At 43.6% G+C, this 144,179-nt stretch overlaps 1 protein-coding gene across 3 annotated transcripts; it reads left to right on the top strand.

Moving 5' to 3' along the window:
• The first annotated feature begins 20,969 nt into the window (after positions 1 to 20,969).
• LOC147623608 (S-adenosyl-L-methionine-dependent methyltransferases superfamily protein) lies at positions 20,970 to 97,951 on the top strand. Of its 3 annotated transcripts, none has more exons than XM_086820176.1 (6): positions 20,984 to 21,290; positions 44,624 to 44,694; positions 62,457 to 62,590; positions 64,522 to 64,664; positions 71,285 to 71,356; positions 97,572 to 97,951. In XM_086820176.1, the coding sequence occupies exons 1-6, from the start codon at positions 21,239 to 21,241 to the stop codon at positions 97,907 to 97,909; spliced, it is 810 nt and encodes a 269-aa protein (XP_086676302.1). In that variant the 5' UTR covers positions 20,984 to 21,238; the 3' UTR covers positions 97,910 to 97,951. The 3 variants fall into 3 exon arrangements, with proteins under 3 accessions (XP_086676303.1, XP_086676302.1, XP_086676304.1); XM_086820178.1 differs by lacking the exon at positions 20,984 to 21,290 and adding an exon at positions 21,508 to 21,643; XM_086820177.1 differs by lacking the exon at positions 71,285 to 71,356 and having other exon boundaries at positions 20,970 to 21,290.
• Positions 97,952 to 144,179: the final 46,228 nt, after the last annotated feature.

The following is a 144,179-nucleotide window of genomic DNA, read 5'->3' on the forward strand; positions in this document are numbered from 1 at the left end:
TCCTTTCTCTTCCTCCACTTCCTCAGCTATGGTGACTGCTCTGGCTGTTGCAGTCTGAGGTGGAACTCTCTCTCTTTGGTTATTCCAATTCTAGGAGGGAGTTCGGAGACTGCTTTGCATGGAGGTTGCAGGCTGAGCTGGCACAGTAGACATAACATCAAATGAAACATATAAGATAAATGTTGATACTTACAAAGTAGACATGGAATGCATCCCAACATATAAGATAAATGTTGATACTTACAAAGTAGACATGGAATGCATCCCAACCGCCACTTCCAAGGTGAGAGCTTCCTACGCTCTCCATTCGGGCTTTGGCCACATCCTCTTGTTGCTTGTAGCATTGGGGATTTCGAGCATGCTTTTGCCTCTCCTCATTCCAATCCTCAGTGCTCATGTACCAAGGCTTCTCACCCCCTGCCTTCACTCTCCTAATCACATCTCCCGACTAATGTTTCATGACGTCCACCATGTGGTCCTTTATCCACCTTATGGGGATGACATCACTACTGCCGGCCGGCTTGTACTCATCCTTGATTTGATTTATGAATCTATCTTTCTTGTCTCTATCCAACTTTGGCCATAAAGTCATAAAGTCATTTGCAAAGACAATGTGGCAAAGCTCGCGGATGCGGCTCTTCATCTCTTGCCCGACATTATCCAAAACCACATTGCCATTGACAATTATTTATTTTACGTATTCTGAGTCATGGGCCAGGCTTGTCGGCACCACATGTAAAGGGTAAGGGGATTGAGTGATCCCGATGAGAGGCGCACCTCGAATTTTATCAGGATAAGGGTTAGGATCGACTGGCCATGTGTGGGCACCCATGTGTGGGCACCCATGTGTGAACGGCCAGGTCACATATAAAAGTCAAATGTAACCTAAACCTCTCATTCTCTGAGTGTTGAATACAAGGAGTGCTCTTGCCTCATCTTCTCCATCTCCTTCTCCAGCGCACGCGCGCGCGCGCGTGTGTGTGTGTGTGTGTGTGTGAGAGAGAGAGAGAGAGAGAGAGTGTGTGTGTGTGTGTGTGTAGCGATCGATGATTGCATGTGGTGGCATGGCAGCGGTGAGGCGGTAGAGCGGCAGCGGCAGCTCCTTCTTTATCGCGGCGCGAGAATCCTTCACGCGACGACGGCGGTCTGAGCGATGAGTGACACACCATTGCTCCTTGTTTTGAGCTTGCTGGTTTCCTGGTTGCTATAACCCTACCATGGGTGAGATGTGAGTATGCAGAGATGTAGTCTTTGATGAGATGAGTAGCTACTATGCACCAGTAGTCAAGGTAATTGAAGATGTAGATGTAAGAAGTAATGATGTTGTCCTATACGTAGGGCAGTAATAATAGGTGCTTATTAGTGGACCTTTGTAGCAGTGGATCCAGCGTTAGTCCATGATCAAGCATGTAAAGGACAAATACAAGGAATGTAGATACATCATCTTGTGGTACTATAGATGCTGGTACACATGTATCATAGAAAGGGAAGGAAAAAGTAAATCAATCTTTTTTCCTAATCTATCAGCAAGTCACTCTTAAATGGATGGTAACTCTAGTGGCTTTGAGCAGCAAGTCACTCTTAAATGGATGGTAACTCTAGTGGCTTTGAGCAGAGCCTTGATGAGGAGATTTGCATTCCATCAGTAGTGGTCACTCCTAGTGCATAGAGAACCATAGTTGTTTTGATGAGGACACTTGGCAATGATCCAAGTGTATACATGTCTACTCGGGTTAGATACCCAGTTGATGGGTTTAGATATGATGGATATACAGCCCATCACTATGATTACATGGTTAAAGAAATATAGGAGATAGAGCCCATTGTTTTTGAGCAAGCACTTCGAAATAAAAAGTGGGAAGATGCCACTGATGAGGAGATGGTAGCATTGGATATAAATGCAACCTAGTAATTAGTGTCTTTACCTAAGGATAAGAAGGCAATTGGATATAAGTGAATGTAAGTGGGTGTTCAAGGTCAACTGATGGATTTGTGAACAGGTATAAGGCAAGGCTGGTTGCCAAGGATAAGAAGGCAATTGGATATAAGTGAATGTAAGTGGGTGTTCAAGGTCAACTGATGGATTTGTGAACAGGTATAAGGCAAGGCTGGTTGCCAAGGACTATGCATAGACATATGGCATTGAATATGAGGAGACATTCATCTTGGTTGCAAGAATGGAAAAATCATGGGAGTTATCATTTCTATGGTTGCCAATGAAGGGTTGGTCTTTACATCAGATGTATGGTGATTTACAACAAGAAGAAGTTTACATGATGTAGCCACTAGGTTATGAGAGTGATGCTACACATCTAGATTTTATATTTATATGCAGGTTACACAAATCCTTGTATAGCTTGAAGCAGCACACCCAAAGCATGGTCAGATAAGATGAGGAAGAATCTTGTTAACCCCATCACCAATAGAAAATTTTCACTTAAAGATAGATAGAGGGATAACACTATTAGTCATCTATGTGGATTACTTGATTATCACACTGGTGATATTGATGCTGACATACATGATGTCATGATGCTTTTGAAGCAAACGTTTGAGATGAAAGATTTGGGTGAGCTTTGGTATTTTCTTGGTATAGAGATGGTGAGATCACATGATGGCATTTTGCTATTTAACAGAGGAAGTATAGCTTGGACATGGTGCTTCCAAGTATGGTATGATAGGATATAAGCCCATTTTAGTGCCATTATAACAACACACTAAGCTTAATATAGATATAGGTGAGCCTTTGGAGGGCCCCACTATGGACATATACATAGTGGTAGCTTGATCTACATGACCATTACTAGGCCAGATTTAAGCTATACTATTAGACTTGTGAGTCAGTTTTATGCAAGTTCATAAGAAGCCACACTTGGATGTGGCTAGATGGATTCTCAGATACATAAAATTCCACTTTTATATGAGGTTGGTAGAAATATATAGCTAAGGGGACATACATATGCTAATTGGGCTAGTAGTGTCTTAAACATGAAATCTACTACTAGTGACTTTATATTTTCTTTTGGGAGTGCTACTGTGAGTTTGAAAAGAGATATAAAGAGGAGACAATAGACACACTAAACCCTAATAGCTCTCATTTCATCATCTCAAACCAAGTAGGGAAGCTCCATAGCTTTTTTCCATTCTACTCCACCAAATAGCACACATTACATAATGATAAGTTTACATTAAAATAAACCTAATACTAATGTCCACACACTTGGGGCCAATTGGGCATGGCACACGCAAGCTACTAAGTCTAGTGTCCACACACTAATGCTATCTACCAGTTTACTAATGAGCTTGCATTCTCAACACTCTCCTCCTCAAGCTCACCATGTTCATCTCATGTACTCCAAATCTGTCTCTAAATCTGTCTCTAAAGTACTCATACTTCTCTTTACCAAGTGGTTTGGTAAAGATATCTGCAACCTTCTCTTTAGCCTTCGCATATTTCAAATCTATCTGTTCATCCATCCAACACTTTCTCCCTGATGAAATGATTATATGCTGGCCTTCGTATGATATACCGGATTACTAGCCAACTGAATACTCCTCATGTTGTCATAGTGTATAACATCTTCATCATGATGCTATCCCAAATCACTAAGTAACTTTTTCAGTCATACGACCTCACATGTAGCCAAGTTTCTCCTCTATACTCCACCTCTATGCTAGATAAGGCTTCGTGCTGCTCTAACTCACTACAACACTTCCCATGTTAAATGCATACCCACTAGCAGATCTCCTATCATAAGTACTTTTTTTTGCAATTTGCATCTTTGTAACCATATCCATCACATCCTTTCCATACTCATAAAGTAAACCATAATGGAAACTGGTCTTCACATATCTCATGATCCTCCTGATAGCATCCGAATGTGGCTTCCTGGGACTCTACATAAACTGACCAACTAGTCCCATTGCATAGCATAAATCCAGTTTAGTAATGGTCAAGTAAATTAAGCTGCCAACCATCTTCCTATACATAGTAACATCATCCAACTCATCACCAAGGTCAGCCCTTGCTTTATGTTCTACTCCAATGGTGTCATCATAGAGGTTTGCATCCAGTCATACCATACTTTGCCAACATGTCCAAGGCATATTGCCTTTACACCAACCAAATACTATGTGATCTCCTGATAACCTCAATGCCAAGAAAGAACCTTAGCTCTCCCAAATCTTTCATGTCAAATTGGTTACTTAATGATACCTTCACCTTACCACAATCACCTCTTACTATCAAGTCATCCATAAAAATGATAATTACCACCAAACCATTCTCTCTCTTCTTCACATATAGTGAAGAATGTGAATTTCCAACATGAAAACCAATGCTTATGAGGTACTTCCTAATCCTGTCACTCCATGCTCATGGTGCTTGCTTCAGCCCATATAATTCTTTCTTCAATCTGCATACATGTGTGTGGGAAAATTTGGGTGTACATAACCTTATGTTGTTCTATAAACACTTCTTCTTGCAACTCTCCATTCAAGAATGTGTTCTTGAGATGCAATTCCCAACCTTTAGACGTAGCGAATGAAATCACAGATCCTATTGTAGCCATTTTAGTCACTGGGGCTAAATGTCTCATCATAATCAAGTCCATGTGTTTGTGCATAACCTTTGGCGACCAGCCTTGCCTTGTATCTTTCCACGGATCCATCTAACTTGCATTTGACTTTTTAAACCCATTTACATCCAATCACATTCTTTCCTTTTGATAACTTAACCAAATCCCATGTATCATTATGTAACAAAGAATCCATCTCTTTATCCATAGCTTTGTTCCATGCTTCTTTACCAATAGCCTTGTATCTTTCCACGGATCCATCTAACTTGCATTTGACTTTTTAAACCCATTTACATCCAATCACATTCTTTCCTTTTGATAACTTAACCAAATCCCATGTATCATTATGTAACAAAGAATCCATCTCTTTATCCATAGCTTTGTTCCATGCTTCTTTACCAATAGCCTCATCAAATCAATAAGGCTCCACATGCTTAACCATAGATGTCATATATGCATAATCCATAGCATGCCCACTGTGTGTGAATCTCTATATTAGATATCTCGCCCTTTTTATGATCTCCTCAATGGCTATGGGTTACTACGAGCTTCCTGAGCTTTGGTATGTGGCAATACATACCTATCATTCCTTACACTTGGAGTTCTTCCACTAGAATTCCCAACTCATCAAGACTCTTTGAACTAGATGAGTCATAACCTGCATTTCCAATGCTAATTTCTTCAAGATTCTTTTTTCCTTCGTCTAATGCACTACTCTTTGTGCTCACTTTATGTCTCAATCTCCTTGACCATGGACTCACATTGTCACTACCATGTGGCCCTTCCCCATTATTCCAGGTCTTAGTGGGATAATCTTTATACATATGGTTAGTTCCACACCCAACGCATACGGGAGTTAATGCGGGAGCACTACTACAGAGGTACTCGCCATACCTTTCTTGATATGACACTCCGCCACTCGGTGAGGCCCTACGCAATGATATCACTGCATAGGTGCTCGTTTTGCCATCGTATTCATGTCTCTGTCCCTTAGCATTGGGGCGGCTAAGTACTTGGGTACATTTGGTCTCCTTCCATAACACAGTGACTTGAATTTGAGAGGGTGGGCTTGTTGGCTCCAGGGTTTCATAGTTAGAAACTTCTAGAATTCCCCCCTCATCCCCTTCTCGAAGATTTCTATCAGGATTAGCTGATGCACTGGTGCAATTCTTCGCAATGGGGGTTGTGGTGGGAGAAACAGGGGTGGTAAGGGAATTTTAGGTACCCTAAGGATTCCTCTTTGGGCCACTTCTTGGGCTAGTTGAGGTGCATTATGGAGATGAGATGCTGGTAAAGCCAGTGGTTTCCTTGGGTTGGCTAGCAAGGCTTGAGGTAGAGCACGGGTTTGAGGGACATTCTGTGCTAGTATGGTTAGCTCGAACAGATCTAACACCATATAAGCTCCCTCTTTGGATAGAGATGAGGTTGGCCATCCTGATCTTGACCTTGGATGGTTCTCCAATGTTGGGTCATTTGATGCATTAATGCAGTAGCCAACTACTCAACTTGTTGTCCACTTGTGCACTCCTTGCTCTTTCTGTTAGATTTCGTACTGGTGGTCTTGAAAGAGGCTTCTGATGTTACCTCATGAAGTTCTCGAGAATGTGTTCCCTTGAAATTGTATTCAAAGTCCATAGCACTCCCACAACATTGCTCGAAGGAGGTATGGGCCATGGCATATAATGAATTGTGTAAGATTATATCATCCAGGCCTTCTACCATATAATGAATTGTGTAAGATTATATCATCCAGGACTTCTAGGAATCTCCCTATTAGCATTTCATCAGAGAACTTGTCTCTGGCACTGCAGCAAGAATGGAGATATCTGAATCTATTGGTATAGTCTCGGATGGTTTCACCATCCCTTTGTCTGACATTGTGCAACTGCTCCACCAGACTCCATCTGATACCTTGGCAAATAATATCCTACCTTGAAGGCCTCTTTCAAGGCTTCAAAGGTGGCCTTGTCCTCAACCTTCAAGGACCTAAACCATTAGCCTACTTTACCATCGAGGGTGAGGCCGAAGGCACTCACCTTAACTTGATCTTCTATGTGGCCAAAGGCTTCACAAATTTGGTTGAACATCTCCAAATATGGGATGGGGTCTCGAGTCCCATCAAATTTAGTGATAAGCTTTGAGATGTTTGCGGGTTTATTCCGCTCTAATCTGGGTGTAGGTGCAGGTTGCATTGGTGCTAGGGGCATGATGCTCGCAACCACTACTACCCTCCCTATTTCCATGGCTAATCTTGACATTTATGGGGTTAGCCCTGTGCCATGGCTGGAGTGGGTGTAGATTGAGGAATGTTTGGAGGAGGAGCGGGGCCAGGAGGATAATATACAATTGGAGGCCCTTGTCTTATAGGTGGGTTAGATTGTGCCCCTTGTGGTCCCATGTGGTACCTAGGGTATGCTCCTTGTGGTGGGTACTATTGATATATGGGCGGATTGGGCTAATGTGATGGGCCTGGGTAGACCCTTTCTTGTTGGTATGACGTTTTTGGTCCTTGAGAAGATGGACCTCACCCTAGGTTTTGTACAGGTCTTTAGGCCCTGTAAGAATCAGCCACTCTTGAAATCGGCACGGCTCTCTAGACTGGCGGTTCAGTCTCGGTTTGATGGCTTTCGCTCTGCCATGTTTCTGCTCTCTAGGATCTAGAGACACCGTGGGCTCACTTTCTTGTGGATGGTCCATACCTCTTGCTTTGGGTTGCGGTTCTTCCAACTATGTGTTTCCTAGGATAAAATTACAAAGCCTCGAAGTAAGACTTCTTTATGAATGTGTGGGAAAGGTAGGAGCTTGCTCTTGAACAAGTGGCCTGTCCATGCACTGAGGTTCAGGCTCTCATGTCTCAAGGTTAGGAGTTTCTTGTCCCGTACTGGGGTGGTCTTCACGTTCGCTACCAAAGATTAGCACTGTTTGACTCCATAGGTGGCTTGTCCATGCACTGAGGTTCATGCTCTCCTGTCTCAAGGTTAGGAGTTTCTTGTCCCATACTAGGGTGGTCTTCACGTTCACTGGTGCTGTCAAAGATTAGCACTGTCTGACCTTATAAGGGAAGGAGCTTCAGGAGAGTTCACGTCGTTCAAAATAGGGTTTTTTCGCACCAATTTACCTGAGCGTAGGTGCATGGAAATGTGGAACTGCTGTGTGGGGCCCCCTTATGAAAAGTTTTAATTTTGTGGAAATGGTACGACTGTATGCTTTGGGATGGTACGGGCGTACGCTTCTAGAGCTAAAGGGAATGGGTGTATGCTTCTCAGAAAGCAGATGGCAAGGATGCTTGCTTTTTGAAGGACATAAGCGTGGCTTCAGAAAGGAAAGGGTGTGCGCTTTGAAATGGAGAAGGTACAGGTGTGGCAGATGAATGGTACAAGCATGGCAAGTTTTCCCCATGGGCGCACGCTTCAGGTAAATTAACTAGTACGAGCGTTCGCTTTGGTAAGGACAAGTGGTACATGCATGGCACAAGTGGAACGGTCGTACACATTTTGAAGCTAGTGCAAAAGAGAATGGCATGGGCGTGGAATAGAATGAATGCTCTAGAACAGGCGTCGTACCCTATGGGAAGGAACAGTCGTGTGGCAGAGAAGGAACGACCATGGCAAATATGGAACGGCCATGGCATTGTCAGATTCAGAGATTTTTTTTCCAGATTTTTTAGGGGTTTTAAGGGAATTTAAGGCTCTAGGTCTGATAGCCACCCACTATATTCCCTGACAAATCACTTGTACCTACTTTGGTTGAATGCAATTGAATGCTCTTTATACCCACTTAATGCAATTATTCCATTTTTAATGCAAAGTGCCACATTCAAGGCTAGAGATCTTCCTAGATTTGGCTAGTGAGAATGGAACGGGCGTGGCACAAGTGCCACGGCTGTGGCCTATAAAAGGAATGGCCATTCGCTTCTCAAAACTGCATGTAGAATGTGGTTTCCACCTAGTTTTTTCCTTGGCTCCTTGTTGCTAGTTCAGGTATCTCCCCACTAATTTTTTGGGTTTTTAATTCAATAGAGAGCTACAGCTAGGCTTAAGCTATCTATTGATGCCTACAATGCTTAATGAAAACCTAACTAATTAAGATTAATTTGTTGATTAAGCTAAGGTATAAACTTGATGAAGAAAAAACAAAAAATCAAAGAGTTGCATGAATGTCAAGGGCAATGTTTGAGCACTTACTTCTCTCGCACCACTCGGTGAAGATCGCAATGCTCCAATGCTTAATCGACCTACATTACTCCATGGAATCACCATCAACAAACAAAAACAAGCTCAAAATCAAGCAACCAATCGGTGGATTCGCACTCCAACCAGGCCAAATAAGGTCTCTAGCAAATGAACAAAGTGGAGGACCCTAAGCTAAATGCACTCCCTGGCAGTGGCGCCAAAGATGTTAAACCTAGCATACTACCTTGCACACAAGAGAGAGAGAGAGAGAGAGAGAGAGAGAGAGAGAGGAGAAGAGAGACAACATGCAAGGGTCAAGTCCGGAGAGTTGCACTTAGCCAACCCTAATGAGGGTTAACTCCTCTATGTAAAGCTGCTAGGGGCTCACTCCACCTCTACTTGTGTCACCCAAGTAGAGATTCAATGGCTAGGTAGAGAGCAAGAAGGAGGGAGATATGGAAAGCTCAACCTTCACCTTATGCCACATGCATGCAAGAGGGACTTGGTAGAGAGCAAAGAGAGGGGAGATAAGCTAGAGCATCACCATCCCTACAAGCACACACCAATAATCAAGCATGCAAGCACCACAAGCAAGCATGCAACCACAAGCTCATGAGAGTGTGTGTGAGAGAGAGAGAGAGATAGAGGCAAGACTCAAATGAGACTAATGGGATTGTACCTTTTCATATTTTATAAAATGTCTTATATACAAGAGCTCATAGCCCATTAGCTCCATAGCTCCCTCCTTCTTGTTCTCTACCTAGCCATTGAATCTCTACTTGGGTGACACAAGTAGAGGTGGAGTGAGCCCCTAGCGGCTTCACATCGAGGAGTTAACCCTCATTAGGGTTGGCTAAGTGCAACTCTCTAGACTCGAGCCTTGTATGTTGCAAGGCTCGAGTTCAAGTCCCACCGTTGGTCGTATATTTCCTCGTGTTGCATTCTACCGATGTTAATACCTCTCTCTCTCTATCCTTTCTCTCTCTCTTGTGTGCAAGGTAGTGTGTTAGGTTTAACAACACTGGCATTGTAACTATACCATAACTCTAGTACTCCAAAGTGGTTGTCACACAACTGGTAGAATATCAACCAAAATCTCACCAACCATGCCAGTTGCATAAGTGTAGAAACTATCACCCACGTGCATCATCAATGTCCACAAAACTAGTTGAGCTCAATATCTCAACACTCACCCTCTCAACTCCACATTCTACACTCCAAGTAAGCTCCTGAACCTATGGAGCTTCTCTATGCCCAATGCCTTCGTGAAGATGTTAGCCACCTAATCCTATGTGCTGACATATACCAGATCTACATCACTTGCTAAAACCTTCTCCCTCATAACGTGATAATGCACCTCAATGTTCTTTGTTTTAGCATGATATACTAGGTTACTAACCAAATGTATGCTACTCATGTTGTCACAAAATAAATGATAATTACCTCAATGTTCTTTGTTTTAGCATGGTATACTGGGTTACTAACCAAATGTATGCTACTCATGTTGTCACAATAAATGATAATTACCTTATCCATGAGCTCACCCATATCACCATAAGTAGCTTCTAAAACCAAGCTACCTCGCAAGCTACCATGGCAGTAGCCTGGTACTCTGCCTTTGTACTCAACAAGGTAATTGTTGGGTGTTTCTTACTGCTTTAACTCATAGTAACACTCTCAAACAAAATTATAAAGCCACTAGTAGACCTCATGCCTTGACACTACCAACCCAATCAACATCTGTGTATCCATCTAGTTGTATAACTATACTAGCCTTATAGAAAAGTCCATAATCAACTGTGGACTTTATGTAGCTGAGAATCCGTCTAGCCACATCCAAGTGTGGCTTGGGCCTACATAAACTATCTCACAAGTCCAACAACATAGCTCAAGTCTGGCCTAGTAATGGTCATGTAGATCAAGCTACCCACTATCTACCTGTACATAGTGGGGTCCTCCAAAAGCTCACCTATATCTGTAGATCAAGCTACCCACTATCTGCCTATATATAGTGGGGTCCTCCAAAAGTCTGGCCTAGTAATGGTCATGTAGATCAAGCTACCCACTATCTACCTATACATAGTGGAGTCCTTCAAAAGCTCACCTATATCTATTTGCGGAAAGCTTTGTGTTCTGCTCCAATAACACTAAAATAGGCTAACATCGTGTTATACCATACTTGGACAATATGTCCAAGCCATACTGCCTCTGTAATAACAAAGTGCCATGAGGTGATCTCACCACCTCTATGTCCAAGAAATATCATTGCTCACCCAAATCCTTCATCACAAACTTTTGCTTCAAAAGCCTCCTAACATCATGTATGTCAGCATCACTATCACAAGTGATAATCAAGTTATCCACATAAATGACTAATAGCACGATCCCTCTATATATCTTTTTCACATAAAGTGAAAAATCTACATTGGATATCTAAAATCCAATGGTAACAAGATACTCCTCAATCTTGTTTGATCATGATCTAGGTGCTTGCTTCAAGCCATACAAGGCTTTACATAACCTACACACAAAATATGGGTGTGCATCACTCTCATAACTTGGTGGCTACATCATGTATACTTCTTTTTGCAAATCACCATGCAAGAAGGCATTCTTTACATCCATCTAATGTAAAGACCAACCCTTTTGCTACTGCTCTATAGCCATAGCAATGACATCTCTCACGGTTGCCATTCTCACAATTGGGCTAAATATCTCCTCATAGTCAATGCCATAGGTTTGTGCATAGCCCTTGGCAACCAATCTTACTATGGCTACTGCTATAGCTATAGCAATGACATCTCTCATAGTTGCCATTCTCACAACCGAGCTGAATGTCTCCTCATAGTCAATGCCATAGGTTTGTGCATAGCCCTTGGCAACCAATCTTGCCTCATACCTCCTCACTGAACCATCTACATTTTGCTTCACCTTATACACTCACTTACATCTAATTGCTTTCTTTTTCTTAAAGCAAAGGCACTAACTTCCATGTTGTGTTTTGCATCCAATGTTACCATCTCTTCATTCATGACATCTTTCCATTTTTTATTTCCAAGTGCCTACTCAAAACAAGTGGGCTCCAACTCCTATATTGCTTTAACCATGTAAACATAATCATGGGATGTATATCCACCATATCTCAACCTGTTAATAAGGTACCTAACTCTCATAGACCTGCATACACCTGGATCACTACCAGGTATTCTTAAAATAGCCTTGGTTCTCCTTACACCAGGGGTACCTAACTCTCATAGACCTGCATACACCTAGATCACTACTAGGTATTCTTAAAATAGCCTTGGTTCTCCTTACACCAGGGGTAACCACAAACGGAATGCCAAGCTCCTCATCAAGTCTCTACTCAGAGCCACTAGAGTTACCATCCACATATGAGTGACCTGCTGACAGATGATGCACAAAAGGTTGATCTACCTTTTTCTTCTCTTTGCAAGATACATGTGCACCTACATCTATCTTCCACATGCCTGACCACAAACTAACAGTGGATTCACTACTAGAGGACCCTCCAGGTCCATTAAGCACCTATGATTGTTGTGCTCTACATGTGGTGTAGCATCAATACTTCTTACATCTACATCTTTTTTTGCTTCGCTATTGCTGATGCATACTAGCTACCCATCTCATCAAAGACGACATCTCTACTTACTTGCATCTCATGAGTGTAGGATTATAACATCTATAACCTTTATTCTCTAAAGCATAGCCAATAAATATGCATTTGTTTGGCTTTGGATCCAACTTTGTTCTCACATCCTCGGGAACATGCACCTATACACCCAAACACTTTCAAGTGAGACACATCTGATTTTATGCCTGTAAACTTTTGTTCAAGCATCGTACCATGCACAGTTACAGTGGGGGTCTTGTTCATAATGTACACAGTAGCTTCTACCCAAAAATAATGTGGCATATTCTTTTTAGACATCAAGGCACGTGCCACTTCTACAATGTGCCCATTTTTTCTTTTTGCAACACCATTCCGTTTGCGGAGTGTACTTGCATGTAAAGTATCTCTTAATTCCCTGCTTTCTTAAGAAATCACTAAACCCATTTGGAGATATATTCTCCCCCACTATCTGATCTTAGGTATTTTATTTGTATGCCTTTTTTCTTCTCGATCAAAACTTTAAATCTCTCTGAAAGTGAGCAAACACCTCACTTTTCTCCTTCATGAAATAAACCCACACTTTCCTAGTGTGATCATCAATGAATTTAACATAGTACCTACTATAACCTGCAATTGTTGTAGTCTTGGTCGGTCCCTATACATCTGAATGTACAACATCTAATGGCCTTGCACTGACATTCTTTTCATGTGGGAAAGCATGTTTGGCTTGCTTACCAAGCTGGCATGCTTCACATACTTTATGTATACCATTAACTTTAAACTTTGGTAAACATGTAACAATATTTTGGGCCTTCATAGACTTGAGCAATGCGCTTGTGCAATGACACCTGTTTCATGCGCACAAACATAGCTGCTTTAAATCAAGCATTTTTTCATCCAAAGTAAACATCCTGCCATTTCTGTTACCCTTTGTAACCAAGTGACACTGATTTTTGAAGTCTTCCACAAAACATTCTTCAGGATTAAACCTCAGTTGCAGACCCTACTCAACCATATCAGTCTAGCAAAAACTAAGTTCTTTGTAATATTTGGAACATGAAGTACATCTACCAACAAGTACTTCATTTTTCCATCGTACATAGACAATAGCACTTTTCCAACATGTGCAATGGATGTACAGAATCATCACCTATTTCTATATAGCCTAGTTTTTTCATTTTCTTCATGAATCTAAACCACTTACGATGACTGGTCATGTGGTTAGAGGCACCAGAATCCACATACCATATATCTTTAGATCCTGACACATCTCTTGTTATGAAATTGAGCATGTGGTGATCACAAACAGTTGCTCACTTCTATCATCACCACCCTATTTATTAGATGATGTATAGTTTCCTTGCTGCAACTTTCCTCTTTCAATGTCATTCTGCTTTTTAAAGCAATCCTTTGCCATATGGCCTGGTTTGCCACAATAATAGCACTCTATGCTATTTGCACTCTGATTTCTTTGCCAAACGATAACGGTCCCTCTGGCTCCCCTACATCTAGACTGGCCTCTTCCACCTATGTATGATTGCTACTGCTCTGCTCTACAGATCATTAGACTGTTGTTGTCCATAATTCTAGTTTCCATGTCGGCCACCACCTTGGCCTCAACCATAACCTCTACCTCTGCCTGTGCCTTTACCTCAATTGGAGTAGAAGACCTATTTTGATGTGTTCTTGCTTTGTGAAAAAGAGTCCTCACCCAAAGACTTTTATTCTATGATCAGCATAGACACTAAGTCCCAATAGTTGGGAACATTCTCTCTAACTACAATGGAGGTCTTGAATGGCTTGTACTCTTTTCCAAGACCATTTAGACAACCTCCCACTGAATCATCATCTTCCACCGATACATTGATAGATCCAAGGGATTCAATAATACCCTTGATCTTTAAAGCATACTCATTGTGGTAGACATGCTTTTCTTCTCCACAGTATGCAGCTCTTATTTTAGCTACAATTTCCTTGCCTTTGTGTGTTGGTCTCTGGAACATCTGCATTAGGTTTTGCCATGCAACTGTTGGAGTGTTGGCATCCTATATGTGTCCTATCATTATGTCTATAACACTAATTGAAAGCCAATACATGACTTTCCTTACACCGTGGTTGAATGCCTTTATATCTACTGGAGTGACATTCTCTTCAAGCAACTCTAGAGGCTCCTCATTGTCTCTTTTGACATACTCTCAAAATACTTTACTCATCAAGAAATTGGTCATTCTGAACTTCCAAGCATGGAAGTTGTTCTTGTCTAGCTTCTCACTTATAGTCTGATTGATTCCATCAAACATGTTTACAAATTAGATAATGTATGTATGTAACCTATAATACAATAGCATCTTATGTGACTTCTCACTTATAGTCTGATTGATTCCATCAAACATGTTTGCAAATTAGATAATGTATATATGTAACCTATAATACAATAGCATCTTATGTGACTCTCGTCATGATACTTCAGCACAACATGTATGTCGTTAGATGTAACCTATAATACAATAGCATCTTATGTGACTGTCGTCATGATACTTCAGCACAACATGTATGTCATTAGATGTAACTAGAGTACATGTACATACACCCAAGAACAACAATTCATACGCAAACACTGTCTGCACACCCAAGATGCACTGCAATATCTAGACTTCGAGCAAAGAAAGTTATCAACTAGAACTTCCGATAACTGCCAAAAATACCATGAAGTGAGACTGAAACATTCTCGAAACACAATTCTGGCTGCAAAAGTACAACATAAAGTACTACGCACCTTACAGGCACCTCCAGGTTTGCAAAGATAGCTCCTCAATCAGAGATGAAGAGGAAGAGATGATGATGTTCTTACTCATGTACCTCTTCCTTGCTTGCTTTGTTCTTGCCTCTTGCTTGCCTCCTTAGCTCTTGAATAGTGGCTTAAGCTCTTCACCATGGACACAAAGTTTACTTCCTTACTTCCGTGAGCTAGTTGAGGTCATCATAGAGGCATGAGGCTCTTTGCCCGGGCTTCTCCCTAATGTTGTAAGACTTGAAGTACTCAAGGACTTGCCTCATATCTTCTTCTTGATACTCGTCATTTTGCTCTTTGAGTTTAGCTTCCTTCTTTGACACTTAGCCTTGATTTTGATAATCTTACATTTGGCACAACTCTAACAAAGTTTGACTTGTTCAGAGCTCATGGGCTCTGTCACCCTTTGTGACCACTACCTTGGCCTGAAGGGTGATCTTGTTTAAGTTGTGTGAATCCATAACCTCAATATAGGAAGCTAATGAAGATCTACAAACATACTTCCTAGGCTTCCTGTGTGGTTTTCTCGTTCTTCATCATCGAGTGATTTGGGCAATACGGACGTGGCTTCTTTCGAGGAGTCATCTCACTGCTAGATGAATCACTAGCTATCCTTGGTTCAAAGTCACTATTGGCTCCCAAAAGGAAAGCTACACTAAGCATGAATAGGGAGGTTATTTCTATTATGTCCAGTCTTACAAACCTTATTCCAAGCTTCAGTAGTTTTGCCAAGACATAAAATCCGTAGAGCCATCAGGCTCATTGTTGTGAGAATGCCTTGACCCATGGATAAGTATTCCTATTTTGAAATCTATCTGGTTACTGTTATGTATGTAAATATTATTAGTTTCCCAATTAAAAAGGAGCCTTATGTCTCATATAAGGTCTTCCGTCCCACGAGGGTCATGGTGTAGAGCCCACTTCTCTCTTGAAATCCTCATGCCATAGAAGGTCTTGATTTTTGCATCCTAAAGGATGCCAATGGTTTAGCTGTGTTCTCGCATATCAGTAAGCTTGACCACACAAGACTTATGCCTTCGTGTGGTGTGGGCTTCCCCAAGCTTCCCAATAATCTTTGGTGATTATGCTAACACCATCCCCACCATCCATGATTGTGGAGACCATCGTCGACATGTAACACGACATTCATTTCATCGGATAGTATCCCAACTTGTTTATGGGCACTTTTGGATGTCCTTTGGTCTTGGGTAAGGAAGGAGAGCACTCAATCGGCATGGCTCATCTTCATTCTCTTCAAGCTCTACTATATGGGCTCTTAAGTTCCCATTTATCCAATCATATACATCTTTCAAGAGCTAAGAATTTTCTTGTGAAGAGAACTTATTGGGACTCAAAATTTTGAGGATAAGAAGGTTGTGTGGCATGCTGTGTCCTGTGGGTGATATTCACACTAACTTGGAGGTGGGCTACATGCTGCATGTAGGAGATGTGCACTAAATCTTACCTTGAAGTGGTACCTTGAAATGAAGTGTCTCTAATAACCTCACATGTGATGACCCATGGAAGGCCAACTTTTGCCTCCCATTGAGTCCTCTTTCACTGCATTTAGTGATGCGAGGTCTAGATGGATTAGTTCCAGAGGCAAAGGCTCTGGTATTGGCTTTTTCTACGGCCTTTTAAGGATGGTTACAAGTTTGGTCAAGGCCTTTGGTGAGCTCTGAGGTTCTCTCACTAGTTCTATGATTGGCTTTAAAATAAGGTCTAGGATACACTAAAGTGGGGTTAGTGGTTCATACTCGACTGCTTGTTCAACGATATGCTATAGTTCTCAGCCTACACCTTCCTCAAAATCTCTTGGACATATTTCATTCAGTCCTTCTCCAGCTCAGGGTTAGGGTACTCCTTGAATTTCTTAGGAAGGTTTCTCATGTCAGTGGGTTTATTTCCTTGGAAAGAGCTAGTTTGAGCAAGAGTTTTCTCCCTATTTTTTTTGTAAGGGAGGTAGCTTTGGAGCTCATGTTTCGAACCACTTTCAATGGTTACAATATTGTTGGCCTTGACAATTGATCTTGCATTCTGCATCCATATGCTCTTCAATGTTTTCTTATTTTTTTGGGACCTTCGGTTCTAGTTCACTAGCCTTTTCAGTGGGCTACTATGGTGTTTGGACTTGCACCTCATGCTCTTTAATTGCTCGCTTTAAATTTGAAGCTTGAACTTTTTGCTTATTAGAAGCCTTGGATACTTTAAGGCTACTGTCCTCAACTTGGAGCCTTGTGATGGCATTAAGGGGGACTGTATGAATAAGTCCTCCTTGTACACTCAACAAGTTAAGGCCCATCGAAGTGGCTATATGCTTCTGCCCACACTAGGGAAATCACTTTGTTGGGACAATCCTTATATGCATGGTTGAATCCACACTTGTAATGTGTGCCATCATAAGAAATGACATTGGGGTTCAGCATGGGATTCGGAGTGCTTTAGAGAACTCGGGGGATTTGGTGGCCTTTATTGAAAGCATTACATTAGTAGCTTATGTACCATATTGGTCTCTTTCTCTTTGTTGCACCATTGCTTTGAACAAGGAGGCATAGTTTATGGATGGAGCTTGTTCTAGATATCTTGGATACTTATAGGGATCATAATTCTTATTGCTCGTAAGACTCATAGCTCTCATGTTCTTGTATTTCTAACTCTCTCTGCATGTACATTATACTAGTGTAATCTGTGGAGGAACCAGTTGAGATGGTGGTACCAAAGGTGGATATGGCTATTGTGGCGATCTATGCATACCTCTCCTTACGAGGTTTTAGTAGTAGGTAGCATGCACTAGAGCTTGTTCCAATTGAGGGGTAACTAGGTGGGGCTAGTAAAGCTAATGGCTACCTTAGTGCATGGAGCATTTGTCTTGGTGTTGGAGTTCAAACTACTAGGCTTCCTTTTGGTATCAACAATGAGTTGTGTCATGCTTCCTGTGGTGTTGGCAATAAGCACAAAACTGATGTTGTGTTGGTCTTAGTAATGGACACTTTGTGCTTGTGTGATTTTGGCAGTGAATTATGCACCAAATTATATATCTTTTTTGGAATAAGTGTGGGTATCTGGCTTAAGGATATGGCTAGCATTGGCCTTGAGATTACTTTTGCTGGCCTAATCGGTTAAGTAAATTGTCTACCAACTCGTACATGCTCATGCCCTTTGTTAGGATTCTTTTTGTTGGCGGTGGTTGCGCTCCTTCACAGAGGCTTTGGATGATGTGTCCTCATTAATAGCTCTTGGTTCAGGTGGAGGACTTCTATATCCCTATCTTGTAGATTGTCTATAGGTCATGACAACACTCATCAAATATGTAGTGTCTAGATGTAGAGATGGTAATGGAGCCTCTTGCTCTTGAGACTAATCACAAAATGATCAATGTGTGATAAGTGATCTAGCCTTTCTTTAGGACTCTATATCTCATATGGAGATACTTGGCTTAAGCAATGTGGTCTTGCTTGGCCTCACGTTCCTCTTGCTTGAGGTTGTAGATTTGCGTAGCAAGAATCCATCTGGCTTCACAGGGTGAAAATGCCACAATAAAAGTGGATTTAGTGCCCTAAACCACTGCCCTGCTTTGCCTTCAAGGTAAAGCCCAAGTAAACAAATCTTGGTGGGATCATCAATCCTTTCCATGGCTTCACAAACTTAATCAAACTTCTCTATGTGTACTAAATAAGAAACCTAGTTTCATCAAATTTGGTCATCATCCTTAAGATGTGGATTACCTTAGACTTTCTCGAAATTTGTACCTCTAGCTACTATATTTGTGGCAACCTCCCCTTTGCATTTCAAATGTTACCCTTAGCGTATCATTTGTATATTCATGTGGCACCATAAATTTAAGGGAATGGTTATGCAAAACCATTTGTCTTTAGGTTTAGAGATTCATGTTGCATAAGGTTAGGATGTGTAATTTCCAATGGCACTAGTCTTACACCTACTTAGAACTGAGGCTGTAGGCTTATAGGTGACTGAGAACACATTAAGTGATTGTCCTTATTGGAACACGTACTAGGCTGGAAGTAGTCTCTATAATTAGTTCTTTACGTTTCCCCAAATGCCCTATTCCTTGTCGCCTGAATGGAGAAGTACAAACGGAGAGGAAGTTGAACTTGGTTCCATGGTGAAGAAGCTTCCATGATGGGTTCCTTTAGGAGGTGGTACTCTCGCTTGCATTGTGTGTGCTTCCGAATCAGTCTGCGAATCAGTTTGTGGATTGCATGCCCCTGATATGGTGCTACGAAGGAGACATGTCCCACTTGTTATCGCAAACAATGGTTTCTAGGCTACTTGGCCATGGCCAGCTTGGGGAAAACCCGACTCAGTATCGACACCAAAGGTTTGAAACGGTATGTGGCATCCCACATGGTTTGAGTGCTTTTGGTTGGAGCAAACCTTTATGATCTTGGTCTTTACTCTTTCTCCCTCGTTGGATCTTTCCCCAAAAATGGAGTAGTTCAATGTCCTTTTTCACAATTTATTGAGCCGACTGGCTAATCTGGGGCTTGGAGGACCATGGCACCTCCCATTTCTAGGGATTTCACTATTTATCAAGTATGTTGGCTAATCTGGGGCTTGGAGTACCATGGCACCTCCCATTTCTAGGGGTTTCACTATTTATGAAGCATGTTGGCTAATTTGGGGCTTGGAGGACCATGGAACCTCCCATTTCTAGGGGTTTCATGGTTCCTCTACGTGAACCTACATTTAATTGGCTCATTTTACATAACTCCTAGCTTGAGGTAGAATCAAAGGAGCATTGCCTTCTTAATAGGAAAGCACTTTATTGAATGCTGAGCATCGAAGGCTGTGGGTGGATTTGAGGAGGTATGGTTTGATGCACTACAATTGACTAGATTGTTGTTTCCAATAAGCGCGGACCAAGTCTGCATCAAAGGGATTCTCTCTTGTAAATTGGCCTTTAGTGCTCAGTGTGAGTGGTCGGTGGGCTGGCTAGATGAGCATGTTCAGTAACGATGTTATTTTGCAATAACATGTTAAGGAAACATTGCGACTTTGAGATTAGCCACCACCACTGAAGCAAGATTGAACATAATTAGATACTAGTGTTCTGCCCAAGAAGCTGTAAAAATAAATGTCTTTTTTTTAAAAGTCTAAGTTTTTTTGGTTCTTCTTAAACCCCCCTTTTTTTTAAAGCTCACATCACGTCCGTGGGCTCACGTCTAGTGGTGGTGGGCTCATGCCTCGTGGGGTTCACATTTGGTGGCCTCACATCTTATAGCTTGGCATCTTGTTGCCTCATGACACGGCTAGTTGGACTCACGTCTGGTGGCTCACATTAGACAACTAGTTGGACTGGCTCACACCTTTTTTTGTATGAAATGGGCTCACGTGGGTCTAGTGAACTCATGCCTAGTAGGCTCACATCTCACGTCTTGCTCAGCTCACGATTTTTTAAATGAAATAGGCTCGCTAATTTTGATTTTTAGAAAATAGGCACACTTGGTTAGGGATTCGAAGTGGTGCATGGGGCTCCAGGCCTATGGTTGGTGTGAGCAATGATTGTACTTAATGCTCCAATAATTACAAAAGATGAGAATTTTCCTTAGAATTTAATGATGGTAGAGATTATATGATACGAAACTCATTATACAACATGGGTAGGTGTGTTCTAATCAAGGTAGTTTTAATTGGTGTAGGACACATAGGTATGTGTGACCTTATACACTCAATTGCATCTTGAAACTTAGACCCCTCATCAACATCTCCTCCATGAAAATCACTCATGCTCCTACATTTTTTGTCCATTCACATCCATGATGTGTTGCTTGCAATGGCCATCTTCATGAGATAATTGCCCCACCCACCTACCTACAATAGCCATCTTCATGAGATAATTGCCCCACCCACCTACCTACAATAGCCAACCTTGCACTATGAAAAGCTTTGAGAGAGCACATCTGTTGTTGAGCACAACATTTTTTAGGCCATAGGCAAACAAAAGCTTTGGCAAAGGCGTACTAGATTTGTTAAATTATATAAGCCTTGGAGTCATAATTTGCAGACCTTGAAACACCCCGTGTGGTTTGAAATTAACAGTGGGTGCATGGAGCCCGCTCTTTTCTCTCCTGCGGCCTTGTTTGGTCAAGAAGAAGCTGGTAAGCATGCCGTAAATTGCTCCTTTCTCTAAAGAGGTAATTATTGACAGCCATCTGTTTGAAATACCTCTAAACAAAGATTTACCGTCTTCTTTATCTTCTAGTTAAGAATCATATTTCTCTGAAAGAATTATGGTCAAGTAAATGATGTGGTTTGCTAGTGGCTAAGTCGAGGGTCACCCTCATACTATGAGGGTCCTCTCTTAAGGTGCCACATGTCATCCGTCATGTGTGAGGATGCAGTGACATGTATACATAGCTAGGGTCTCTGCCAGCCCAGCATTGTGAGCTCCAGTTTGGGGAAGAAAGAAGATGAATGATGCCACATCGACCGTTCTAGGATGGATGAAAAAGTGATCTTGAACATTCAACATCTGCAGTGCCTTACTGATTCCGACGTATGTATTGTTGACATGCCCTGCTAGGATTTTCGGGGTTAGAGTGTTTGCAGGAGTGTAGATACGGTGTCCGATACATTGCAGTTAGATTAGAGAGAACAACCTTTGAAGGGGATGGTCATGATATTGGAGTATAAAGGACCTTGGGAATAAGTTCCCGCTTGGAAATTCTGGCTGTGGCACTGGTGGCGACTTGAGTTACTAGTGGTAAGTTATTCCCAACTGCCTTTCCAGGTTGTCACATGGAGGTGGGAAGGCAGCAGAGGTGATGACAAGTCAGTAAACACTAACAGGCGTGTAGGTGCATGATTAGTGCCTAACCCCGAGGGTTAGTGCTAGGTATATAACATATGTTCTATACAAAGTTCTACCGCCTCTGCCTCTTGTCCTTCTTTTGCTTCTGATCCCACATTGCATTGCACTCAAGTGCCCCGCGCACCGAAAAAAAAATAAAATCATCATGGCCCTCCTAATGTCTGATAGCACCCCATTCATTGAGAAGTTCGTCGGCAATGGATTCCGTACATGGTAGACTAAAGTACAGCTTCTCCTATGTGTGAGGGCATATGGGAGCAGTGTCTGGAGTCGATGAAGATCTTGGAGACACTCAACCTGAAGAACAAGATGTGGCGGCAACAAAATGATATATCGTTGTCTTGACTTGTCTCAACCTCGCGGATTCTTTGGTTCATCATATTGACTTCAATAATTCCAAAGTTTTCTTGAAGCTCAAGTTTTATGATCTTAAAATGAATGAAAATGAAGAATTAAGTGATCATTTGGCCAAGTTCGGTTCAGTAATACAACAAATTGCTAGTCTTAAATGTAAGCCCGAAGATGAAGACAAAGTGGCTGTACTTATTGAGAGCATGTGACGGATCACTATGTTTGAGCACACTTTGGAAATCCTTCGCTTGGCAGCTACAACCTTTGAAGACTTGGTGGCTTCACTCCTCGAGAAGGATAGGAGAAGTAAAAAAGAACAACAGACAAGCAGCAGCTATGATCATGACAAAGTCTTTGTCAACTCCAACGATTGGAAAAGTGGCAGGGAGATTCAATGTAGATACTGCAAGGGGGTAGGCGACAAAGAAGAAAATTGCTTCAAGAAGAAAGAGAAGGAACAAGAGCAACACCATGCAAATCTCATCACCGAATAAGACATTCTAGAGCAAATTCCTGTTTAGTTCCAAAATTTATCCGGTCATGAGGAACGATGATGAAGAAGAAATCCATGCTGCAAAGCTGTTCAGTTTCAGAATGTATCCCCTCATGAGGAGGAAGACTATGATTGGGATTTTCAAGTCCTTTCTCTATTTATTTGTGTGAGTGTCATTGGTACTTTGCCCGGGAAATGATTTGTAATAAATATTCAATGTATGTGTTAGTGTTTATGTGTTTTTTACCGCCTTGTGTAAGGCTCCTTATTGGTAATCCCTATTAGGAGCAAGGGGGGTGACGAAGAGCTCCGTTGGACACCCACACGCGTAATAGCACAACTTTAAAACCACAATTTGAAATGGACAACTTAATACAACTTGAAATTGAAATGAAATGAAATGGATAGATGGACACCAGCACTGGGGCCGGAACGGGCCGAACCCCCCCTCAATATATGATATATTTATTGGGAGTATTTAACAAATACAATGCTCCTTGGGTTCCAAGAACCAGATGATGTCCATGTACATATGAATACAGTACCAAACAAATAGGCTCGAAGTAGATGCTCGAAGCAGTACGACCACTAGCGTGGTCCAGTCTCTACAGTCCTGTGCTTTCACTGGACTCCGCGGAGAGCGCCAAGCAGCCTGCAGGATTACCTGGCGAAGAGAAGGCAGTCTGTTGGGGAAACAGGTGCAGTCGCTTACTGGAAGTACAGCTGCCTGTAGAAGAGCATGCGCAGCAGTACAGTCGGAGCCTGGGTAAGTTTGCTCATCCTGTGGAGATGCAGTCGCCTGGGAGAGAGAGCACTAGTGCAGCATCCTTGAACCCGTACAATCGCCTGCAGAGCTGGAGGAACTGGCGCCGTTAGAAAAATAAAGTGGAGTAAAGCTATAGTGCTTGGCTGGCTCCCCACGCTTGCATGTAGTTCCAAAGGGGTGTGGTAGGTGACCATGCCCACTCACACACACTTAAGTGTGGCTCCCCACCTTGGCCCCTAAGTGGGTGCCCACTTTTAAGTGTATGTGAACATACAACCTTATAAATCAAAAGTTTAGAGATTAAAGTATTAAACTAACATGTGCAATATACTTACCACCTGTTCACATGCACCAAAACTCGTCAGAAGACAAAGCAGACTTCACGACTCACTGGCAGGCGTCCCCGCTCAGTAAATGACACGTCAAGCAGGCAAACACAAAAATACAAGTCATGCGAAAACAGTTTCAAACATGCAAAATATGAGTGCATGTGCAAATAGTATCATGGACATATCTCCCGTTCATGGAACAAGTACAAAGTATCTGTCGGCACAAAAATGGCACGACGTAAAACATAAAAACCTGGTCTTCCTATGGAGTGACAGTCCCATAGGTAAGACACAGTTCCAGGCATGAGCCTCCCTATGGAAAGACACGGCACGAATACTGGCTCTTCCATGGCGTGACAATCCAGGTCATACACGGGTGGCACCAGTCTGGCTCCCGTCCATACGACACCTTCCTGCTAACACACGGGTGGCACCAGTCTGGCTCCCGTCCATGTCAGCAAAATACTGGCCTCTTCACATGAGACACCGGCCTGGCCTCAAGTGAACGAGACACAAAAACTGGAGATGGACCAAATGGTCGGCTAATTGGTGACACATGCAACCACAAAGATTACACATCCTATTTAAGCCATCTCCTAGGACACTAACCCACCACCCATCCAAGCAGACTCAAAAACACCAACACTTGAAGATGGTCTCAAGATTCTGCCAGTCAGACTTATTGCCTTGTGACAATTAAGAAGGCTAATGGTACACCATTTATGTGGCTCTTGAAAAATTAGTCATCTCAAAGGTGGCCTTTGAGGTTGACCGGCTGACTCCCTCATCCAAGTATACCAATGAGCTTAAACATGTGATGGTCTTCTTGAGGGTTTCGTGGTTCGGTGGTGTCAGACTTGTTGAGTTATTTTCAGCAGGGCTTATACCAAACATTTCTTATTGGCTATGAGGTAGTTAGTTGTCATGTGCATGCACATGGACATGCTTAATCCCAAGCTAAATCTTTGATTTGCAGCATATAAACATTAGGATTTGAGCAGTATATTTTGCAGGCTTGAGGATGTTGCTAAACCTCTGTAAAGCATCAAATGAGATTTGGATGTTACGAAACCTTTGTAAAGCATCAAATCAGATTTGCCCTTTGATCTGAGTGGTCAATTTGTTAATCAAAATAGGGTATAAATCTGCATTAGCAATTCTTGCGACAATGGGATTTTTGAGCTTATATGCATTGTATAATTCATTAATCATGCTCATAAATCACCTGTAAAGAACAAGACATTGGCCATTGATAAGGCTAGGACTCCCTTATGCATATTTATTGCATTATTTATTGAAAGGGATGGACATTATCATCATGTAAGGCTTTATAAACACATTGAGAAAATGATATATCGTTGTCTACATGGATTTCAAAACACATTGAGATCAAAGATGAAGAGGAGCAAGAGCTGTTACCATTTGGCTTTTTTAGCTTTATTCACATTATTAAGACTTAATTAACAAACATAAGACAAATGCTGATAGAAAGATTGAGATTGTTTGCATTGAGATGGGGGCCTTTCTTAAATAGAGGTCGAAAGGGTACAAGTGAAGAGACACATCCCTGGGAAGGGGTGTGGCTCTTGAGTCAATGGTTATGTCCTTTGGACTTAGGGGTGTGCCTTTTAATGAATAGACATGTCCTTTGATAGTGACCCATGTGTAAGGGTGTGACCCTTCACAGGTGTCCTTTCAGTTAATAAGAGATTAATGAGTAATTAAGGAGAGATTAAGAGAGTTAGTCACAATCGTGACATTCCCTCCCACTTAAAATAAGACTTAGGAGTAGTTGTTGAGACTCTGGAAGAAGGGAAATGATTGAAATGCTTCTGCATCCAAAGCTCTAGCTGCTAGATCCCATGTCATGGCATTATTGTTGACCATAACAATCTTGCATATACCAAACTGAATATTAACTGCATCTGCAACTTGTCTCATCTTTACCAAAAGCATGAGAATCATATCTCTAACTTGAGTAGAGCTTTTGTTAACATCATTGGGAACTTCGAGCTTTGTCCAAGAAAAGACTGAATCTTCATTTGCCTTTAGAGAAACCATAAGCAAACTGTCTTGAATCTCCAATATCAAGGGTTGTGTCACCAAACTTTGCATTTGGTTAGTGACCATCATTTGGAAATCTGAAAGGGATTCCATTGATTTTTCTGGAACACAAAAGTCTTCAAGTGTTGTCGTAGATGAAGAAGAAATATCTTCCATATGCTTTTCTTTGCTTAGAAAGTTGTTCTCGGGACAAGTTATGTCCAAAGATTCATTTGCACCATTGAAGGTAAGGACTGGAGTCTTCATTTTTGAAGAAGAAGCATCATTCACCATGGCGTCAGGTAGCTGGTCAGAGACAAAGACTCCGTTTTGCACGGGCGGTGACGAGGCTATTGCTTCTGCCTGGGTCACGGCAAGAAAAGGAGTTGTGGACATTATATTTGTCACACATGTACAAGAATCTTTTGAAACTTCAGCTTTCTCAGCAGGTATTAAGACTTCCAATGTAGAAGGGGGAGGTTGAGGTTGTTTGCGCCTCTTAGACCTCTCAAGGCTGCTCCAAGGATTTGTTTATAGCCATCAATATGGAGACCATCTCTTGATCATAACAGTGTTCACCGCATCTATCTGGCACTCAGATATTCCTGGGGTAAATGTGCTGCCTATGGTGTAGGAATTGGAACTGGTGCAGGAACTGGTTCGGGGAATCGGGAATAATGATCACCTCTGGCTCAGACAGGGGTGAATCCGGGATGACAATAATCTCCTGTGAGGGGAGAGGATCCGCCGGCAGTTCATCTTTGGGAACCTCGTCTACATACGAGAGACACAGAACGGGCACATCGAAAACTTTGTCTGCCATTGCGCGCGCAAGAAGGTGCTTGCAGATGGGCCAGCGCTGGAGCAGAGAGAGCGAACCTGGGAAAAGTGGTTGGCAGAATTCGTAGATGAAGCCACATGCTGCCGTTGGCCCCTTTTTCTTTTTTAAAAAAAATGCGCTGGAGGCTGGCCGTTGTGTTCGCTTTTTTTTTTAAAAAATGCGCAGGTCGCTGGCTGGCCGTTGGGTTCTCCTGTTTTTTTTTTTGAGTGTGCGCTGGTCGGCGGCGGTTGGGTTTCCTTGCGCTGGCGGGTGGCCGTTCGGTGCTGGCTGCCGGCTGCTACACGTGGCTGGTGGAAGCCACGTATATAATAAGGCTTAATTATAAGCCTTTAGTTATAAGGCTTTGTTATTATTTTTTTTATGTGTAAAGGTGACGCGTCGCCGCCGACTGGAAAGGGTGCGCCGCTTCGAGGGGGCGCCGCAAGCAAAGCGAAGAGGTGAAGGGTGAAGGGTGAAGGGCGCTATCGGCGGCGAGGGTTCAGGGTCGGCAGCTGCTTCGAAGCAAGCAAGGGCTCACGCCTGCCAACACTGCCCCTCCGATTCTCCAAGACATTAAGTGAGTGCCCGTAGGTGTATTGCCACAGGTGGAACTCGCCTATAGGGCGGTCAGGCACGAAGGCCGAAGGGAAACAAGGACCCGTCTAGGCACGAGGCGTGAGGGCAGTGACTCCGGGTGCGCGAGGGGCGTTCACGAAACCACCGAGGACGCAGGCAGAGGGGGATGGCTTTAGGAACTCCATCGGGTTGGGACGGGGAAAAAGAATTCAGCGAGGCTTAATCTTTAGGCATCTGCTGCGGGTGAGAAGATCTTTCCTCCGCCTCCATACAACACCGAGAAGAGAGGTGGATGAGGGAGTGCCGCGGAGAGGGTGAGGGCTTCACAACCCACAGGTAGGAAAAAAATTTGCTCTGATACCACTGTAAAGCTTTTTTAGCTTTATTCACATTATTAAGACTTAATTAACAAACATAAGACAAATGCTGATAGAAAGATTGAGATTGTTTGCATTGAGACAGGGGCCTTTCTTAAATAGAGGCCGAAAGGATACAAGTGAAGAGACACATCCCTGGGAAGGGGTGTGGCTCTTGAGTCAATGGTTATGTCCTTTGGACTTAGGGGTGTGCCTTTTAATGAATAGACATGTCCTTTGATAGTGACCCATGTGTAAGTGTGTGACCCTTCACAGGTGTCCTTTCAGTTAATAAGAGATTAATGAGTAATTAAGGAGAGATTAAGAGAGTTAGCTTTTTTAGCTTTATTCACATTATTAAGACTTAATTAACAAACATAAGAAAAATGCTGATAGAAAGATTGAGATTTAGTCTTATTATATGTGGCACCTCATCGCTACAAAATAGTGAAGTCAGTTTTTCCAAAGTTACGACCTCGCTTCTATGGGCCTTTCAAGATTCTTAAGAAAAATTCAGCTGTCAGTTACAAGTTGGAACTTTCACCGTCATGGGGAAAGATTCATCCGACTTTTCACATTTCTTGGCTCAAACAGTATATTCAAGGAGATTCGCCTGTTCCAGACTTATCTTCATATGTACCAGAAATTGAAGATGACCATATTATCCTTGTTCCAGAAGTAATACTTGACGTACGACAGAAGGAAACAAGAAGAAAGTTGACTACAGAATTTCTTGTGAAGTGGATGGATTTGGATGAGTCTGATTCCACTTGGCAAACAAATGAAGAAATGCAGCAGTACCCTAACCTTCTTTAGGAGTTCTTTGACAAACGGATGTCTATCATTTGACACATGGGTTTTATTTTAAATGGGAGGGAATGTCACGATTGTGACATATTTATGTATCAGATTCTCTCTTCATTGTTGATTCCTGTTTGCAGATGCAAAGAGTAACCAACCAAAGGGAACCCCTACCCTCGACTGGTTGCGACTCTTCGCCAAAGGATGTACCTCTTCATCGAATAGCCACATCCCTTCGACGAATGGTTGTATCCCTTGATGAATGGTTGTGCCTCTACATCGAATAGACACATCCCTTAGCCTTTGAAGCGGCGCATCCTTCCAGTCGGCGAAGCGTCAACCTTCAAAAAAAAAAAAACAATACACAACATTAATACGTGCATTGCCACGTGGATCTTCAAAAAAAATAATAAAAACCCAAACAAACCCAACAGGCGTGCGTAACCCGCTGGGCGTGCGCTGGGCGTCCGTTTGGGATTTGTTGGTGTGAACAGCCACCGTGGGCGACTCGGAAACCACCCACCGCCCCCCCCCCCGGCTGTCAGGATGCCGCCTAGTTCTTGCTCGCCTCCTTCTCCCCAGCGAATAGGCGCCCTTCTTCCTGGCTGTTCGTGGGTTTTCCTGGCTTTGCCCACACCACATACTCTGTGTGCTTTCGCCCTCTACGTGCATGTTTCATGGACAACTTTCCGGAGGAACCCGATATGCACATCTCTTACCTGAGTTACATCGACGAGATCCCCGAGGCTGTTCTTCCCGAACACAGCCCTCCTCGTGCCCTCACTCCGGAATCAGTGCCACTACCCCCCGACTATACTCCATTATCTCCGGTGCCCAGTTCTTTGGCGGAAGCCGATGCAGTAACTTCGGAGGACGATCCCGAAGAAGTGGAAGACCCCGACTTCGCGTATGAGGATCCTATTACTGCCTCTCCAGCAGCAGCTGTTCCTTCCATTCTACATTTCGGGTGGACCTTTCCTGCTTCACCATAGTACTCTCTCTGAGTGCTCTAGATGTCGACTTCGCACGACAACGTGCCACCCGCCGATCCTCAGATGGAGGCCTTGCAGATGACTACTCTCCAACAACAGATGGAGGACTTGCAAAAGGCCTTTTTCGACGGTATGGCATCAATGAGATCCCAAATGGAAGACATGCAGCAGCGGCACCAACATCAGCGCGAGGGATCCAGGAAGTCACAGCGAGCGCATCGTTCGCATTCTCCACAGTCATCATCATCATCCTCGGTGGGCCAGCATGACGATCCCTTAACTCCCCCCGATCCGACTACCGAGGTAGACAACGTTGAACTTAAACTTTTATATAAATTAATGACCACAGCATAAACACGAAAGATGGACATCAAGTTACCTGAGCCCTACAATGGCCGCCGCGATAAGCGGTTAATCGATCACTGGCTCTACAAAATGGAGGTTTATTTCTCAAATACCGAATTGCCCGAGAACAAAAAGGTGGCATTGGCCAGTACCCTCTTGAAAGATACCGCCTTCCTCTGGTGGCGACGCAGGATTGCAGATGGCAAGTCTACTCCAACGTGGGATAAATTCCGGCGTGCTCTTCGCAAGGCTTTTGAGCCTGCAAATGCGAACTTTCATGCCAGGTCTTCTCTCCGCCGCCTGAGTCAAACTGGCTCCGTGGCCGCGTACATCTCAGAGTTTCAAAAACTGGCTCTGGAGATAGAGACACTCAGTCCCTCTGACTAGCTTCACAGCTTCATTGACGGGCTTGAACCCACAATCCAAGACGAAGTCCATAAGTCTAATCCTGCCACCCTGGATGAAGCAATCTCGTATGTCGAGCGCATTAGTGATTACCGGCGTCCTCCCAGGATCTTTTCCTCTGGCGCCCGTTCCTCTCAGCGGAATCAACCCAATGGGACTAGCCAACCCCAGCGTCCTAATTTTGGACAACCCAACTTTCGGCGACCATATTCTGGACAACAGTCCTTCCGGCCGCGCTTTTCCGGGCAAACTTCCGCGTCAAATGCAGGATCCTCTCAAATCGAATCCTCTGGCAGCAGCAGAAACCGAGAGCGGTCTCGACAGGACCGTCGCAACAATGATCGGCGCAACTTCAAGCGAGAAACCTCTTCAGGACAGCAAACCTCTTCATCAACTGCCCCTTCATCCCAACCTAGTCGCCCAGGCCTTTGCACAATTTGTTCTGGCGATCACCGGTGGTATGAATGTCCTCAGCGTCCTAAACCCTCCAACACTCGACGCAATTCTCAGGTGGACAGTTGTCACCATGCTGATCATGACCTGCCTCCTGTGAAAGAAAAGAACAAACATGGCTTGTTCTGTTCGCGTTTCGGAGTTTGTCAGTACCCTGATGCTTAATGGCCAAAGTACCAACCCTGTTCCGCTGAATCTTTCCAAACAGGTCCTTAGTCTTCTTGGCTTCATTGGCGACCATCCCATCAATGTGCTGGTGGACAGTGGCTGTTCCACTAATTTTGTGGGCACTTCTTTGGTTCACAAGCTTCGCCTACAGACCCGACATTTTGTGGATGCTTTTCAAGTGGAGCTTGCTGATGGTCCTTCCTTAATTGTAACCAAAAGGTGCAACAGCTCCAGTTCTAGATTCAAGATTACCAAGATCACCTTAATTTTTCAGTAATGCCGTTGTCACATTATGACATGATATTGGGACAATCTTGGCTGTATCGATATGATCCGGTGATCAGCTTTCGTTCCCATTCAATCCAATCATATCATGATGGTCGAGAGCTGGAACTTCATGGCCTTTTCAGTGCCAAACCCATCACCGTCGTTTTTGCCTTGCAAGTCAAACGCCTCGTTCGCAAACGTGACTGTACAACAGGTGTCCTTTCAGTTAATAAGGGATTAATGAGTAATTAAGGAGAGATTAAGAGAGTTAGTCACAATCATGACATTCCCTCCCACTTAAAATAAGACTTAGGAGTAGTTGTTTAGACTCTGGAAGAAGGGAAATGATTGAAATGCTTCTGCATCCAAAGCTCTAGCTGCTAGATCCCATGTCATGGCATTATTGTTGACCATAACAATCTTGCATATACCAAACTGAATGTTAACTGCATCTGCAACTTGTCTCATCTTTACCAAAAGCATGAGAATCATATCTGTAACTTGAGTAGAACTTTTGTTAACATCATTGGGAACTTCGAGCTTTGTCCAAGAAAAGACTGAATCTTCATTTGCCTTTAGAGAAACCATAAGCAAACTGTCTTGAATCTCCAATATCAAGGGTTGTGTCACCAAACTTTGCATTTGGTTAGTGACCATCATTTGGAAATCTGAAAGGGATTCCATTGATTTTTCTGGAACACAAAAGTCTTCAAGTGTTGTCGTAGATGAAGAAGAAATATCTTCCATATGCTTTTCTTTGCTTAGAAAGTTGTTCTCGGGACAAGTTATGTCCAAAGATTCATTTGCACCACTGAAGGTAAGGATTGGAGTCTTCATTTTTGAAGAAGAAGCATCATTCACCATGGCGTCAGGTAGCTGGTCAGAGACAAAGACTCCGTTTTGCACGGGCGGTGAGACGAGGCTATTGCTTCTGCTTGGGTCACGGCAAGAAAAGGAGTTGTGGACATTGTATTTGTCACACATGTACAAGAATCTTTTGAAACTTCAGCTTTCTCAGCAGGTATTAAGGCTTCCAATGAACCCAAAAATCCTCTAGGAACTCCTGTGAGAGTCCCTGTAGCCGCCAATGCCCCGCTGCAGCTGGAGAGACCATCCTCCTGGCCGTCAAAATATGCCGCCCCAGCCGAACAGTATACTGGAAAAAGGTGATCTCTGTGCCTCAAGGGATGCATAAGGATCATGCCACTCGTACTCCCCAGGGTCCCACTGTAGCCGGGCCAAGGGGCGCGCTGCATATGCCCATATGCGCCAATCCGGGAGCACATCAGCAGGGTCGGGGTCAATATGCCACTTCCGAGAAGCGGCGGCCACAACCCGTATCCTCTGAAAGGTGCACTCTGCAACCAAAGGCGACTCCATCTCCACTCTCTGAACTCTGCCCTCATCCTGAATCTCATAGTAGAGGCATCTGCCATCCTCAGTGCAAGCTCTGACAGCAATCAGGATCTCCAACTGTGTAAAGGCTCCCATCCACCGTGGGGTCACTGGCTCAAAAGGCGTGAACCACTCCTCTGTGAGTGCCTCCTGAATATCATCCCTCATAATCAACCCCCCTCTGAAGTGACTCAGCCTCTCCACCTGGATCTCCTCTGGGAGACTGCAGAAGGCCTGCCAGTCTCCAAAACTACGTGCTGGGCCTGCCGCTAAAGGTCCCCAGGCTAGACGAGGCCGAGAACCCAGCATATGACCCTGCTCTGTGCGAACCGTTGGGCTCCAGATGAGCGGTTGTCTGGCCCGCTCCTCAACACAAGGAGGAGGTCGCTGAGAGAGCCCCGGTCTCAGCAGCTCCCAAGCTCTCAGGATGCTCAAAGCAAATCTGTACTCCCATCCTCTACTGAGGTCTATGAAGATCCAACGAATCTCTGGTGCCCAAGTACCCCCTGCTGGGGGAGCCCGAGCCTGCAGCCGCTACAAGAGAAGCTCTTTCCAAGGCTCAGCGCCTGGAAGCAGCCCCCGAACAATAAGCTTCCCCAATAAGGCTCTACTCTGATCGACTGGATCTTTAATGCCCAAGCCTCCCTGAGCCAGCGGAAGTGTAATAACTGCCCATGCAACCTTTGCCCGGGCTGATTGACCGTCCCGCCCAGACCAAAGAAAGTTCCTGATCAGCCTCTGTATCTGGCTGATGCAAGAGCTCGAGAAGATCCAGCAAGACGTAATGTACCACATGGTCGCTAATAGCACCTGATTTGCCACCACCACCCTCCCAGCCAAGAATAGTCGAGCTGTACTCCAATACAAAAGCTTCTTTCGAATGCTCAGAAGAAGCGGGGCAATTTGCTGCTCAGGTGACAAATCTAGTCCAATTTGGCATCCCAAATACCGCACTGCTGTGCCAAGAGGAATCCATCTAAAACCGGGGTCCGGGCTCCATGCCGGAGTGGGAGCACTATTGATCCAAAAGGCCACTGTCTTGCGCCAATTGATCAATGCTCCCGAAGTTGCACTAAAAACCTGGAGCGACTGCTCTGCCCGAAGAAGATTGGCCTCTTGGCCATGCAAAAATAAGCCCGTGTCGTCTGCAAACTCAGCATCGAGTAGGTCCTCCCCCCGGACTGGGAGCTGGAGTCCTCTCAAACCAACCTCCTCTGCCGTCAAATACATGCTCATAGCCTCCGCAAAGAAGAGAAAAAGAAAAGGGGCGAGGGGACACCCGTGACGGACTGATCTGGTCAGCTCAAAACTCGGCCCCCGTCCTCCTGCAATCAAAACCTAGCTACGAGCTGTGGAATACAGAGCCGCCACCCCTTTGATCCATCCTGGCTCAAAGCCCAGGCGAAGCATAGTGCCCTCTAAGAAACCCCAATCAACTCTATCGTATGCCTTCTCAAAATCGAGAAGCATCACGACCAAGTCCTCGCCAAGAAATCTAGCTCGGGCTGTCGCCTCCCAGAAAGTAAAGATGTTGTCAAGGATACTGCGCTCCTTGACGAATCCTGTCTGGGTAGCATGAATCAACTCCCCCAGGAAGGGCTGGATCCTCAAACTCAAGGCCTTTGCTAAGACCTTCTAGACAGTATTGAGGATCGTAATAGGCCTCCAATGTCGAATATCATCTGATACTCCCTCCCCCTTGGGGGTAAGAAAGTTCAAGCCCTCTGAAAAGCTCTGTGGCATCACCCCAGTGTCCAGAACATACTGAAAGCCCCTGCGGAGGCCTGGCCCCAAAAAAGGTCCCAATAGCGCATAAAAAAGGCCAGCGTCAGTCCGTCCTCCCCTGGGCAACTATGTCGCGGCAGGACCCTCAAGGCCTCGGCAAGCTCAATCTCTGAAAGAGGCGCACCAAGAACTGTATGCATACGATCTGTGACCCTCCTCTGCACATGGGCCCACACAGTCTGTCTGCAAGCATCTCGATCCTCAGTGGCTGGCTCCGCTGAAAGCAGGTCTCTATAGAATGCAGTGGCAATGCTCTGATCTCCTCGGGCTCAGTAGCTACCGATCCATCCGGTCTACCAAGCTGACGGACTCCTACTCGAGCATGGCGGGGTCCAATGATCTCAAAAAACTCCCGAGTCACTCTATCACCAAGCTGCGTCCACTGAGAGGCCTGGCGACGATAGTAAAACTCATGTCTCTGCTCCTCTGCCTCTCTAACCTCCTGGCGTGCCTGGCTCAGCTGTGACGCCACCCACTCACATGCAGGCTGCTGCTCCTGAAGGCGCTGTAGCGAAGCAAGGTTGCGTCTCAGCCGATGCTCCCGCTCGCGAATCTCTCCCAGCCGTGTCAAAGCTGCAGCGTGCAGAAAAGAGCTAAGCTTGATGAGTCCCTGGGCACACTGGCCTGCTGCATCCTGGTCAAAGCAGTGACTATCATGCCAGATCCTCTCAATGTCCTCAGCGAGATTGGGACCTGCAAGTACCCTCTCTGGGATCCTCAACTGCAAGTTGGGCTCCTGTGTCCTCTCCTCCAATGTCAAAATAACTGGCGCATGATCTGAAAATGAGGTGCCAGCGAGAATGCCGATGGAGCCCCCTCGCTCCCCTAACCAGTCGCCCACATAAAAGCGATCAATCCGTGATAGATTAGTCCCTCCCTGCCGGCGATCCGACCGAGAGAAACTAAGACTGTCCTGAGAGCGGGAGAAGGCCCCATGCTGCCATGCATCAGTGATCCTCAGTGACATGCAAAACCGGTCCCAAGCTGCAAGCTCCGTGCCGTGCACTCTAACATGATTGCCTCCCACCCTATCGGCCGGGTCCTCAAGCATGTTGAAGTCTCCCCCGACACACCAATGTGCGGCCTCTGGCAATGCATCCGTAACCTGGGTCCAGAACTCTGCTCTGGCACTAACATGATTGGGCGCATAGACGTTGAGCACGCCCAATAGCTCATCATGCATCCTCAGAATGACATACTGTGCTCTACCAAGCACAATGATCCCTCGATCCACAATGGCCTGCCGCCATACATCTGCAATGACCATGCATACTCCTCCCTGTCCACCCAAAGGACCAAACCCTGCAGACCAAAAGGTGTCCCATCTACCAGGCATCACCGAACCATATCTCCGGATCCTGCTCTCACCCAAGTGGTGCTCCTGCATCATCAAAATATCAATGCTGCCACCAACCAGGCATCTCTGAAGCTCCTGCCTCAAGCAACCACGATAGCGTATAAAATGTGCTCCGCCAAGGCCCTGTACATTCCATGAGATGATCCTCATGGATGACCTGCTGAGGTGGAGGCTGTCTCAGCCGTACGGCGGGCCTTCGCAAGCGGCTTGGATGGAGAGTAGTCCCCATCCGAGCGGCTGCGAATCTGCCCACCCGGTGTACTGCAAGAATCACGGATCAGGCGCCAGTGGCTGTGGCCCATGGCGACTGCCTCCCGCTCTGACAGAGCAACCTCGTGTATACATACATATCCAGGGTTGCGTGCAAGGTCTGCCACTATGCGAACGACCAAATGACGAATCCCTGAGGCATCCACACTCCCGGGATCCAAGAGAAAATGAGCCAACTCCCATAGTCGGCCTATCACATCTGTCACCTCCAGATCGCTCACATGATGAGAAAACTCAACTGCCTGAGTCTTCAAAGTGCTAAGAGCGAGCTCTAGAGTCCACTCCTGGTCGCAAGGGCCACATAGAGGGAACGAGAAGGCCATCGCTGAATCAAGTGCCTCGCGGGCCGGAGGTATCACTACATGAACTCGGATGGGTGCTGGCTCATGGGGGCCCTCTGCTCCAAAAAGCCGTGTGAAGGCGTAATCAAAAGCCTCCGAGCGCTGTCTAATGCTGAGGCGACTCAGCCGACTGCAGATAGATGATATCCGTGAAGCCCGAATCGGCATGGTAGGTCTCCTCTGAGGTGCTCGAGTGAGGTCGGTGCTCAGCGCCCTCCGGACTGCAGGTGAGCGCCAGGGGACTGCCAGGGTCTCCCGGGAAGGTGAGGCGGGCGGGGGGGGAGGGGGGGGGGCGAGGTAGCGACACGTTTCAAAAAACGCGTTTCAAAAACGCGTTTGAAACGTTTTGGAAACGTTTCAAACCTTTCCCAGAAGTTTGAAACGCGTTTCAAACTTTCCCATCTTGGCATGTGAAAAATCAATACCATATATGATATTTATATGCCAGAATATATGGGATCATTGATAGCATTGATAAAATGATAATATGTTGAATATATGCATGCTTGTATGATGTATCAGGATTTAGTAATAAGTATGTACTATCATCTATGCATAATGGGCCCATGGCCCATGGGAGAGCAAATGCCAAATATGCCAAGGCAGTCATCCATGTTCAAACTTCAAACTCAAAGTTTCAAACTTCAATCCTAGATAAAAACAATGCAAGAAAGAAATGAGCCATGGTGTATGCTGAATATGTACAAACTACAAAGTTCAAATGCCAAACTTTAACTTCAAAGGTTGCAGGCTGCAGCCTGCAGGTTTCAATCATGATTCATGAATCAACAATCATAGATAATACTAAATAGACAACATCCTCTATTATGAGGTCAAGACTGTGCTGCACAAGGAGTCCACACTATCTCTGGGAAGTCATCCTCTAACATTCTGCCCATGGACACACAATTAGAGCCATTGTCAGTAATCACCTGCACCACATGCTGAGCACCAATCTCTAACATTGTCTGGCATATGTGCTGCCATATAAAGGCTCCTGTCACCACCGTCCCTGGAACTGAAGCATCAATGGCACGCATAAACATTACGCCCTTGCAGGAGGACACCAAAATGTTATAAACATTCCTTTTCCGCATATCTGTCAAACCATCACATAATATGGTGCATCCATATTTATGCCATGTTGCCTTCAAAGGCTCCATCTCAAGCTGTACAAGATCTTTCTCATCTCTCAAGTGCTTCTTGCGTAAGGAGTCATATTTGGGACCCTCCCACTCGTACCCAATGCGGCTAATGGCTCTCATGGTCTTCTTCCATCTTGGAGTGCGCACAATGTGAAATGACAAAGCACACTGAATAAACAACCTTGTCAATTCACGGGTGGCCTCAGCAACTGCTGCTTTCTGAAAACGAGCTTTAATGCTTACACTCTTCAAAGAAGGCCTAATGGGCAAGGAAGACCTGTGGGCACAAGGAGCAGAGGTAGAACCTACAGCCGTTTGACTCTGCATCTCTTGTTCATCACCCACTCTAGCTCTTTTGGTGACATCCTCCTCTTCCTGCATGTCATCATGGCTGCTTCCAAATCCTTTCATGGCTGCTTCTTGCTCCCTCCTCCATTGTAGAAGAGAGGCTTTGATATCTTGGGGCACTTTATCACAAGCACCAATGCCTTTGCCTTTTAGACTTGAAAAATGAACCTTTATCCTGTTTGCAGATCCACCTGAGACCTTATCACAATACTTGCACTTCCATTTTTCAGTGCCTGAACCCCATACTTGCCCATGGGAATGACATGAGTCCACATTGAATCTCTAGGACGAGGCATTTTGGAAGCCTGGAAGGATGTTGCCCAAATTTCAAGTTTTGAAATTGGTGCAAAAATCAAGCAAAAATATGAAAACAGACAAGTACCAACCTTGCTAGCACGGTGCACAGGTCCCGAGGGGGCGGGTGGCGGAGAAATCACACGAACGAAGGCAAGCGTGGGGAAGGACAGTCAACTTTCTCCTCTGTACTATGCACGGCGTGTTTTTTTTGCTCTCTGGAAAGCGACTGAATCGACTGATATGACCCGTCTTAAATAACATTAAAAAATAAAAAGCCAAGTTTGAAACGCGTTTCAAACTCCCAGACGTTTGAAACGTTTCAAACGGGTCTGCTAAAGTTTGAAACGCGTTTCATAGCAACTATGGGGGGGTGGAGAGGGAGCCGCTGCCGAAACCGGAGCGGGGATGGGAGGAGGCGAAGGTGGAAGCGAGTCGGTGGGAGGGGACGGGGGTGTGGGGGGTGAAGGAGGGGGTGCTGGCATCTCCTGGTCCTCAGTCGTCGCCACAGGGGTCTCCTCCTGGAGGGGAGCAAAATTGTTCCTCACGGGAACCCAGTGAGGCTGAGATTGTGGCTGCTGCTGCAGCGGTCTCTGGGCGTGCTGCTGTGGCTGTCTCCCTCGGCGGCGCCCCTGTCCAAGCTGCCACTCCGAGGTCTCTGTGGCCTGAGTAGGTGTCCCGGAGGCAGCCTGCCGAGCCGCATCTGTGGGCGGGCCATCAGGGGCCTGCTGCTGTGGTGAGGGTCGGGGTCTCCTGTGAGGGCAGGCCTTGGCCAGGTGACCGACCTGCCTGCAAATGAAGCACTGGTTCGGGAGCCCCGAGAACTCCACTCTCAGATCAATCCATCCCCCCCCTATCCTAGGTAGCTGAATGACCTTAGGAAGGGAGGAGATGTCAGACACCAACACTCTGACCGAAGGTAGCCCAGCTGCTCTGGCCACCACTGAAGTTGCTGTGGGGCCAGTTTCTAGTACCGAGCCCACCAATGCTCCTAGCCTAGAGAGGAGCGGAAGATACTCCCGGCGGAGTCCAGGGAAGCAAACTGTAACATGGAAAAGGCGCTCTCCCTGCTGAGCCGCTGCTGGGTCAAAGCCATGCTGCCAAGGTCTGAAAAAAGCCCGAGCACCCCTGATGTCAAGGGGACTCATGGCAAGGACCTTGGCCACGCTCTAGGCGGTCTCGAACTCGATCTGGTAATGTCCACGGCCCAGAAGCTGTACGTCCAGGATCTTGCCCACATCTGCAAGAAGGCGGGCCTGGAGAAGATCCCGGATCTCCCCTCTGCTGGGGCGAGTGCCGACTATACGGCAGATGGTGGAATGTGCCTGAAGGCGTTCCACCTCTGCGGCGAGGCTCGCTTCCTCTTCCGGCGAAAGAGAAAGCCTGATGGGGGTGTCCTCAGGGGGCGGGCGAGGGGGCTGCGGATGAGTCCCTCTGAGGCGGGGCGGGAGGAACCTCCATCAGAGTCTGAAGCTGTGTCGAAGGCGGAGCGGAGACGGAGAACCTGCACGAACCGAGTTGCACACGAGGGTGGGGGAAGGCGAAAAGTAAAAAGGGAAAAAAAATAAAAAATCCCTGAGGGCGCAGAAAAACAGAGAGAAGAGGGGGGGGGGGGGGGGGGGGGGGGGGCAAAGTGGCGAAGACGGATCCCAAGGGGGAGGGGCGGAAGCAGGACGAAAAGGGCGAGAGAGGGGGAACGAGAGCTGGCGAAGGGGGGGGGGGGGGGGGCGAGGCGCTGAAGAGGAGGGGGGGTGGGCGCGATGGCGAAGAGCTACGGGAGGGGGGGGGGGCGACGGCGAAGAACAGTGGAGGGGGGGGGCGCTTCAGCGCAGGCAAGCCAGGCGAAGGGGGGGGCGGCGCAAACCTGAGGGCAGGCGGAGGGGGGAAAACGCGATGGCGGGCAGGGAGAGGGGAGTGCAGACAGAAGCGCGAGCAGGGGGGGGAGCGCGGAGCTTCAGCCCCTGGCCCCTCTGGAATCAGCCGACAGCCCTTATCTGGATCATGCGCTTCAGCCGTCAGATTCCCTCCATGATCCCACTTGTCCTGCTCCATGTCCACCACAGATGCTACACCTGAAGCTCTTACATTGTGGTTCTACCTATCTTCTACTGGTTCATGGTCTTTATCTGTTTGCCCCCTTCTGGATTTAGCCTTGAGAAGGTCCATGGCATTGCTTATGCACATGACATCCCCCTCTGCTAAACTTGATGACAGGAATCCAACCTGCTCTTGGATGATTGTTATCATCCCAATCCTTTTCCCGAAGTCCCTCTGTCATCCATCCATCCTTGGCAAACCCTTTTCTCTGAAAATCCGGTCTGTTCTCCAAACCACTCTGTCTCAGACGAAGATCTATGCATCTGGTTCCATCAAGTCGACAATCCATTCCTGCCTTGACTCTGAACACTGTCTTCGTCTTCATTACTGGAACTGAGTCTGGCACTCTCACATCACCCTTGAAGGATAAACCTCCCTTGGGACCGTTTCGTGAGAACCTATCTGGCTCACGGAACTGCCATCCCCATCTGGCACTGTGGAACACCACCAACAAACCTCCTGGGAGCTCTTCCCGATCTGTGTTCTTGCCTTGGGCTTCGAATCTGTGTACTTTCCCGTACCTTGGACCTGTACACCATCATATGAGACTGAATCAGCGTTTAGCCTGGCTGAGCCTGATGCTCTGATACCAATGTAACGCGCGGAAGCTCTGGGAGTCTTCTTTCAGCCCTAAACACTCTTGGAAAACATCTGATGCAAAACGCAGATATAGAGAGAGAGTAGAGAGAGAGAGAGGTGCTGGAAATTCAGTATATTCTATGGTACAAAAAGGTACCTAAATCTGCAGCCATGGGCTGCCTTACATAAAAGGTGATAACACTTAAATCTGCCCTAAACTAGGACCCCTAATGATCCAAACCCTAGAGGGAGAGAATGCCTAGAACAATGAGCAAGTGGGCCTATTTATAGCCCTTGGGATCCTTGGGGAACTGGCCGACTGCTGGTCGGCGGCCAGCAGCCCTGCCAGAAAATACCAAAACGCAAGTACTTTTATTAGATGCTCTTGTCTTTATGATGCACTTCAGCCCCTGGCCCCTCTGGAATCAGCCGACAGCCCTTATCTCGATCATGCGCTTCAGCCGTCTGCTTCCCTCCATGATCCCACTTGTCCTGCTCCATGTCCACCACAGATGCTACACCTGAAGTTCTTACATTCTGGTTCTACCTATCTTCTACTGGTTTATGGTCTTTATCGGTTTGCCCCCTTCTGGATTTAGCCTTGAGAAGGTCCATGGCATTGCTTATGCACATGACACTTGATCAATGTGTAGTTTTACACACACGCTCGCCCGCGAACCGTGTGTGTAAAACTGTCTGCTGACATGGTTATGTGGCATGTGACAGGTGGTAAGTATTGGTCATAAACCTAGCCTTAGGAGTTAACACTAATTTATAAGTGAGTGTTACACACTTCATTAAGTTTTGGGCGACCAAAACTCACTTATAAATTATGACCAGTCCGGTGTTCACATACATTGATGTCCCGAGGTGGACAAAACCCAATGTCCACCGCCCAGACCTTATCCCCGTTGTACAAAGGGAGTAACCAGCCATGTGTCCACTCTAGCTTACTCCACAAAGCACCTGCCTGCCACCTACACTGGACAACTCACCACCTCACTACTACTCTCTCTAGAGATTGGCGCCGCCTTCATGAGGGCACTTGGGCTGTAATTTTCTGCACTTTCTCCTTCCCAACTCTATATCCAACCTTGCTAAGGTGTTTCTCAAGCTTCCAAGAAGGTTTCTGGGTGTTAATCACTCTCCTACACACTCCCATTCAGCAAAACAGCTCTCTTTATTGCTGTAATTTCTGGTCTTTTTTGCTAAAAACCCTAATTAAAACCCTAATTTCAGCCCTCCTTTCTCAAGTTAAACCATAGGGGAAGCTGTCCCAGGGTTCCCTTCATTCTCTTGAAGACTTTTGTCGTGCAGAAATGCGACAAATCGAAGATCTCATCACTCCAAGGACTTCCATTGTGAAGACTTCCATTATCATCGACTCTACTTGCAATTGGTAAGCTTTTATGCTTAAATATGAAGCAAGTAGCAAGAGGGAGGAATTGTATTACAAGATCACATACCCTGTGTAGTGTTCTCTTGTCCTACATGCTCTCTTGCAGATTGTTACCATGTGTTGGTGGAACAATAGAGAGCAGATGGTAGGGAACATGGGCACTTGAGAGGGTAGTGTGAGTTGCAAGTCTACATCGACCACTTGTTTGCAATACTGTATTCATATACTGTCATGTGCATGCTTGCCCATGGACATATCCTAACGCTAGTCCAGAAGGGGCAGCCAGAAAAAGATCAATAGAACCAAGATTTGGAGCATAAAGTGCAGATGTGGTAGTAGTGGACTAGGAGAAGGACATGAAGAGGACGTCTTGTCGGCTGTACCAAAGGGGCTGTCGGCTGCAAGACAGGAGTTGTCGGCTGCGCACAGGAGAGTCGGTTGTACCAGGGTTACTGTCGACTGCAGGAGCATCAATATATATGCGATTTAATGTCCAGTCAGCTGGCCGACAGCAGTCGGCCAGTTCTCCAAGTGTCCAAAGGGCTATAAAAGGGCACATATGCTCAAGGATAGAGTCATTCAACTCCCTATGAGTTGGGTCCTAGCTTAGGACAGATTTTGGTGTTTACTACCTTTTATGTAAGGCAGCCTATGGCTGCAGATTAGGTACCTTTTTGTACCATAAGAATATACTGAATTTCCTCTCCCTTCTGTCTGTGTTTTTGCATCAGCATGTTCTCAGTGGTGTTTAGGGTTGAAAGAAGACTCCCAGTGCTTCCGCGTGTTACATTGGTATCAAAGCATCAGGCTCAGCAAAGCCAAACACTGATTCAGTCACATATGATGGTGTACAGGTCCAAGGTCTTGTATTGAGCATGTGTCCATCAAATCTTAGTGTATTTAAGTGTATTGATTAGCATTGTGTTCAACCAAGTCACAAGAGCTACATCGACAAGATCAAGATCAAGAAGGAAGCATCTTCGAGCAAGGAAGAAGGTGCCTCAGTTGAGGCTAACTACACTGAAGACCATTGGGCTTCTTAGACGACCAGCCCACGTGTGGTCACCCCTCTATCCTAAGTGAATTGTAATCATAACTAGAAGTCTAGCATCTGTCGTCATAACTGGCTTTGTAAACCTCCATGAGTAAGACCTATGGGGACTTGGATGGTCATCATAACTAGCATTTAAATAGTAACTAGAGCTAGCATTGACATCATAATAGCCGTGGATATTTTGTTGAGGGAGTGTGTTGAAATAATACACCAAAATGTCTTACATGTGGCATTGGGGATATGGGCATATGGTTCAAAGGTCTTACAACCATCATTCATATGGTGTAGTACGGTTAAAGGAGGATCCATATTAGCATATTCTAGGTGCCTACTGCAAGTTGAGAAGAATCTTGGCTGCCCTCAGAACTAGGCAAGTGTGTGCTTACTTTTTGGTGTGCTCAAATCAAGGAAGATGGTTCAGAGATTCAAGGAAGGGATTAGGGCTTAATCTCATTGCTAATCACTTGTACTCATGCCTATATAAGAGGTTCTCATCTAATGGAAGAGTACACTCTCATTCTCTCATCTAATAGAAGAATATACTCTCATTGTCTCTCTCACATTGTCATTATGTTGTCTTTATGATGTCATTACTCTTAACATCATGTGATTAGTCTTAATCTCTTTTGTTTAGTCTTAATGGTATCTTCACCATGAGTCTAATCATCACTTGGAAGCCACCATAAAATCCAACACAAAGGCAACAAGTGATGTACTTCTTTGTACTCTGAATATACTGAATATACACCCACCTCTCTCTCTCTATTCTCTGTTTATGCTGATTGTTCTTGCATCAGCATAGACAGAGAAGACTCCCAGAGCTTTCGCATGTGACATTAGTCATGCCAAACTAGTCCTCCAAAACGGAACTTCCCATACCCACCTACAACATAAGGTTGGTGCATGGAAAATTTGAAAGTCTTTAATTTCTAGATAAATAGTTTAGAGTTCATTGACTAATTTCTCTCAAGTCTGCTCTTTGCCGGAAATTTATCTTCTATATCATGATTTGCAAATGCTGAAATTGTTTAGTGAGTTGATGCTTTTGTTGCCACGTAGGTGAATCTAGCTAGAACAAGCTGTAATGTGATCTCATGCATGCGATAAATTCTTTGCTGCTGTTTAAGTCATTGCATTTGAGATTCCATGAAACTGTTGGTTTTCATGAAAATAGCTTGTTTTTCCTCCATATAAAATTAGAATGTGTAAGATATTTGCTATAAGTTTAGAATGCCTTGAAACGTAGGCAATGCCTTCAGAGGAGAGGAACTTTTTGAATGTTTAATTGGTATATCAATGTTCTAGCATAATTTGTTTTGTGCTTGATGTCATGAATATACATATGGTTACATTCACGTGAGTTTATTTGTGGCTATTTAATTGATGTGTAGATGATGATGTGCCAAGGGTATCTGAGAACTCTTTGGAATTTGCTGAACGGAGCCACGAATTTCCCGGGATGGTGAGTTCCCCCCTTCCCCTTCCCCTTTCCCTTTCCCCCTGCATCTCTCTCTCTCTCTCTCTCTCTCTCTCTCTCTTTCTGGACATCCAGAAGACATTGACAGTTGTACATTGATTTGTCTCATAGGTCGAGTTCGGCCTCTAGTAGACGTTAATACAGTTTTTTTTCTTTCTCTCTCTCTCTCTCTCTCTCTCTCTCTCGATGAACCTACAAGAACTGGAGGCATACATCAAGACTGTGGAGGACAACACCAAGAAGCCGTTGATCTAGCAGAATATGTTGGACGGTTTTGAACCAACACGAAAAATACTTGGAAGGCCTTTGCAAGGAGATACATGGCAAGAATAACAAAATTGAAGAACTAGAGCAAAGCTGAACCATCAGGAGGAGGTGATTTGGACGCTGAAAGAGACCCAGATGCAACAACAGGCAATGCCAGAGCTTGCCCCAGTGATAGGGGAACTCCGGGCAGAAATGGAAGCCCTAAAGGCTTTTGTCAAAGACCATATAGTGGAGGAAGGGGAATGGAGGGTCTAAGGATACACTTGGAACAACTAAAGGCTACGAGTGATAAGTTGCGGGAAGAACTGTAGACCACCAAGAAAGATTGGGTGGAGGTGGTGAAGAAGCACAAACCTCCACAGAGCATCATACATGAGACTCTTGAGGAGGAAAAACGGGAAGGATAGGGTCCGCTTCGCCGCTGCTTCCTCTTGTTGCGCGTACCGTCAGGGGTTATCGGTGTGCGAGTGCAGGGGCTACAAGCCGGGGCTCCCCCAAGGTAGATGCCATGATGCTTTGCCAGATGATAGGAGTGGGCAGGACCGTCCTCCCCTTTGCACATACATGGAGGGCAGGGAAGAATATGATAGGGGAACAGCCCCGCATCATCAGATTCCCTAATGCCACCGAAAGACAGGTCTTGTTAGATAGACGGGCTGCCCTCAAGGGCATAGAGGTGTACATGGGGGATGATCTCAACCCAGCACAGGTGGCACACTGACGTGAGGCGATGGTGACAATTCATGAAGCCCGTAGAGAGTGGGCAAGTGGGTTGGCTACAGGGATGGTAGGGTCATTATCATAGAGCACCATCCCAAATAGGGACGCGGGGAAATGCCGGTGTCCATAATCTCCAAGTGCACAAAAGCTGGAGTCTTCACGGTTACTGCTGAGGAATCATCACCCTTCTCGGTGAGCCGCTTAGGACATTTTCTCCAATAATGGCCTTTCTTGCCACAACTGTTACAGATCCTCTTTGCCTTCAAGGTGTCACGATCCACGTCGGGCTCCTGCTCGGAAGACTTCCCTTTGCCCTTACTATGGCCTTGCGACCGCTTCCCACCCAGTCAAGGCCTCAGAACCTCCGCTCTGTGGAGGGTTCGAAAAACGCTCTTCCTGGTCCAAGGCCTCCCATTCTTTCCGACTAGAGGTTAACAACTCCCCGTCCTCCAACTCCGGCCGTGGAACACCAACAATAATGAAATCAGCCAAGTCATAAGACTCCAAAACAGACTCCGTCATTACCTTCCATATGCCGTAGTTGGTCCTGTCCAACTGTCGATCCACGGGAACGTGGGGGGAGTAGGGATATTGTTTCGACCCTGTGTTTTTTTTCCCTTTGGACAACAAGTAGGTGGGCACGGGCACGGGATGGACAGTGTGAACAGGCATCAGTTGGATATGAAAAGGAAACTCTTGTGTGGCCAGCCCAAGTGTGAAAGGGGACAAAAGGGAGTTTTGAGTTTATAAGGTTTTTAAACCTTAGATGACTTAAATATTATAATTTTTTATGAGCATGCGTTTTTGATATGTTGCTTTTGGCGTTTTTGAGAAAAGCGAATTGCCTCTTTATAAAGCGAAGGGTGGCGGAGCTGAAGGAGGGCAGGTCGCCGGGTGGTCATCGTCGAAGTCATCATGTGGTCGTGGTGGTGTCTTAAAGGCAGGCAGGCAGGCTGCGTAGGGTTGAGGGCACCAGGTGGACTACAGCCAGCAAAGGGGCGCTGCTGCGCATATGGGCTACAGCCAGGCAGGCGACCAGGTGGCTGCGCATACGGACTGCAGCCAGTCGGGCAGCCAGGCAGGCGACTAGGTGACTACGCACATGGACTGCAGCCAGCAAAGGGGGGCCAGGTGGCTGTGCGTAGGGGCTACTGCCAGCAGCAGGCGACTAGGTGGCTGCGTGTATGGGCTTCAGCCAGTAGCGGGCGCCAGTCGGGCAGCCAGGCGGGCTGCATGTGTGGAAGCAGCCAGCAGAGACATATCCAGGCGACTGTAGGGCTGAACAGCACGACTCTCTCTCTCTCTCGGAAGGAGGCGAGTTGAAGGAGGGACCGAGGGGCTAATAGCCAAGGGGTTTCTCTCTCTCTCTCTCTCTCTCTCTCTCTCTCAGTTCGCCTGTTCGCTGCCTCTCTGCCCGCTTTCCCCCCAGTTCGCAGGGACCTTTTGCTATTTGTAGGCCCTTCGAGCACTTGTGGACTCGCCGACCTATTGTCGGCCAGGTCCTTGGACACAAATAATTTCCATGCTACCAACATTCTCTGATTAGCCTCTCATATGCTGGCCGACAAGAACCTAGTGCCTCCACAAAGCCTTCCATGCCTATGCTAGCTGCTATAGCTCCATAATCTGGTCTTTTTATCCGTTGCCCTTCAAGAATTAGCAACGAGATTAGCATGTCCATGTCATGCACATGACAATACACATAGAGAATCCCTCTCTCTCTCTCTCTCTCCCAGTTCGCCTGTTCGCTGCCTCTCTGCCCGCTTTCCCCCCAGTTCGCCAGTTCGCTGCCTCTCTGCCCGCCGCCTTTTCCTCTCTGCCCGCCTTTTCCCCAGTTCGCCTGTTCGCTGCCTCTCTGCCCGCCGCCTTTTCCCCAGTTCGCCACTTCGCTGCCTCTCTGCCCGCCGCCTTTTCCTCTCTGCCCGCCGCCTTTTCCCCAGTTCGCCTGTTCGCTGCCTCTCTGCCCGCCGCCTTTTCCTCTCCGCCCGCCTTTTCCCCAGTTCGCCTGTTCGCTGCCTCTCTGCCCGCCGCCTTTTCCCCAGTTCGCCACCCTTGCTGCCCTTTTCCCACCCACCCTTGCTCAGGCCCCCAAGGCAGCAACATAACTCTCTCTCTCTCTCTCTCTCTCTCTCCTCCCTGCCTGTGGGAAGGACTGCAGAGTGATTTGGAGGAATGGCCCCGAGTCTCCAAGAGAAACTCGAGGCCCTAGAGATGGCAATGAAGGCATTAATCAAGGAGAACAAGAAGACATCCGATTCCAACCTCAATGAGGTGGAAAACAAACTACACAAGCACATCATAGCTCTCGAAGCACGGGTCACGAACCTCGAACAAGAGAACACGGCACTCAAGGAGGAGGTGAGTGCATTGAAAGTGGAAATGGTAGCCATCAAGAATGCTGAGAAGGAAGAAGGGGAGATCAATGACAACACTCTCACGGCCATCAAAGAAGAGATCTCCAAGGAGATCACAAAGGACATGGAGGGAAAGCTCGAAGCCAAGCAGTCAGGATGGGTCGAGGTGGTGAAGAAGAACATCCGTAAAGAAGTGAGGGAGGAGACTCAAAGGGAAGAAAACCAAATCATTCACACCACCATTGAGGAGGAGAAGATGAGGCATGCCCGCCGCCTCAACATTCGAGTCATAGGTATAGCCGAGACACCCGACTCCACTCCCGAGAAAGATGGACAGCTTCTATGCATGAAGCTCGGCTACAAGGAAGAGCACCCTCTCCCCTTCACCAAAGCATGGAGAGCCGGGAAAGACTCAACACGCAAGCGAGCCCTCATCCTACAGTTTGCAGGAGAGACGGAGAGGGTCACCTTCATGAGGAAGAGGGTCATACTACGGGGTTTAGAGGGAGCTCCTATTTTCTTGGATGATGATCTCACGAGGATGCAGCTTGAGCATAGGAGAACTTGCATGCCACGAGTCTTACACGCGAGGAGAGAAGGCAAGAAGGCCTTCTATCGAGATGGTCGGGTCATCATTGATGGCCGGCCCATGGATTAGCGGTTTGGGGCCTATGGGACACAGACCAGGCCACTGACAGAGATACACATAGCAGTATGGAACTGTAATGGTTCACTATGGGTGCAGCCTGGACGACTGGAGCATGTTATGGTGGGGAGAGACATCATACTTCTGACAGAGACACATCAGAGCCCAGAGAGAGGGCTACCTCGAGTAGAGGGATTCCAGTGGGAGTCAGCATACAGGAGGACCACACGCCAGGGTACCTCGAGAGGGTCGGGGGGGAGTAGCAGTCCTATTCAGACGGGAGCTACAGGGGAGACTGAGAGTGGTAGCACAGGATCCAGAGGCCAGATACATGTGGATCAGCTTACAGCTCTCACAGGACAGGGTTATATACATAGCTCTATGTTACTTTTCTCCATCAGGATCCTCCTACGTCATTACAGAGGACATGCCACAGGAGGAGGAGATAGGAGCCTCGCCATACACTTGTCTGTCAGAGGAGATTATGCATTATTCTACACTAGGGGAAGTATTTCTTACGGGCGACTTCAATGCCCACACACAGAGCAGACAGTGTGAGGTGTATGACTATGATGACATGGAGATCCTCCACCCTGTGGATCCAGAGGAGATAGGGGCTAGTCGGGCATCAGAGGACACTGGACCAGACAGAGGGCATTATGGGGACCACTTACTAGAGTTGGGAGCCAGGCATCGTCTGGTTATTTATAACGGGATGCTACAGTGGCCGGGATCAGGAGGGCTGACATGCTTCCCACATGGGGGTCGTACACGGACCGGAGGCACGGTGGTAGACTACATTATGGGGTCTTTGGAGGCATCACAGCTTGTCACCTCATTCTCCATTCCACCTCGTCCTATTGGGGCAGATCATACATACTTGGCATTTTCACTAGCCGGATCACCAGTATCACCAGCCCCCCATATACCGACGCCACACACTACCATCTACTTCACACATGACATGGCAGACATATACACTGGCAGAGTAGAGGATGGGCTCCTACTCATGGATCCCCTGGCATCTATGGATACCATTACAGCCCAGCTCGCATCACTCCTACACACGGCTGCATTACAGAGCTTCCCACATCGTGTACACTCAGGAGAGCCTGCGAGACCTGGGACTATGCCCCAGAACAGATGGTATGATGACGAGTGCAGAGCCCTATACTCACGACTCCGCATACAGAGAGCCTTGGGAGCCATCACAGAGCAGGAGTCGAGGAGAGAGATGAGGAGACTTACTCGCCGCAAAAGGCGGGCCTTTACAGAGATACAGGAGCTAGAGATCTTTCATTTCTTCATGAGTAGAGATAGCCCTGTCTCATGGCGGCACTTCAAAGAGCCCCGGACCCCGACACCTATTGCAGACCCACAGACATGGCACACATATGCAGAGGGTCTATACCATGCCCCACAGCAGCCACCTATACCTCAGCCACAGGAGCCTCGACCTACCACAGCTAGCTTCTTTACCCACTCGATGGTACAGGAAGCTATCCGCCGCCTACAGCATGGACGGGCCGCCGACCATATGGGCCTGCAGGGTGAGCATCTCATATATGCAGTAGATTCTTTAGCTCCTTTTCTTGCACACCTGTTTAACAGGGCACTAGCAGAGGGTTTGCCTGCGGAGTGGACGATGCACACCATTGTGCCGATTCACAAAACAGGGGATATGCTCGATCCGAGCAACTACAGGACGGTTATGGTTGGCCACGTGCTAGCCAAACTCTATGGTGCAGTGCTGGAGCAGGAGCTTAGCTTATATGCTGAGCGAGCAGGTTTACGCTCATCAGGGCAGGCAGGCTTCAGGAGAGCTTTCTCTACCACTGACCATGTATTCACTTTGAGATGTATGATTGATCAGGCCAGAGTGAGGAAGAGAAAGCTCTATTGCTGCTTTGTGGATTTCCGCAAGGCATTTGACACAGTACCACGAGAGAGGCTCTTTCAGCGCCTACAGTCTCTTGGCATACCAGCAGATATGACATGGGGCATCTATGCATTATATGAGCAGGTTTTTGGGCGAGTCAGATGTCCAGGAGGTATGTCCGAGACTATTGCTAGCACCATTGGTGTGAAGCAAGGATGCCCACTTTCCCCCACGCTATTTGGGTTATACATTGATGAGGTGGCTGACTTCATTACACGGGGAGGCGGAGATGGAGTTGATTTAGCAGGTACCTCAGTACATATTATGCTCTATGCTGATGATATTGTATTGGTGTCTGAGTCCCCAGGTGGTCTACAACAGCATCTACATGCACTCCATGATTTCTGCACACAGAGGGGTCTTACTGTGAACCTTGGGAAAACCAAGGTTATGGTCTTTCATACATCGAGACAGGGCAGGAGTCAGCTGACATTCACTCTCGCAGGATGCCAGGTGGAGGTGGTGACATCATACGTGTACCTAGGGGTTACCTTCTCTGCAGCAGCCACACGCTTTACCATGGGTTCAGCAGCCAGAGCTAGATTGACACGGGGATATGCAGCATTGGCTATGCTAGAGAGACAGTGCCACCAGGCGCATTTTCAGGAGCCCCGGACGAAGGGGTGGCTATTTGACACATTAGTCACACCGGCATTGATGTATGGAGCAGCAGTATGGGCACCAGGCCTTGCTACTCATTGGTGGACACAGATAGAGAGACCACAGGCCCTCATGATGGCACGCATGATACGCAGCAAACCGTCAGTACCTCATGACATTATCCGAGCAGAGTTTGCTGCGCCTCCTATGATGGTAGAGGCCATATTTCAGACTATATGCCTGCTAGACAGATTCAGAGAGATGCCACAGGACAGATTATCATACAGAGCTTTTCAGGCATCTAGACAGTTGGCTGAGGCAGGAGACAGAGGATCATGGTATGCACAGGTCACACATTGGTTCTCACAGCATGGCCTAGACATGGATCATCTACCACCATTCCAGTATGACAGGGATGCACCACATATCCGTCTCTCTCATAGTGAGAGGAACAGAGTATTGAGACAGGATCTATGGCAGCTCTATACACGAGAGACATGGATATCGCCTACACAGCCTCTTCCACCGAAGATGCTATACTACAGAGATCACTTCATGAGTATCACTGATGATGGATTTATAGAGAGGCCTAGATACATGGAGGGCTTTTTACCACACGGCTCCCGAGTGGCTATTGGTCAGCTCAGAGTTTCATCACACCGATTGGAGATTGAGACTGGCAGAGCAGCACGGATCCCCCGAGAGGAGAGGGTATGCAGATTGTGCAGAGAGGAGGTGGAGAGTGAGGAGCACTATGTATGCAGATGCAGAGCATATACAGCCATCAGAGAGAGATATCCCATTTTATTCAGAGAGCCACATTCCCTACGCCAGATCTTTGAGACAGCAGACCAGCGCATACTGGGGAGATACATTCTAGACATACAGCGCCACAGAGAGACATTATTACAGGCTCAGACAGCTCCAGAGGGGGGGCGACAGACACAGATTACTACATTTTTTCAGAGATCCATACCCCTCCCAGCCCCTACACGGCAGGGAATTACTCTCCAGAGAGCAGAGACACTTAGAGCCCGCAGGAGACAGAGGACACCTGGCTTTCGGACACCACGCCTATACCAGAGAGAGATGACAGAGATCAGAGCTCAGTTTCACAGAGAGGGTGCGGAGCGACTGGCTCGCTTCAGAGCACACCCAGGCATGTTCTTCAGGGAGCTGTGGACACCCCCTTCACTGATGTATACCATTTTATACCCCCAGTATGGTACAGGATGGAGCTAGCTAGGTTGCATATCATGATTGTATACTCCATGCATATAGCTTTGCATTCTCCTAGTAATAGAGCTCCATCCCCTGCACACCCAGATTCAGCTTTTTTATTCAGTGCTTTTTCATTTTGTTGGGATGACAGAGGATACCCCATACAGGTACTCCGATTTGTCTCATAGGCCGAGTTCGGTCTTTTGGAAGACGTTAATAAAATCTTTCTTTCTTTCTTTCTCTCTCTCTCTCTCTCTCTCTCTCTCTCTCTCTCTCTCTCTCTCTTCGCAAGCAAGTGGGGTTGCAGGAAATACACAGCCGAGAAACCTTTTTCTCTCGCTCTAGCATCGTGGATTGCTGGCCTTGTTTATGAGATTGGGAAACGGAGGATCAAGTTAAGATGCACAGGATGATGTTCTTGGAAGAGATGTGATGTTGCTCTTCGTCTTGGACTTATGTGTATTTGCGGGATGGCTTGACACATCCTCTAACTTTCTCTCTCTAGGTTTTGGCAACCGTGCTTTGATGGTATATCTGTCATGGAAACAAGACATTGGTTTTCGAGAAGAAATAGGACTTTGGTATCGAGGAAATAGGCCTATGGTTTATGGATACAGGTTTATGGTTAATCAGATACAGGTCTTTGGTTTCATGTGGAAAAGTCTTTGGAATTCATGTGGACAGGTTCTAGTTTTCTCGAGGTTACATGCAAGCTGTGACTATAGGAAGGACGGTACAGCCCTACTGCTGTTTGGGAAAGGGTTTGTGGGATCCATGGTAGAGATGGAGAAGACCTTTTCAAGCAGGGAGGTGTCGTACAGGTATGCCTTCTCTATGGAATGCTTTGCTGTAATAGCAAGAGTTCTTATTTTGGAAGTCCTGTGTGAAAGCTTCAAGGGATCCTATTGGTAGAGGATTCCACAAGTTGTACTTTGTACTCAAATTTGATTAAATTAAAGAAATACCGCAAGGGGCGCCACTGCGATTTGGGGCCAACCGGTGTCCGTGTACTTTTTGTAGGAGCACTCTAGCTCCCCTTGTTTATTTTCCTTTTCCAGGTCCTCAAAGGTGTTGAAGTGTTTTGTGTGCGAGTGTTTGTTTCACCGCCCATCAAGTTTCTGAAGGTCGGTTTCAGATATTCACGTGCTTCTCAGCCATCTCAAGTAAGTCTGCCATCGCGGGGGGGGGGGGGGGGGGGGGGGGGGGGGTTACTTTGGTCTTGTGAAGGGAGGGTGGGTGGGAAAAAAGACGAAGAAGAGGCTGCAACTAATATGCAAGGTGGCTGTCCAACGGTGATGGACGCCTTCTACCCAATCTCCAAGTCCTGAACAGCCCAAGAAATCTCCAATGAGCACCAAAAAACAAGCTGTCCCCGCAAGCTCTTCAAATCTCCTGAAAGCTCCAAGGTCTTCAAAAAACAGTCCTGCAAGCTCTCCAATGTCTCCAACCTTCAAGCCACCTGGGGCTCTGATACCATGTCGGAATACGCAACGGATATGAGAAACTGTTGAGAGCACAACATAGCTGGACACCAACATGAAGATGAGCAAATGCAAGAGAACCACCAGCAGGAAAAGTGCTGAACTGTGTGTGGAAGAGAAAGCGTAGAACAGAGAGTGAGGCTGTGTGAACTCTGCACTATATACAAGATCTGGTACAACAATACACAACATGAAAGTATGGGGGGGCAAGGGGCCATTTTATATGGCCCTAGGCTGCTGGTTGTCTAAAACAGGCCAACAGCAGCCACTGCTCATGACCAGCACCCAAGTGTGCACCTGACCACAAAACACCTGGTCGGCCAGGTGCCAGCAGTTGGCCTGGTCACCAGAAGGAGTCGGGTAGCAGAATCAACAAGTTGGCCAGAATCACCCGACAACCCTCCACACCTCAGAAAAATGGGAAAAATACATTGAGAGTGAGGAAAAATGGGGAAACACCAAACACGGGCGGGCTGACCTACAAAAGAGGCCCTGGTGTAGTGTACAGACAGGAGATGACTGCCAACTGAAAGAGTGCACAGAGCGGAAGCAAATAAGCACTAGAGTGTGCTGAGTAGAGAGTGCAAGAGAGAGAGATATGGAGCAACTATGCTGAATATACTGAAGCAATAGTCCCAAACAAGAGACAGAAGTAGTCTCATAAGTGAGGGAGCAAAAGATAGACTAGGCAAGATACAAAACTGAGAGGCGAGCCCACCTATTTATAGGTGGGGAGAGCTGGCCGACTGGAAATGTTGAAGTTGGCCAACTAGGCATCTGAAGTTGGCCGACTGGAAAAAAGGCATCCAGGCTGGGAAAAATCCCAGAAAAATATATAAAATAAGGGTGGCCAGCCCACAATCAAGGGCCGTGCAAAAGGGACCAAAAGGACACCAGACATGGGCAGAAATTGGGGATGAATGTGCTAACACCCCCTCTCAGCACCAGATGCTGAACAAACTCCGAGAAGCCGAAGATGAGGAGCCGAGGAAGCCTAAGAAACCGGCTTGGTGAACAAATCTGCAACATTCTCCGCTGAGGGACAATACTCCAAACGCAAATCTCCAGCAAGAACCCGTTCACGAACATAGTGATACTGTATCTCAATGTGTTTCGTATGAGCATGAAACACAGGGTTCTTTGGCAATGGCAATGCAACTCTGATTGTCACACCATAGAAGAGTAGATCCAGTAGGAGGACAACCAAGCTCCTCCAATAATCTCTGCAACCAAATCGCCACACATTGAACATAACAAACCGCACGATACTCCGCCTCTGTAGAGGAAAGCGCCATAGTAGGCTGCTTTGTACTGCTCCATAAAATGGCTCCAGACCCAAGTTAAAATACACAACCAGTGGTCGAATGCCGAGTATCTGGATCTCTAGCCCAATCTAAATCAGACCATCCAACAAGAGTGCATCCTTGGCCATAGAAGAGGCCAAAGTCCAGAGTGCCGCGCAAGTACCGAAGAACTCTGAGAGCACACCGCCAATGTTGCTGATGGGGTTTGGATGAGAAAGAACTCAATAAACTGACTGCAAAACATATGTCCGATCGGAAGTAGGTCAACCAAACCAAACAACCGACGAGACCCCGATACTATGCTTGATCAGTCCCTGGAGAAGCATCAAGTAGAGAAAGCTTCTCACTAGTATCCATAGGAGAAGATATTGGTTTGCATCTAGTCATCTGAAATCTGTCAAGAATCTCCCTTGTGTACTTCTGCTGAGAGAAGAAAATGCCCTTCAAGGTCTGCCAAATCTCAAAGCCGAGAAAATCATGCAGAAGGCCAAGATCCGTCATCTCAAACTCTGTCTCCAAAGCATCCATGATTGAACGGATCCTCACAGAATAAGAACCTGTAAATACTAAAGATGAGGTCATCAACATAGACCACAATGATAGCAATCAACCCCCTCTCAAGGAGGATATAAAGGTTTGAGTTTGCATGAGAATGCCGCAGGCCAAGCTTCTCAAAGAAGTCATTAATCTGCTGGTACCAAGCCGGTGGAGCTTGCTTCAGACCATATAAAGCCGTCTTCAGCCGGTACACCTGATCTTGTTTGCCTGGAACAACAAATCACGGCGGTTGATCAACATAAACCTCCTGTGTAAGCTCTCCATTCAGGAAAGCCGACTTGACGTCCATCTAGAAAACAGGCCATCTATGATGTTCTGCAAGAGCAAGAACGGTGCGAATGATAGTCATCCGGGCCGTCGGAGCGAAGGTCTCATTGAAGTCGACTCCAAGGCGCTGAGCATAACCCTTGGCAACCAACCTCACCTTGTGCTTGTCCAAGCTGCCATCAGCTCGGAACTTCGATTTGAAGATCCAGTGCACACCAATCACCTTACGTTGCAGTGGCCTAGGCACCAAAATCCAAGTGCCATTCCGTTCAATAGCATCCAGCTTTGCGTGCATAGCACGACGCCAAGGCTCATGTGAAAGAGCTTCGTCCACAGAAGTGGGATCAGAAGGACCATGAATGATAGAGGACATAAGAGCATAGTTAACAAAGATGTTGCCCTCATGAATTTGTTTCCGTGTAACTCTGGAAGATCGCTTGAGAGAACCAGGCGGAGGAGCAGAAGGAAGCTCACATAACCCAAAATCACGAAGTGTCTGATAGTACCATCCAGGCACAGATCTGCTCGAACTCGTTGGAGGAGGAGCACAGTCATCATCATCTGACTGAGAATCCACAGTTGGAGGTGTAACAGAAGCAGAGGGAGGAGGAGGAGGAGGAGGAGGCAAAGGCGGAGGTGGAGGAAGAAGAAGCTCACCACCCCCCTCTGAAGATGTAGGAGTCTCGTCGAACACCACATCACAGCTCACAACAACTTTGCCGGCCTGAGGATCATAAAGACGATATGCCTTGGACACAGTGCTGTATCCGGGAAAAGTCATGTATTGAGACTTCGAGTCCAACTTGGAACGATGCTCCTTAGGCACATGAACATACGCCGAACAACCAAATATCCGGAAATGAACAACAGAAGGTTTCCCACCATGGAAAGCCTCCTATGGAGTTTTATCTGGTAGCACAGCAGTAGGAGACTTGTTTTAAATGTAGACAGCAGTGGAAGCTGCCTCAGCAACCAAATATCCGGAAATGAACAACAGAAGGTTTCCCACCATGGAAAGCCTCCTATGGAGTTTTATCTGGTAGCACAGCAGTAGGAGACTTGTTTTAAATGTAGACAGCAGTGGAAGCTGCCTCGAGGTAATGAAGAATGCTCAAGCATAGCACGGGCCATCTCCATAATGGTCCTATTCTTCCTCTGCAACTCCATTTTGTGATGGAGTATATGCTGTAGTAAGCTGTCTCTGAATGCCATGGGTCCTGGAATATTGCTGAAATTCCTGGGATGTAAACTCACCTCCTCCGTCGGTCCTGAGAGCCTTGACTGAGCAACTGGTCTCTTTTTCCACCTCAACTCTCCAATCACAAAAGTGCTGAAAAGCCTCATCCTTGGTCTTTAGAAAGAAAACCCAAGTATATCTGGAGAAGTCATCCACCATCACGAGCATGTACAACGCCTTACTCAAAGACGCAGTACTCATAGGACCACATAAGTCTGCATGAACAAGAGCAAGTGATGTCGAAGATCTGTGTGTCGCCTCCTTTGGAAAGGCGGCTCAGTGTTGCTTCCCTTGTAAACAAGAGGAACAAGCAGAAGATGGAGCCTTAATGGTCGGTAAACCCTCAACCAACCCATCCTTCGAAGCTTGCTGTAGAAGCTGATAGCTCAAATGGCCAAACCGAGCATGCCAAAGAGCAAAAGAAGAACCAGAAGAAAGCAGAGCGGTCAACTTGTATAGACCACTATCTTGGACTCCCTAAGCCAAGATGCTACGAGTCTCCTTATCACGAATGGTAATCTCATAACGAGAGAAGATCACCTCCGCACCCTGAGCTGTAAGAGCACTCACTGACAAAAGGTTAAAAGCCAAATCTGGAATGTACAGAACGTCAGAGAAGTACCTCTTGTCCACGGAAGAGCGGAAGATGGGGATGGTGCCATGTCCATGCATTGGCACGGAAGAAGAATCAAATAAAGTGATCTCGCCTGACCTGGCAGTGAAGTCCTTGAACCAATCTCGATGGGGTGTCATGTGAGGAGTAGCACCGCTATCCACAATCCACGATTGCGATTGTGACTCAGAAGTCACAAGAGCAAGTATATGACGAGTACTTGCTAATGGAAGAATGCCATCATCCTTCTTGGTCTGAGACACCGATGTAGAGGAAGAGTTCTTTGCTTCTTCATCCCGCTTCTTCTTGTGACATTGGGGCGATTTATGATCCTTCTTGCCACAATAATGACATTCAATGTCCTTGTTTTTAGAAGATTTTCTTTTGTCTTTATCCTTGGAATTCTTGTCAGAACCCCCTTTCCCTTTCTTTTGTCGATTCTTCCCTTTATCTCGCGTAGCCAAAGCTCCATCAAGACCATCAGAGGTGCCAGTCCACTCCTCAAAGCGAGACTCAATCTGCATAATGGAGGGGAGAACTTCCTCCCAAGTAACTGGAACAGGACGAGGAGAAGAAACAAGAGACTGAAACCAGACATGGGCAGAAACTGGGGATGAATGTGCTAACACTAACACCTATTAGACTACAGGAGCTGGACATCATTGACACGGGGTTATAGAGATCATCAGAGGACCGTGAGGAGGTCATGGTGTATGGGAGACATTTTCTAGAGCTAGGAGCTGCGCATGGTCTTGTTATCTATAATGGGATGCCCTGATGGCCCTCCTCTGATGCCCTCATCTCCTTCCTTACTCAAGAGGTTCCAACACTCTGGACTACTTGATGGGATCTCCGGCTTTGGCATGCCTTCTCCCCAACTTCTCCATCCCGCCACCCCCCCTTGAAGCTGCCCATGCCTACCTCTCTTTCACTCTTACTTGCACACCACCCGCCCCCTCACCACCACCACCACCCATCTCACGTTACACCTAGGTCTGTTTTGATCTTGAGCTTGGCCCTGTTTACTCTGACCACATCTACTGCCACCTCCAGCCTCCAGGATGTGGATCCTACTGTCCCCCTACCGGCCCTCACATCACAGCTCACGACCATTCTCCACTCATCTGCCACCACCTCTTTTATCTGCATATGCGATGGTCTACCACAAAGCCACGTTGCGGTTCAATGCCGCAGAACTGTTGGTATGATGACGAGTGTTGAGCCATACGCTTGTCTTCAGTGTGAGGTACGGATTGAGATCATCATGAAGTGCCAAGCGCAACGAATTTCTCAACGTCTCACCCCACACAAGAAATGGGAGTGCTATGCTTGGAAAGAGGATGAGTTATATCGACTCTTCTTAGGGCCGAATTACAAAGAGGCTTGGAGGAAACTACAAGAACATCGCCCCCCCACACCTATGAGTTGCCCGGACATGACACTCCTATGCACGCTCCCTCTATCATACCCCCCATCAGCCATTAGAGCCACCAGCCACTTGTACCCCCAACCCCCACCATCTCCACCTCCTTCAAAAAGGGCATGGTCCTCAAGGCCATCCTTAGGCTACGTAATGGGTTTGGGCCTAGGATCACGAGGAACTCACTGCCAAGTACATCTCATATGCCGATGATACCCTGGCGTCCCTATTGCCTACATGTTCAACATGTTCAATAGAGCCCTTTGTGAAGTATTTCCACCCTCTTGGTCCACTAACACCATCACCCCCATCCTCAAAGCCGGAGATCCACTTGATCCTAATAATTATGGGACAAATCTTGAAGAGGTACATCGCACGAGATTTCCAGCACTATTGGGGTGGAACAAGGTTGCCCTCTATCACCCACTCTTTTTGGCCTCTACATTGATGAGATCTCGAGCTTCATTGATAGATTAGGTGGGGCTGGTCCCACACTAGCAGAGGCATATTGATCTCCGTGCTACTTTATGGAGATGACATCATCCTCCTTTTAGATGACATCAACCGAGGGGCTTAAGAGACATTTGGATGCCTTATAGGATTTTTGCAGTTAGCAGGACCTCACTGTTAACCTTGGTAAAACCAAGGTAATGGTCTTCAATACCTCTTGCCCCTTCACATCCAGATTGAGCATCACATACAGAGGGAATCCTCTCGAGATTGTCTCATCCTATGTCTACCTTGGTGTCACTTTCAGTGGCCCGCTTCACCATGGTTCCCACAACACGTGCCAAAGTGATACGGGGATATGCAGCCTTGAGTTTACTTGAGCGGCAGTGCTTCTAGGCACATATCTAGGGGCCCAATATAAAGGGTTGGCCTTTTGACACCCTCGTCACACTAGCCTTGATGTATGGAGCAGTATTCTGGGGCCAGATTTATCCGCTGAGGATTGGTAACAAGTTGAGAGGCCCTAGATCATAATGTTCCCCCTGCGAGGGGAGTCTTCCGGGCCCGATCTCGGAGGGACCGCCCGGGGCCCCAAGTGTCGATCCCCGCCCCCACGCGGGAGGTTGATGTAGAGGAGCATTACATATGTCATTGCCCAATATACTATGAGATCCGTGGGGGGTTTCAATGTCTGTTCCATTAGGGATTTGGCCCACTTTCCAGGATCATTGATTTCCGGGACCACCATTGCCTAGGGCCCTTTCTACTCGAGCTTCGCTAACACAGGGACACTTTCTTGAGAGAGCTTTGGCCCCGGTCACCCCGACCCCTCCCTTCCTAGCTAGCCATCACCAACTTCTTCTAGACCCAACATGAGGACACACACTCATACAGTGGATCCCGTGGACCCACCACGGGCTGCTGTGGACCCATCACGCCCAAGAGGAGTTATGTCGGACTGGGCCTCCGCATTCCAGCGCGCCCGACGCCCTGGACGTTGGCCACGATCCCCTCATCAGCTCCAGATCCAGGACATGCTCCAATGCCATCGAGCTATCTTTCCACGTGATGTAGTGGAGGGAGACCTCTCGGCCATACTCATTAGCTCCATGCTTGATATTTTGGAGAGTGGTATACCATCTATTGGGGGCTGATGCTCCTCTCATGTTTCATGCTTCATGCTCTTGGTATTCCATGATGAGATTTCCATGGACAGTTCTGTATCACTCGAGTGAGATAGTTTTGATTTGTTTTATTTTATTTTCTGTTCCATGATGAGATATGCCATGGACATTTTTGTATCACTTTGGTCGCATAGGCCCATTGGGTCTTGAGTAGACGCTTGGTGTATCTTTGGTAGATATATTAAGCATCTTTAGTAGACTCTCTCTCTCTCTCTCTCTCTCTCTCTCTCTCTCTCTCTACCCCCCCTACATTTCCTCCACCATAGTAATGGTTTTTGTAAGTGCCACAGATCATTACATACTGACGTAATCCATGGCGGTGGCGGAAGCCTCACATATAAATTCTTAGCCGATATAGCATCCAAAGGCACCCCCAAGACTTTCCAGCAGTCAGCCAGGCGATCATACATATGAAGCGGCGGTATTAGTGCAAAGGGGGACAACAACTATGCCACAAAGGTCTATAATGCATACCCAATCCAAAGCTACGTCGAGCCATAGGAAAGGACTTAATGTTTCCAGCCTGGTCCACCACATCATGGATCTCAATTATGCCCTTTTTTGCCAAGAAGAAAGCTTTCCTTGGCTGCGTGAAAGCCAATGGGCGGGCAAGAGCCGTAGTCCAATGTGTGCTTTCAGCGCTCAAGGAATTCCCTTGCACCATGCCACGGCCATTCCATGTCACATGCTGCAATACTTTTTTCTAGTCTTGAATAAGGTAGGTGCTGTATCGGCAGCCGGGTATCTTTCCAACAAAACGACCAAACACCACCTCCTAGTGTGCATGCATGTCGGGGTGGGTTTGTCCCACATGTTTACTAGGTTTGGTCACCATCGAAGTATGTTTGGGTATGATGTTATGGGGTTCAGCAACCCCTTTCTCCCTTTACTGGCCAACTGCATTAGTAGGTCGACCTGCCTTGTTTTCCCCTCTTGAGTGACTGGTCGTACAGCAGCAGATCATCTTTTATGATATGGACGTATAGCAGGTACAGTTGTGGGTATCTTCTGATCTGGTCGTATAGTGCATCTAACAACAACTCTTCTTCTCTCTCATCCGCCTATGCAACCGTGCTATAGCTGTTTTTTGGAGCTCTCCACAGATGTGACCATACAGTCGGCCACGATTGAGGCTTGCTCATGGACTATTTTGAGAGTTTTTCTCGGATTATCTCGAAGACATCATGGACTGATTTGAGAGCTCCACATATCCAAGAGATATAAGCCAAAGAACTTGACTCAGTGCTTGTCTTCTCCTCCATTTGTCTGAGTCTTGCGGAGCTGTCGTGCTGTCGTGCTGTCGTGTGATTATGTACATTGGTGTGGCTTTACCAGCAGTAGTTTTTATATTGTTTTATTTCAGTTGGTCAATATTACACATCAATTCCATCTGAATTTTTTAAAACTCAAGCGAAGCACTTGCTCTAGATATGATACTATGCTGCTTGTAACGCGCAATGATACAAAACCAGTGCATGAATACCAGGTTCTGTCAATCAGGGAGTTTGCTTTCCATGAAGTCAATGCAAACCTTCTGTGGCCGGGTACTCTGTCATTTGCTGAATGGCTAGTAGGACACCAGGACGTGCTGAAAGGGCGACAAATTCTCGAACTTGGAAGGTAACTTCACTTGGATCTCCAATCAGTAAAGTCGCAGAGTTATTCTTGAACAATTAGAAAGGCTGTTTGTGTGTTTGCATTCTTTATTAAATGTCTTTATGTCTATACCTTGTTAATGATGCTTTAGCTAATGATTTAATATCTTGTGCTGTTAATTTATAGATCTTTCATGCGGTGTGAAGTTAAGTCATTCAGGGAGGGGTAATAGTCTATGTAGCAGAAAGTGAGAAGAACGGGTTGTCACTGCAGATATTCATGAAAGCTGCCTTTCTGGTCTTTGCCCTCTAGGAGGGATCCTGAATCCTGTTCTGAAGAGCAGATAGAGCGTGACAAGTATCAGATCAGATGATGATTGAGAGCGATTGCATACGAAAAGTTTGACTTGATGGTGTTTGCATGTGCTCGAAATCCACATTTGGTGGGCTTTCCCCAAGGTGACACCGAAGGTCTACCTCCTTTCGTGAGTCCTTCGCCTCCTCCATAAGAATAATCAACTGGATTCATAGCAATACCTCGAACAATGGGGCGTCTGCCCAACCACCGGCTTTGCCCTGCTCTGCCAAGCTTAACTACCGTTATCACCATCAGACAATCTCAAGAAGTTACTGGGGTTCACAGATCGGGGCCTATTAAAAACATGAGGATTCTCCATATTGGTCATTGTCTCTGGAATATCCTCTAAAGACGGCATACTCCCTCCAAATCTGAATGGTCTCACCAGTAGCATAGAAAGCATATAAGACACAGCCATAAAACTTACTGAGACAAGTCATGCCACCTTTGTGTATGGTTTTAACCAAAGAACAAGTAGTTGTGTTTCTTCTGCAAATAAAAAAGCAACAAACCAGATGGTCAGGAAATTGCAATCTAAAAATTGAGGAGCATTGTTTCAATTGTCAAAACACAGTTGGTTGGGCTTCATGTAGGGAATCTTGGTCTATGGTGTGCAAACTCCTATTTTCTCAACACCTTCCTTTTATTTGTTATGCATTTCAAAACAGGTTTTATAACTACATGGTAGAAGACTTTCAAACCTTAATATCGAATATACAATAATTTCATGTGCAGATGTTCTTGCCATGATGTGTTTTCTCAATAAGATTCTCTTTGGGGTTGGGGACAATAGGTGGTTGGTTAAGGCAGCACCCTTCTCCTCTCAGGATGTGGGTGCCCACCCCTCCCCCTCACTCCACAAGGGGGTGAGAGAGTGTATGTGTTCGAACCTCCACCAAAAATTCTCTTTGCTGTGTATTCACTGTTCTATTTTAAAAAAATAGAAATAGTATAATTTTAGAATGTAAATAGAATCGATTATATACCTATAAAATATTTTTTTCTACATGACTTTAGCACTTGTCATGATGAAAGGTATGCTTATACCGCTATTTATATTTTGACAAAGGCAATTAGTCGTCGTTTGTATGACTAAGGAAATGAGTGGTTGTTTAATATTGGGTGATATTATACACTTGTTATTACCCTTTTGATTTTGGTTTTTTTTTCTTTTGGTGTGTGTGTGTGTGTGTGTGTGTGTGTGTGTGTGTGTGGAGAAATTGTCATTGTTTCCATAGTTGGAGCTTGTAACATGCCTTGATTCACACAGCAATAAAATATCTGTTTTCTCGTGGATTAATTATCTAGGTTGTGTTGGTTATCGGGTCAGCTATGGTCAATCAGTCATCAAAAGTTTTGTTATCGTAGTGCATCTTGGTGGGGATACGCTCCTAGTGGGAATAGGTCTAGGCTTTTTTCTAAGCTCAAAACTTATTTTCAAGCCAAGTGCTTTTGGGTCATATTGAAGCCCTTTAAAAGGTTATATGAGGGGGAGGGGGAAATCCTGGTAGAAACAAGGTGGATTAGATGAATATTAACTGTTTTAAAATGGAAATGTGAACAATTATCTCAAGCACTTCATGTTTTTTTTTTGGAAGTGGAACGGGGGCGCTGTCAATTTTTTTGAAGAAAGCTTTTGCAACGGACATTACAACTTCTGATTTTGATGATGAAGTCGTAGAGGAGAACATTGCTTACAACTGTAAAGCAAACGATTTGGCAAAGTTACCGCATATTGGACGTAAGTTTATCGGATTAGTTAGTAAGTTTATCAGTGGCTGAGGTAGTATGTTTTCATATCTTGTGTGTTTGTGATCCCTCTTTTCAAGGTGAAAAGTATGCATGCTCACTTGTACAGGTGCATGCATGCAAGCTTTTGGAATGGGCCCCAAACAATGTAGAGAAATTGTGGAAGCTTGCACAGGTCCTAGATAGGGGATTGTAGCGGAAGAAATTACAACCATTAATGCAAATGCTTGATGATCAAGAATTGCACAAAGAATCCCCCCTCCTATTGTATGATATAGCCTCTCAGCTATTTGTACTTTTATTTGTACTTTTCTGCACCTAGGGAGAGTCTCCCTAGCTGCCTTGATTGGATCTCTGCTCTGCCTTCTTATGAGCAGGAGAGGGGTTTTGTAGCCCAGTGGGCTTTTTTTAAAACTAATGAAAGGATCTTTTCTCGGAAAAAAAAGAAGAAAAAGAATTGCACAAAGAAATGTGATGAAGTTAATGCATAAAAACCTTTGCTACAACTTTTACAAGCTGCAATCAGGTATTGTGCTTCCTCCTTCACTTGCATGTGATCCAATGCCATTAGTGTTAAGTGAGTGAAGGAGGGAGAGGCACCCCTTTTATATGCAGCTAGGAGGCAGTTATAGCAGTGTAAACTGGTTATTGGGACATATAGTTGGGATTGTGGCTCATTTGTATGAGAGTTTGTGTGTGGAACTCTACCTTGGGAGGGGCCTCCCAAGGGACCCGGCTTGTGTTTAGCTCACTGGTTAGCCGTGCTAGTGACAATCGGGGTGGATTGGGGGTGCATGGTTTGGGACGCATCTGCCTTGAGGGTGTTTGCTGGGGTCGTGTTGGTCTCTAGCTCGGGAGTGGCTTACTATTGCGTATAGTTTGGAGCCATGGTTGGGTAGTGAGTGCTAGCCTACCCCTTCTATGTTCCTGTGGATTTTCATGTGTACTGGGCTCAGTTGGGTGGCTACTCCTCCTCAGTGGGTCTGCAGGCTTTGGTACCTCTCTGAGTTGCGGATTGGTGTTGCCACCTTGGACCTAGAAGAAGCTAGTAATATTCAGTTGTGAGGTGTCCTGAGGTTGGGCTTTGCTATCCTTGAGGAGTGAGTCTCTATTCCTGCTCAGCTTTATCAGGCAAAGTCCCAGGCATCTCTGGTTTGGGAAATAAATGATCCGCGACAATGGACCAAATCCCCTTGGAGAGAGGCAGTCCTTCAGATCTCATAGAATGTTGGGCATCTGCAAATGTAGTGCTCCTCTGTCTCGATCTATATAGAGCGGAGTCCACCACTCTCGTCCTTTGGCAATGCCTTCTACTTTCCTTTGTCTCCACTCTAAGGCAGTGAGTTGAAACCCAGATCTGCCCAATCGAAACACAAGTTCGTCGACTCTCTGGATAACCTGCTATAGGAGCGAGACACACATAAGATATCTTTCTCCTAATCTCAACACAATCTGACAGGCTATATCATCATGGAACAACAACCAGTTCTTGAAACGTTTCAGTGTCGAAACGATCTATTTTGGAATGAAACGTTTCAACTGTGGATAGGTGCACAAACGATCATATGCATAAAAATTGAGAAGATATTGCCATAATGTCACCATTGAAGAAAGGAGGATGGTTAAAACATAAAAAAGAGAAGAGAACAAAAGAGACAAAACGGAAAAGAAGGGAAGTGAAAGAGGTTAAAGCATAGAAAAAATCACAATTTTTTGTTCCGCATGAAACGAAATGGTTTCCATGATGCGCATGAAACGTTTCAACGTCGAAACGCGAAATGAGTTTCAAGGCCACCGAAACGAGTTTCATGGTGACCATGCCTAGCACTAACCCTTGGGGTTGGGGACTAATCCAGTAGGGTTAGGGGAGCCCTGGGATTACGAAAAGCGGCCTAGTTTTTTTAGAAAAAAGCACTTCGGCGTTTTTTTTGCCCATAAAAGGGGAGGCCTTAGACCACTTGTCCTTATTAGCATGTTATGAAGCCCATTGCGAGGATTCTTAGCCGGCTCTTCATCTTTCGTGGGTGGAACACAAGTGGGTCACCTTGTTTTGCATGCTTTCTCCACTTTCTTATGTTAAACGTATGTTTTTTTTCTCCCACTTTCCTGATTTTCAGAATCTCTCACATAGGTATCTTGCAACAGCAGACTTTCCTTTCTTTCTATTTCTCCCTTTACCATGGCGGCACGACTCCACTTCGTTGATGAGGTTTCCAACCATGAGGAAGATCATCTCAAGGGTCAAGGGAACGCATGGAGGTGCAACAAGAGGTGGTAGAACCGGTCCAAAAAACTTACTTCGAGGACCAAATGGCAACTCCGGGTGGAGTTGCGGGAAGAGATCCAACTTTTGCGGGATCAGGTGGTTTTCGTGAGCATGTGGTGATTGGTGCAACCATTCCTACGAGAAAGGCAGCAGGCTCCTCCTTTCGTACCCAAGGCTTTTGCGGGTGAGAAAAAGGAGAGGCACAGTGCTTGCATGGAATGTGTTTTCAGCATGGAAGTCTTCGATCCTAACAACTTGATATGTATGTTTGGAGCGGTGTTAGGGGAGACTCTGCGCTTCTTTTTTTACCCTGATAGCACTCACAACTTCATCAATGCTAAACTTGTGCAAAAGCAAAGCTGGGAGTGAAGATGCAACCAAGTGATCACGTGTATCATGTGAACTTGGCGGCAGGACATGGGACAGATCAGAGAGACAAGCGTGTGTCTGATATCTTTTCAGAGTTATATAAAGTCCCTAGTTTTTTTTATTATGAATCTATATAGGATCGATGTTATACTAGGTAAAGAATGGTTTTTTAGTCATGATGTCCATGTAGATTGGAAGGGTCATATTTTGTCCTTTGTAATGGAATCTAGTATGTTTGAAGGGGCCTCACCCTATTTCACTGTTTCTTCCAGTGCGTTACCTGTAGGGTGGACCATGACATGGGGTGGAGGTGTAGTGCACAAAGGCTTAGTTGAGATTCGGGAAAGGATTGATCACCCTGACTCAGCTTTAAAAGTCTCAAGTAAATTTTATATGGTGTGTATCCTAGTGGTATGGGATGCTAGGATCTACAACATGTAGAGTTTCTAAGTGTATCTATATTTTCTAACCTTGCTATGTCCTATCCTTATGGGGGATAATCACCCTATGGTAGACAGAGTTTACGCAAGGCTTGACAAGAAAATTGGAAAGGTAATTTGGATGGGGTTACTAGGGTTGGAAGGGTGAATCTTTCACCCAATTTTGTGCCGACTTATATGACTCCTTGAGAGGGCTATGTCAGGCTGATGGACATTTCACTCGGTATTAGCAGTAGGTCAAAGCCGGGAGCTCCATCGATTTAGACCAGGACTTGGGGATCATTCCACTAGTTAGGGTGGAAGGTAGTCAATACCATCGTGGTGACCATGGTGCCAGGTATGTAATACTGCTAGAGGAGAACTTGTGCCACCTACTTTGGCACACCTAGTCTGGCAATGAAGTTAGAGATTGCATCAATGTAGAGGCAAAATAAGGTTGGCGAGAGAGGGCAGCCCTGTTTCACCCTAATCGTGCTAGAGATCTCTTGTGACACCTATTGGAGCTTTTACGTGGCTAGTAACTAACTCATAAAACACTGTGATGCTCCATATCATCTTTGATGGTACATCCACATCATGCATACATGTGATGAGGGTGTGCCCGAGGGATTGTGCTAAAAGCTTCATGGAAACATCCAAAACAGGACCTTGGACAAGAAGGTGGACATCGGAGGCCAAGACTGGTGTGGGAAACACGCCAGGCAAGCCTGGAGGATTTGAGGAAGGTTTTGGGCATGGAAACGTGCTCTTATAGGGCTGTCCACACTCACTTATAATTTGGGTGGATAATTTATAAGTGGAGCCCCTCGTATTTTAAACGTTTCAGACTCATTTAAATGGGATGGACATCCTTTTTTAAAGGGATTCACTTTCATTAAAGTGCTGTGAACAACTATAACCGGTGGGCACCCCAAAGATTAATGTACTTGGACATTTTTAATGCTTGGGCAAGTCACAAGCTTTGCATTGAGCATGTGCGAGCTGCATGTGCTGGTGGGAGTTGCTGACAGTGTCAATGGTGGGGTGCAGACAGAGCCGGAGAGCGCAAAGACGAAGGTGACGATGCGAACGCCGGACGGTGAGGGTTACAGTGGACAGAACTGGGACAGCGACGGAATGGAGAGTCGAGACCAATTTTCTCGCAAAAAATGTGGCCTCTACCACGTAAGCCACAAGTGTGGCGGGGCTCAGCCAGTCGTCGCCACCCACTGTGGTGCGAGCTCCGCCGGGTGGCCGGGTGGTGGTGGAGCCCTCGGCACTAGCACCACCCAAGCTGGAGGCGAAAACTGGCGGAGCAACGCTGAGTAGGCGGCAAGGTGGAAGCGCTTGAAAATCAACGAAATAGGTGACGGCCAGAAACAAAACTGCAGGCGGCGGCAACGGACGGAACTGCGCACAACGGCGATGGATGGAATGTCCTCGAAGAACTGAACCTGTGCGTGTAGAAGGCAACCTTGCTCTGATACGAGTGTTAGGGTCAGGGTTCCACACAAACAGAGACACAGAGAGAATGAACAACATTAAGAACACTCAAGAGAGATGGTGATTGATGCTCACACAAAGATGGATAGCATAGAATGTGTGGAGCTTGGGGGTTGACTCCATAATATCAAAATACAATAAATGTGTGTCCTTTCACACCAAATATCCAAGGGGAAAACCCCAAAGGGAGAAAAGTGCCCTTGCTTAGCCCATGTTCACATGTGGCAGTACTCATAGCATATATGCCAACACTTGTGTGACCGGGAGTCACAAGTTCACGAGTGCTCTTAGCCTTGTGGCCATGCAAGTGGCGTGACTGGTAGTCACAGGCTCGTGAGTGTCATTTGGCTTGTGTCTGGTAGTCACTGGATTTCTTTTTTGATTTTGTTTAGCATATCGGTTGTACTTGGAAATTTCAGGTGCGGGCCGGAGGTGAATCCCTGGGCACCTGCATCTTGTACAAGGAGCAGACTCCTTTTGGGAATGTGATGCAATGTGCAGCTTAAATTGTGGTTGTGATTTTGTCATGTTTTATGGTTTTAATCATGTTTACGGTGAAGTGACTCTGAGATACACATCTCCGTTACAGGACCTCCCCTCCCTGAGTCACAAGCCCTCACTGTTGGGCTACATGCCGGTTGGCAGTTCCTATCTCTCGTTGTGCAAGCATCTCTAGAATCTAACTGAATTGTAGAGGGCCTCCTCTGCAATGAATAACTTGCCTAATGGCTGCCACTCCCAACATGAAGAGCTACACCACTTAGGAGTATCTGACGGACTGAAGGTTAGTGTTGTGATAGGAGGGGTGTAGAGGAGAGTCCCCTTTTCTTTTGAAAGGACCATTCCCTCATAAGTGCAACATGTTTGGCATGAGACATGGTGCCGGAAGTCCTCTATAGATTCCCAATGGGAGAAGATTTATAGCCTGGCTGCCCATTCATTAGCTGGTTTCACAAGGGCTGAGCATGACCCTGGATGCCCCTTTGAGTTTTGCAAAGTGGAAGAGAGCAATCCATGCCTTGGCACACAGAAAATGCCTAGGGGAAATTCTTTACCACTAGTCTTGTAATCGAGTCACAAAAGTGTCTTGAGGTTGATTTATGAATTTCGAAGAAATGATAAGGCAAGTCAACTTAGAAGTCCATGAAACTTCTTAAGAATGTTTGTTTAGCATGCATCTACATCTGGTAAAAGTTGTGGAAAAAATCAATTTACAAATTTTAAAATGACTAAAAATGGCATAAAAATTCTGTAACAGCGTTATCTTCAAGGACATGTATATGAAAAAGTATCTTTAATTGATACAAGATCCATGCCAGTGGACTCAATACATTCAGAAATTTTTTTGTATTGCATATATAGCGTGCCTAAAAAGTTATTTAAGGTATTTTTCAAAGTAAATTCTCAAAATTAGATCTTTTTAACGAAAAGTGCCTAATGGATGACCATGGAAGACTATGTTTTTTTTTTGGGGCACTTTTCGTTAATTTTTTTTTAAAAACCTAATGTTTAATGTAGAGAGAATTTCTTTAGTAGGAATTTCTTTGAAACAATGATTTTTATTTACAAAAGTCTCAAAAAGCCACAAAAGTGGCTTTTTCTTTACATGGCTAGTGTGTTACTACCATTTAATATGGATTTGCTTATATTACTTGTGCATCAATAGAGGTCCAAAGACACAGGACACATGCCTTCTTCACTAGCAGGTTGTCTCATTCAATCATCCTGGAAGGGGACAAAGGACCATGGTAGATGGGTCAGTTCTTTTGGCAGTTGTGGGGCTTTATGTTGATTAAAGTGAAGCTGTTGATAAAGACCATGCAAGGACAACCAAGAGGCCCATGACTGTTATTGGCTCTCAATATTGTTTTTTTCCCAACATTTCAGTGTCCCCAAGAAATTTCTCATTAATTTTTATAAGGGCATCCACTTTTGTGCAATCATCTGGCATTTTCAGGCTCAAGTAGTCTTGGTGAATTTCTTAAATTAGATTATGTGCTTTGTGTGATGTGTCTTGGGTTGCTAAGAACAGAAGCATGATGCTTAATGCTGCAGATACATGGGGTGACCCACTGCCTGCAAATTTACCGGGCTGGGATTTGGTTCTTGCAAGCGACATACTCTTGTGTAAGGCATTGACTAAATCTCAATTTTCCTTCCAGAATGTTCAAAGTCTTTTTTAATGATCTTCATTTTTGAAGTACTAGGTACTTTTAATCACAAGTGTGTTGACTGATATGCGCAGGCGTCTTCCCTCTCTCTCTCTCCCCCCTTGCAAACAGTCAGGCGCAGGAGGTGCAGTCGGGCAGAACTCTCTCTCTCTCTCCACATTGAATTCTCTCTCACGCTCTTGTGAAAGGTGCGGCAGGAGACACAGAGGCACACAGGCGACTGGCTGATCCTCTCCTTGGGCACACAGTCGGGCTGCAGCATACGTGGGTGGTTTTTCTTTGAAAAAGCTGGTCGGCTGGGCACACAGGACAGAAACGATCTTCTCTCTCTCTTTGGCGACAGGTCTGGACTGCACGTGGTAAGACTTTTTGGTGTGAGAAGGCTGGTGGGCTTGACCTGTGCGCGCGTGCTCTATGCGCACCCACCTGCACGCCTCTCTGCTGTACAATGTGCGCAGCCAGTTCTCAGTTCTGCTCCCTTTTCCCACCCACCCTTGCTCAGGCCCCCAAGGCAGCAACTAGTAGGGGAAAACATGTCTCAACCCCTGGAGGGGGAACACGATGGTGAGACAACCTTTCACACCCCCACGAAGGCACCAAATGCCTACCGTAGAAGACTGAGGGAAGGAATCATGTCCCCTGGCTCACGAAGGATTATGAAGATGGCCCGACGAGATGAGGCCCTTTATGAGGAGCTACAGCTTCACCATGCGATAGGAGCTCGAAAAGGAATGGACCGAGTAGATGCATGCCCAAAGGAAAGTGATATACGAAACGCTGAAGGAAGAGATATATGTCCAATTGAAGGGAGAATTGCAAGCCCAAGTATGGGTTGAGATGGAATTAGCCCAAGCCTTGATGCACATGGAAATGAAAAAAGAGATGCAGAAATGGAAGGATGACATGCTCCGAGAGATTGGCACGACAGTTGCATCGTACGAAGGCACTTTGAAGACATGTATGGCTGACCGCGAAAAAGACATCATAGAAATGCAAAACACTTTGGAATCATGTAAGGCAAAAGTGGCTGCAGGTGAGAAGGAAATGCATTCATGGGCTGAAATTGCCAGTGCCACAAAGAAACAAATTGAGGAAGTCAACCCATGGATTGAAGTAGTAAAAAAACAGAAGGATACACCAGTCAATAAAGTAGAGGTGGTGAATGCTACACTGGAAGAGGAAGCCAAGAGACGGGCATGTGCCTTACATGTACGTGTAGTTGGGTGGGAAGATAAGGGAAATCCCCAAGAGGATGCAATAGCTCTTGCAACAAAAATTGGAGCCGCTGATGTACCCATTACCGGAGCATGGCAAGTAGATAGAGATGAAACCAGGGCAAAGATATTGATCATCGGTTTGGTGACTTGGAGAAGAAGAAGGCCTTCCTCTCCAAAAGGATGTGGCCCTTAAGGGGGAAAAGATTTATTTGGATGAGGACCTTACACCGGCACAGCTAGCACAGCGGAAGGAACACATGCCGCGTGTGCTTGAGGCAAGGAAAGAGGGGAAATGGGCAGTATACAGAGATGGCCGAGTCATCATTCCGGAGAGGAGGCCTGCTTGACGGTGCGCGGCCTATGAGACCTTGCGATTCACGGTGTGGAATTGCAACGGAGCCCTTAGAACAGATGCAGGATATTTTCAGACACAGTGATATTGCTATGTATACGGAGACCCATTAGTGCACAAACAAGAGGCTTCCTGACATCCGGGGTTATAGATGGGAATCAGTTTTCCGCCCTCAGCCACGCACAGTGGGAGGTACGAGAGGATCTGGAGGAGTGGCAATACTTTACAGGGAGGAGCTTTGTGACAAAATACATGTGGTACATAGAGATGTAGATGCGAGGTACATGGGGGTCCGAATATGCAGAGAGGGGCTCCGCGAGCTATATGTGGCGGTATGCTACTTTCCCCGAGCCCACTCCAGGTTTGCACCATCAGGAGAGTCGCCCTATATACCACTATATGATGATATCATGAGGTTTGCCAGCATGGGAGACATATTACTATTGGGAGACTTTAATGCACGTACAGGCACAGGCACAGAGCAAACAGAGTTGTATGATACTCAAGAGGCTATGTACCGGGAGATCACGGCAGAGGATGTAGGGTTGTAGAGATCAGCACAGGATGAGGGGGAGATTACAGATTATGGCAGGCATTTTCTTGGGTTGGTCATATACAATGGCTTATCGAGATGGCAAGGATCAGATGCTCTCACACACTGGAACTCTAAAGGGGGAGCGGGCACAGTGGACTACTTGATGGGATCTCCTTCATCGATACCTGATGTGCGGGGTTTCACGATTTCCAGTAGGCCCATTGGCATAGCAGCCGATCATGCATACCTGAGTTTCACACTAGTAGGTAGATCCCCGAGAGATGGACCAGCCACTCATCTACCTAGGTACCCGAGATATCAGTTTACACGTGAGACAGTTGGGGTTTATCGAGATGTAGTTACTGATGGCTTGTTCGCTTTAGACCCGCATAGCCCTCTGGACGAGATCACGAGAGGATTGGCAGGTGTACTACATGCATCCGCCTCATCACCCACCCCAGCAGCACTGCCCCCCACAGAACAGTTGGTATGATGATGAGTGTCGTGAGACACGAGCATAGCTACAGCGTGAGATTGCCATTGGGTCTCACACGCATAGACATGCCAGGATGATCATTCGGCGCCTTGTGCGGAGGAAGAAACGAGCCTATCTGGCTAAGCTAGAGGAGGAGATCTACCAACTCTTCTTGGGGAAGGACAGCAAGAGGGCATGGAAGATTTTTCAGGAGAGACAGCCTGGAACTCCGATTACTGCACCTGAGGCATGGCATACTTATGCTAGAGAGCTATATGATGCACCAAAAGCCCCCCACCCCCCCTCCACTGGGAGCGGCTAGCAGCACCTTTTTTACTATGCGGATGGTGCTAGATGTGATAGACAGGTTACAGAATGGAAAGGCATAGGATCATGATGGGCTAGTTGGAGAGCACTTCTCATATGCACGAGAGACTTTGGCTCTGCTCATCGTACATGTGTTTAATCGTGCCATTTGTGAGGGTTTCCCGACAAGCTGGACAGAGCATATCATTGTACCACTCTTTAAGTGTGGGGACCCCATGGTACCAGGCAACTACAAGACGATCATGACTGGTCATTACTTGGCCAAATTATATGGCTCTATATTGGAGTCTCGGAGCTAAGCCGATGGGTTAAGGCACGATCATCGAGCACATGGACAGGCTGGCTTCAGGAGAGGATTTATTACCTTGGATCACATACTGACACTTCGAGCACTTATTGAAGACGGCAGGGCACAGAAGAGAAGGATATACTGCTGCTTTGTGGACTTCCGCAAAGCCTTCGATACCATACCACGTGCCAGGCTTATGCACAGATTGCATGACATTAAGGTACTCTAGGATATGCAGTGGGGGATATATGCTTTGTATGAGTTTGTGACAGGCAGAGTCCGAGCACCAAGCGGACTATCTGATAGGGTGACCAGCACGATAGGGGTGAAACAGGGATGCCCACTATCGCCCACCCTCTTTGGACTGTACATTGATGCGGTCTCTGATTATGTAGACAGATTGGGAGGCCCAGGGGCATGCCTGGCAGGGGTGTTGATACCCATCTTGTTATATGCTGATGATATTGTTCTAATCTCAGACTCTCCGGAGGGATTACAGAGACACGTGGATGCATTACAGACTTTCTGTGCGGATAGAGATCTGACAGTGAACCTTAGGAAAACCAAGGTCATGGTGTTTAACACCACACAGGCATGGGTGACGAGATCAGAGCCTCAGTTCACTTTCCGAGGGGAGCCGGTAGAGTACGTCAAGTCATATGTCTACTTGGGAGTTACTTTCACAGGACCGCGTTTCTCCCTGAAGGAGGCAGCAGCAGCTAGATTAGCTCGAGGGCATGCAGCCTTGGGGGCACTTGAGAGGCAGTGTGCACACATAGAGTTTCAGGAGCCACACACCAAATTGTGGCTAATTGATACGCTTGTCACACCAACCCTCCTGTACGGAGCTCCAATTTGGGGGCCCAGTATACATCACAGATATCAGAGAGGGACAGATCAGGGATGGAGGCAAATGGAGAGACCACTGATTATGATGATTGCCCGCATGATTCGGAGCAAATCATCAGTACCACATGAGATTGTTCGGGCTGAGCTGGGTGCCCCACCAGTAGTAACCGAGGCCCTATTCCAGGTAGTTACCTTTTTACAGCGGCTATGGGAGCTTCCTCAGCAGAGGTACTCCCGATTGGCATTGACCTCATCCATACAGTTGGTAGAGGATGGAGATACTCATTGTTGGTACGCTTAGATGAGATCATGGTTTGACCTACATGGTTTTTGCGGATATAGGCACTCCCACGCTTTCAGTACAGTCTGGATTGTCCATTTTTGGATCTCACTCGCTCAGAGCAAAACCGTGTGATCAGGATCATCAGAGTGGACACAAAGAGGACATGGACTAGCCCCCTTGAGCCCTTGGGCACGAAAATGGCTCATTATAAGAGCCATTTTCTACACCTCTCCATTTGCCTCCATCCCTCATCTGTCCCTCTTTGAGATCTGTGATGTATGCTGGGCCCCCAAATTGGAGCTCCGTACAGGAGGGTCGGTGTGACAAGCGTATCAAATAGCCACAATTTGGTGCGTGGCTCCTGAAACTCTATGTGTGCACACTGCCTCTCAAATGCCCCCAAGGCTGCATGCCCTCGAGCTAATCTAACTGCTGCTGCCTCCTTCAGGGAGAAACGCGGTCCTGTGAAAGTAACTCCCAAGTAGACATATGACCTGACGTACTCTACCGGCTCCCCTCGGAAAGTGAACCGAGGCTCGATCTCGTCACCCATGCCTGTGTGGTGTTAAACACCATGACCTTGGTTTTCCCAAGGTTCACTGTCAGATCTCTATCCGCACAGAAAGTCTGTAATGCATCCAGGTGTCTCTGTAATCCCTCCGGAGAGTCTGAGATTAGAACAATATCATCAGCATATAACAAGATGGGTATCAACACCCCTGCCAGGCATGCCCCTAGGCCTCCCAATCTGTCTACATAATCAAAGACCGCATCAATGTACAGTCCAAAGAGGGTGGGCGATAGTGGGCATCCCTGTTTCACCCCTATCGTGCTGGTCACCCTATCAGATAGTCCGCTTGGTGCTCGGACTCTGCCTGTCACAAACTCATACAAAGCATATATCCCCCACTACATATCCTGGAGTACCTCAATGTCATGCAATCTGTGCATAAGCCTGGCACGTGGTACGGTATCGAAGGCTTTGGGAAAGTCCACAAAGCAGCAGTATATCCTTCTCTTCTGTGCCCTGCCCTCTTCAATAAGTGTCCGAAGTGTTAGTATGTGATCCAAGGTAGTAAATCCTCTCCTGAAGCCAGCCTGTCCATGTGCTCGATGACCATGCCTCTGCCCATCGGCTCAGCTCCGACTCCAATATAGAGCCAATATATATATATATATATAGAGAGAGAGACGAAGGCTCGTAGAGAGTATTTGCAAGATTGAATAAAGCTTGATTAGATGTGTTGAGCTTACACCAAGTACATGCTTTTATAGGCTGTAAGGCTTATCTATTGACTCAAGGGAATCACACACACATACTAGACAAGTGACACATGGCACACTTATGTTATCAACACTAAGGGTCGGTTCACACACACTAACACACTTAGCCCTTTTAGAGGCTGTTCACACACAAACACAAGTGGGTACACAAATAGGGGTACAAGTACATGATGTCTACACACACAGAGACTCCGAAATACCCAACAGGCATGGGGTCTATGAGACCATAGATGTATTGAGGATGGCAGTATGGAATTGCAACAACGGAAATATACGGTCAGGCACAGGAGGCTTCACAGGGACTTATATACATAAAGATATTCTTTTACACAAAAACCTATCAAAGCCTCGAGAGAGGGCTACCCAAATTTCCGGGTTATACATGCCAATGAGCCTTCAGAGGACAAACATGCGCCACTGGGGGGGTGGCTGGATTTGGAGGAGTGGCATGCTTGTTTCGGACTCATATGAGACAAATTCCTAGAGTGGTCAGACGGGATGAGGAGTCTTGCTTTATGTGGATGCGATTAGCCAAGCCTGGCATGCTACTTCCCACTAGAGACATTAGCATTTGCACGCAATTTGACAACAGAGAGAGGGGACTCCCCATTTGCGCCATTTTATGCAAATACTACAAAGTTCTCCCAACTAGGAGAAGTCCTCTTGTTGGGCGACTTTAATGCATGTACAGCCGGGAAGAGGTACATATGTATGACTTGTAGAGAGATGCCATTATGTTGCTAGAAGTTGACTTGGCCAAGACGGGCATACAAAGGGCCAACCAATGTATGACTTCCAGAGAGATGCCATTATGTTGCTAGAAGTTGACTTGGCCAAGACAGGCGTACAAAGGGCCAACCAAAATATAGGGGAGGCAACAGCATATGGTAGAGACTTCTTGGAGATGTGGGTTATGCATGAGCTGCTTCTATATAATGGGATACCTAGATGGCCATAGACAGACAGCCTAACATCTTTCCCACATCGTAGAGCTCTAGTACGGTGGATATCTCATGGGGTCTCTTGCTCTCATACCACATCCTAGACTTCACCATCCTCTCTCCCCCCATACTAGCCAACCACACATACCTCTCCTTCACGATCTCATGCCCCACCTTATTCCCTGTACCCACACACCCCCTTCCGCTAGCTTCATCCGCATTCATACCTGCATCCATTTCCATCATGATCTTGATCACATCCATGAGGACCACTTCTCCCACATCTTAACCTTAGACGTATTTCTTCCTATGTCCAACATCACATCCCAACTCTCCTCCATCATCCATGATTGTGTTTGCGCCAACTTTACCTATACCACATGCTCCTAGTGGGTTCCGTGCCCCAAAATGGGTAGTATGATGAAAAGTGGAAAACCACCAGGTTCCGCGTCTTATGCGAGAGGAAACATGGGCTGATTTCAGCACATGAGATGCAATGCATTCTGTAAACTCACTCGTCAAAGAAGCATGCATTTCTCGCCACACAAGAAAGGGAGTTATATTGGTGCTTTTTGAGCGAGAATAATTCAAGAGCACAACACACTTTGAGGAAAAAAGAACCCCTACACCTATCACAAACCCTAGCCTCTGGGACAATTGTATGATGTGCTAGACCAGCCTATACCACAAATGTCACGCTTTCCTTGGCCCACATCATCTTACTTCTTCGATGTTCTCAATGTTACTAGGGGTCTTAAAAAGCTCCATAATGGGAAAACAAAAGATCACGAGGATCACTTTGCCCATGTGGACCATATACCAGCTCTTTTTGAGCCTGAATAATAATTCAGGAGCATGGCACATTTGTGAGGGGAACAAGACTATCACAAAACCTAGCTGTTAGCACTTTCATCCCCAGTTTCTGCTCTGTATGGTGCCCATTTGGTCCCCTTTTGCATGGCCCTTGTTTGTGGGCTGGCCACCCCTTTTTTAGTATTTTTCTGGGATTTTTCCCAGCCTTTCTGGCATTTTTCTAGGGAGCCATGTCCAACAGCTCCAGTCGGCCTGTTTTCATGCTCCAGTCGGCCAGCTCTTCCCCACTATAAATAGTGGGTGCTGGCCTCTCATTTTTCATAGAGTCTTGTACTTATTTGCTCCCTCACTTATGAGACTATAACTGTCTCTTGCTTGGGACTGTTTTGGTTCAGTATATTCAGCATAGTTTGCTCCATATCTCTCTCTCTCTTGCACTCTCTGTTCAGCACATTCTAGTGCCACTCTGCTTCCGCTCTGTGCACTCTTTCATGGTATCATCGCTCTAGGTTTAGCAACCTTTCTGCTGCCCCAGATTCAGCCCTGTTTTCAGCACTTCTCCTCTGCGTTTTCTTCCAGATCCATAGCTTTTTGCTGCTGCGTTTTCTGGACAGCACTCTGCTGGTCGGTTCCTCTTCAGATTGGCTTCACCGATTCAGCCGTCTGGCTCTTGGAGATCAGCGTTTCTTTGCCCACTTGGAGATTGGACTGCAGGCGGCCTGTTTTCTACAGGACAGCACTTCTTCATTGCTGCGTTTTCCTCTCCAGTGGTTCTTTCCCTTTGCAGAGGGGGCTTGTGGTGTTGCAGGCTTTGGTGGCACACTTGGTACCTGTGGAGGACACCTTTTTCAGAGATTGTGCATTTCTTGAGATTGAGCCCAAGCTCTTGTGATGGCTGCTCCCACTTCTCTTCATATGTTTGCAGAGTCTGCCAAGTTGGATGGTTCCAACTACACCCTATGGAAGGTGAAGGTGAAATCGGCCTTGCGTGGCGTGGATCTCTGGGATTGGCTTGTTACACCAGCCAATGCCACCCCTCCCACCCTTGCTTCCGGTGGTGTGACTTAGGCACATATTGATATTTGGCAGTCGAATGATCGACGTGTTTTTTCCTTTCTGATGTTGAACTGTCAGGATGCTGTTCTCTCTCATGTGTGTACAGCTGATGCTGCACATGAAGTTTGGAAGGCTTTTGCAGATCTCTATGAGATTAAGTCTCCGGGTCGGATTTTGGCATTGGAAAAGCAACTTATGAACTTATCAGTTTCTGCGTTTCCATCTTTATCTGCTTTCATCTCGAAGATGAAAGATCTCCGGGACGAGCTTGCTGTTTGTGGCAAGGACATCTCCACAGAGGATATGGCTATTCGGCTGCTCTCCAAACTTCCAGAGAGGTTTGATGCATACTTTCAGTCTCTGGTTTCTTCTCCTCGTCCTGTTCCAGTTACTTGGGAGGAAGTTCTCCCCTCCATTATGCAGATAGAGTCTCGCTTTGAGGAGCGGACTGGCACCTCCGGTGGCCCTGATGGAGCTTTGGCAGGACGAGATAAAGGGAAGTCTCAACAAAAGAAAGGTAAAGGGGGTTCTGACAAGAACTCCAAGGATTCCGATAAGGATAAAGATAACAAATCTTCAAAGAATAAGGACATTGAATGTCATTATTGTGGCAAGAAGGGTCACAAGTCACCCCAATGTCACAAGAAGAAGCGTGATGAAGCAGCAAAGAACTCTTCCTCAACGGCGGTGTCTCAACCCAAGAAGGATGATGGAATTCTTCTCTTAGCAGGTACTCGGCGTATACTTGCTCTTGTGACTTCTCAGTCACGGTCTTGGATTCTTGATAGCGGTGCTACTGCTCATATGACACCCCATCGAGACTGGTTCGAGGACTTCACTGCCAGATCAGGCGAGATCACTCTGGGTGATTCTTCTTCTGTGCCAGTGCATGGTCATGGCACTATCCCCATCTTCCGTTCTGAAGAGGACAAGAGGTACTTCTCTGACGTTCTGTATATTCCAGATTTGGCTTTTAACCTTTTGTCAGTGAGTGCTCTTACAGCTCAGGGTGCAGAGGTGATCTTTTCTCGTTATGAGATTACCATTCGTGATAAAGCGACTGGTAGCATCTTGGTTCAGGGAGTCCAAGATAGTGGCCTCTACAAATTGACCGCTCTGCTTTCTTCTGGTGCTTCTTCTGCTCTTTGGCATGCTCGGTTTGGCCATTTGAGCTATCAGCTTCTGCAGCGAGCTTCGAAGGATGGGTTGGTTGATGGATTACCAACCATCAAGGCTCCGTCTTCTCCTTGTTCCTCTTGTTTGCAGGGGAAGCAGCACCGAGCCGCCTTTCCGAAGGAGGCGACACACAGATCTTCGACATCACTTGCTCTCATTCATGCAGACTTATGTGGTCCTATGAGTACCGCGTCTTTGAGTAAGGCGTTGTACATGCTCGTGATGGTGGATGATTTTACCAGATATACTTGGGTTTTCTTTCTGAAGACCAAGGATGAGACTTTTCATCACTTCTGTGATTGGAAAGCCGAGGTGGAAAAAGAGACCGGTCACTCGGTCAAGGCTCTCAGGACCGATGGAGGGGGTGAGTTTACATCCCAGGAGTTTAAGCAATATTGCAAGACACATGGCATTCGGAGACAGCTTACTACAGCATATACTCCATCTCAGAATGGAGTTGCCGAGAGGAAGAATAGGACCATTATGGAGATGGCCCGTGCTATGCTTGAGCATTCTTCATTACCTCGACGTTTCTGGGCTGAGGCGGCTTCCACTGCTGTCTACATTCAGAATAGGTCTCCTACTGCTGCTCTTCCCGACAAAACTCCATATGAGGCTTTCCATGGTGAGAAGCCCTCTGTTGTTCATTTCCGGATATTTGGATGTACTGCGTATGTTCATGTGCCTAAGGAGCACCGCTCCAAGTTGGACTCGAAGTCTCAGCGCATGACTTTTCTCGGATACAGCACTGTGTCCAAGGCATATCGTCTTTATGATCCTCAAGCCGGTAAAGTTATTGTGAGCCGTGATGTGGTGTTCGACGAGACTCCTACATCTTCAGAGGGGGGTGGTGAGCTTGGTGAGCTTCTTCTTCCTGCACCTCCTTCTCCTCCTCCTACTCATCCTCCTGCTCCCGCTGTTACTGTCACACCTCCAGCTGAGGATTCTCAGTCAGATGATGATGACCCTGCTCCTCCTCCGGCGAGTTCGAGCAGATCTGTACCTGGTTGGTATTATCAGACAGTTCGTGACTCTGGGTTACGTGAGCTTCCTTCTGCTCCTCCGCCTGGTTCTCTTCGGCGTTCTTCCAGAGTTACAGGGAAACAAATTCATGAGGGCAACATGTTTGTTAATTATGCTCTTATGTCTACAATTATTAATGGTCCTTCTGATCCCACTTCTGTAGACGAGGCTCTTTCACATGAGTCTTGGCGTCATGCTATGCAGACAGAGCTGGATGCTATCGAACGGAATGGCACTTGGATTTTGGTGCCTCGGCCTCTGCAGCGTAAGGTGATTGGTGTGCGTTGGATTTTCAAATCAAAGTTCCGAGCTGATGGCAGCTTGGACAAGCACAAGGCGAGGTTGGTTGCCAAGGGTTATGCTCAGCGCCCCGGTGTCGACTTCGATGAGACTTTCGCTCCAACGGCCCGAATGACTACCATTCGCACCGTTCTTGCACTTGCAGGACATCATAGATGGCCCGTTTTCCAGATGGACGTCAAGTCGGCTTTCTTGAATGGAGAGCTTACACAGGAGGTTTATGTTGATCAGCCGCCAGGATTTGTTGTTCCGGGCAAACAGGATCATGTGTACCGGCTGAAGAAGGCTTTATATGGTCTAAAGCAGGCTCCGCGGGCTTGGTACCAGCGGATTGATGAGTTCTTTCAGAAGCTCGGCCTGCGCCGCTCTCATGCAGATTCGAACCTTTATATCCTCCTTGAGCGGGGGTTGATTGTTATCATTGTGGTCTATGTTGATGACCTCATCTTTACAGGTTCTTATTCTGTGCGGATCCGTTCTGTTATGGATGCTTTGGAGACAGAGTTTGAGATGACGGATCTGGGCCTCTTGCACTATTTTCTTGGCTTTGAGATTTGGCAGACCTCGAAGGGCATTTTCTTCTCTCAGCAGAAGTACACTCGGGAGATTCTCGACAGATTTCAGATGACTGGGTGCAAACCAGTATCTTCTCCTTTGGATATTGGTGAGAAGCTTTCTTCACTTGATGCTTCTCCAGGGACTGATCAGGGCCAGTATCGGGTTCTCGTCGGTTGTTTGGTATGGTTGACCTACTCCCGATTGGACATATGCTTCGCAGTCAGTTCATTGAGTTCCTTCTCATCCAAACCCCGTCAGCAGCATTGGCGGTGTGCTCTCAGAGTTCTTCGGTACTTACGTGGCACTCTGGATTTTGGCATCTTTTATGGCCAAGGACGCACTCTTGTTGGATGGTCTGACTCAGACTGGGCTGGAGATCCAGATACACGGCGTTCGACCACTGGTTGTGTTTTTTCACTTGGGTCTGGAGCCATTTCTTGGAGCAGTAAAAAGCAGCCTACTGTGGCGCTTTCCTCTACCGAGGCGGAGTACCGTGCAGTTTGCTATGCTGCATGTGAGGCGATATGGTTGCGGAGATTATTGGAGGAGCTTGGCTGTCCTCCTACCGGATCTACTCTTCTTTGGTGTGACAATCAGAGTTGCATCGCCATCGCCAAGAACCCTGTGTTTCATGCTCGTACGAAACACATTGAGATTCAGTATCACTATGTTCGTGAACGGGTTCTTGCTGGAGATTTGCGTTTGGAGTATTGTCCTTCCGCGGAGAATGCTGCAGATTTGTTCACCAAGCCGGTTTCTCAGGCTTCCTTGGCTCCTCATCTTCGGCTTCTCGGAGTTTGTTCAGCATCTGGTGCTGAGAGGGGGTGTTAGCACTTTCATCCCCAGTTTCTGCTCTGTATGGTGCCCATTTGGTCCCCTTTTGCATGGCCCTTGTTTGTGGGCTGGCCACCCCTTTTTTAGTATTTTTCTGGGATTTTTCCCAGCCTTTCTGGCATTTTTCTAGGGAGCCATGTCCAACAGCTCCAGTCGGCCTGTTTTCATGCTCCAGTCGGCCAGCTCTTCCCCACTATAAATAGTGGGTGCTGGCCTCTCATTTTTCATAGAGTCTTGTACTTATTTGCTCCCTCACTTATGAGACTATAACTGTCTCTTGCTTGGGACTGTTTTGGTTCAGTATATTCAGCATAGTTTGCTCCATATCTCTCTCTCTCTTGCACTCTCTGTTCAGCACATTCTAGTGCCACTCTGCTTCCGCTCTGTGCACTCTTTCACTAGCCTCTAGAAAGCCTATGCACAGTTGTATGATGTGACATAGACACAAAGGAGGCCAAAATAGATAAGAAGGGGGAGGACACAAAGAACGAAGAAGCTAAACCGCAGCGACCATCCTATACCACAAATGTCACACATTGCTCAGCCTACATCATCTTACCTCTTCGATGCTCTCAATGTTACTAGGCTTTTAAAAAGATCCATAATGGGAAAGCAAAAGATCATGAGGATCACTTTGCCCACAGGGACCATATATTGGTTCCTATTCTTGCAAGACTTTTTAATAGAGTACTTTGTCCCCCCCTCTTGGACCACCAACACTGTCGTCCCCATCCACAAAGTAGGAGCCACCATGTACCCAGGTAATTACAGGACTCATGATTGGCCACACAATGGCCAAGATCTATGGAGCAATACTAGAGGACGTGCTGGGCTCTATGGTAGAGAGGATGGGACACAGAGCATCAGGCCAGGCAAGCTTCGGGTGAAATCCATGCTAGACCATATCTTTACTTTACGGGCTATTATAGAGGAGGCAAGGTCATGGAAGAGACATGTGCATTGCTGCTTTGTGGATTTCTGCAAAGCCTTTGACTCCTTCCCTTGACCCCGTTTCATAAGAGGCCTATAGGAGCTCTAGTTCCCACATGAGATGATTTGGGGTGTGATGGTGTCATGACCCTGTGAAAATGGAACAGCACAAGTGTGGGCATGGTGGTTGCTGAGCAAAATAAATATTAAATGATTCATATTTGGGGTGTTCGGACAAAGGGAATGATGTGTGGACATCTGCAGGTGTGAAGGGGGACCAAGAACATTAATATTTTTAATGTTCTAACCATGGGTGGCCCCTAGGAAACTTTAATAAACATTAAAGTTTGGGCCTTAGGATATTTTTGGAGGGAGGAAACTCCACTTTTGTTACACGCCTCCCTCATCCCTTTCTTTCTCTTGCTTTTTGGGAAACGTGCAAGTTTAATGCGTGGAGGAGAGGAAAAGAACAGTCGACTGCTTAGAGAAGTGCTGGCTGCTGTTTTTTCGTACAGAACAGGCCGTACAGATCTTGCAGGTACAGGTCACGTGGCTGCTGTGACTGCAGGTTCAGGTTGCTGCGTACGGATTAGTACAGGCGGCGCTGGTAGGTTCAGACTGCAGGCGGCTGTTGTGCAGGCGGGGACTGTACGGGCTGAACAGTTCAGGTGTAGTAGAACGCCTGACACATGCTGGTACAGTTGTTGTACGACAGCTGAAACAAGTAGTAACTGCACGTACGGAACTGTACAATAGAGTACTACAGTGCTGTACGGACTGGTACAGTGGAGTACAGCTGACCTGTACGGACAGGTACACACAGAAATAGTACTGTTGAGTCCTGAACATTATCAAGCGTTGAATCTCCAGCTCTGCAGGCAGTGTTGTATGAGAGCCTAGTTGGTGCATCAGTCGAGTGGTTGCAGGGAGAAAAGTACAGACAGATTCTGGCAGGTATAGGCTGGTACGATCGGTCCCACAGGTGCAGAACCACGCACTGCTTTGGTAAGCTCTGAACTTGTCCATCTTTCTTTCTTTCCATTGGCTTATGTCTGCTGCAGAGTTGTGTTATCTGGCCCCTTGTGAGAGGAGGGGTATGGCAGATTGAAAGAGTGGAAACAGAGATTGGACAGTGGATGTATATGTGAACTGAGTTGTGGAACCATGTACATGAGATATGCCAGATGTGTGCTCAAGGTTGCCCTACTGAATTGTCTTGGTTGATCAGAGGGAAGCACAGAGTGTTGCTTTTGTGGGACACAGATCTGTGTGTGAAATCTCTGGGCTGCCAGATTGGACATACAGGTGTATTCTCCTGGCTGGTTTTGTTGTATTCAGCTTTACATCTCATTGAATTTGAATAAAGAAATACCGAAAGGGGTGCCAAGCTTTGGGGCCAACAGGTGTCGATTTCATTTCAGTTTTGGGGCACTCTAGCTCCAGTTAATTTTGTTTCTTATTTGGACTACAAGTGGAAGAGTGACTGCTAGTCTACCGCACTTTGGTTTCTACCAGAGGCGGGTTTCAAGGTTCCGTTTGCCGGGACCCATCATCAACTTTCTTAAGGGGGGTGAGCTCGTGGTTGACTCGAGGAAAGTCATCGCTGAACAATTCAGCAACATGTCTGATACAGAAGACGAATATTTTTATAATGAAGAGGAAGAGCAAGAGACCTCTCCTGAGAGAAATGAATCTGAAGATATTCTTTCAGGAGAACAGGCTGCAGATGATGCACAAGATGAGGATGTAGCACAACCAGAAGATATGCCTAGTAAAGAGGAAGATGATGCTCAGTTTAAAAATCGTTTGGCTGGTGTAATGGATGTGTCTATGCAACTCACACAAAGTGAGAAGTTTGCTGAATTTATGAGATCCCGTTCTGAGCTTGAAAAGAAGAAGAAGAAGGTGCGTTCTAAGAACCTACCTCAGGGTCATAGTGGTGCCTTCCCACAGGATCCATCTTTTGGACAGTTTCCGAACATGCAACATGCTTTTGGTGCTAACTCACAGAGTTCCTTCTTCGGACAGCCATCTATTCCTCAACAGTCTATGCATCCAGGTTATTTTGGTGGTGGCTCTGTGTTCCGGGGGTTACCCTCAGGGAGGCATGGGTATTCCAGGGACTTTTGGAGCTAATTTTCAGCTTGGTATGCAAGGGAATATGTATGGTGGTATGCAGTCCGGAATGCAAGGAAACATGTTTGGGGGCATGCAACCTGGAATGCAAGGAAATATGTATGGGGGCATGTAGCCCGGTATGCATAATGGTATGTTTGGAAACATGGCTGGAATGTATGGCATGCCAGGTGTGGGAATGGTAATGTTGACCCTATGATGGGCATGAATGCTGGGGGTAGCAATCTTGTGAAGCCACTTCCTTACGATAATCTAACGCCTCTGGGTAAGGCGAAGGATTATAAGGAAGGGGGAGCTGCTGTGAAATTTGATACATTCAGTGGAGCCAAAGATAAGTTAAAAGCACTTACCTTTTTACAGCAGTTTGATGCTGCTTTTTCTGGTGGTAATTACACGGAGTCCTCTAAGGTGAGAAAAGTAGCGACTTTTCTCAAAGGCAATGCATTGCAGTGGTGGTCTACTCTTCTTTTGCAAGGCATAGCACCATCTACTTGGGTACAATTTAAACAGGTGTTCTCTTCCGTATGGCTCACATCTACTTTTGAGGTGGATGTAATGACAGCATGGTACAAGTTGGATGCATCAAAGTGTGACAATCTTGAAGATTATAACAAGAAGTTTTGGGAAGCTTATCATGCAGTGCCTTTGTCTGAGCAGGTGGAGAAGTATTGTTGTGGGCTGCCCAAGGAAGTGCGTGACTATTGTATAAAGACTCGAGTAACAAATATGTCACAGATGATAGAGAATGCTATGATAGCTAATGCGTTACTCACTGGATTTAAAGGCAGTAAGAACTCGAGCAAGAAATCTGAAAAGTCAGGGCATGCTTTGCGTGATGCAAAAGGTTCTACAGAGACGCGGTATAAGAAGTTGCCAATGCCCAAGAGAACTCCTGAGGAGAGACGGGCTTTGAGGGATGCTCGAAAATGTTTTCACTGTACAGAAGAGGGACATATGTCTTTTAATTGTCCTAAGAGAAAGTCTCAAAAGGACTCTGACAATAAAGGAGAGCCCAAGTCAAAGAAACCAAAACCTTGTGCAGGGTTAGCTCCTGATCTTGTTGGGGAATAGCCAGGTGGTGAAGAGTCTGAGCTGTGCAGGGCGTGGGGCAAAGTGAGAGATCAAAATGCCTTGATATTCTTTGACACAGGTGCTAGAGCCAACTTTATTTCACCGGATTTGGCTGGCCGATTGGGGATTCGTGCAGAGGAGATGGGGCCTTTATATGAGGCTAACATGGCTTGTCCAGGGTATGCAGAACCCGTCACTCCTATTATTGGGAAGCTCAAGCTTCATTTGCAGGGTTATGTGGACAGCGAAGAGTTTTTCATCATGCCACTTGATGGATGTGATGTTTTGTTGGGAATGCCATGGTGCCACAGAGTACATGCGGTGGTGGATACATACAATAGAAAGATCACTTTGACTCATAGAGAGAGAGAACATGTTTTGGATGTAAAGTTAAAAGGGGAATCTGTTCCTATTGTATCAGCTTGGGCAATTTCATCAGTAATGAAAAAGCATCTTTCCGCGTACTTGATTTATGTAAAGCATGCAAAAGATGATGAGTCTAAGTCTAATTTGCCTATGTTAGATGAGGACAGGACTAATTTCTTATGTGGGTTCCAAGATTGTTTTTCCGAGTCATTGCCAGGAGAACTTCCTCCGGAAAGGCCAGAAGACCATGCCATTGATCTAATTCCTGGTAGTACTCCACTAAACAGACCGCTGTACCGTGTTAGTGCAGCCCAACAAGAAGAAATTATGAGTCAGGTACAGGAGCTATTGAATAAAGGGTTGATACAGCCTAGCTCATCACCCTTTTGCTCACATGTACTCTTAGTGCAAAAGAAGGATGATTCTTGGCACATGTGTATTGATTACAGGGCGCTGAACAAGAATACCATCAAGAATCGATTCCCCATTCCGAGTATCGATGACATTTTGGACCGCTTACAGGGCTCCACAGTCTTTAGTCGGATTGACTTGAAAAGCGGGTATCATCAGATACGTATTAGACCCGAGGATGTGCATAAGACAACATTTCGAACCATGTTTGGGTTATATGAGTTCTTGGTTATGCCCTTTGGTTTGATAAATGCACCTGCCACATTTAACAAAATGGTGGACAGGATTTGCCGGCCTCATAGAGCGTTTGTGGGCACATTCTTTGATGATATGATTGTGCATTCACAAACTGAGGAGGAGCATAGAAGGCATTTGGCCATTGTGTTTGCAGAACTCCGGAACCATAGGCTGGTTATTAATGGCAAGAAGAGTGAGCTCTTCTTGCAAGAAATACACTTCTTGGGGCATATTGTGTCTAAGCATGGAGTCCATATGGATCCATCGAAGGTGGAAGCAATTCTTAATTGGCCAGATTTGAGGACCGTGCATGATGTACGCAGCTTTTTGGGATTGTGTTCCTATTACAGGCGGTACATACGGTATTTTGCTGAAATTTCTTCGCCCCTTCATGCCTTAACAAGGAAGGCAACTCCGTTTAGATGGGCTGATCAGGAAATTACAGCCTTTAAAAAGCTTAAAGAAAAGCTTACTTCGGATCCAGTATTGGTATTACCGGACCTCCGAAAGGCTTTTGTTGTCCAGTGTGATGCATGTGGAAACAACATTGGGGCAGTTCTCATGCAGGAAGGACATGTGATAGCCTATGAGAGTCGAATATTGCAAGATGCTGAGAATCATTTACAGGTTTATGAGAAAGAGATGTTGGCTGTAATTCATGCTCTTTCTCCATGGAAACACTATTTGCTTGGGGCTGATTTCACTGTGCAGACAGATCATTAGACCTTGCGTTACTTCCTCACGCAAACTAAGCTTTCAGAGAAGCATATGCGATGGGCAAACTTTTTGTCTATGTTTCACTTCCAGATTGTGCATGTGGAAGGCAAAAAGAATGTTGTGGCAGATGCTTTGTCACGCAAGCCACAGGTCTCAGCAGTTTCACTTGCTTATCATCATGAGCTTGATGAAATGAAAGAGCAGTATGCCCATGATGAGGACTCTGAAAGGTTGTATGATCAGATATCTGAGGGTCAGCGGCATGAGCACTATACTCTCAGAGATGGGTTTTTGTTGATGCGACTGTGTGTTACCAGGCAATTGCGCCTCAAGGTTATGATTGAAAGTCATGCTCCACCGTATGCAGGTCATAGAGGTATTGATGCCACGGTAAAAGCAGTGGAGACTTTCTTTTATTGGCCAACCTTGAGAAGAGATGTTGATACCTTTGTTAGGCAATGCATCGTATGTCAGAAGGTAAAGTTTGACCGTCAAAAGACACCAGGGTTATTACAGCCTTTACCTATTCCAGATAGACCATGGGAGAGCATTGCCATGGATTTTATATTTGATCTGCCACGGACACAAACGGGGAATGATGGCATTTGGACTATCATATGCAGGTTCAGTAAGCAGGAATCAAAGTTGATGATATGGTGAAGTTGTTCATGGCGAACATCTTCAAGTATCATGGCTTGCCTACGTCTATCATTAGTGACTGTGATCCACGGATGATGAGTTTATTCTGGAGAGGGTTGTTTGACAACATGGGTACAACTCTCAAGTTTTCATCTTCATTTCATCCACAAACAGATGGTCAATCGAAAGAGGCTAACTCTACAGTGTTAGATCTTCTTAAGTGTTATGTGTCAGAGCACAAGCAACAATGGGAAAAGTATCTTCCTTTGGTGGAGTTTGCATATAACAACACTGTCCATACGTCGACGGGCAAGGCGCCTTTTGAGATTGTGGAAGGAGGGAAGAAGGTACCACCTATTTTGCATACAAAGGATAAGATCTTTGAGGCTGATCAGTATGTGGAGAGTATGGATGAAGCTTATCGGAGAGTTAAGTTGGCACTCCAGAAAACTCAGCAGAAGCAAAAGAAAGCAGCAGACCGTCACAGATGTGCTTTAGAGTTTGCATTGGGTGATTGGGTTCTTTTGCGATTTGAAAAGGCTAGGCTCAAGAAGATGAAGGGTAAAGAGCGCTTATTCCCTAAGTTGAGCATGCGCTATTATGGACCTTTTCAGGTATTGGAAAAGATTGGTGAGGTGGCCTATCGCTTGAAGCTACCAGATCACTGGAGGATTCACAATGCATTTCACGTGAGTCTCCTTAGACCTTTCCGTGGGGATGTGCCTGATGATGTATCAGATGAAGCTTAGCCGGAAGTTGAGGAACTTGATGAGGTTCTTATTCCAGAGCAGATACTGGCACATAAGGAAAGAAAGGTACGAGGTAAAGTTTCCCGTCGCTATCTTGTGAAGTTCAAGAACTATTCACCGATGGATGCGAAGTGGATGGAGGAAGGTGACTTAACAGATTCACCTCAGGTTTTGCAGCTTTATCTCGATGCCTTTGAGTTGGAGCCGACTCTTGTTTACGGCTCATTCAGGTTCAGCAGAGCATGGGTCTGGAGCATTGCTTGATGCTCAAGAGGGGGGTAGCACCTCCACTCCCTTGATACAGACAGGCTCAGATGACATCTAGAGGTCGCTTGGTGCAGTTTTTGTCTCACCCGAAGGTACTGATGGCTGACAGTACATCTGTTTATGGGACTTCTATGATATATGTGTACTAGTCACATTGGATGTTGTGGTTGTGTATGGTTCACAGTGGTATACAACTTGGACTACTACTACGCCATTGGTTTGCAGTGAATGTTGTTACATATGCATGGCTTAGAGAGATTGGGACGCTGATCTTGCCATATTGTATATTTCACTTTGGATATTTTGCTGTATCACCAGATTGCAATCGAGGACACTTGCCATTTTTCAAGAGGGGGGTATGTCATGACCCTGTGAAAATGGAACAGCACAAGTGTGGGCATGGTGGTTGCTGAGCAAAAATAAATATTAAATGATTCATATTTGGGGTTTCCGGACAAAGGGAATGATGTGTGGACATCTGCAGGTGTGAAGGGGGACCAAGAACATTAATATTTTTAATGTTCTAACCATGGGTGGCCCCTAGGAAACTTTAATAAACATTAAAGTTTGGGCCTTAGGATATTTTTGGAGGGAGGAAACTCCACTTTTGGTACACGCCTCCCTCATCCCTTTCTCTCTCTTGCTTTTTGGGAAACGTGCAAGTTTCATGCGTGGAGGAGAGGAGAAGAACAGTCGACTGCTTAGAGGAGTGCTGGATGCTGTTTTTCCATACAGAACAGGCCATACAGATCTTGCAGGTACAGGCCACATGGCTGCTGTACGACTGCAGGTTCAGGTTGCTGCGTACGGATTAGTACAGGCGGCGCTAGCAGGTTCAGACTGCAGGCGGCTGTTGTGCAGGCGAGTACTGTACGGTACAGACTGGCGCACAGAAGGGGACTGTACGGGCTGAACAGTTCAGGTGCAGCAGAAATGCCTGACACATGCTAGTACAGTTGCTGTACGACAGCTGAAACAGGTAGCAACTGCACGTACAGAACTGTACGGATAAGTACAATAGAGTACTACAGTGCTGTACGGACTGGTGCAGTGGAGTACAGCTGACCTGTACGGACAGGTACAGACAGAAACAGTACTGTTCAGTCCTGAACATTATCAAGCGTTGAATCTCCAGCTGCAGGCAGTGCTGTATCAGAGCCTAGTTGGTGCATCAGTCGAGTGGTTGCAGGGAGAAAAGTACAGACAGATTCTGGCAAGTACAGGCTGGTACGATCGGTCCCATGGGTACAGAACCACGCACTGATTTGGTTAGCTCTGAACTTGTCCATCTTTCTTTCTTTCCATTGGCTTATGTTTGCTGCAGAGTTGTGTTATCTGGCCCCTTGTGAGAGGAGGGGTATGGCAGATTGAAAGAGTGCACAGTGGATGTATATGTGAACTGAGTTGTGGAACTATGTACATGAGATATGCCAGATGTGTGCTCAAGGTTGCCCAGCTGAATTGTCTTGGTTGATCAGAGGGAAGCACAGAGTGTTGCTTTCGTGGGACGCAGATCTGTGTGTGAAACCTCTGTGCTAAGAGGTCTTGTGGGCTGCCAGATTGGACATACAGGTGTATTCTCCTGGCTGGTTTTGTTGTATTCAGCTTTACATTTCATTGAATTTGAATAAAGAAATACTGAAAGGGGTGCCAAGCTTTGGGGCCAACAGGTGTCGATTTCATTTCAGTTTTGGGGCACTCTAGCTCCAATTAATTTTGTTTCTTATTTGGACTACAAGTGGAAGGGTGACTGCTAGTCTACCGCACTTTGGTTTCTACCAGAGGCCGGTTTCAGATGGCACTATATGAGGCATTTCTTGACCAAGTATGTGCACCCGGTGGACTCTCGGGAGATTTATGTAACACTATTGGGGTTAAGCAGGGCTGCCCATTCTCACCTACACTCTTTGGTCTATACATTGATCAAATTGCAATCTTTGTGGACAGTTTTGGAGGTAGAGGCTCTACAATCAGCCTAGACACTAGTGCCCATATTGCTATTTACCGACGACATTGTCTTGATTTGAGATTCAGCTGAGGGTTTGCAAAAAAAAATGGATGCATTGGACATATTCATATTTTGCAAGGGGAGAGACCTTATGGCCAATTTGGGCAAAACTAAGGTTATGGTCTTCAACACATCTTATGTGGTCACCTCACGATTACCTTTCTTATTAGAGAGGCCCCAATGGAGATTATGCTAAAGTACGTATACCTTGGAGTCACTTTTATGGGTTGCAAGTTTTGCATGACCACAACTGCCCCAGTGACCAGCTAGCGAGGGGGCATGCCTCTCTAGCCCCGTCTGGAGAAACTGTTTTCGGGTACATTTCGAGGAGCTCCGTACTAGGGAAGAATGAGTGGAGGAACATAGAGAGGTTGCAGGTGATGATGTTGTCACGCATCATCAGGAGTAAGCCATGAGTAACACATGGCATTATATGTGCAGAGTTTGGGATGGCCCCAATAGCTACACATGCCCTCTTTCAGACCGTCACTTACATTTAGCAGGTGTACACTCTCGACAGAGACCGCCTCTTGCACTCTCTATGCAATTACTCAAGGAGGGTGAAGGAGCAGTTCAGATGGGCTGGATTGTCCTCCTCCTTGTTGACACAGCCACTACCATTACCTAGAAGTGCATGGTAATTGGAGGTAGTTCGGTGGTTTCATGTACATGGGACCATCCCCCCATCTCAGAACAGCTTGGATTCCCCCTACCTCGACCTCTCACGGCAACTGGATCATCTGGTTAGATCTACTTGGACTCCATGTACATCGGACGTGGATGTCCCCGTCAGAGACTGGTAAGAAATGTAAGTTCGATACTATGAGGTATGGGAGAGATTCCATTTTTTTTTCTAGGAGGCCCACTCGCACGGTGATACTGTAAGAGATGCTTGGGCATGTGCCTGATGGAGCTCAGACAACATAGGGTTGTAGTATGAGGCAACACGCTGAGAGAGAGGCCCAGCCTTGACAGGACACCTCTGTTGAAACTAGGTTAGCAGGAAAAATGCTAAGCTATGGTGACTCAAAGATCTCCATGACTTTTGTGTGTGTGCAAAAAGATAGAGAGAGAACAAAGCTCTTAGACAGAGAATATTTTCACTGCCTTTAGGCACATTTCACCGCCCCCTTTTTTTCGCCTGTAGGTGATGCCGCTGAGGGAGCATCTAGTGGGAGCTTGAACCGAGGACCTCACGGTCCCAAGACAAACATCTCACACTTGAGCTACTACCTCATTGGTGTGACTTGTATATTTCTTCAATCAAGTACAATACCTTCATAGGTATAAAGGTCAGGTCATGACATCATTGCTCATGTCAAACACACATAAAATATCTAGAGTGGGTTCATATGAATACACACAAACATAAGTGGCAAACATAAGTGGGTGTTTACTCCTTTGTAAGAGGATGTTCACACAACAAGCCACCCTCAAGGGATTACCTCATACTTTGTCAAGGATAAATCTAGGCTCATGGTTTCTAATGCCAATTTTTGTGGTCGAGGATAAATCACATGGCTCTAGTTTCACATGTTAGTTATGGGGTCCCAAGGTCATACAAACAAAAGAAAAACAACAACACAGATAATGGACTTTAAAAAGCCCAATCATCCACAATAGTTGGCCTCATGTGTGGAAGGGTCAATGACCCAGAGTATGAGCACAATGAGTTGCCCAAGGCCTTTGGCTACACAGGTGGCAAGAAGTCATCGTCTTGTTTGACAACAGCAACACGAAGAATGTCATCAACAGGCCGCTCAGCAGGCTCGTTTTCCACTACCTTCAATAGACATGAAATTAGCAATGTTCTTCTTGGAATATCAATCTTTTTCAAGATGATTGCTTCTTCCACAAATACCACAGGGAGTCAAGCTAAAACAATCCTTTATCAAGTGATTGCTTTTACCACATAATTTGCAAGGCTTTCCTTTGGCTTGTCCTTTGTATGATCCCCTGGACTTCACAGCAAAGCCTTGTTCTTGTTCTGTGACAACTTTAGATGACCTTTTCTTCTTCTTTCTTTCTTCTTCCTATAAGGCACTGATGATTCCCTCTAGGCTCTAGGCTTGGATTAGGTATATTTTTCAAGGTGGTGAGACGAAGTTTTCATACTCCTGAGGCATGCTTTTGAGAAGCACAGCCATGGCATCATCATCGGTCACTGGAGATTTGATTGCAGCTAGTTGAGTCATGATACTCCTCATTTTGTTGACATGTGTAGTAAGAGATTCTCATGTCTTCATTTGTAACTCAAAGAAGTAATTTTCAAAGAAAGCTTTGAGCACCAAAAAGCAAATCAAGTTTAGCCCAAGCTTTAGCAGGTGATTCAAGATCAGAAATGTGATGCAAGTAGTCATCACCCAAGCCAAGAGCAATGATGGCATATGTCCTCTCTGCTCAAAGGAGTTCCTATTGTGTTATGGCTGCTTCTACAATGATTGTACCATCATCAGATGAAGAAGCTGTACTGGTGGTGCTCTTCACCAATCCCCAGAGATTTTCTTTCATCAAGTGAAACGTTATCTTCATTTGCTAGCTGCGGAAAACCTTGGCAAACTTGTCTATGAACATGTGAGAGCTCATAGTTGTAGAGAAAATAAAAGATTTTCACTTCATGCCCCCAGGAAAAATTAGGGTTTCAAAGAAATTAGGGATTTTTGGAAATGATGTTGTAGCAACACTTTAATGCTTGATTTATGCCCTCAATTTCGAAAAATGATGGAGCAATTAAGATTGATTGCCTTATTAAAAAGCCCCAATTTTTCTCTTCGATTTGATGTAGAAATGGAGAAATCGAAAAACCCCAAATTTTTACTCTTGCAGAGACTTCAATTAGATGACTTTTACCAGATTTTTGAAATGCCCCAAATTGACTGTTGATGTGATATGTGGAAGTACACGTGTAGCTGATGATGTAGTTCTGCTACAGTTGGGAGGCGAACAGGAGGTGGCGTGCAGGTACGCAAAAGTGCACAATTGGGCTTGACTAGAGGAGCAGCTGTGCAGGTCGATGTTGAGCAGCTGCCTATAGGCGGGGCAGGTGGCTGTTGAAGTCGGCGTACAGGCGGGCAGTGCTGGCGATGCACACAACGCTGTAGATGGGCTGAGGATGAGCAGATGCTGACTGTGACAGGCTGACAGTGAGCAGATGGTCACGTAGCACTGCAGAGGCAGACATAAGTGGTTCAGGTCGATGGGCAGGTGGTTCTGATTTCAAAATGTTGAAACTAGGGTTAGTAGGAACAGTGTTAAGCTATGGTGGCTCAAAGATCTCCATGACTTTTGTGTGTGCAGAAAGGTAGAGAGAGAAGAGAGAAGAGATAGAGAGAGAACAAAGCTCTTAGAGAGAGTATTTGCACGACTCAATGATGTGAGTTGTATATGTCTTCAATCAAGTACAATACCTTTATAGGTATAAAGGTTCAGCTCATGACATCATTGCTTATGTCAAAACACAAAATATCTAGGTATTATGTTAGCCCCTCCTAAGAGTGGGTTCACATACACACAAACATAAGTGGGTGTTTACTCCTTTGTAAGAGGATGTTCACACACACAAACACATAGGCAAGATCTTGATCCCCACCACCTCTCAGAGAGCCATCACAGATTTCTTTGTGGTATTGGCATTCACATTAGACTCCACCACCCATACCATTGCCTCTTCTCTGACATCAGAGCCCGCCACCCATACCAGCGCTTCGGCTCCACTTCCCAGAGGGGTTCTCAGCGAGCGAGCCTGATCTATCCTGCAGTGCCCTCTATCCAGAGCACGACAACCCTCCATATCTGACAGAGGCAGATTCAGGAGATTCTCCACCGTTATGACATGCTCCCATCACAGAGGCCTGGCATTCCCTTTGCCATCAGATCAGTTCTAGTTGAGGTGAGTATTGTCATTAGCTGATCTGATCGCGGCATATATATCCATGGAACCATTGTATCTCAAGAACCTTGGAGCCTTTGTAGACATTAATATTACTTTGTTTCTTTTCTCAGACCAAATGGTTCTTTTGTTGCGTTAGCTGACACTGGTGGCATTCGCAGATCACGCAAAGCTAGTAGATGCTGCATGAAGTTAGTGACTTTAGGTATTTAGTCATGTCTCTCCTCTTAGGCAGAATATTCTCATCTGGCCTAAGGCAATCCTCATTGCATGACAAGTGTGTTTCCTTAGGTACCCTGGTCACTAAGTGAAACCATAAAAGGAAATGAGAGAAAAAGGATCTTATGAAGTGCATCTCTCGTCTCCACGCGAATTTAGGCTGACTTGTAGATTTGAATGTAAATTTTTTGTTATACTGATGGATTATTTAATGATGCAGACGTCAAACAATATCCCAACCTCATCAAGACTCTCTTGGTATTGCTCGAGAACTCGACTGCTGTGAATGATGTCACATATGGTTCAAAATCTGGTGTAACTAGCAAAGGAACCTCGAAGTTGCCTGATCATCCAAGAGATTGGAAGGTGGACAGTGAAGCAGCAGGTCTTGAATCACCATGTGAATGCATGCAGCTTCCAAAGCCCTGTTTCTTAATGAGTTGGCGCCGCAGATTGCCAAAGGAGGATGAGGCAGCATTTTTTAACGGGTGTAAAGAAAATGGGCTCCATGTGAAACATTTGGGGTCCAGAGTTTACTGTATATTCAAGCCTAAATAAGGCATTGGACTCTCTTGCTTAAAAAAGTTTTTGTTACTTTCAGTTGTTTGGCTTTTGACTGCAACACAACCTAGTGTTTTTCTTGGCAACATATCTTTGGGAAGCAAGCTACATGTACTCGATCCAGCAGGTCATTTCAAAATGCCATTTCCAGAACCAGTAGGCTCAATGTGGTGCCCCAATCAGTGATCGAGAAGATGACGCCCTCATAGACGGACTCCAGAGTGGATGGCAAAGAGGCCTCTTGCCATTTTTCACGAGGCAGCCCACGAGTGACAACTCTCCCTTGTTGCAAAACATGCAGTCCAGTTTCTGAATCAGGCTGTGCAATGCAGTGTTTCAGAAATCTTTCAATGATTGCAAGCACTCTCTGAGCTCTTTTCATGCACGATTCATTGTAGACTGTAGTTTTCATTGGAATGCTCATGCAACACTCCAAACTTCTTATTCACCATGTTTTAGAGTATGTAGTGATGTTTTTTTTTTTTGCATGTTTAGGCATTGTACAAGTCTCAAGAGATGCCCACTATACAGATTGTTTGAGAGCGCCTCCTTCTACAGCTACTCCGCCCGACCCAGGGGGACAAATCTAACGTACATTCGAGAGCCATCATTCCCCATGCACAGGAGCATTGGCCAACTAAGGGCATGACAAGTCTGACTTCTGGAAACATATGTGGAGCAGCTTCCACTAGCGCAACATCCTCTATTACCTCTGGCTCACTGGTCTTGGCTTGACTGGCAGATTGCCACTGCTATAAGGAGCACCTTGCACTGCTGGACTGATCAGCCTTCCATCCTGAGCCTCTGCACCTAGGACAGCCACTGTGATCGCTTTATCACATGGGGTACTGTGGCATGGGCAACTCTCGCGACCGGCCTAACCATCCACCACAAGCAGGATGGCACTGGATTGGCTCTTCATTTTACACATAAGCAGATGTCTGTAATGGCAGTTCTCCAGGGGCCTGGCCGATGATGGATCAGCAGCATAGTAGTGCAGATTAGGTACGCCCAGTGTCATAGGAGCATCAAGGGCTTGGTGACACCGCACGCAGAGCCGATCTGCTTTATATAAGCTGACCTCTCATCCGCACTCTTTGCGGAGTGCCTTCAGGGCAGTTTGAGAGAGATGCAGAAGAGTTGAGCGGAATTTCGAAGGATCTAGAACCTCAGCCCTTTTGTGACTGGAGCCAAGGATGTCATTATCCACAGCCCTGCACTCTGTCTTCTCTTTTATTTGCAGACTTTGACTCCTTTTGAGGGTTGATATCTCTTCTCATTCAAATGTACTTTTTGTAAAGGAGTTGAAGGATCTTGTTCTCAAGGAAAGAATAAGGTACTGGATAGAAAAGGTATACCTACTGGTTTGCACAGAGCCCCCCCTACGGCTACTTTAATGCATGCTTCTGCATCGATACCATATTGCCAGATTGAGCCAAAATATCACGTTTTCTAATCTAATCATCATTTTTGTGCAATATGTCATTTTGGTGTTGGTAGTGAAAGTAGTTGACAGCCTAACTAGCAATATCATCAAGGCAAGGCTGTTTTGCCACCTAAAATATAAACACGTCATCAAAACTTAGTGTTTAACCTAGGATATGTCCACTGGAGTGCATTTGTTGGAGTCGGTATTTCTCATGTTTAATCTTTGAGTATTTCTAGAAAGCTAGAGGTATTTTATTGTCACCTCATTGGCTAGGAGAAAGATGATATTTTTCCAAGGTGCATCTAAGGAGGCTATGGTAGTGTGGTTCAATTCTTTCCTCTTAAAATCATTTTATCCTTCTCCCTCAATGTAATTGTATGACATGTCCTTCAACGAAGGAAGGGCCAATTATTTTTGGCCTACGTATACATAAGGAATTCTTTTTGGTCTCAGTGACTGCCATCAATACCCAAAGAGCCACATTGGCTCCAAAGAAATCTAGAAAATAAAAAAAGTGCCACAGCAAAGGCTTATTCAAAGAATAACTATGGCGAGCTTTTGATAGTGTTGAATTGGAGTCCAAGGTAGAGGATACATATATGAGGGCTCATTGGAGGTATCTACAAAGTCACATGCTTTCCAGGCATTGGGTCGTATCATGGGCCAAGCTTGCACCCGCCATGGTCCCCCTATCGGACGGTTGGCGTTGACGAGGGTAGTTGCATGTGCATGTATGTCTACGTGCATGCCGTGAGATGTGACAAGTGAAAAAATTATGGTGCCCGTGGTGAAATATGCAGGTGACGTGCATTGGCAATGGGTGAAAGGTGTGTCGCGGTGTGTACACTTCTCCAACATGAAGTCTTCTCCAATTCGGGGATGGGCACGGAGCGGATTTTTTCGAGCGGTTTTTTTTTTGAAAACCACTCTCTCTATACCCTTGTCTTTTCTTTCTTCTCCCCTCCTTCCTACTCCCGGCCTAGTCTAGTCCATCCCAGCCACCCACTCCCCCCACCTCCCTAGCCTAGTCCAACCCTTTTCCCCTCCCCTCCTCTTCATGCTCTCTCCTCCTCCAATGCATGGCAACCAACACGTTGTTCCTTTACACACACACTCTCTCTCTCCCTCTCTTTCTCTTCCTCCTCCAGCACGCACCCTCATGCTCTCTCTCCCCCTCCAACCCACTACAACCAACGTGCTCTCCCTTTACACACTATATCTCTCTCCTTCTCTTTCTCTTTCTCCTTCAACACGCATCCTCATGCTCTCTCCACCTCTCTCTCATTGCCACTGTATGCTCTCTCCCCCTATCTAGCCCTCTCCCTCTCTTTCTCCATGCCCTCCCTCCCTCTCTTCCTCTCTCTCCTTCTCCCTTTACACACTTTATCTCTCCCTCTCTCATCCTCCTTTAACACGCACCATCATGCTCTCTCCACCTTTGTCTATCCCTCTCCCTCCCTTCCTCCCTCCCTCACCCCCTCTCTTTTTTCCTCTACACTATCTCTCTCTCTCTCTCTCTCTCTCTCTCTCTCTCTCTTTCTCTTCCTCCTTTAACACGCACCGTCATGCTCTCTCCATCTCTGTCTATCCCTCTCCTCCTTCTCCCTCTCATTGCCACCGTACGCTCTCTCCCTCTCTCTCTCTCTCTCTCTCTCTCCATGTCCTCCCTCCTCCCTCCCTCTCTTTCTCCCTCTCTCTCCCTCTACACACTCTCTCCCTCTCCCTCTCCCTCTCCCTCTCTCCCTCTACCACTACACACACACACACACACACACACACACACTCTACCTCCCTCTCTATTTATCTGTCCTCTTCAACACGCATCCTCATGCTGTCTCCATCTCTGTCTCTGTCTCTCTCTCTCCCTCTCTATATTTATGTACATAGAGAGAGTGGGAGAGGTAGAGAGGAAAAGAGAAAAGATTGATCCCGCCATGATCTCTCTTGGTTTCTTGTAACTAGTCCCACTCTCCTCTGCTTTCTTATTCCTCCCTCCCTCCCTTTCGCTCTCTCCCTATCCCTTATGCTTAGTCTCTCTCTCTCTCTCTTTCTCTCTCTCTCTCTCTCTCTCTTCCTTATGGTTAGTCTCTCTATCTCACTTTCTCTCTACATCTCATTCTATCTCTTGCGACCTCTCTATATGCAAATTTCCTAATTCATTACTTTAAGGAGAGGAGAGATACATTCCTTAGTTAAGAAAAACTCCATACAAACTAGAGTTCTCTAACTAACCAAAAAGAGGAAATCCACATTTATATATTCTATTTGTCACGATTACTCTTCTTTATTCAATTAATGAGCAACACGACATGGGCTACTTCTAGGACTACTAAACCATGTGTCCTTCTCTTTCACTATCTTTCCAAGCTACTCTATTATCTATCTCCCTCTCTATAACTTTAAGGAGAGGAGAGATATTGAAGGACAAAAATGAATGATACCATACTTGCTCAAAAAAAATCATGTACACAATGAATTTTCCTTTTGTAAAGAAAAACTCCATGCAAACGAGAGTTCTCTAACCAGAAAGAGTAAATTTGTAAATTTAAGGAGAGGGTTGAAATTGAGGGGAAAAAAACAAATGATAGCATACTTGCTCAAAGAAATTCATGTACACAATGAAGTTAACTAAGGAAAATACACTCCATTCATAAGAAAAACTCCCTACAAATGAGAGTTCTCTAACTAACCAAAAAGAGCAAATCCACTCATATAGACATTCTAGTTGTCTTGATTTTTCTCCTTTATTCAATTAACGGGCAATACTACATGGTTTGCTTACACCACTACTAAACTAGGTGTCCTCTTTCACTAACTTCCCAAGCTCCTCTCAAAGAATGGTTTCTTCATTGGTGATGTATCCAAATTCTTGCCAAATCCTATTGCATTACTCAATTTCAAATTCCATTGATATACATTTTCATCTTTAAACGGGCTATCTTGATTGAGTTTTTTCGTAGCTTTTGCACTTCTAGACCCTATTACATGCACTTAAATATTTCACGTTTAGGCTTTTCTCTCTCTTTGACTTGCACCGATAGCTTTGACAAGAGCTTGGTTAAGGCTTCTTTCAAGTTCCTCAGAGTGCTGTTGGAGGTAGACATGTTGGAGTGATGAGAAAATGAAATGATATACTAACGTCTCTAAGAGGCCATAGTGGCCTATGAGACCAAAACTGAGAGTACGTCAGAAGTTGGCGTCTCATCAAAGAGAACAACTAAATGAGACTAAAAAGTACAATAAATTGATTGTCCTACAATTATAAGAACAGAACTGTAAGACTCCGAGATGATACTGAGTAGAAAATACTTGAAAATACTGAAAAATGTATATCAACTAGATCCATGTATGTTGATCAGTTGAAGTGTTGCCCTCTCCTTAGATCAAGTATCTCCGCCATGGGGTTGTCTAGAATGGAGAGGTCATAGAGGCGAGGTAGCGCCTCCGATGCCGAGCAATAATGGCTCTGATCTGGCGATGGTGAAGGATGCCGTGGTCGGGATCCTGGTTGTTGAGATATCGAGCTCATCTAGTGAGGCTGTGGACACTGATGACCCGCCTGGGGGATAGACCCCACACTTACACCATTGGCATGGTTGGTGAGATCTTGGGTGATATGCGGCCAGTGGGATGACAGGCTGTGTGACAGCCATTCTAGAGACTGGCATAGTTATAGCGCCAGCTCATTTAGTCGGGTTCACACTATAGAGAATCCGTGTATGTATTGGTTGAGTACCTTTCATATTATGAGTACTCTTATTCTTGTATATGGTGTGTTGAGTGTTGAGTAGAGAAGAAGAAGATTTTCAGCCTCTCACCTTGTGTGTTCTCTATTAGGGTTTTGTGAGTGTGTGTGTGTGTGCTTGCAAGTGCTCAAGCTCTCTTCCCCCCTGCATCTTTTCATGGTATCAGAGCCTGGTTCGTGCTAAGGGCTGAGCTGCAAGCAAGAGAACCACAGGAAGCGGTACGAGGGTAAGAGCTTCAACTACTCTTCCCTATTGTGTTGGTGACTACACCCTTGTCGGGAGCTCTACGGGAGGCATCGGCAAACGGTCTCTGATTGAGAAGCTTTCTTCGCGGGAGTAAAGCTATAGGGCAACTATATAGTCCTATCGGACTGAGATTTTTGGGCTGAAAACGCGTTTCGGGCGCGTCTGGACCTCCGTTTTTCAGAAAGCAAGCGATTTCGAGCACTGCGGGTAAGTCATCGATTCTCTGCAGAACTCTGTTTTTAAGAACTGCAGGAAGACAGATTGCCTGTGCAGACACTGTGGGTGCTGCAAAGAGGTCTACAGTTGCCATTGGGTGTATGTGTGTACATTGAAGTCACTGGTTGTGACATTTGAGAGTACTACAGTACCGCTGTGCAGAAAATACTGCAGGTTGTGCAAAAAAAAAAACCAGAGTGCAGTTTCTGGTGAAATTGTGTGTTTGGAAAGATGTCTAATGATGGCATAACACAGATTGTGGCTGAGAAGCTGGATAAGAATAACTTCCATGCTTGGAGGTTCAGGTTGACAAATTTCCTGATGGGAAAAGGTTATTGGGACTACATAGAAGGTGAGCACCGGAGATACCGGATATAAATTCGACTGCTGCTGCAGATGTGAAAGAGTTTAAAGACTGGAACCAAGGAGCCAGGAAGGTTATGTATTGGCTCTCCATTAGTATACAGGACACCATGATTGGGCACATTCAGGATGCCAAGTCCCCCAAGGAGGCGTGGGACACCTTGGTAAAGCTCTATGAAACAAATACTAAGGCACGTAAGATACAGTTGAAGAATGAACTTCATACTGTGGAGAAAAAGAGCATGTCTGTGAATGACTATGCGCTGAAGATAAAGGGTATTGTGGAATCCCTTGCATCTATTGGTGTGTCAGTAGATAATAATGACAAGGTGGAAGTCTGTCTACGTGGTCTCGGGCCACAATACAAGGCGTTCAAGACGTCTATTCAGACTCGGAAAAACATTCCCAACTTTACAGATTTGGTGTCTATGCTGATTATCGAAGAGAAGAGCTTGGGTGAAGACCAACAGTCTTCACAAAGCAAAAACAGTTCAGAGCAACAAGCCTTCTATACGAGTTCAAGAAGAGGACGAGGTAGAGGAGGCCGTGGACGCGGTCAAGGAGGTGGCCGAACAGGTAATCAGAATTATGGCCAGCAGCAGCAGCAACAACAACAGTCCCAAAATCAACAACAACAACAACACGCAGGTGGAAGAGGAAAATTCAGAGGCAGGGGGAGTCAAAGAGGTCGTGGAAATTGACAAAGGCAATATAATGATGCACGTGAATGCTATTATTGTGGTAAGCCTGGACATGTGCAGGTAGAATGTTATAAGAAGCAAGCTGACATGCAAAATGGAAAAGTGCAGCAAAACAACTATGCATCCTCAAGCAGAAATAATGAGGATAATGAAAGGTTGTTTGTTATGCAGCATGTCGTGAATGCCATGTCTGAAAATGTTGATGCAGCACAAAAAGATAATGTATGGTATGTGGATTCAGGCGCTTCGAACCACATAAGTCATGGGGAGTGGTTCAAGGAGATGAAAAACCCGGAAAGACCAGGTTTTGTGGAAACAGGGGATGACACTGCTCATCCAATTGCCCATGTTGGAGATGTGCCATTGTCTATGCAGGATGGCAAAGTGAAGTACCTTGCAGATGTACTTCATGTACCAAACATAACAAAGAATTTGGTTTCAGTTGGCCAGATGATTGAGTAGGGTTTGCAGGTTCGGTTTAACCCTGATGGGTATTATGTTGAAGATTTTAAAGACAAGTGCAGGTTGGTTGCAAAAGGCAACAGAGTGGGCAGAATGTTTACATTGAATGTAGACATGCCTGAAATGAGTGCTGCGATGTTTGCAAATGGTTCAGGAGTTGTTGCAGACACAGACATATGGCATAAAAGAATTGGACATGTAAATGTGCAGAGATTGAAGTCTATGCAGACAAAAGGAATTGTGACAGGGCTGCCAAAATTTAAAGTGGAAGGTATGCAGAAAATATGTGAAGCATGCCAATTTGGGAAGCAAACAAAGCATGTGTTTCCACGTAATAGATATGTGAGCAGAAATGCACTAGATGTTGTGCATTCAGATGTATGGGGTCCCACGAAGACCATATCTATGGGAGGCTCAAGGTATTATGTGACTTTCATTGATGACCACACAAGGAAAGTGTGGGTATATTTCATGAAGGAGAAGAGTGAGGTGTTCACTCACTTTCAGAATTTCAGAGTTTTGGTTGAAAAGCAAACAGGGAAATATGTAAAGTGCCTAAGGTCAGATGGAGGGGGAGAATACTTCTCCAATGAGTTCTCTGAATTTTTGAAGAAGAATGGTATTCGGAGACAGTTCACATGCAGATACACTCCGCAGCAAAATGGAGTTGCTGAGCGGAAAAACAGGCACATTGCTGAGATTGCGCGAGCATTGATGGAAGAGAAAAATATGCCGCATAGCTATTGGGCTGAGGCTGTTTCTACAGCAGTATACATCATGAACAGGACTCCAACTGCAGCCATACATGATGTAACTCCAGAGGAGAGGTTTACTGGCAGAAAACCAGATTTGTCTCATCTGAAAGTCTTTGGATGCATTGCATATGTGCATGTGCCAGATGAGCTGAGAACTAAGCTGGATCCGAAAGCTGAAAAATGTGTGTTTATTGGATATTCCCTTGAGCAAAAGGGATACAGGTGTTATAACCTTGCTACACGTGAGTTGAGGGTAAGCAGGGATGTTGTCTTTGATGAGATAAGCAGCTGGTATGCTGTTGAAAAAGAAGCTATTGGGGCTGATGTGAGTGGAAGTGTGGTTGCACAGAATGCAGGTCAGCAATCACAGTCTTTGAGTGGACCAGGAGAGTCCTCATCTAGTGGGTCTGTTGATAGACCATGGAGTGGCAGGCTGCGTCATAATACCAGTCCTGCAAATGTGATTAGTACATCACGTAAAGGAAAAGAAAAAGTGGTTGAGCCCCTTGGTATGCCTGACATTTCTGCAGGGCATTCTCATGTTGATGGAGAGTCTAGTGGTTCAGATATGAGCCTTGATGAGGAGCTTGGGATCCTAGCTATGAGAACACCTGGTGTAAAGAAGGCTATGGAAGCCATGAATGAAAAGCTGCGAAGATCAGGGAGAGTGAAGAACCCTGTGTAGAAATTTACATATGATGGTTATGTGGCACATCACTATGCATATATGGCAAAGGTTGTGCAGGTTATAGAGCCCACATGCATTGATGAGGCTGTTGGAAATGTGTGTTGGGAGAAAGCTATGAATGAGGAGATGGATGCACTATATGGAAATGAAACTTGGGATTTAGTGCAATTGCCAGAAGGCAAGAAAGCCATTGGATGCAAGTGGGTGTAGAAAGTTAAACATAACAGTGATGGAAGCATAAACAGGTACAAGGCTAGATTGGTAGCCAAAGGATATACGCAGACATATGGGATTGATTATGAGGAAACTTTCAGCCCAGTTGCCAAGATGGCAACGGTGAGAGTTGTGATAGCAGTGGCTGCGTCAAAGCAATGGTCTTTACATCAGATGGATGTAAAGAATGCATTCTTGCATGGGGATTTGCAAGAAGAGGTGTATATGTTGCAGCCACCTGGTTATGAGGATGTGGGTCACCCCGAGCATGTTTGCAGGTTGAAGAAAGCCTTGTATGGCTTAAAGCAAGCACCAAGAGCATGGTCTGACAAGATTTTAGAATATCTTGTCACTATTGGCTTTCATGTAGCCAATGCAGATTTCTCGCTGTATGTGAGACATGGTGATAGAGGGGTTGTGCTTGTTGTCATCTATGTAGATGACTTGATCATTACGGGGGACCATGATGCAGAGATATTTGATGTAAAGATCTTGCTTAGACAGAAGTTCGAGATGAAGGATCTGGGGGAGCTCAGATATTTCTTGGGCATTGAGGTGATTAGGTCACCACATGGTATTGGATTACTGCAGAGACAGTATGGCTTGGACATGTTGTCCAAGTATGGTATGACAGGTTGTAAGCCTATTTCTGTGCCATTGGATCAGAATGGCAAGTTGAGTGCAGATTCAGGAGAGATCTTGGCAGCCCATGAATGCATTTCCTTCAGCCACTTTTGCCTTACATGATTCCAAAGTGTTTTGCATTTCTATGATGTCTTTTTCACGATCAGCCATACATGTCTTCAAAGTGCCTTCGTATGATGCAACTTTTGTGCCAATCTCTCGGAGCATGTCATCCTTTCATTTCTGCATCTCTTTTTTCATTTCCGTGTGCATCAAGGCTTGGGCTAATTCCATCTCAACTTGTACTACTTGGGCTTGCATTTCTCCCTTCAATTGGACATATATCTCTTCCTTCAGCGTTTCGTATATCACTTTCCTTTGGGCATACATCTGCTCGGTCCATTCCTTTCCAAGCTCCTGTCGCATGGTGTTCATCTCTGTCCTTATGTGAAGTTGTAGCTCCTCACATAAAGGGCCTCATCTCATCGGGCCATCTTTGTAATCCTTCGTGAGCCAGGGGACATGATTCCTTCCCTCAGTCTTCTGCGGGTAGGCATTTGGTGCCTTCGTGGGGGTGCGAAAGGTTGTCTCACCATCCTGTTCCCCCTTTAGGGGTTGAGACATGTTTTCCCCTACTAGTAGTTGCTACCTTGGGGGCCTGAGCAAAGGGTGGGTGGGAAAAGGGAACAGAACTGGGAACTGGCTGCGCACAGAGTACAACAGAGAGGTGTGTAGGTGGGTGCGCATAGAGCAGGTGCACAGGTCAAGCCCACCAGCCTTCTCACACCAAAAAGTCTTACCACGTGCATTCTAGACCTGTCGCCACCAAAGAGAGAGAGAAGATCGTTTGCTTCAGGGCTTTTTCAGGGCGAACGAGGGTAGTGCTTCTAGCGCCAAATGGTGCTTCTCCAAAGGGGTTTCCACCCACCACCACCACCACCACACGAGGGGGAAAATATGGGCACCGGCACCCATATGTCTCTCCATCTTTTTTTGCCTTTGGGCATCGTAGTTATGAATGGGCATGGCCAAATTTAGGTATCCTAGGGTATAAATACCATTGAGCAGGGACTTCATTGCACACTCTATTGTAAGCTTATGTGGGTTCTCATGCTACTATGGTTTCCAATGCTTCTATGGTTTGATGCTTCTATGGTTTATCATGCTTCTATGGTTTCTCATGCTCTCTTGCTACATCTTCTCTTTCACATAGTATGTGTGCTTGTGTAGATTTGTTTACTTTTAGATTATGTGCTTTTTTCGTGTAGATTCTTATGTGCAAGTTTAGATTATGTGCTTTCCCATGTAGATTCTCTTAGCATGCCATTACTTTGAGACTTATGCTTCTCTTGTTTTTCATATATGGGATTCTCTATTCTCTCTCCCTTTTAGGATGCTTTCATGCCCTAGTTGGGTGTTTGCTCTTTGATAAGAACGATTAGGAGTTAGGCATAGCTTATCACCTATTGTGAAGGATTTCTCACAACGACGCCGTTGTGAGGGAACGAGTGCCTATGCTATAGGAAAAGGTATTGGTGGGATGAATAGTTTCTACTCTCTTTAATTAGCTCCATTGGATGCAAATCCATTCGATTAAGAGCTTGTAAGCATCAATCTCCCTTCCTTTTTTGTCTTTGGATTAAGGTTATGTGTGTAGTCTAAAGAGGTTCATTAAGCTCCTAAGCATGACATTACTTTGAAATTAATGCTCCTCTTGTTTTCCATATATGGTATTCTCTAGTTTCTTTAATTAGCTCCATTGGATGCAAATCCATTGGATTAAGGACTTGTAAGCATTAATAAGTGCCTTTGAATGTCATTGGAGTGTACTAATCTTATGCTTAACTATATTGCTTTTTTGTTGATGTACAAAGGGTTAGGTACGTTAGAACTTTTGTCAACAACTTGTACTCGCTAAAGGCTAGTTTCTCCATTCCTATCCATCATCCAATAAAAATTTGAACAAGTCATTAATTTTTCAAAGATTTTGTTAATGATGAAAAAAATATATTTTCTATTTTTGGTTTGTTTTTTGATGTTTACCAAACAGTATGGCTTTTGTAAGCGAAGATCACGTGAATCTTGTCCCCACAACAATGTACATGTTGGTTATGGTATCGATTGTAAATGAAAGCTAGATGACATAGAGTTCATTGTGTTCTTTTGCTTAAAAATCACGTAGGTATTTTTGTCGATATGCTGGTGAAGAGAAGAAGGTACCGCTACCATTCCCAATAGAGAATGGTGAAATTGCATATCTTCATGAGGTAATTAAATCCATCATAATTTGGCCTACGAAACATTTGGTAAGAGAAGTATTTTCTTCTTATGATTTTTTTTTTGTCTATCTTGCTTTGTCAATCTGTAACATTATGTGGTGCATTGTTATGTAGGTGTACAAATGCAGAAAGAGGACCCTGCACAAGAGGTCGAGGATTGGGAAAAAGCCTCAACCATTGAGAAAGTCAAGATGGAAGTAAGTTTCTTCGAGAATTACTGTTTCTCATAAATGCCAGGAGAAAAAGCATGTGGCGCTTGATGATGAGGAAGACTGAATCCCATTAAGTACATAAGAACAAAAAAAGAAGTTGAAGAGGCAAAGGGGAAAAGCGTATGGAAAATCAACACCTAGCCAGAGGACAAAAAGGACAGAGGAGACCACCTAAAACACATTGGAGCAAGACGAAGAGGAAGAAGTGGAGCTGATTATAAAAAGGGAAGAGGAGGACGAGGTAGAGGCAGAGGAAAGAGTAAGGAAAGATATGCTCAAAGTAAAATATTCTACTAGGCTTCGTTTGAATCTATTTTACAGAACACAATAGAGAGACTTATGGTAAGCCTTCTACCTCATTAATTGTTGGGATTGTACTTTGTTCATGAAATGTAATGTAATAGCAATTGCAGACTTCTTTTCTTCATACAGGTTATAAATTCCATTCCCATGCCTCCTACCCCTTTGTCATTTAGTGAGCAACCCTTGCACAAGATGGGTTCAAAATAGGTATCAAAAACTCAAGGTGAAGTTTATATATATGCTCGTTGAAGTCATAGAAGTTGCCTATGAGAGACATAAGGAAAGCTAACAAGGCATTTTGGGATGACATATGGCACAAGAAAAATGAGGACTTTGAGAACCTGATCAAAGATATAGAGTGGTCATTCCTCTCAAAGAAGATGTTCTACGTTTGGGATGGAAACCATTGGTTGGTTGTGTGGATGGAGGAGATAAACAGAGGTATGCGTTTAAATCAACAATTATATAAATATTCTTCAAATGTGTGAGCAATGAATGTCTTGAGGTATTGTAGTTTAAAACATAACATTTAAACATAGAGAGGACTACCACCTAGCTGTGGACATGGTTCTCTTGGAGTTTGAGGAGGAGATAGAAGGGGAGGTGCTCTCTCTTGTTGCTAGATTGAACAAGTATGCATGTTTTAAGCATGCCATGTATCTCTACATATACACATTTTTAGTGATCCAATATTAATAATTTTTCTCTGTTTTAGGATGAATGAGGTTGGATATGTTCCTTCCTCTTCCATTGACAAGATTTTGATCATAAGAGCATTGGGACAATCTAATAAGGAGACAACACTTCAACAAGCTTCACAGTTGAATAAGAAGTGGGATGAGAAGTACTTTGAGACCCAAAGAGCTGATCGATCATCCTAGTATAATTTTTCACTTGGTGTACTCTCACAAATAGTTTTCTAGGTAGTCACAATATAATTGCAAAACTCCACCATATTTTCAACGGTTTGATTAATATATAAACTCATGCATGGATACATCATGTCGTGTTCCAGGATGAGTACTAAGAGAAGTTGAGATATTGAAAGATCAGCTCCTCGAAAGGAATTCGAGAAATGGTGGAGGGCTGCATACTACAAGCTTAATCATAGCTAAGGAAAACTACCTAGAGATATGTCGTGATCATTAGTCTTGAACAAGGAGAAGAGTTCTTCAAGTATAATATACTATAAAGCTTTGTAGTGTTTAGTATCATAAATGAACCCTAAATTTTATTTTCTTTCTCTTTTTTGAAGATTACTATCTCAAGTGAATTGGGAGGAGAAGTTTGCTTGCTTGAACAAGGAGAGACTATACAACTTAGCTTCTTCAACCTTGCCACCTTTTGAAAATACAAATGTGTTAGGTTATGATTTCAGGAAATACACACATGCTTGCAGCTTTCAGAGTACGTAAGTGTAAGTTATTACTATTGAATATGACATCAATATGAATAATTAGTAATTGTTATTAAATTACATTTAATGTATGACACAGCTGAAATAATACAATTTCGTGATTGGCTGTGGAGGAGGGATATGATGTGGCATCAAATAGTGGAGTACCGATGTCTATCGGTTAGACATATAGAAGACACATACAGAGTAGTCATGCCAACCACCTTTGCTATGGAGACCTTAGAGTTGAAATGTCAACACAGAGAGAATTTGTTTGAGGAGTGCACAGTAAACGTTAGACTAAACCAGAGCATTGACTCACATCCGGATGTGAAGCTTCACATCCAGATGTGAAGCTTACAAGCGACAAGATGTATTTATAGGTACAATGCCTAGTACCTTAACTTAGGCAGTATTAAATTGATTACATTATGAATTAAATTATGTTATGATTAGATGAATAATGTTTTTTAACTATTCTTTCACAGATGGATACGAAATTGCATTGTCAATAAGACCATTCCACACTCGCCACACCACTTTTAAGGGAATGGTGTGACACTGAGCATGCAAACATAACGTACTCACAAGCACAACGGAAAGATGTGTGGTCTTATATCGTATATAGAAGTTGTCTACTATTCCTTGACTTCCATAAAGATTAGTTTTCAAAAGAAGAGGAGAAGTTATACACTCATGCATTGATGACAAGAAGGACAAAACTGGTAAAAAATTTAATGTAGTCTTATTACATAGGTTTCTTTATACACAAGGTTTTTCGACCACTTATACAACATGAAATTGATGTTTAGGGAGCAAGTCTTCAAAGCGAGAAGGGAAAAGGTAGGGAAATACCTGTTCAAGCTAAAGAGGAGCAAGAGGAAGAATCAAGCAGTGAAAGTGAATGAAGACAAAGACGAGAATCTCGAGGGTGATTCTCCGACAAAGACAAAGAAGAGGATGACGATGGTAAGGAGGGCAAAGATAGTGAGAAAAGGGATGATTTGTATACCTCATAGCAGTCTTCAGTAGCAACAAATGAGGTGCCTACACAGGTATGCCATTTTTTTTGAATTCCTCTATACAATAATCCATCACTAACACATGGGTTCTTTGTGAAAAGAGAAGCAAGAAGGAAGGAATGAAAAGAGGAAAGTATCCCTTGGCTTGTCTTTGACCAACATCAAGTCCTACACATAGTCCTCTATCGCTAATAAAGATAAAGCTTCTAGGCTGAACATTTAACTTCAATCGACATTTATGCTTCTAATGAAGCACAAGTTTTGAGGTGGTATTGGGTATTGAGGCCGTCTTACTAGATCATTTTGACTTTTGTGGTTGTTTAGATGGCAAGGTCTTTCAGATCCAAATGGATGGGTTCCCTTGTAGAAGCCTTGTGCTTCTAGAAGCTTGCAAATGGGGATTAGGAATTTGGGTAGAACAATGTTGAATGGGGCTCCCACTTGATAGGATCCTCGCTCACGGTTGGCCTTCTAACTAAATGGTGGCCTTAGGCATCAAACTTTCCTTGGCTAACCAAGGTACACTTAGGTACGCACTCCTTCATAGTGACCTCCCTAAAGGGTTGTCGAGGTTGAGGTCTAGAGGGTGGTCATCGTCATCTTTTTCGATGAGGTTCCAGATCTCCATAATGGTTTGAAGGGTGTGGACATGGACATGGTGAGTGGGAGTGTTGTGTAGTGTTAGGGATTACTTGAGGTGATGGCTTGAAAGTGGAGGACGAGGTTTGGGTTGTTAATAGGTTTAGGGTGCCCTCATCTACCAAGGATACATGTTACCTGAGGTGATAGCTTGAAAGTGGAGTCTTGAAAGTATAGAGGACGAGGCTTGGGATGTTGATAGGTTCAGGGTGCCCTCATCCACCAAGGGTACGATAACCATTCCAAAGGGGAGCTCAAGAATTGTGATCCTTCTTTGATAAATGATACAATCCATGGGTTTTGATCTATCCCCTCTCCCCTGAAGGATGATACTCTCTTTCAATACACCTGAGGGGGTCACATAAACTTGCATGATGATGTAGGTTTAGATCCAATTAGTTAACTCATCCATGCTCATGTCCTTGACTAGGACTCTAGTTGGTGCTAGTGGGGCACCCTTGGCAATGAGGCTTTGGATGATGCGCCAACTATCTCTTGGCCTGGGTGGAGGACTTCTACATCCTTGTCTTGTAGATTATCTACCAAGTCTATTGCCTTGCGGACAACACTCATCAAAGATGTAGTGCCTAGACTTGTAGAGATGGTTGTGTAGCCTCTTGCTCTTAAGATCGATCAATTGATGGATGAACAATAGATCATCTAGAATTTAATGGGTGCTACATTGCATGTGGAGATACTTGGTTCTAGTAATGTATTCCCGTATGGTTTCTCCCTTCTCCTCTCCCTAGTCTCTATGGGGCATCCACCAACCCTGATAATGTTATTTTCATATAGGAAACCTATTATTCTCTTAGAAGTATTATCTAGTAATGCCTTAGCTTTTGCTCATTGTATTAATATACTGATTTCTTTGGGCAATTTTCTTCTTGTGAACAGCCCCACAATGTCTAATCCCCACTTTTGAAATGGCTCTAAATGCATTAAAAAATGAAGAGGCATCTTGTAAATGGGCATGAATCTTCTTGTTCTTTGGCACTCATCAAGAGAAGAGTGTGGGGGAGAGAGGGTGAGCTTGAGCTCCTTGCTAGCAAACTTCTTCACACACATGCACATGAGTAGATAAGCACACAAGAGAGAGATGGATGGCTGGATTTCTTCTTTCTTCTTCACTTCTCTACTATAACCATAACATAAAGATAAAGAGTACATACTATAAGGAAAAGTACTCTACTACTAAAACATATAGGTCCCAAGTGTGAACCTAACTATATGAGTTAGAGCTATATAACTATGCCATAGCTCTAGTAATCAAAGTGGTAGTCACATATGGCTTATAAACCACTAGCAACATATCAATCATAATCTCACCAACCATGCTAGTGGTGTACATGTGGAGGTATCATCTTGGCATGTCATCCATATTCGCACTAGATGAGCTTGATATGTGCACTAGTTGAGCTCGATATCTTAACACTCCCACTTGAGCTTAACGTCATATCTTGCACTCCAAGTAAGCTTCCAAACCGATGAAGCTTGCACTCCACGTAAGCTTGATATGTGCACTAGTTGAGCTTGATATCTTAACACTCCCGCTTGAGCTCAATGCCATATCTTACACTCCAAGTAAGCTTCTAAACCTATGAAGCTTCTTTCTACCTAATGCCTTCGTCGAGATGTCAATCACATGATCCTCTGTGTGCCGTATAAGCCAAATCTTGATAATTCACCTCAATGTTTTTTTTCCTAGCATGCTACACCAGGTTACTAAAAAATTGTAAGCTTCTCATGTTATCACAATAAATGACAATTATAGCTGCTCATGTTGTCATTATAATTAATAATTGCACTATCCATGGGGTTACCCATATCTGTAAGCTCCTATATCCAAGCTACCTACATATCACTATAGCAGCATGTGTACTCAACCTCTGTACTCATCAACAAAGCAATCATTGACTACTTCTTGCTACATCACTCCTAAAAGAGAACTTAAAGTCACGTACTAGTAAATCTCTTATTTGAGATACTATTATAGTGAAATCTATATCTACGTACCTATGTACTTGTCCTTGTACCTATGTAAATCTCTTATTTGAGATACTACTAGTGAAATCTGTATTTGTGTACCTATGTACTTGTCCTTGTATCCTAGCTCTCAAGGCCTATAAAAAAATGGACTTACCAACCTAATGAATTGATCAAATTTATCTTGGTGATAGTCATATATTAAGCTAATTACTATGATTTTGTACACATAGTAGGGTCCTCCAAGAGATCACCTATATCTATAGACAATAGATTGGCTTACATCCTACCATCCCCTATACTTGGAAAACATGTCCAAGGCATAATACTACCCCTATGAAAAATCTAAATCCTATCATATGATCTAATCACCTCTATATCTTGGAAGTATCAAAGCTTACCCAAATCCATAGATAACTCCCCTTGCCAATCTTTCACACATAAAGTGAGAAATCAGCATTTTGGATATCTGAAAGTGATAAGATACTATGCTATTGTGACTTGACCATGTTCTAGGTACATGCTTTGAGTACCTGCTAAACAGAACCATTTAAATTATGATTCACTTTATAGACCCACTTACATCAAATTTCCATCATTTCCTTGAGCAAAGGCACCAAATCCCATGTCTCATTAGCATATATAGCACGAAACCATCTCTTCATCCCTATCATCTTTCCAATGCTATGTCGAAGTTCCTCCTCAAAACATGTGGCTCTACCTCTATACCTCCAACATGTCCACTGGATATCTGACTCTAGTAGGTTTGCATACACCTAAATCACTACTAAGTGTTCTCAACACTACTTTGACTCTTTATACACCAGGTGTAACAAGAGTCGAGATTCCAAACTCCCTCATTAAGGCTAAACATCAATGCACAGACCACTAAGTCTTCTAAAATATGCAAGTTTTTCCTTTCTGCAATTCCATTTTATTATAAGGTGTGCCTGCATTTATTCTATACTCTCTCATATCATTGAATTCATTGGAGAAATATTCTTCCCCACTATCTAACCTTAGGTATTTTATATGTATGCTTTGTCGTAGCTCTAAAAGTGAGTAAACACTTCACTTTTCTCTTTTATGGAATACACCCACACAGTTTCCTAGTGTGGTCATCATCATCAATGAAAGATACATAATAATGGCATCTGATTAATGACATCTTGTTAGTCCCTAAACATCAAAAAACACCATATTAGATAATTTGGGAAAAATCCCATTCCCATTTGAAAAATGGGAGCATGGTGAACTTGTCCAAAAGTTTGTCAAAAACCCCTCATGATTGATTCCCAAAATGTGAGATTTTTCCCAAATTACCTAATATTGACTTAAAATGCATCACATCCAATGGTGACTTACATTCTTACTACGTAAAAGTGCATGCTTAGCACGCTTGCCCAATTGACATGCTTCACATTTCTATCCACTTTAAACTTTTGCAACAATGATGTGGGCCTACATATTATTCTTCAGCCCCATTGAATATGGACATGTCCAATACGTTTATGCCAAATGTCATTGTCTAAAATAATACATGTACCACATCTAAAAATTACAGCTGTTCACTTTAGGCCTGCTTACATCTAATGTAAACATTTTTCCTACTGTGTTTCCCTTTGCACCAAGCAACACCGGTTATTAAAATCTTCCACATAGTATCCACTGTAATTTTCATCATTTTTCATTAAGTATACACGGGTTTATGAATTTTTTCTTCATTTAGAGACTTCTCTAGATTTTTAGAATAAGAAAAATAAGGTTTTTAGTGTAGGGTGATTTTACTATGCTTTGATGAGATATGGCTTTAGATTTTTCACTTTCCCTCCTTTGTCTAGAGAAAATTCAAATCTGTGTTTGTTTTCTTTAGTAGCTATGCTCAAAAGCTTTCTTTCTCTCCTAAACCACATTAATGACTTTAGATCTTATCAATCACGGGGTTTCTTCTCTTCTGTAAATAGAGAAATTGAAGGGTATGTTGATTATTTGGTGCCATTTAGTTGGAACCACATATTCATCTTCCCCTTTAATCATCTTTATGTTGGTTATTTGGTACCATTTAGTTGGAACCACATATTCATCTTCCCCTTCAATCATCTTTACGTTCATTAATCTCTGCAAAAGAATCAAAGAACAAGAGAGTAATGGAGGTATGTCCATCTTGTTATCTGTTATGTTGTTTTGTTATGGTTTAATTTTTTCTGAGTTATTATGTTTTCTTTTCTATTTTGACCATCTTATTGTTCTGAATGTGATTTAGTCATGTGTGAAATTGAAGATAATAGTTGAGTTTAATGATGTTATTTGGATTGTTCATTAGTGATTTTCTGAGTGAAACAAGTAGGTGAAATATAATTATTGATTATAGTTATGATTTAATTCTGGGATATATTGAAGTCTATATTTTATGTTCAATAATGTTATTTCTCATTTAAGCTGCATTATATTTTAATTTTTTGAGTTATACAAATGTGTAAAAACTAATTTGGGATGTTTAATGATGTTTACTTAACTATTTTGACCATCTTATTATTTTAAATGTCATTTACTCATGTGTGAAATTGAAGTCAATAGTTGAGTTTCATGATCTTATTTCTATGTTATTTGGTTGAAACAAGTGTGTTATTTTGATTAAAAGTTATGATTTGGTTCTAGGTTATATTGAAGTTATATTTGGTTTAATGTTGTGTTCAATAATGTTATTTCTAATTAAAGTTATGTTATTTATTAAAATTTTTAGTTGTACAAATGTATAAAAGCTAATTTTTTGTTAATAGCTGTGTTTTGTCCAAAGCTATTTTTTGGTTAATAACTGTGTTTTTTCTAAATGCTAATTTTAGGATATAGACCGGAATAAGAAGAGAGACATTCACTTCTAATTGGAGCCCGAGAATGCAACACTATACAAGAGAATGACAACAAGTGAAAAGTAGCCAGAGCTAATGTAACAAGAGAGAAATGCAAGGAAAAAACATGTCGATCTTTGGATTGAGGGGTGTATTTATCCACTTGATCCAATCACCCAAAGTCTTCCACAATTTAGTGGGCTTACATCTTTCAATGTGTGTGAAGGCAATGCAAGGTTATTGGGATACACTAGGAGGTTAGCAATGCAAGCTCATAGTGTTTACACATTTGTTCAGTGCACCATGATGGGCATGGATGCAAGGATCAAGGAGCTCACAAAATTACTAAGTGAAAAGGAGAGAGAGTATCCGAGTCTACAAGATGCGATGCATGTTATGGAAAATGTGGTGCATGTTGTCGTGGTAGACAATGAAGAACTGCATTGCAAAATGTAGGGTTTGGAGAAGGAGAACAAAAAGATGGTAGCAATGCTTGCAAAGACTTGTTGCTGGACCCTCAACGAAAACCAAAGAAGCACGTGAGCATGTGAGGTTGCTCAAACCACTTCATCAGTTGACCAAAGGGAGTGGGTAATATAATCAACGGGTCTATGCACAATGTGCAAACATGAAGAACATAAGACCATATTAGGGAGTTTGGGAAAATCTCATTACTTTGGGAATTTTCTTTTCAATCTGTTATTTGGTGTATTTTAAGCATACCAATTCCAAAGTTGTCAGAGAATGTCGATTTAGAACCTAATCTTCAAGAGCTTTCCAATGATATGTCACATGAGGTGGTTTACCATGCACCCCATTTTTTGATCTTGCAAAATGGGAATTGGGATTTTCCTAAACTCCCTTATATGGTCTTATATGTTTTCCAAAGCAAAGGTATGGTGAATTTTCCTAAACTCCCTTATATGGTCTTATATGTTTTCCAAAGCAAAGGGAGAGCAAAGGTATGGTGAATTCTACATTGGAAAACCCCAAATTCAAAACCATTGGTGATGATGATGCAAGAGTACGCTTCAAGGAAGTAAGCAATACCTTCACAGCTACATATGCTCAAGGCATATGTGACAAGGTAAGGATTAGCTCCGAATCCTATGCTCTAATTTATAAGCAATTGGATGTAGGGTTTAAGGCTGTTCTTAACAACAACAGATGGGTGGTTCCCATGCCTGAACCATTCCATGTGAAGAAGGCAACATGGAAAGATATTAATGCAAAAGTCTTAGACACAATTGGTAAGCCAATACATTTGGAATAGACACAGATGCTTAAGTTTCGATCAAAAGAAGTGCCCGTCAAATTGCATGTAGACAATAACATTATATTGGATGTATTTAAGCTACAAGCAGCAATGGTGAAGTTCTAGAAAATGTCTATTGAAGAGTGCAGAGGTAAGATTCTTCAATTTGTTTTGAAGCTTGATAAGAGTGAAGTCGTTAAGGGACAAAAGCTTGAACGTGTTAGCTTGACACTAATGAATAGGGTGTTGGATCTCAACATTAATTCAAAACATCCAAAATATTTCAATGTGCAATCGAAGAATGAAATATGGTGGCTTGCTGCATTTGAGGTACCAAAGAAGGACCATGAAGTACTTAAGATTTTTTAAAACTTAATAGAGATACTAGATATTGTACGATGGAAAAACAATGGTGAAGTTTTGCATGTCAATGGATTTGGTGAATATGAGGTAGAATGGCATCTTGTTGGCGATTTGAAAATGTTAAAAATGTATGTTTGGTGTTTCAAATTCAGCATCATCTCTGAGTTCCCTAGCTTATATTGCATGCAATCTAGAAAGAAAATAAAGGATGGGAAGAAGCAATGGATTGCAAGTACAGGGCAATGTGGTGCTCCAACATGTGACTAGTATGTTCAAAGGAATGGAATGTCGGTGCCATTAGATCCTAAGTGGGATCCTATTTTAGAAATATCCTTAACAAGGGTCCACTTTTGCACCTTTTATTGCATAGTAAGGATAATAGAAAAGTTGGTGTTTAAGTACCATAATGTGTGTTTTGCCTATGAGATACAACCAGCTTTAGATGCTGATGCAACTTGGAAGAAGGTAGAATAAGTCTTATCTGATGTTGGATTACATCGGGGCCAAGTAGAAATAAAAAAGGATGAGAAAAATTAAGGAAAGAGTGAAAATTTGCCATGCAAACCGTGTTTTGGGGGAGATAAGGCTAGGAAATTCTTATCTCCACCACAAGATGAAGATAGTAAGTTGCTTGTAAAACAATTGGAGAAGTACGAAGCATGGAAAAACTACACATGGTTGTCCTTGATCGGAGAAACGGGGGACGGACGCGGATAGCAAAGGCAAATGTGTGGATTGCACTTGATAAATTGGCACCACTTTTATAAAAGATGACATTCAATTCTCATGATGCCAATGCATTTAAAGAGGCAGTTGTAAACTTTCATAACTCAATGATAGAGGCATGGATTTTAAATTTCATTACACACTATATGGTCAGAGTGGTATCCATCTTTATTTTTATAATTAAAATGTGAATGTAATATTTTAAGTTTAACTATGGATCCTGTGTTTTTGAATGTAGCACATACTTGAGGCTCATGGTCCCAACTTTGCTGAACAAGGAAGTTTGGCGATGGTCCACCCAAGGCAAGGAGCAATCTCATTGGCAAGCTCGATGCGGATTCCAAAAAGCAACGGCGCATGGAGTTGGAATCAATGATTCCAATCCTATGATGCAATTTTCATTTAAGTTACATGTGTAATTTGAATTTATTTCTTGAGTCAACTAATAAAATACATTACAAGACATGTATTAAATGAAAAACTCTGCAACGCAAATTTCCATTCATAGCAAAAAAATTACAATCATCGAAACATAGTCATCAAAGTTACATAGTCATCATGGCTATATCCTAGGCTTCTTACTACTAGGTTGGAATCAAAACATGGAACCCTGTAATCTCTGCCTTGATGACGATGGGATCCTATTACCCTGCAATAATTCCACGGGCCACCACAGAATGTAAGGGGCCCCACCTTTGAGTCAAGAACAAATAAAGCAACTTTGACCACCATCAAAGTAGAACAACTTTTCCAAACTTGAATTAGTCAAACTAAGTTTGAATGAAGCACCCTTTGTAAGTGCTTTAAGCTTCAAAAAGTTATCTGCATACCCTGGGGAGAAACTCTTGTGGAAGACTATCACATCATTGGCAAGTTTGCCAATGTACTCCTTTAGCGTAGAGTCGTGAACCCTTCCTTGGCCCCTGGACCTTCCACTCTGCCTCAATGCAAATTCATCAAGATACACAATTTCCTGCTACCAATAAAAATTAATGTCAGCATCGATCATGCAATGCATGGGAGAAGAAGATTTTTTTTATAGAATGGCCCCAAATTTGATATATGGGGCCTCTATGGCATGTAGACCCCACACATGTGATGCCATGCCCATCAAAGGCCTATAAGGGATCTGTCCAAAGGCTCGTGTGAGAAGGCTTGGTTTTTTCTAGAACCAATTGAGGAGTTGCATCCTCAATCTGCTTCTTGATGGTGATGATAGCAGAGATGTCATCTACACTACTATCATCATATCATCCTACCTCGACTTGTGGGTAAAGCTTCTTTGGAAATAAAAGTCCAAGAATTCATCAGTGTCATCTCACACAACTGTACTATAGAGTTCATCCTCCCTCAACTCCAAGAGCTCTAATACATCCTACATGAGGAGGTACTCCACCCCTTCGATGGTGATGGAACTCAATGAAGGTGGTTCATGACTTTGGGTTTTGTGGGCTAGATGAATGTAAGCGCCATGAGAGAGATCTTTGCGGCCTCAACAACAGGGTCTCCTCTGGCTCTCTTTCTATGTATTCCACCCGTGGGAGAACATGGATGTCATCATCCTCAAGCTCTTCAACATCAAAGTCCAAGATGTAGATAGCAAAAGCAATATCCCTCTTAATGAGATCGAGTGGGACGTGCTCTTCATAGGAGGTCAAGACAACGATAGTGCGGAGATGTCTGACATGAGAGCTAGAGTTCTATTCACCACCTTCTTGATCCACTCTTCATGCCGAAGAGAGGAACTCCAAAGGAATCCCTCAAGGTAGAGTTTGGGATAGAGTAGGTAAAGCTATTGATTACTGTGCAAAATACAATTAACAAGGTGGAGTCTGGGTCTAAGGTGGTAATGGAAACCTCGAAGTCTAAACTCTTGCAAAACCTAGGGTAGATCTGGTCCCCAAGGTAAGCAGGGGAGGTGACCACCCATGATGGGTAGTGGGGAGAGCTAGCACACAAATGGAGAGCTAGAGAATAGATAGTATAAATGAGTTTGATCTAACTTATACTCATATTTATACTTACACTCAAATTTATAATATTTATAATAAATTCATACTTGTTTTTATTATTGTACTTACAAATAGCTATAAACTTATATTTACTTTAATACCTTATGTTTATACTCTAGTAAATAAAGGACAATTCATTAAAATATAATAAATCATAAATCATAAATTTTTATGTTACATTATAATAATATTTAATTACATTATATTATTTACATAGTTACTTAGTTAATTATATTATTATTTATAATTAAATATATACTTATACTTAAATTTACGTTCGTACACTTACTTATACTTATTATTATTTTCTTACATATTCATGGGTTTGAAACACATTAGACTTGAAAAACCATAACGCTTTATTAAAATGAATTAAACTTAAATTTACAACACTTTTAGAGAAACAACTTCTTATATTCACTTGGAATAATAACAATTACATTGACTCTACAATCTCCAGGATGTGTGGAGCAACACATTACTTGCATGCTTTGCAATGTTCACTCCGACTCCCAACCTTCCTACCATCCAGCTTAAAATAGAAGTTACAAGGGGGATCATTAGACATCAGTTGGATTTCCTACCTCAGAAAACTAAGCGGCCAATGACTAAAGGGTCATAACCCTCCCAAAGAATAACCACATCAATGAGTACTGAATGCGTGTCATCTTACGTGTCTTGGTCCAAGCTGAGCCACTCCCCTCGTAGAAGTTGCCACCTCCTATACTTGAAGTGAATGCACAAAGTTTGTCTTGCAACAAGTACCTGTGTTATAAAAAACAAGCAATAACCAACATAAAAACATAAAAACATAAAAACAATAACAACAATCAACATAATGTAAGGTTCCCTCCCTTCCAAAATAGGGAAAACACTTAAGATAGTCCACTAAGTCTTATCTTAGAGAAAATTTCCTACTCATCGACACCTTGACCCTACAGAGATTCAAGGATACGATTCATAGGTAAGACCTAGTTCTATCCCGCAGGGGGAGTGTGGTCTTCTAAAAATCAAATCACCATAGGGTAATTGATCATAATTTGGGTAACTACTAGTCTTGATTCCTAGAGACAATGCTTTTTCCTCATCCATGCAAGGCACACCGGCTGGCCTAGTCTTCTAGAATAGAATTGCTCGAGAACCTATTTATCTAATGTAGGGCTTTCACTTAATATGTTGGAAATCTACCCGACTAATCAGGTCCACCCGTTCGTAGGATGGTGCCGTCGGGGCATTCCATCCTCCCACTTTCCACCCTACTCATGCGTCAATTTGTTTTCTAATTAATCCTACCACACTGTTTGACATAAATAAACATGTTCCTTAATTAAGATCCTTCTCACAAGGTTTATTAAAACAGCCTTTTTCCACAGTACAATAATGTCAAAGACAAGATTTATAAAAAAAGTTTATACCTGAATCAATTCCATACAAGCCAAACCGGCTCTCTTATTCTTTTCCTTTATACCGCCGATGATCTAGAATTCGGCCTTCCAGCCTCTACATGCTGGGCAAAACCCTATGGGACCATACACCTCATCGTCGGCGAGGACTCAAGCCGGCCTGTCGCCCTCTCAGGCTCCATCGCTCGATCCTCCCGCCCCTCAGAGGGATGTCTGCGCACTAGGGTGGGCTAATTCACCGCACTAGCCTGGGCCCTCAGAACTAGGCAGCATCACAATCACTCGCCTCAATCGGCAAACCTCATTCTCCCAATGGTATGAGGGATACCATGGGCCAACTCCGGGCCTTACTAATGTCTCCGCCGTCCGGCTATACAAGCACAAGAACGGGGCAGCGTCAAGGCAGGGAGAGTTGTACCTGTACCTTAATTTAACTAAGATAACAATCCATTTACTCAACTAAACCATAGGACTAGAATCCATGTTACCTTCTTAAGAAAATAATCCTTTTCATCACAAAGATTTTTGCATTTCAACTTGAGATTGCGGATAAGACATTCTTTATTTAGGCATATGTGGTTGTTTAAAAGAATACAAACTTTAAATAGTAAATCAATCAAATAGATCACTATTAACAATTTATAAAGAAGCCGGGGCCATACCTCAACCCCTAAGAATGATATATAATTGAAAAACAAAATATGTATATACCTTATAGAAATTTGTCGTTTATCGTTGCCTTTGCTCGTTAACAAGAGCTTTAGAACTTGACATATGAGAATAGAGTCTTCTAATACCTTGTCTTTTGATTGAAATCATCCAATAATCTCCAAGCTTTATCTCCTCTTACTCATACTGTGACTCTTCTCTCTTTCTAAGGTCTATGACAAAATAGCCTTCTGAGAATGAAAAGAAAAATTTTGTTGTCTTTATGTTCTTATGTGTTTTTTGGGTTTTTGAGTACTTACGAAACCTAGAGGAAAGAAAACCAAACATTTCTGTGCATTTTTACTTATTTAGATTGTAAGATTCCTCCCTTCGGCTTTTGAGGTGTGTAGGTGTAAAAACCTCCCCTTCTGATCTTATAATTATTCCCCTCTCTGAAATAAAAGAAAGATCCTATTTTACCCTATTTTGGCCTAGAGAGAGAAAATGTCTAGAGAGAGGTAATTCAAAATTGAGATATTTTTGGATATAAAAATCCTCCTAGTGTCTAAAATGGTTTCCCTTGAAACAGATATTCAAAAAGAAATTTCTAACGTGCAATTGGAATAAATTGAAATCAAGTAAATAGGACCTTAGCCTAAGGGTCCAGATTTTTAAAAATTTTTGAATTAAGGTTCCTATAGACCAATTAGATTAATCCAAATGTAGGGAGGAGATAAATTGAAGAATAAAAGTAAATCCTCCCAAAAATGAGTAAATACTCACATAAGATGAAGAGTTGACTAAGGACAAGGTTATTAGTTAAAAAAGAAGAGATATTTAGAAGAAATGATGCATTGACACAGTGTGGGGGAATTCCCCTCATGAAGGAGGCGTCTATTTCACATGTGTGGTTGAGTTTTAAACTCACAAATAATGAGATATTTTCATCTCTCCTCTCTCCTACTTTAACTAGATCCAAAAAGTAAGCTAAACTGACCTAAAAATGGTCAAAAATTGACCAAACTGATCTGGAAAATTCTAGAATTAGTTTGCTTGGTTAGAGGCTCACTTTTTCCTATAAAGAAGCCTCCCCCTTTGTAAATGGTTAATAGTGTTTTATGCACTGTTACTCTACTCCTCCCCAGAGCAAAAAACAATGAATTTATTGATAATTCATTAGTTTTTGACCATTTCCTCTTCAAAAGAATTGGTGGCCACTCTTGTTGCAAACAAGAGTAGATCCCTCAAACCATTAAGCCGAAGGAAAGCTCATAAAAATTCATGTAAGCGAGAAATCCCACTTTTTCTTTATTCCATTTAATGGTTTTCTAATTTTTATTTTCTATAAAATGAAAAATGATGCTGTGCCTTGTTGAAAAGGCTTTCCCCCTCTCTTTATTCTTGAATTCAGCCTTTCTTTATCCTAGATGTGTAATCAAATTTTTAGAATTAAACTTTTCATATTGTTTCTCTTTAAAAAGTGGAATTTGATTAGTTTAGAATGCTTTGAACCATTTGGGATAATTTCTAAGTAACTTGAGAATGAAAAAAATTAAAAAATGGTCAGCCATACAAAGGAGATTATGGCAAAATTTTCTTAAATTTTGTGAAATAAGTTTTATCATTTATTATTCAAAAAGAGTAATCCCCCATCGCTTGTGTATTCTAAAAGTGTTAGTTTTATTCTATGCATAGAAAAATGCATATTAGAAATATTTTTATAATAAAAGTGTTATTTTCATTAGAATTAATTTCTATGCATAGAAAGATGCATATTGGGAATATTTTGATTATAAAAGTGTTACTTTCATCAAAATTGACTTTTATGCATAAATAGACGCATAAATTTTTTAATTATTATAAAAGTGTTACTTTCATCAAAATTGAATTTATGCATAAATAGATGCATAAAAGAATTTTTTATTATAAAAGCGTTACTTTCATCAAATTTTGATTTTATGCATAGAAAGATGCATAAAGAAATTTATTTTTATTTCAAAAGTGTTATTCTCATCAATTTTGATTTTATGCATAGAAAGATGCATAAAGAAATTTATTTTTATTTCAAAAGAGTTACTCTCATCAATTTTGATTTTATGCATAGAAAGATGCATAAAGATTTTTTTTTTCAAAAGAGTTATTCTCATTAATTTTGATTTCATGCATAGAAAGATGCATAAAGAAATTTATTTTTATTTCAAAAGAGTTACTCTCATTAATTTTGATTTTATGCATAGAAAGATGCATAAAGAAATTTATTTTTATTTCAAAAGTGTTATTCTCCTTAAAATTGAATTTATGCATAAATAGATGCATAAATGGATTTTTATAAAAGTGTTATTTCCCACTAAAGTTGTTCTTATGCATAAATAGATGCGTAAAGAATCTTTACATAAAAAATAAGAATTCTCTTACATTCTATAAATAGATGTGATATGAATCAGATAGATGGAAATGAATGGATGGATGGATGTGATGAGAATAGAAGTGATGAGAATGAGAGGTAAATAGATGTGATGAGATGGGATGCGAATCAGATAGATGGGAATGAATGGATGGATGGATGTGATGAGAATAAAAGTGATGAGAATGAGAGGTAAATAGATGTGATGAGATGGGATGCAAATCAGATAGATGGAAATGAGTGGATGGATGGATGTGATGAGAATAGAAGTGATGAGAATGATATATGTGATGAGATGGGATGCGAATCAGATAGATGGGAATGAATGGATGGATGGATGTGATGAGAATAGAAGTGATGAGAATGAGAGGTAAATAGATGTGATGAGATGCAATGCGAATCATAGATGGGAAAGAATGGATGGATGGATGAGAATAGAAGTGATGAGAATGAAAGGTAAATAGATGTGATGATATGTGATGTGAATCAGATAGATGGGAATGAATGGATGGATGGATGCGATGAGAATAGTAGTGATGGGAATGTGAGGTGAATAGATGTGATGAGATGTAATGGGAATCAGATAGATGGGAATGAATGGATGGATGGATGTGATGAGAATAGAAGTGATGAGAATGAAAGGTAAACAGATGTGATGATATGTGATGTGAATTAGATAAATGTGAATGAATAGATGAGATGTGATGTCATGTGAATCAGGATGTAAATGAATGATATAACATGTGAATGAATGTGATATAACATGTGAATGAATGTGATAACATGTGAATCGGGATGTGAATGAACGATAAGAGACGTGAATGAATGTGTTAGCATGTGAATCGGGATGTGAATGAATGAGATGTGATGTGATAAGATGCGTTGTAAACTGGATAGATGTTAATGTATGTGAAGTGATGAGATGTATGGGTAGATGTGATCTAATGAGAATAAATGAGGAAATAAGTGATGAGATAGAAAAAGATGTGATTAGATGAGAATGGGAATACTTATGAAATGAATGTGGATTGATGTGGATGGATGAGTGGATAATGTGGATTGATGTGGATAATGTGGATGGATGTATGGATGATCTGGGTTGATGTGTGGGTAATGTGGATTGATGTGGATAGATGAGTGGATAATGTGGATTGATGTGGATGGATGTATGCATAAAATAGATTGATGTGTGGGTAATGTGGATTGAAGTGAATGGATGTATGGATGATGTGGATTGATGTGTGGATAATGTGGATTGATGTGGATGGATGTATGGATGATGTGGATTGACGTTTGGATTGATGTGGATGGATGAGTGGATAATGTGGATGATGTGGATGGATGTATGGATGATATGGATTGATGTGTGGGTAATGTGGATTGACGTGAATGGATATATGGATGATGTGGATTTGATGTGGATGGATGTATGGATGATGTGGATTGACGTGTGGATTGATGTGGATGGATGAGTGGATAATGTGGATGATGTGGATGGATGTATGGATGATATGGATTGATGTGTGGGTAATGTGGATTGACGTGAATGGATATATGGATGATATGGATTGATGTGTGGGTAATGTGGATTGACGTGAATGGATATATGGATGATGTGGATTGATGTGTGGATAATATGGATTGATGTGGATGGATGTATGGATGATGTGGATTGGTGTGGATGATGTGGATGGATGTATGGATGATGTGGATTGATGTGTGGATGATGCAATTGGATGTGATTTGATATGGGAATGATATGATGTGATAGGGATCGATGAAGCAAAAAAAATGTGGGAAGATGAGAAAAGATGGAGACTAATGTGAAAGGATGTGGAGTGATGAGAAAAAAATGGAAATATTGTTGGAACTGTATTTGTATATGAAATTTGTTTTTAAATGACTGTTTTATGTCAAGAATGCTGGGGAAGCATTTTGACCGTCTTGTGAATGAGGTCGTGGAAACCTATCTGTTAAAGTTGCAACTGCTGACGGAGAGTCAACGGAGGACGTCTCGCGTGTAGCAAGGTCGTCGGTCGAGGTCTTGACCAGCCTCGGTTTGATTTAAATGGTGAGCTTCCGGTACAGTGGATGAGGGACCAAGGAAGGGCCTATGAGTGAAGCACTAGGTGACTTGCGAAGGATCCTAGAGGGTGCTAACCATACGATGCTCGGGCTCTAGTCGCGGAAGATACCCACATGTATGTCGGGGAAGATATTGGAACAAGGAGTAAGAGTTGTTTTTTGAATTCGGGCATGGATCTGGTTGGTTGACCTTGATGGTCCTCAACGGATGAGTCCATGGCTCTTTTTTATGGATCCGTTGGTTGACCTTGCTGATCTTCAACGGAGATTCCATTTTGTTACGTGAATATATTGCCGGTTACTATGAGCTAGGAACTATCAAAAAGGCCCCTGAGTGAACAGGTGGTGAGCGTTCTGGTTGCCAGTGATGCCATAGGTACACCGATGAAGGAATGATTAGAAATAAGGATTCAACCGAAGATTTTGAGGATTGTGATCAGTGACACAATGGTTTCATTAAATTGGGGTTAGGCTGGATAGATGGATCCTTAAATTGAGACTCAATTCTATTTTGGTTCGATAGATGAAGTAAATCCTGGACAAAAATTGTTTTATGGAAAAGAATCAACGACTGTGCCTCTCAACAATGAGGAAAAAAGCATTGGTCTCTATGATCCAAGTACAATCTTTTTCCTGATCTGATTATGGGACTTACGGGTTTGATCAGATCAGTTCAGTTAGTTAAGGCTTTTGACTACGTTAGAGAAAAGTTATGCTAGAGAAATCGCCCGTGCTTTCCAGGCAAGGGAAGTTTTTTCGGGCTCATTGGAAGAACTGATGGATTAGTCTCTTGTCCGGATATCCGTGGGGCGAGGCCCCGAGTGTGGGACCCTGCCCCACGCAAGAAGTGCTACTTTCGCTGCTGCTAGCACTCCTGAATTTGTTGCGTGGTGGGGAGAGGGACCCCACAGCTGGTATCAGAGCGAATTGGCTAATGAGGATCAACCGAGAAGCCAAAAATGCTAAAAATTTATGAAGAAGCAGTAATAGGTTGTAATTGTGTGAAAAAATTCATATGAATTGATATTCAAACTGAAATTCGTAAATTGGTAATTGGGTCGTTAGATGGAAGTACCACAATTGTATGGAATCCCTGACTTGCTTGAGGCCTAGACATGATGGTATTTACTTTATAGTTCCAAGGACCATGACTACCCGTACATACCGAGTGCAGCTCTTTATTGGCAGTATGTACGAGTAAATCTAAGACTTGAAATTATAAGTATTAATACTATCCAGATGATGAATTCGAATGTGGTTGATATGATTTTAAATTCTGGTTGGGAACTAATGAGTTGATTTGGATTCTGATTGAAAAATGAAGATTCCTGAATTTTGGTTGAAATGTAATAAACTAAGCAAAACCACAATGAGGATGAATGGGATGAGTCCCTATGATGATGTTCGTAGCTGAAATGACGTTAATGACTTCAACAAATCACTATGAGATTAGTGGACTGTGCTCGCAGATTGCTGCTGTTAACACTTGACCCAGTGGATCAAGTTAAGGGATGTCAAATTAAAAATCTGTATAATTGAAAATTTCCATGAACTGTTCAGATAGAAAATTTGGTCTAATGGACCATTATTGTGATAAGGATTTGAATGATACGATCTGAGTGAATTATTATCTGATAATGAGTTTTATATATCCCATGATTCTATTGGGTTCACCAGACTATAAGGAACCCCAAGGAAAAGAGTTCTCCTCTAATTTTGCGAGATGAGGACATCTCACGTTTTTTAAGTGGGGTAGGATGTAAGATTCCTCCCTCGAGCTTTTGAGGTGTGCAGGTGTAAAAACCTCCCCTTCTGATCTTATAATTATTCCCCTCTCTGAAATAAAAGAAAGATCCTATTTTACCCTGTTTTGGCCTAGAGAGAGAAAATGTCTATAGGGAGGTAATTCAAAATTGAGATATTTTTGGATATAAAAATCCTCCTAGTGTTTAAAATGGTTTCCCTTGAAATAGATATTCAAAAAGAAATTTCTAATGTGCAATTGGAATAAATTGAAATCAGGTAAATAGGACCTTAGCCTAAGGGTCCATATTTTTTGAAATTTTTGAATTAAGGTTCCTATGGACCAATTAGATTAATCCAAATGTAGGGAGGAGATAAATTGAAGAATAAAAGAAAATCCCCCCAAAAATGCGCAAATACTCACATAAGATGAAGAGTTGACTAAGGACAAGGTTATTAGTTAAAAAAGTCTTAAAAGAGATATTTAGAAGAAATGATGCATTTTTGACACCTCAGTGTGGGGGAATTCCCCTCATGAAGGAGGCGCCTATTTCACATGTGTGGTTGAGTTTTAAACTCACAAATAATGAGATATTTTCATCTCTCCTCTCTCCTACTTCAACTAGATCCAAAAAGTAAGCTAAACTGACCTAAAAATAGTCAAAAATTGACCAAACTGATCTAGAAAATTCTAGAATTAGTTTGCTTGGTCAGAGGCTCACTTTTTCCTATAAATGAAGCCTCCCCCTTTGTAAATGGTTAATAGTGTTTTATGCACTATTACTCTACTCCTCCCCAGAGCCAAAAACAGTGAATTTATTGATAATTCATTAGTTTTTGACCATTTCCTCTTCAAAAGAATTGGTGGCCACTCTTGTTTTGCAAACAAGAATAGATCCCTCAAACCATCAAGCCAAACAAAAAGCTCACAAAAATTCATGTAAGCTAGAAATCCTACTTTTTCTTTATTCCATTCAATGGTTTTCTAATTTTTGTTTTCTATAAAATGAAAAATGATGCTATGCCTTGTTGGAAAGGCTTTCCCCCTCTCTTCATTCTTGAATTCAGCCTTTCTTTATCCTAGATGTGTAATCAAATTGTTAGAATTAAACTTTTCGTATTGTTTCTCTTTAAAAAGTGGAATTTGATTAGTTTAGAATGCTTTAAACCATTTGGGATAATTTCTAAGTAACTTGAGAATGAAAAAAATTGAAAAATGGTCAGCCATACAAAGGAGGTTATGGAAAAATTTTCTTGAATTTTGTGAAATAAGTTTTATCATTTATTATTCAAAAAGAGTAATCCCCCACCGCTTGTGTATTCTAAAAGTGTTATTTTATCATTTATTATTCAAAAAGAGTAATCCCCCACCGCTTGTGTATTCTAAAAGTGTTATTTTTATTCTATGCATAGAAAAATGCATATTAGAAATATTTTTATAATAAAAGTGTTATTTTCATTAGAACTAATTTCTATGCATAGAAAGATGCATATTGGGAATATTTTGATTATAAAAGTGTTACTTTCATCAAAATTGATTTTTATGCATAAATAGATGCATAAAAGAATTTTTTTATTATAAAAGTGTTACTTTCATTAAAATTGAATTTATGCATAAAAGATTTTTTTAATAAAAGCATTACTTTCATTAATTTTTGATTTTATGCAAAGAAAGATACATAAAGAAATTTATTTTTATTTCAAAAGAGTTATTCTCATCAATTTTGATTTTATGCATAGAAAGATGCATAAAGAAATTTATTTTTATTCCAAAAGAGTTACTCTCATCAATTTTGATTTTATGCATAGAAAGATGCATAAAGAAATTTATTTTTATTTCAAAAGTGTCATTCTCATCAATTTGGATTTTATGCATAGAAAGATACATAAAGAAATTTATTTTTATTTCAAAAGAGTTACTCTCATCAATTTTGATTTTATGCATAGAAAGATGTATAAAGAAATTTATTTTTATTTCAAAAGAGTTATTCTCATTAATTTTGATTTTATGCATATAAAGATGCATAAAGAAATTTATTTTTATTTTGAAAGTGTTATTCTCCTTAAAATTAAATTTATGCATAAATAGATGCATAAATGGATTTTTATAAAAGTGTTATTTCCCACCACTGAAGTTGTTCTTATGCATAAATAGATGCGTAAAGAATCTTTATTTTAAAAATAAGAATTCTCTTACATTCTATAAATAGATGTGATAAGATGTGATATGAATCAAATAGATGGGAATGAATGGATGGATGGATGTGATAAGATGTGATATGAATCAGATAGATGGGAATGGATGGATGGATGGATGTGATGAGAATAGAAGTGATGAGAATGAGAGGTAAATAGATGTGATGAGATGGGATACGAATCAGATAGATGGGAATGAATGGATGGATGGATGTGATGAGAATAGAAGTGATCAGAATGAGAGGTAAATAGATGTGATGAGATGGGATGCGAATGAGATAGATGGGAATGAATGGATGGATGGATGTGATAAGAATAGAAGTGATGAGAATGAGAGATAAATAGATGTGATGAGATGTAATGCGAATCAGATAGATGGGAAAGAATGGATGGATGGATGTGATGAGAATAGAAATGATGAGAATAAAAGGTAAATAGATGTGATGATATGTGATGCGAATCAGATAGATGGGAATGAATGGATGGATGGATGCCATGAGAATAGGAGTGACGAGAATGTGAGGTGAATAGATGTGATGAGATGTAATGCGAATCAGATAGATGGGAATGAATGGATGGATGGATGTGATGAGAATAGAAGTGATGAGAATGAGAGGTAAATAGATTTGATGATAGGTGATGCGAATCAGATAAATGTGAATGAATAGATGAGATGTGATGTCATGTGAATCATGATGTAAATGAATGATATAGGATGTGAATGCATGTGATAATATGTGAATCGGGATGTGAATGAGCGATAAGGGACGTGAATGAATGTGTTAGCATGTGAATCGGGATGTGAATGAATGAGATGTGATGTGATAAGATGCGATGTAAACTGGATAGATGTTAATGTATGTGAAGTGATGAGATATATGGGTAGATGCAAGTAGATGTGATCTGATGAGGATAAATGAGGAAATAAGTGATGAGATAGAAAAAGATGTGATTAGATGAGAATGAGAATACTTATGAAATGAATGTGGATTGATGTGGATTGATGTGTGGATAATGTGGATTGATGTGGATGGATAAGTGGATAATGTGGATTGATGTGGATGATGTGGATTGATGTATGGATGATGTGGATTGATGTGTGGGTAATGTGGATTGATGTGGATGGATGAGTGGATAATGTGGATTGATGTGGATGGATAAGTGGATAATGTGGATTGATGTGGATGATGTGGATGGATGTATGGATGATATGGATTGATGTGTGGGTAATGTGGATTGACGTGAATGGATGTATGGATGATGTGTATTGATGTGTGGATGATGTGGATTGATGTGGATGGATGTATGGATGATGTGGATTGACATGTGGATTGATGTGGATGGATGAGTGGATAATGTGGATTGATGTGGATGGATGTATGGATGATATGGATTGATGTGTGGGTAATGTGGATTGATGTGAATGGATGTATGGATGATGTGGATTGATGTGTAGATAATATGGATTGATGTGGATGGATGTATGGATGATGTGGATTGATCCAAACTGACTGAGATCTGTCAGCTCTTGGCCTGACCAGTCTCTAATCTATCAGCTCTTTGATTGACAACTGCTCAGCCAAGGTATCAAAATGTAAAAGCCTTTCTAAGGAAAGCATGCCAATACCTTGTAACATATGACCACCCATGCAATGCAGGGTGGATGTGCTCAACCGCCGCTGCTAACAAGCTGGGTGGATAAACATATTTATGAAAGAATATGGAGAGGAGGAAATCCCCCACACCTAGGAGCACATGGAGAGGAGGAAATTCCCTAGACCTAGGAGCACATGGATATAAACATATTTATGAAAGAACTTAGAGAGGAGGAAATCCCACAGACCTAGAAGGAAGTGTCCAAAGTAGTGACCAACAGAGTTTGTGGTAGGCACAAACCAAATGGCCTCACTGACATCCCTCAATGGAAGCCGTAGGCTCTTGATCTAGACCTGTGCAAGGAAGTGGGGTAGGGTGTCATGATTTGTGGATCTTGGTGAGGAGATCTTGGTGAGGAGGCGGAAGCCCATGTGGATGGCTACAACACCAGTGTCACTCACCAACAGATTACGTTGGTAGAAAAGAGACATAAGATAATCGATGGGGCACTACTCCCAATAGGAAGAATCTAGGTGAACTCCGTATAGATGGGCCTAGAGTCGAAGTGAGGGGGTAGGAGAAAATCCAAGAATCTGGAAACAACATATCTACTGTGATGATGCCATTGCTCTAGAATATAAAGAGCCACATGCTTTGTCCCCATGAACAATGGAATTAGTGGGAGCCTAGAGAGCTCAACCGTTTAGACAAGGCACAGGCAGAGTTTAGGGGAGCCAAAATGACCAGGAATGGACCCAAGAGTGGCCGGGCACATGTGAAGAGCAACTAGCTAATAAAAGAGTTGGGTCCAATATTAGAGGGTCATGTTTATTTTGGCTGTGGTTGGTGGGAGGAGAACCTAGAGCTCTCAGCACCCTTATCATGAGTGATGAAGAAGAAGGGAGTCATGCAGTCATGGCTACCTCAACAGCATTGGTATCAAAGCTAGCTCATTGATTCGCAGTCCCATCATACATATCTATTGAGCATTGCACCTTGTGGAGGAGTCCACCAGCTTATCAACGCATAAACAGCCGGAATCACCCGCCTCCCAACGTTGCTACAGCCACCATCAAAAGCATCAACAAGAAGGCCGATTATTATTGTTGGCAGGAAGGCCTGTAATGTCACAATCGCTTCAAGTCAGTGTAGAGAAGTGTGTTGCAGAGAGCGCGCTGTGAAGCTTTTTAAAAAAATCAAAGAGTTCTTTAAAAAAAAAATCAAAGGTTATACCTTATTAAGGTTTAAACCTTTGTATTCAAGATCCTGTTTCCATGGAGGAATTGCCAAAGTGAAAATTTGAGTCTATTTTTACGATGATCGAGAGGTGTTTCATCACCACAAAAAACTCTCAACTTTTCATATCACCAGTGATTTCGCTTCGAGTTAACAATTCAATTGATTTTCTAGAGCTTTTGGTGCTTGTGTTTATTCTCTTGCATCACATTTAGAGGGTTCATATGGAGTCTAATAACCCTAATGAGTTTGTAAGTGGAGATCCCAGTGGTTTGTCGGACACGGAAAAGGCAGTGACCAATCGTGATGTCACGATGATCAACAATGATCTTCTTGATGATAATTTGGTCGGCACAAAATAGTTTAAGGCTCTAGAGTCCTGTACTTTGGACATTGAGGCCAAGTATGATAAGATACTCCTCTGTCTTGAGGAGTTAAAGGATAATATACAAGCTTCTACCACTGTAAGTGCTTCAGTAGGAGGGATGCCTCTTGCCCCCAAGGGGCAACATGAATGTTGGTACATCTCACTCTAGAGATGCTGCTGTTATTCTAAAATATTTGAAACCTTTGACTTTTAATGGGGAGGATAAGGAATACAGTAAGGATGCAGACAACTTTTTTTTCAAAAGTGGCAGGATTTGCCTTGATTGCATCACACTCCAGAGGAGATACGGGCGCTTGAGGCAGGCTTAACTCTATGAGGTAAAGCATACAAGTGGTGGATGAGCTTGGAGTCCCAAAATCAGCCTACTACATGAGCTGAATTTGAAAGTGCATTCATGAAAAAATTTCTTTCAAAGAATGAGATGGATCGTAATTGGGAAGCATGGGACATTTGTGAGATGAGAAATCTCACATTGACTCAATATATCTCCAATTATCGAGAAATCATTCTCAAGTTGAAAGGAATGGACGACTTTCAGAAAATTTATGGATTTATTCGCGGATTAGACTCGGAATATAAGAATCAAGTTAAACAAAATGAGCCAAAAACTTTAGAAGAAGCATTAAGTTTGCTCAGATTTTCAACGACACAGTCGGAAAGAAAAAGCGTGTGTAGAATGCACAACGGACATCTAGTGTGTCTGAGGGTTCCAAGCATCAAGGTCAAAATAAAAGAAAGAGACCTACTAACCAAAAGAATGACCAATCTAAGAAGACTAAAGGACCAAAAATTTTTGAAGCATGAAGATTTTGAAAGAGCTAAAAAAGAAAATTTATATTTTTATTGTATGGAAAAGGGTCATAGTAAACTACAGTGTCCTAAGCTAAAAGAAAATGAAAAAATCAGCATGATCAAAGTAAAGAAAAGCAAGTGCACACTATTCAAGTGCTCCCTTTAAAGACTTCTTGTAAGTTTAAAGAGGTTCAAGTTTATCATTGTGTCAAGTCATCGATGTGGGTGCCAACATTTGGACCACCACATGAGTTGGTTCGAATATATAGTCACAAGGTACAAGTTATGATTGATGATAGTGCCACACACAATTTCTTGAACTATACTTTAGTCAAGAAATTAAAGTTGCCGGAAAGTCCAAGTGACCATAAGTATGTGGTTTCTTTGATTAACGACTATGATAAAGATGTCTGGGATACAGTAGTTTGTGATGTCCCATTAGTCATTCAAGGTCATGAGAAGAATTTGGATTTTCAAGTTATGCATATCACTCGAGTGGATGTTATTCTAGGTTATGAGTGGTTATATAATATTGGTCCATCTTTTTCTAGAAGTTATTTGCATAACTCTTTTGAGTTTGAAGTAGATGGTAAGAAAGTGCGCTTGCAAGGTGAACATGATGTACCCTCCTCACCTCTTATATACTCTATGGATCTCAATCGCCTTGTACAAGCTAATGAAGTAAAAAACATCTTTTTGTGCTACATGAGTCTTGATGATGTCATTTCCTTTTTCGCATGTGAAAACATATGAGCCAAAAACTTTAGAAGAAGCATTAAGTTTGCTCAGATTTTCAACGACACAGTCGGAAAGAAAAAGCGTGTGTAGAATGCACAACGGACATCTAGTGTGTCTGAGGGTTCCAAGCATCAAGGTCAAAATAAAAGAAAGAGACCTACTAACCAAAAGAATGACCAATCTAAGAAGACTAAAGGACCAAAAATTTTTGAAGCATGAAGATTTTGAAAGAGCTAAAAAAGAAAATTTATATTTTTATTGTATGGAAAAGGGTCATAGTAAACTACAGTGTCCTAAGCTAAAAGAAAATGAAAAAATCAGCATGATCAAAGTAAAGAAAAGCAAGTGCACACTATTCAAGTGCTCCCTTTAAAGACTTCTTGTAAGTTTAAAGAGGTTCAAGTTTATCATTGTGTCAAGTCATCGATGTGGGTGCCAACATTTGGACCACCACATGAGTTGGTTCGAATATATAGTCACAAGGTACAAGTTATGATTGATGATAGTGCCACACACAATTTCTTGAACTATACTTTAGTCAAGAAATTAAAGTTGCCGGAAAGTCCAAGTGACCATAAGTATGTGGTTTCTTTGATTAACGACTATGATAAAGATGTCTGGGATACAGTAGTTTGTGATGTCCCATTAGTCATTCAAGGTCATGAGAAGAATTTGGATTTTCAAGTTATGCATATCACTCGAGTGGATGTTATTCTAGGTTATGAGTGGTTATATAATATTGGTCCATCTTTTTCTAGAAGTTATTTGCATAACTCTTTTGAGTTTGAAGTAGATGGTAAGAAAGTGCGCTTGCAAGGTGAACATGATGTACCCTCCTCACCTCTTATATACTCTATGGATCTCAATCGCCTTGTACAAGCTAATGAAGTAAAAAACATCTTTTTGTGCTACATGAGTCTTGATGATGTCATTTCCTTTTTCGCATGTGAAAACATAAGTGGTTTGAGTGAGCATAGTGTTTACATGACTTCTTTTCAATCAAAGCATGTTAACAATAAAAAGGTTAATGAATCCTTATAGCAATTGTTACAACAATTTAAAGATGTGTTTCCAAATGAATTACCATAAGAATTACCTCTTGTCCGTGATGTTGAGCATCCAATCGAAGTGCTACCTAGCTCAAAGCCAGTAAGTAAGCCTCCTTTTATTAGCTTAGTTTTAAGGAAGCACAAGAAGTAGAATGATAGTTAAAAGAATACCTTAAAAGTGGATTCATTCGGCCAAGCACTTCACCTTGGGCTTGACCAATTCTATTGGTGTGAAGAAAAAAGATGGGTCTATGAGACTATGTGTAGACTACCATGGTTTGAATCAAATCACGAATAAGTACCCTTTTCCATGAACAAATGAGTTGTTTGATTAACTCCAAAGGGAAAAGTACTTTACAAAAATCGATTTACAATCCGGATATCATCAAGTGAGAATTTGGGAAGCGAATGTCCGAAAGATAACTTTTCAAACTAAGTTTGGTCACTATGAGTTTTTAGTCCTGCCCTTTGGTTTGACTAATGCTCTGGCCACATTCATGACACTCGTTGGATAGTGTCTTGAAACCTTATTTAGGAAAATTTATCGTGGTTTTCCTAGACGATATCTTGATCTATAGTCACACTAGGAAAGAACATCTCAAACACTTACGACAAGTATTTGAGTTATTTAGGAAGCATTCACTTTATGCCAAAGAGAGTTAATGTGAATTATTTGTAGAAGAAATCCAAAACTTGGGCCACATTATCTCGGAAGATGGCATTTGTATGGATCCAACAAAAGTTGAAGCCATATTGAAATGGCCACATCCCACAAACTTAGAAGAATTATAAATTTTTCTTGGTTTATCTGGATTCTATGGAAAGTATGTTCGAGATTATGCTAAGATAACTATTCCGATGATGACGGATCAGCTTAAAGAGGAAAGGAAAATACCTTCATTTAGGGGATTCCTAGCAAAGAAGTTTGGAAAAACTTAAGGTAGCTATAGCTAGAGCTCCCATTCTCCAAGTTGTCGATCCGAATCAACCCTTTGTGGTAGAGACACATGCTAGTAATGATGCAATAGGAGCAGTCCTCTTACAAGGGGGGAAACCTATTGTATTTGAAAGTAAAAAGTTGGACCAAGCTCAACAAAATTATTTAGCTTATGAAAGGGAGTTATATGCTGTTATTCATGCCTTAAAGAAGTGGAGGCATTATCTATATGGTGCCAAATTGAGATAGTCTTTGATCATGAGAGTATCAAATGGCTATCTAGTCAAAAAGAGTTGAAAGGACGCAAAGCTCGATGAGCAAAGTTGCTCCAAGATTTTGACTTTCAACTAAGATATAGAAAAGGATGTTACAATGTGGTAGTTGATTCATTGAGTCGCATGCCCATGGTTAACGAGTTGAGTTTTATTCAAATTAAGAGTGATTTTTTGGAATCACTTAAGGGGAAGTGCATTGAAAGCATTATGCCAACGTGTGAAGTGTCATACAGAAGAGGGATCCCTTGACTATAAATAAAGATAGCCTCGTTAACGAGACAGACACTTCCACTAGGCGGGATGTCTCGAGAGATGTCTTTAGGAGACATGTCACTTACAAGTGATGAAAGAAATCTTTGAAAGCATTTTTCCATCGATAATGGTTACCTACTTTACAAAGGTAGAGTATGTATACCTTCGGACTCAGACATTAGGCGTCGTATATTATATGAATGTCATGATAGTCTGAGTGCTGGTCATCTTGGAATACGGAAGACATATGCACTAGTTAAGAGATAATTTTATTGGTTTGGCTTAAGTAAGGACGTCCATGACTATGTCTTAAAATGCCAAAATTGCTAGGTGAATAAAGTAGAATGCCTAAAGGTAGGTGGTTTACTAAGTCCACTAGAGATCCCAAATGGCAAGTGGAAGAGTATCTCAATGGACTTTATAGTTGGATTACCTAAAACAAACATAGGCCAGGATTCAGTTTGGGTGGTCGTGGATAGGTTGACTAAAATGTGTCCGTTTATTCTGACAAAAACGACAGTGACTACGCCTCAATTAGCCAGATTATTCATTGAAAATATCTATCGATTATATGGCTTACCTGTCAATATAGTTAGCGATAATAGTCATTTCTGGCATGCTGTGTTCAAGAGATTGGACACCATGCTAAGTATGAGTACGGATGATCATCCTCAAAGTGATGGTCAAACCGAGAGAGTTAACAAAGTCTTAGAAGTTATTCTACGAGCATATGTAAGTAAAAAGCAAACCAATTGGGAAGAATATTTACCCATATTGGAATTTGCTTATAATAGTGCCAAACATTCAACAATGGGATTTACTCCATTTATGTTGATGTATGGTTTTCAACCAGCCGCCGCAAGCTCTAATGGCCGTTGGACTCGAGAAAGAAAAGCTACAAAAGTTAAAATATTTTCTTCAAGATCTCCAAGAGATAACAAAAATCATGAAAGATAATGTTAAGAGAGCACAGGACCATGCTAAACATTATGCAGACAAAGATCATAGTAGACAAATCATCTTTGAAGAAGGTGACCAAGTATTTTTAAAGGTTTCTGCACATTCCGAATCTTTGAAAACGAGGAGAATTCCGAAGCTATCTCCAAGGTATTGTGGTCCATTTACAATACTTAAAAAAGTAGGTAGTGTTGCTTATAAGTTAGCTTTACCAAAAAGATCTAAAGTTCATCCAATTTTTCATGTCAGTAGATTGAAAAAGAAGTTGGGTGATGATGATAATCTTGTCAATCAAGAAATCCTAGTAGAACTTATCGAAACCCCATCCTTAACACATGAACCAAAAAAAATCTTGGATTTCCAGGAGAAAAGAACTCGACACTCTGTACGACAGGAGTTTTTAGTCAAGTGGAAGGATAGACCAAAAGAAGGTTCTACCTGGGAAAAGGTAAGCACACTCAGAAAGAGGTTACCGAATTTAGTTTTGAGGACAAAAAATCTTCTTAAGGGACAGCAATGTCATGAAAACAGAATTAGTGGAAGCCTAGAGAGCTCGACCATCCGAACAAGGCACAAGTGGGGTTTAGGGGAGCCAAAATGTCCAAGTACGGACCCAAGAGTTGCCAGACACTAGCGAGAGTGGCGGGGCACATGTGAAGAGCAACTAGCTAATAAAAGAGTTGGGTCCAATCTTAGAGGGTCATGTTTATTTTGGTTGTGGTTGGGAGGAGAACCTAGAGCTCTCAGCACCCTTGTCATGAAGAAGGGAGTTGTGCAGTCATGGCTGCCTCAACATGCTTTTACTACCGAGATGTCAACCATGATCAAGGGATAACTTAATTTATGATGATGTCATTGCTCTAGAATATAAAGAGCCACATGCTTTTTCTACCGATATGTTAGCCATGATCAAGGGATAACTTAATTTTCTACATGCCAAAGTAACACAAGTAGAGCACAATAGGCCAGATGAGAAGGCTAGACTCAGACACACTCTAATCAGGATATGCACTGAATAGAATATGAGCCCAGGTATAATAAAAGAATGAAGATAGAATTTATATCTAGTGACATCAATGCACCAGGCTGACCCAAGCAAAGAAAGAATGGGATTGTGGACCTGATTACTTTTGGATGACTTTCTTGATCCAAATATTTTTTGAAGCCTTCAAAGTCAAAGGAGGGGTTTGATTGCTAGCACATTGCCCACACCCCACCACATCGTGTCGTTTTTGATAGGTGTTAGGTGAAAATAGTTCCACAATTTGCCACCAAAACATATGCATAATGGACTCACTTGTAACCAATGCATCATGACATGGCGAGTTCTAACAACCTATTACAAAATGGGTAGTACCCATATGAGTAGAGAGGGATATAAAACTACTTCATAGGATAGAAGGAGAGCTAGTTTACTAGAGTTCAAGAGAGATAGAAGAGAGATTGGAAATACACAATTAAGAGGATTTCCAAAGAGATGAGCCTTATAAGGAATGGATCATGTCTTTTTACTAAATGGATCCACGCTATCTGTGTATTCAGTACTATCTATGTGATGTCCAGAATATAACTATGTATGTAATGTGATGCACTTTAATGAGGTCAGCTTTCATTTACATACTGTCGTGGGCATGCAAATGAGTACTCTAGTTTATGTAGGTAAGTCTTTCTTGCACTATGAATAGACTTGACTCCTATCCAAAAACATCTTCTTGTTGACAACCCTCTAACTCATCTACACTAACATCTTCTTGTTGACAACCCTCTAACTCATCTAAATGTCCCCAATTAATGTAGACCAGTGTTGGTCACACATTTTCCCCACTTAATATGGCATTAGGCAGAGATGGATAGATTAGCTAGACAATGTCCTCTAGGTGGTCCGGAACCATTGAAGTGTTGGATCTTTACCGGACAATGATAACAAGTGTATGCTTTGCTATACAAAATTAAATAACTTTACATTGAGAACACTTAGTCTAGGAGAAGGAAACTATAGAGTGACCTTAATCTAATAAGGAATACAATATTCAAGAGACACAAAGAGAGATAACCAGACCCATTGTTGGATATGGAGCTAGACTTTTTACTGTTGGATATGGAGCTAGACTTACTGTTGGATACACAGAGTTCAATATGTGTTATGGAAAAAAGAAAGAAGTTATCAGAGGTAGCAAAAAAGTAATTTCATGATTTGTGTTGGTGATGGATGCTATCAGTGGTTCACGTATGTGTATATATGTATGTGATGTCATACAGTACAAGTTGTGTAATACATGACATGCCATTACTATAAATATTATACATTGATATATTAATCTATGTAAATTATGAATATTATAGTTATAGTTATGATATAATATAATAATATAATTCATAACCATGATAGTAATTTTTATAATAACTTGTATTTAACCGATGGCAAGGATATGAGATTAATTCAGCCAATGGTACAAGAGATTAATTCAACCCATGACAAGTACATGAGACTAATTCATATAGAAAGTGTACATGCAAAGAAGACTAATTCATATAGAAAGTGTACATGCAAAGAAGACAAAGTTAATCCATAGACTAAAAACACCCAACACAAAGTACGACAAAGACAATGCAAAGACTAAAAACACCCAACACAAAGTATGACAAAGATAATGCAAAGACTAAATGCACCCAACACAAAGTTTTATGTTTTTATCTTTTGAAAAGTCTTTATGAACAACAAAAAATAAGGGTTGGACAAGGAGAGTTTTGGCATGACATTTGAATTTTCAAATAGCGAACATGTCTCAAAAATAAAAAATGTTGATTGGTGAATTCAATGTTGAAAGATACATAATAAAAATGTATTCAAGGTACATTAATTTCTAAATAGATTTTTTTTAATGAGAGGCCCTCCTCTCCAATGATAATGGCTGCAACTTGAAAAAGAGAACTAATTTTCTCTCGAAAGTTTTGGAACCTTTCTTATAGTTTTCTCTCTCTCTCTCTCTCTCTCTCTCTCTCTCTCTCTCTCTCTCTCCTTTCTTTTTTTCTCTCCTATTACATAAAGAAAATCTCATAAAAATATAATTTCTTATTAAAAA

This window comes from Cibotium barometz, chromosome 26, assembly GCF_041138505.1.
Source record: "Cibotium barometz isolate CiBa-2024 chromosome 26, ASM4113850v1, whole genome shotgun sequence".
Taxonomy (NCBI): Eukaryota; Viridiplantae; Streptophyta; class Polypodiopsida; order Cyatheales; family Cibotiaceae; genus Cibotium; species Cibotium barometz.

Coding starts and splice junctions, on each gene's coding strand:
- LOC147623608 (XM_086820176.1), top strand. CDS start 21,239: ATGGAGCCCGCTCTTTTCTCTCCTGCGGCCTTGTTTGGTCAAGAAGAA. Junction 62,591..64,521: donor CAAATTCTCGAACTTGGAAG/GTAACTTCACTT, acceptor TTTTTTTGGAAG/TGGAACGGGGGCGCTGTCAA. Junction 71,357..97,571: donor TGCAAGCGACATACTCTTGT/GTAAGGCATTGA, acceptor TTAATGATGCAG/ACGTCAAACAATATCCCAAC.